At 39.1% G+C, this 140,480-nt stretch overlaps 1 protein-coding gene across 2 annotated transcripts; it reads left to right on the forward strand.

Annotated features, from left to right (window-relative positions):
- Positions 1-37,503: 37,503 nt before the first annotated feature.
- Positions 37,504-87,073, forward strand: LOC111144428 (carboxypeptidase O). 2 transcript variants are annotated; one of them, XM_022498738.1, is made up of 10 exons: positions 37,504-37,679; positions 58,995-59,122; positions 72,815-72,914; positions 75,082-75,183; positions 76,117-76,221; positions 77,039-77,149; positions 78,606-78,696; positions 79,809-80,011; positions 85,712-85,796; positions 86,669-87,068. In XM_022498738.1, the coding sequence occupies exons 2-10, from the start codon at positions 59,055-59,057 to the stop codon at positions 86,929-86,931; spliced, it is 1,128 nt and encodes a 375-aa protein (XP_022354446.1). In that variant the 5' UTR covers positions 37,504-37,679; positions 58,995-59,054; the 3' UTR covers positions 86,932-87,068. The 2 variants fall into 2 exon arrangements, with proteins under 2 accessions (XP_022354446.1, XP_022354437.1); XM_022498729.1 differs by lacking the exon at positions 37,504-37,679 and adding an exon at positions 47,770-47,827 and having other exon boundaries at positions 59,020-59,122; positions 86,669-87,073.
- Positions 87,074-140,480: the final 53,407 nt, after the last annotated feature.

Genomic DNA, 140,480 nt, shown 5'->3' on the forward strand with positions numbered 1-140,480 from the left:
TCCCTTCCCTTCCCTTCCCTTCCCTTCCCTTCCCTTCCCTTCCCTTCCCTTCCCTTTCTTTCTCTATTTCTTACAATCTCTAGTTTATGGCAGGGTCAGTGACTCACATTTGTTTTCAAGCCAATACATGTTATGAAGATACAAGACAAGAATGTGCATAAACACATACTCTGCCATAATGCTGATTCCTTTGGATCAAACTGGGGAAAACCCACAGCAACAGATACTGCCTCAATCTAGAATTGTCTCTAATCTATGTACACTGGCACATAGGTTCCCAGTGCTGCTTGAATAGGAATTGGATAGGAGACCTGGCTTCTTCTCTCAGGGACCTTGCAAGATTGTAGGGAAATAGAATAGACACAGAGGTAATAATATAAGGGACATCTAACTCTAAAGTGGGTAATAATCAAGTCTCAATAGACATTTATACAATAGCTTTTATTTATGGGCTTTTGCTGTATGCCAGACACCATGCTAAGGAGTTCACATATTTATCTCTTGAATTCTACCTACAAGCCCCAACCTCAGGGCACAGGAGTTGGGAGGGGCGGGGCACAGTAAGTGCAGTGGTTAGTGTCAGACTCCGGAATTGGATTGCAAAGCTCTGGTTCTGGCTGTGGCCTGGCCTTTTCCTGCTACAGAGAGAGAACACTCCTTCCAGAGATTCAGCTGGTGTATCCAGCCTTTGCTACCAGCTGTGTGACCTTGTGAGCACCGATGTCCCTCTCTTTGCTTCCATTTTCTCAAGTATACAATAAGGATAATCATAGAACTTACCTTACTGATTTGATATTAACTGAGATAATGTAAGCATAGTGCTTGAAACAGGGCCTATGTGGAGTCAATGGTCTGTGAATATATCCTGTGAGGGAAAATTCTCAGTGATGACGACCTTGAGAATCAGAGAGGTTAAATAACTTACCAGTGTTCAATCAATAAGCTTATACCAGACTGAGAATTCAGATGCAAACTGGACTGATCCCAAAGCCCTCGGATCTTAACCCACTTCACCATAATGGCTGTTCAGAGAGCAGTAACTCACCGTGGATCAGCATTAAGGCAGGAAGATTTACAGGGAATATGAAAGGGTTTGAAGGAGGGACTAGAATTTGTTGAAAAACACATGGAGACTGGAGGATTTAATGAAGAAAGATCTCTCGATTTACCAAAATGTCCTTCCTTGCCAACCACTACCTCTGGGCTTCTTTTCTTCCCTGCCAGCCGTACTTAGCCTCCTTCTAGTGAGGAAGACAAAGGAGTTGAAAAATCCACCACTGAGGATGCACCGAAGGTCGAAAAATGCTGCCCACACCTCCAGGAATGTATAGTGGTCGCTCTAGGTCTTGGTTTCTTTTGCTCTATTTTAGGTTTTGCTTGCTAATCTGCACATGACTTTGGGAAAGAAAATTTAATATTTTAGCATCTAATTATGTAAATATCTTATTTAAGTTAGAAACAACATTTATAAATGTGGCGGGAAAGGTGTACCACCTCTGTTTTCCTTGGGAGAACTAGGTTTCTCTCAAGTTAAGAAAATAGAGAAACTCTATGTGTACATATGTGTATAACCATAGTTTCTGTACCTATATCTATACTTACATCTATACATCTATATATCATCTATATCTATGTCTATCTATATCAGTATCTATCCACATTGAAATGCAACAGAATTTTGGAAGCACTCTTAGCCTTATAAGCTATAAGGAGGCTGGTTGGCAGAATTTGATCTTTAGAGTTCACTTAGTGTCTAATTATACCTTACATTTTTAACCTTGATATCAGCCAAAGCGACGGTCTCTCATCCTTTCCTTTCTCCATCCTTGGGTTCCAGAGTCTTTAATAGTCTTTGAGGAGGGAGGACGCTGGTAATGTGCAGAGAAGGGGGACCTTGGGGACTGGAAGGGGAGGGGAGCAGGCATTAACGAGGCCAAGTGAGCCCAAGTGTGGAAGAGGCTATGGGCAGGTGGAGAAAAGGAAGTTCCCACTCCTGTGAATTTGGGGATGCCTTAAATAGACTAGGTACATTATCCTCTGATTCTGCATGGAAAACTTTATTTGAGGCTGAAGCAGAGAAGTGACTAAACCTTTTCAGGATTCCCAGTCTGTGTTTGACACCTTTTTGGTGCTCCGCACCCCCATCACCAGTTGTCAGCTGGATTCCACCCATAAGGAAGACGGTCATGAAGACAGTCCCAAATGGAGTCCCAAATGGACAGTCCCACTTAAATAGTTGACAGTAAGGACATATCCTCCTGCTATGGTAAGGGCACAGGTCGAAGTGAAATGAGTAAGTAGTTTAATGTATTATTCATTTCTCCCTCTTTACCCAGAATGATCTTAAATCTCTGGAACATTTCCGACCTTAAAAAATGCCCTGAAGTACACTTGAAAATCCTGTAGTTGTTCCATTTGGCTTCCAAACTATGTCATACCCTTGTTCGAGGCTTCATCATCTCTTGCCTGAACCACTGCCATAAACCCTTATTCCATCTCCATGTCTTCCAATCTACTTTGTAACCGAGGCTGCAGTTTTCTTTCTAAATCACAACTCTATAATGGTCATTTTCCTGCTTTCCTGTCACCTATTTTTTTAAACCTTACTTTTCCTTTCTTCCCAAATGAAACATCATCTGGAATCCCCACATATAAAACACTGAAGCAGCTGTGCTCCGTGGAAGTAGGGTTGGGTACAGGCAGAGTCCGTGCCCACCCAGTCTATGTCCCCACGTGTTTCGCCCCCTTGACCTTGGCCATCCCCTCTCCTCTCCGTGGCATCCACAGGATCCCTTAGAACCTGTCTGGATCAGGAGCGTCTGAAGCACATGGCACAGCTTCTTCAGCAACCTACTGTGCAGCTTCAACGCTGGGCCACTCACTGCGTTCTCCACCATTGTACCCTCTGCCCCTCTCCCTGGAATGCTCTCCTCCTTCTCGCTGCCTGGCCATCTCCACTCAAACTTAGAGAAGGAGCTCAGATACTACCTTCTCTTAGAACACTCCCCAACATCGCTGGAGAGAGTTGGTCACCCTCCGTGCCCATAGCTGTCCTTGACCCTTTCTATTATACCATTTACCACATTGTTTTGCAGTTCTCTATCTGCAGCTCTGTTATCCCTAACCCAGCGATCAGAGAGGTTGTGTCTTACTATGTTTGTTTCCTCGTGTCTGTTCCTGTCTCCTAGCACGGTGCTTGTCCATAACAGGTTGAAATGATCATCACTGGTGAAATGGGAAAATAGTGCGCTGAGCTCAAGTCAGGTTCAAAAAGTGTCTTGAGTCCGTTGATATCTTAGCAAACTTGGTGAAAATAAGTGAATGTTTTCTTCATTCTTTGTGGACTAAACTAACATAGTTTTATCCTTTAAACTATACCATCAGGTCGCCTGGGTGGCTCAGTGGGTGAAAGCCTCTGCCTTCAGCTCAGGTCATGATCCCAGGGTCCTGGGATCGAGCCCCGCATCGGGCTCTCTGCTCGGCGGGGAGCCTGCTTCCTCCTCTCTCTCTCTGCCTGCCTCTCTGCCTACTTGAGATCTCTGTCTCTCAAATAAATAAATAAAATCTTAAAAAAAATAAACTATACCATCAAGATAAAATGGACTTCTTTAGGGTACATGTTCAGTCACAATGTCCAGAGTCAAATAAAACTGAAGAAAACGGGTCTCTGGCATTCCTGGGATATGATCCTACTTCTTATTCAAGGCCTAATTCACACATTGCCTTCTCCAAGGGGCCTTTGTTGGCTTATCATTCCTATGTTTGTCTCCTTCTATTTAACTCTTCTAATGATGATTGTTCCTACTGCATAATTCATTCCTAAATTCCTTACCCTGGACTCAACCAGTATTTTGGATTGAAGTATGTTGATCCATGCAAGCAAAAGCTGTGTTTCATGGCTCTTTGTATTCTGTCTCTTCTGTTAACCAACAAAGGACTCGGATCTCCAAGGAATCTTTTTCAAAAACTTAGGGGGAAAAGAAACCTATTCAGGGAAAAGAAGGCTTACTGAAACACATGCCATTTGTGATTTTGAGCACGTGGTTCTTCCTTAGAAGTTGTATAGAAAGGTAAAGATTACTATCTAAAAAAAAGAGAGAGAAAGAAATATTTAGCAGCTTCCACATTTCAAGGATGTGGTAGAATTTAACTAAGGACAAAATCTGTCTTTGCTAGGAAAATGCAGTAATGGGTATTGTTAGGTATGCAAAAGGAAGTCCATGAGCTAGATGGACTGTAACAGGAATGCTCACTTTTTTTCTGGTAGGCAGGGGGTACTGGAAGCCAGGAGAGAAGGAAAATTGGAAAATGGGGATCTTGGTAGGGACAGTGGACCTGGCAATATGGTGGCAGGCCAGGACCCAAGACAAGAAAGGACTGGTTAAGAAATTTCCCTTTGGATAAAGGTGAAGGTGAATAAAATGTGCTGACTTTCTGTATCTTAAAAAAAAAAAAAAAAAAAGAAATTTCCCTTTGGGAGATGGATGAAGAACTATAAGAATACTATTCGCTTGTATTCAGTGTTGAATTGTTTATTATTCCATGAGGAGCTGGTCCCTTTTCATTATTCCCAAGCATTAAAAAAAGTTTGTTGTGCACAAAGTCTTTTTGTCAGCAGTGTGTGTCAGAAGGAACGAGGAGAAAGGTGGCTGCGCACAGCATGGAAAGAGGAGAGGAGTCACAGGAGAAGGGAAAGTCAGCAAGGAGTCAGAAGAGGCAGAAAGTCTGGTTAAGGGGGAAGTAGGGTAGCAACAGACTCCAGGGTAATACCACGGAGTCTTAAAGGGCAGGCTATATATCTCCCAGTTCCAGGATTAGGGGTTTAAACCATTTCCTCTGGATATGAAAGAAAAGGATGATCTTTTCCTTTGGTCTACAAAAGAAATGTTTACCAGAAGGGTGTGTGTGCTCTCTCAGAAGGACGCTTCTCCCCATCAGCAGTGCTATCACAGGGCCTCTGTTAAGACCTGGGCATCTCGATTTTAGAGGACTGATGTCTCATTTGTCACGTTGCATGTGGTACAGTGTTCTGTTGTAAGAATGTGAAACCATCTTTGTAATTTCGCTTTTGATATTATATATTCTTGATGTCATTACTCACTGCCATTTTAGTTTCGTGTCTTATTTTGGATCCAATTAGTTTTTAAGATCAGATCTTAAACATTTTCATGGACCTCTCTGCAAAGCCCGTGAACTGCAGCCCTGTGCTCAATACAGCTAGTGGATAAAACATTCATTGACGACAGTAAGCTCTTTCTTGCAGAGGTAAAGCCAATTCCCAAAGAGACATTATCAGCTTCTCTTGACAAACACAAATATTTAATTCACACCCACAAATGCTTAATTTAGACCCTGATTGTTCAAATGGAATTTCAGTGAGTTAATTAAACTAGCATAGAAATAATTTTTAGTGTAGGTCTTTATCTATAAGCCTTTTGGTTATCAGTGAGGGTCTTGTTTCTAATTAAAAAACAAAACGAGACAATGCACAGAGTAATTAGTAAATTAAAACCTTCAAAGTAAACCTCAAGGCCTGATAAGAACTCTAATTTTTAGAAGTATTTTTATATCAAGAGACAATTTAAAGTACAGGTTTTATAGATATTTTCCTTTTAAATAGAATTCTCTTAGCTAATCAGATGTTGAGCGGCGTTTCCTTTAATTTTATCTGGCCAAGCTTCTCTCCATCTGTTTTCCCATAATTCTCTCATTCTCTCCTCCAGATGTTTGGCACAGCATCTCAACTAGATGTCTATTTCTTCTTGTTCTCCTTCACCTCACATGAACCTTCCAAGTCATAATTCTTTAGAAATAGACACAAGGAGCCTTAGTCCAAATTACCATCTTTTACTTAAGGACTTCCATCTCTAAGGTCAGTCCAAATCAAAATAATTTCTCATTGTAGAATTTCTTGGCTGTGTATATTTAAAAAAAAAATAAAAGAGAAAAAGAAACTAGAAGCCCAAGATTGTTAAGCAACGTCTTTGTGTTCACACAAGCCAGACTCAGGAACAGGAATTAAACACCAAGAATTTTACTTTTGATTCTTTTTTAACTTTTGATTTACTGAAAGCTGAAGCTGTTCTGTCAGTCGTTCTACAGCTTCAACTCTGATCAATGCCTCTATTCAATGGGAGGTCAAATACCTGAAGGGAAATAAGAGAATTCTCTGGAACATATGGCAGGAAAGGATCATTTGTGTGTGCTTGCAGAGAAGACAAATGACTCGCCTTGCCCGCTCTCTCACTGTGTCAGTGTTCTCTGCCGCTCAGCCGGTCCTAGACACTCTTGTGCTCCAGTGAATCTGCTGCGTTTCAAAGCAAACTAAATGGAAATAGAGGTTTAACTATCTGGAAAGTAAATCATGATTTAAAAAAAATCTAGCGGCATGCAAAAAAAATTTTCTGACAGTGTACAGCATGTTAGGAAAATTCTTTTCTGAGACCACCTGCTGATATTCTATTTTATAACTGGAGAGAATACTGCCTTATGTCCAAAACTTAGATAGAACTAAAGCATTTGATGAGAAAGAAAAAAAATACCATAAACCTCATTAAGAACTTAGGTAGTTTTCATGGTGCAAACGAATCCGCAAAACAGAAAAGTTTCTCCTTCCTCATGTCTCAGGTTTACCCTTTATTCTTCCACCTTCACTGGCAACATCTGGGTCAAGTCAGTATGGGCTCGTGCTGCACTTGGACTATGGTCTTCAGCACGTGTCTCCCTGCTTCCGGGCTCTCCAGGATCCTGTCCATCTGTGTACTAGAACTCCCTCCACGGAGAACTCTGCATTTGTTTAGAAGAAATAGCTCACAAGGTACTGGGGGAGAAGACAAAGCACCAAGGACCCACTCAGGGGCATGGCTGGAACGGTGCTGAAAGGGGCGAAAGAGAACAGTGCCTTGCCTGAGTCATAAGGAAAAGGAGTAGAAAAACAAAAGAAACAGGGAATCGGAAGTAGATGGAGTGGGCCCAGGTGATGGCAGAATATAGTTCTCTCCTTGATGTGTCTTGTCGCACGACCCCCACTCCTCTCTAGAAAGTTACGAAGCTTGTAAAATATTTGGAAGTCATGGATTTGGGGGACACCAAGGATGAGGCTGGGCATCATATCCACATAGATGGGCATGACATAGGAGCATGGAGCTGTTGGAAATTGAGAGGAAATATACATAAGAAAGTGTGGAAAATGTAGGAGAGGTTTGAACCATCGCAGGTTGTGGCATCAGGCTCCTGTCAAAGCTCTCCGGGCGCGGGCGAGCTGGCTGAGCTTTAGGTTAGACTGCGAATGAGTCACATTACCTGTGGAGTTGACTTTGAACTCATCAGTTTGACTTTCCAGCCCTGTGTGTGATACTGCCTCGGTTGACTACATTCCAGACTCCTTTCCCTCTTTTGATTTAGTTAAACTGAGCTACTCCTTTTCCCATGAATGTAAATATTACATTTCTGTATTACCAGTTACTGCCTGAGTGATCGGTGAAAAATTACTTAGCATTTCATAATTTCAGTCTATTTATCTGGAAATTACCTGGGAATAAACTCATAGGGTTGTTTCAAGAATTAAACGTGATCACATGGGTTAAAAAGAATCTGTAACCTGCTTTTCACACCGTGACACACCCAGTGAGTGTCATCTGCCACCCGCTCTGTCCCCATTGTCACTTATGAATTTTTGCTTCTCTTAGTCCTTTTGCCTGACTGTTGCTTTTCCCTGCCAAGTTCAAAGTCTACCTACTTCAAAATACTATCATACTTTATCGCATATGGCTAACATTGTAGTATTTAATGTTTCTCTCATCTCTTCTGGTGGATTATAGACATCCCAAGTACATTCACCTTTATCTCCCTTATAGTGTCTAAAGAGTTTCAAATAGTATATGCTCCATAAATATTTACTGAATACATTCTCCACGATTATTTACCAAGATGCTCCACATGATTTTCAATCACAAAATTTAAATTTATTCCATTAAATTCTCAAAAACAAGGCAGAATTTCTCTACTAAATATTTCCCATTCAATTTTCAAGGACCACATTTTAAATATCAAGCCACATTCCCTTGAATATGCCTATCACAGCCTAGGTCATAACTAGTACAATGTTTTGACATAAATCAAGTCCATAATATGAAATTGAATAGAACTTATTTCAAGCTTCATACTAATGAAAGAAGGAAAATAAAATCATTTGGAAAAGAGCTGCCAAACATTGGACATCCTGCTAATTTAAAAAAATGAGATGTTTCTTTTCACCATCCCGAAGATATTGGGATGGCAGGTGTGCCTGTTTTATGTTGTTGCTTATGGTTTCAATTGAGGAGTAAACTTTGCCTGTAGCCGTGAATCATCTGAGCCTTTTGCAAAACTTAATTGAGAGGTCATTATTTGCTTTGCTTCCTACTTCCTCCACATCTTCACAGCCTATCAGCAATCTCAGTGACGCACCACTCTGTTGGTAATTCATACGGTATATTCAGAACCACAGATCACGGCTGTTAGACCTGCCAGATGTTCCTAGTCCCTCGCTGCAATTAAGTTCCAACATAGCCCAATTTGAAAGAGATGAAGAAACCACAGTTCTCATTAAGAATATTCATGAGTTTGCACCTTGGAAAGCCAGAAATCACATAATGTGCCAGAGTGGACAAGATCCTATCCTTCAAGAAGAGAAAAAATAAATATAAATGGTTGTAAATAAGTCACCAGGTGTGCACTGATGGGAAGTTCTAAGTGAAACAGGAGGTATGAGATTGAGGGAACTATCTGAACTCTCAACCAAACCTGTCTTAATAAGAATTTTATGGGCTATATCGGAACTCCTAACCCTGGCTATGTTATCATCTGATAAGCTTAAGAAAGAAAGTCACCCATGCCTGGGTCCACCCGCAGGGCTAGTCTATATCAAGAAGAAGAAGCAGGACTGTTTGTTGGCTTCCTCATCTCCACACAGAAGTAGCCTCCAGACAGTTGCTATGGTAACCACGAACAAGTTCTTCTTAGACATTAAAAATGAGAACGCAAAGCATGTTCAGCTGGACAAGAAACAGGTGCCATGTGTAGCATGTTCGAACTAGGGTCAACTAATCAAATTAGGCAATGCAGAGGTTTTCTGTGGCACCTGCCATAAGTTATCAGCAGTTCCTAACGGCACCTTCAGAAGCAATAGAGGGAATGACCTTCATTATGACATTCTCCTGAAGTGGTAGGGCTCATACTTTGTAAACCACGTGGGGTTCAGTCCATTGTGATTCTGGAGTTAAAACCCTTGAAAAGATGTGGAACATATGATTGCAAGTTAAGAGACCAGAGTTCAGTTTCCGTCATTAACTAGCTGTGAGACTTGGCAAATCTAATAAAATAAAGGTTTCAAGAGGTAATTTTAGGGTTAGAAGGGGCCTTAGAGGCAATGTATTTCATCCTACCGTGGATATCTGTTTGGGGGGGGCTTCAAAACTCCATTTCCCTTTTATTCTGTAGCTGATTCTTGGCTTTCTTTTGGAAATCAGTTTTCCTTCACTCTCAGGCTTTGTACCAACTCCACTCCAGGCCCCAGAGGAGGGCATATTGCCTAGGTCTGACCAGTTGAAACACTGCATTCCCCATTCAGAAGGCAAATGGTTTAGGGATGTGATGAAGTTGATTAAATCCAAATAAATTCAATTCTGGGACTTTTCCTAGAATTACAGTGAAGGACAACCCCCCCCTTTTTTTTTTAAAGATTTTATTTCTTTATTTGACAGAGATCACAAGCAGGCAGAGAGAGGGGGAGGGGAAGCAGGCTCCCTGCTGAGCAGAGAGCCCGATGTGGGCCTAGATCCCAGGACCCTGGGATCATGACCTGAGCCGAAAGCAGAGGCTTTAACCCACTGAGCCACCCAGGCGCCCCTTTTTGCTGGGTTTTAAGATTTTGCTGGGCTTTAAGTTTTTAGGAAATAAAGCTGAATATGCGAGTAGCAATTTGGTCATCACAGAAGGAGAATGAATATGTGTGAGGATGAAGCCAACACAATAGAAATTAGAGCTAATACTGAGCTGTACTATGCTGGTGACATAATTTAAAGCTATGCTTGAAATTGGCTTACCTTTTTTTAGTTACCTAAATCATTGAAGTCCTTCCTTTTTTAAAAATGAAGCCAGTTTGAATTGGATTTCTTTTACTTATGTCCAAAATAGTTTTGGTTACTACAAACTCCTTATTTTAGAGACTTAGGAAAATGACACCAAAAGTGGTGGTGACCTGTCCAGACCTAGACAAAGTGAGAGGCAGAACTAGAACCAATTTCTGGGCTTCTTAGTTCAAAGACTTTTGAAAATACATCCAAACCTTGATTTTTTTTTTTTTTTAAGTAACAGTACTGACAGCTTTGAAATTTCCATTTAACGGACTCTTCCCTCCTTTTTAGTAGCATCAATCTTCTTGTAATTCTTAATAGATTAATTTTCTTGGGACCTTTTGCTGTTTCCGAATTCACTTAGTTTGTAACCTGTGTACTACGAAGTTAGCGAGAAACAAATGAAACAACAATTCACCACTCAAATCAACACTTTGGCTCAGTGTAGATCAAATAAACAATAGGTTCTTTGTGTTTCTTATTTTTCAAGTTTATTTTTCAATAGATTTTTCAATGCATTATAGCATCAAGACTCAATTTCCAATCAGAGGCAGAAGAGATGGATATCTTAAAAAGGAAAAATGTGAAATTAGGGATTAATATTAAGCTAAAAATTAAGCTCCCACAACAGCCTTTCTCATTCTGCAGCTAGTGAATTAAAAGCCAAATAATTAAATGTTTTGCTAAATCTGTCAATCCAGCTTAAGCACTTTGTTCTCCTCAAACTATATCCCCTCATGACCCACTGTCCATCTCTCTATGATAGCACTTATATTGAATGCTTAAGTGTCTGTCCCCCTCACTGGACCTTGAGACCCTCAATGTCAGGGACCTTGTTTTAATTATATCTAGGTCTCATGGACACTCAATCATTATGCACACTGTGGAGCAAAATTTGGAACACATGGCTGTTTCTAGTTACTTAGAGCATTGAATCAATGTGCTTCCTTTGACAATTTCCAAGTTCTCATTGGTCCGTTATTAGAATGTGTGAGAAAAGTTTCTCGTATCTCGAAACTGATTTCAGGTTTTGAAAGTTTCCACATGTACCATTTTTAATCAAGCAGAACCTTGTGGGATTATAGACCCTAAAGGGTCATATCTAATTGTTATATTTTATGAAAATATCAATGTCTTCTGTTATCATCTAGAAGTGATATTGCAGACTGGCACTCAGAGGCTGTGTGAACTATGAGAATCTACATTCCAGAATCTTCTCAGATCTTACTTGCAATCCTTCCCATTTGTCTCACATCATCTGGGGGAGAGAAAGTGTGAACCTTTTTTGTTTTATATACCATGAAGTATTGAATCCAACCAGAGAAAGACTAGGAACATCATGGAGTTTCATGTTATTATGTCTATATGTAAAAGTAGACATGTCTACATTGTAAACCTCTACTCCATTCAGAATGGAGAGGTTGGGGACACTTCTAATCTAGGGAAGGAGTGATATTAAATCTAGCAGTGCATAACTATTTGTCTCTTAAACTAGGGAAAATAGAGAGGAAATTATAGCACTGTTCATTTTAAAGAAAATAATGCATCCAAACAATTATTGGTGATTTCAACTTTCTTTTTTCATTTAAAAGTGAAATATTATTTTTAAATTGGCATATTAATGTAAAAGAAGAGGCCAGCTCTACATATAATACCTCTTTCATTCCTCACAACATCCCTAATAAAGTAAATATTATTGTTCACATTTTAAAAATGAATGATAAGCTTTAAGGAGGTTAAGTAAATTGTCCACAGTCACCCAGACAGTAACCAGCTGAACTGGATTGGAAGTCAAGTATGCTTGGTTCATAGCTTCTCTCCTGACAGCTCTGTTATATGGCTTCTCAAAACACTGTCTCAATATCTTGGTAGTTTCTCCATCTCTTGTGTGTCAGCTACCATGCTACCTGCTTTACATTCTTTATCTCTGTTAATGCTCACGACACTTCTGTGACTTGGGTATTATTAGGTATTATTATCTGCGTGTTAGAGATCAAGAAACCAGCTTAGGTAACTTGCCCAAGGTCATAGAACGTATATGGTAGAATCATGCTCTTTACTCCTTCTGCTAACACTTGGTAAACACAGCCTCTGTGTTGGGCATCACAGGACCAGAATTGGGCCAAGGGGAGAAAGAAACACAATTTCTTTTCTCAGCTACTTTAAATATTAGTAAAATGTTTTTTTAATGAAGATATTGATTTGTGTAAAAACTGAAAAATAGACATTATCAAAGCATTAGTGGCTCTGAAATTTGACTTTAGACTCTCGAAGGACTTCACACACTCCTGTGCCTTCCTGGACCTTCTTTGAGGATTAACAAACTGAGTTTAGTCCATTTGCTTTGGAATTTAGGAAAAACTTCTGTTTTTACCCTGGGGCTTTAAAAAAATCATTGGCTTCTGAGGACAGGGAGTGAAAGGACGGGCAGATGGGTAAAGGGGAGTGGGAGGTACAGGCTTCCAGTTATGGAATGAATAAGTCACGGGGATGAAAGGTAGAACCTAGGGAATATAGTCGATAGTACTGTAATAGCTTTGTATGGTGACAGATGGCAGCTACACTTGTGGTGAGTAGCGCTTAATGTATAGACTTGTGGAATCACTACGTTGTGCACCTGAAACTAATGTAACTTTGTGTGGCAGTTATACTTCAGTTTAAAAAAAATCCCTGGTTTCCTTTCCAGTCTTCTTTGGCCCCACACGCACTCAGTCTCTCCTATATGGAAAAGACTTGACCCGCTGATGCCCAGACACCTTATTCTTATTCTGTTTGTCTCCTTTCTTCTCTTTTCTTCTGCTGTCCAGCACTTCTGATGAGGAGTTTATCCTGTCTGCTTCCATTTCCACATGTCCTGTTTTCCCTTACGTCCCTGCAACCTACGATTATCCTGAAGTCTGAATGCAGGTAAAATTCTCAGAACAGAGAAGGTGTTCAGTAAGTGCCAGCTATCCTAGTTGCTGCCACTGTCCTGCTCATATGCGTGCCTCACTATCATACCAAATGTATTAGATTCCTAGGGCTGCCATAACAAATTACCATAAACGTGTTGGCTTAAGACAACAGAAATGTATTATCTCACAGTTCTGGAGACTGGAAGTCTGAAGTCAAGATGTCTGCAGGGCTGTATTCCCTCTGGTGGCACTGGGGGAGAATCTGTCCCATGCTTCTTCCAGCTTCTGACACCTGCTGGAATTTCTTGGTGTTCGTTGTCTTGTGGACACATCACTTGAATCTCTGCCTCTGTCTTCACATTGTCTTCTCTTCTGTCTGCGTGGGTCAGATGTCTGATTCTCTCTTATAAGGACATTTTTTATGTTATTTAGGGTCCCTCTGGAGGATCCACGATAATCTACTCATTACTAGATCCTTACCTTTATCATATCTGCAAAGACCGTTTTCCTAAATAAGGTGATATTCACAGGTTCCAAATGGTAGGATTTGGACATGTCCTTGGGAGCCGTTATCAGGCCATCACACCAAATTAGAGGCTTTTTAAGAAGAATGATCCATTTTCCTCATCTTTGTACCTCCCACAACATCTAGAACTGGTGAATAGAGGATGATAGATTCATGGGTGTCCATAAGTTATTAATAAGTAAACAGATGTGTAGATAAGTGAATTACCAAAGACAGTCATGCCTGGATGGATGACGAGAGTGTGCCTAAGGTCCGGTTTAAAAAAAAAAAATCAAAACACAGGAGGTTTCCAACTGACACCCCCAAATGAAAAGCTTAATATTAAATATTTTATATTAGTCAGAGGCTTGATATGACTATTAATTAAATTATTAGGAAAAGTTAGATTTCCAATTAAAAAAATGTAATGTGTCCTAAGCTATGACCTATGCAGTCCAGCCCTATCCTGAGTGGTTTCACATTCAAAGAAGAATAGCCCCCAGAAGGATTCCAGTGTCTACCCACACTTCTCTCAAACATTTAAAGGTCCATGCACAGATGTACAACAGCTCCTTAAAATCCACCGCTCCCTTCCAGTGTCTAGTTCACTCTGAAACTTCTTGAAACAATCAAACCTCTCATTTTATCAGTCCCAAAGAACACTACCAATTCATGGTGTCCTATTAGGTTGCCCCGTTCCATTGGAAACATACCCCCATCCTCTGCGTACCTTACCTACCTCGCCCAGGGAGGCCAGGGGGAGGTATGGACACTCTGTAAGGACATAGGTGGGGGGTGTCTTGGAGGGTTTAGAATTGATGGCCACTGTCTGGCTGAGCCAGCTGGCTTTTACTTCTCGCCTCCTTACAGTGTTCACTAATCACGGAAATGTATTAGCTCTCCCTTGGTGATATATACAGTATCTAGAAATCAGATGTTTGGCAAATAGCCCACTTGGGTCCAGTCAGAATAAGATGAGTAATTCTTCAACTAGTGTGAGATTAAAAAGACAGAGTCTGTTTGTGTGTGCATTTCCTTTCTTAGAATCTTAGAAATCACAAAACACGCACCACAGCAGGCCCTGCACTTTCTATTGCCAAGGAGAAAATTCAAAATAAAGGCCCACTACTGAATGGATTGCTCAGTCAAAGGAGAGCCATGGCACATTAAATTCAATAAACCACTCAAGCTTCTGATCGAATATATTATGGGAACACTATAGGCTACAGTTTAAAAGATTAGTCCAGGAAGAAACAATATACTCCTGCATTGCCTTTCTTGCTGGCAGTCTCGGCTTCAGGCACAAGACGATGCTACCTGATAGTTGCCATGGTAACCATGCAAGTGTTCAGCTGGAGCGTTTTCAAATGGAAAAATAGAACATCATACATGAGTCTGCTGTTTAAAGAGAAAAAGGATGGGCAGCAGCTTGAAAAATGGGAGTCTGCCAGTATAAATTCTGCAATGTCAGGCTCATGAGTCTTCTGGGTTTTGTGAGGCGAGTTAGGGCTGCTACGGCACACCTACTCATGGGGGTCCAAAACCGCTGGTGTCCTGGGTAACTTTCAGGGGGGAAATGCAGGGTAAGAGCTATATCCATGATGCTGTGAAGGTTGGAGAGGACTCTGTCTGCTGGGTACTTGGGCTTGCCATCTTCCCCAAACTAGCTCTCTCATGTCTTGCCAGACCCACCAGATCCTATAGTCAAGTCACAATGAGTTGCATGTCCACTTCACTTAACATGCTCTGCCCTGACTCTGCATTATGCTCTGCACGCCAGTTCTCTGGTATTGAAAGATCAAGAAATTCATCCAGCGATATTCATCCAGGAATAGTCCTTTCAGCCTATCTGAACATCCACCTGCACAACAAGGTTCATGCCTCACCTCTGCCTGCAGCTCTCTCCCCCACAAGCACTACTCCCCGCCTTGTGCCCCCTGCCCTTTACCACTTATACACCCCATTTACAGTGAGGCTGCTTTATTTCCTATGAGCTGTCTGATTCCTGGGAAGAACTCCCATATGGGCCAGCTCTGACCTTTAGTGGGACCTGCATAATGTTGGAAATCTAAACCGACATTCAGTCGAGTGATTTCATGAACATTCCAGATAGGTTCTGGCAGCTCCAAACCCGTGTTCTCGCTTTGGTGGCAGCTGACTAGAGTGGAGAAGTGACTGCCCTTCTTAGGGTCACACTCACTCCCCCTTGACGGTGGCTGTGTCACCACCATACTTACCTGCCTGGCTCCTGAAATGTCTGGAAGCACTGAAAAAACTCCTGTTCTTGAGGATGGAGACAGCACACCCTATTCCTCCCTCTATGTTCTTCATCTATTTGTTTCTCCCAGAGCCTAGTTCCTTTCCTTGACAGGTACACAATATTGGTGTATTGATGAAAATCAAAGGTGATGTCATGTATTTGGTGGACACTGACTACGTATTCAGGCTCTCCTCCTCATGTACAGTGAATGCAAGTTGCCAGCATACTTGGTGACATGCACAACCTCGTGCCAAGAACATTCTCGAGATGGGGAGGAGATCCTGGTCGATGTGAGGGTCTCACTAGAGACGTGGCTTGAGTCTGGGTATCTTTCTTTGAATGGATTGAAGAGAGAGCTTGGCAAAGCTGGAGACCTATGTCAGGTAATTACTGCAGGGCATCTGTGGGGAGCCTCCTTGTGGCAAGCCCCCCCACCATCATCCATCACCCATCTAGTCATCAGTCATTCCATCAATGTGTACTGGGGCCATTTCACAACCAGGCTCTATGGAGAGTGAGAACAGTAGGAGTGAGACAGTCTCCATCCCTGTCCGCATGGTACTTATATAGTCTAGCAGACTTTTTTTTTCTTTTTAACCCAAAGGTCTAAAGCAGCTGCTACATGGACTTCATGAACAATTTCAGAGAGATAAAATTGTGCCAGAGACAAGTCCAGAAAGAGGAGGAGGAGGAAGGAGAGATGTAAATGGCCACAACTAGATGGAAATGGTTGACTTTCTTGACACACAAAGAAATAACATGAAAATAATAATGACATGTCTTTATCAATACTCGATTTGGCAAAGATGATTTAAAAAGAATCACAATGCCAGTTGTGGAGAATGTGTAAGGTAATGAGCACTCTTGTTTCTTTTCAGGCGACCGTAACCTGGCACAGTCTTTCAGGAGGGCAACTTGGCAACAAATGTGAAAAATCTGTAAATATTTTTTTGATTTAATAATGCAATTTCTAAGACTTATTCTCAGGAAATAGTTAAGAGTGGGCACAAAAATTTAGCTCGAAAGATTTTTGTGGAAGAGTTGCTAGTAATAATAAACAGTCCAACTAAATAGGAACAAGGAAAGCACCTAACAAGTGTTAAGCACATCCTATGGGAGCTCCCTCCCCTAACTCTCTCCCAACCCTTGTGAGAGGCATGACTGACTGCTGGTTGAGGAAAAGGTGTGGGGAGATGAGTAGCTTGTCCATGCTGGCACAGCTGTAAAGCAACACCACTGGAAGGGGGTGGAGCCCATTCAGTCATCACACCATGTTTCCTGTTGCTTCTATTAGTGAAAAAAAGTCAAGATCTCACGTTAGGGATCTGATGTAATAAATTACAAAGCAGCCATGCCATAGAACGCTAGTCACCCATAAAAATAACATAGATGAAGATACATCTGCTTGGAAAGATGTTTGAAATATGCTACTAAGCTAATTATCAGACGGTGTTTATGTGTGGTCCCATGTGTATAAAGGAGTCAATTTACAGGCACACTAAGCATAGAAACATCCAGAGGCATAGATACCAAGGTTTAATCAGTGACTGTCTCCGGGTGATAAGGTGATTGTGTCATTTTCCCCTATCCATTTGTTTTTTAATTACCTATTTAAAAAACATCTGTATTCTTTATTTAAAAGTTCTTATATTTACTTTTAAAAAAATATTGGGGCATATTGACTTAGTATGAGCCTTCCAAATCATTACATGACACCCTGACTCTGGCTTCTCTGAATTCACACTGCTTCCTCTGGAGTGTTATAAAAGTCATCCCGGGCTGAAAGTAGGCAAATGTGGGTTCCAGGCTCTGAGCTCATCTACTGATGTACCCAGGATGTGTCCTGAGGCCAGTCCCCAGCTTTCCTGGCCTTAGCTGACAGTGGTCAGGCTAGCTGAGCTCTGAGGCTCCTTCTGCCCTAACACATATGTGCTTATATGTGTTCAGTTTCTCCTTTATAGATAGCCTGTAACCATTTCTAGCCTGCAGGAGAAAGATCTAAGAATATGAAATCATTTTGGTCTATAAAAAAAGTGTGGATAAACACCTGCCTAACCCATTTTGAGAAATAATAACACGACATTTATAAACCACTTTGCACAGAGCTTATGAATTCCCTCCCTAGAGGCTCTGAGTTTGACTCTAGTTATTCTAATTATTTACATGCCTATGTTCCAGAGGAGTTGAGAATTTGCAATTGGTGAGAAGGGGAAATGCTTCCTCTTGAGATTACTGGGGATTCGGTGTTGTCTTCTTCTGTTGCTGATACAAAATGTTTCTCTGATGCAGAAAATGACCCCACAAAATAAAACGTGACTCCATTTCAGACCCAAACTTCTTCCCAGCTGTACCCATATGTGATTGCTATTCCTGTAGGCAGCTAACTGGGCTGGAATCACATATTAGAATTACTACTTTACCTTATAGGGGCAGCTCGGTGCAACAGGATCCATTATGAGGAAGGTCCTTTTTCTCCTGAGATGAAGCATTTGAGGGATGTTGGGTATCCTTGTTTCCTGCAAAATGATTCTAAGGCTGCTGGGCTTAGATGAGTGTTTAAGGGTTCTGACTCTGAATCGGACAAATCAAAATTCACATCTTTACTCTGCCTCCTGTTACCGTGAAGTTTAGGGGAAATTCCTTAACCTAGTCCCAGAAATCTTGTCTGGGAAATGTGGAAACTTAATAGTCATTTCATCAGGACATTTGTGAAGATTAAATAAAATCAGTGTGTCAGGAATCTATGCCCCAGCCATAGTAGGTATTCAGTAAGTAGAAGCCATTAACATTACTATGGATAAAAGAAGGTGTTTAAGCCCTTTTATGAGGCACGAGCCAAATGTAGTCTCATAGCGGGAGAAGCAGATAATAGAAGACGAAGGAAGTGGGTCAGAAAACAAATATTATTACAGTGAATGCCACACACCTTGCCTGCAGTTTGCAATGGAGAACATTGGGCAGCATAAATTATGGTGTCTGCAGATGCTCATAGAAGACAGTGTGAAAAAGGTAAAGGGATAATATCATACTGTATGTTTATGGATTCTTCTCTTTGATGTTTCAACATTTTTTGATTTGTTTTATGATGATTCTTTTTTTCAGCTGAACCCCTATTTGGAAAAATCTTATCAGTTGAGTTGGCCCTTAGTTTAACTTGTCCTGTTTCTTTTTTTAAATTTTTAAAATTTTTTCAGTGTTCCAAGATTCATTGTTTATGCACCACACCCAGTGCCCCATGCAATATGTGCCCTCCTTAACACTCACCATCAGGCTCACCTAACCCCCAACCCCTCTCCCCTCCAAAACCCTCAGTTTGTTTCTCAGTGTTCACAGTCTCTCATGGTTTGTCTCCCCCTCCGATTTCCCCCAAATCTTCACTTAGTTGTTTTAATATTTCTCTCCACTACTAGACTAATTCATTCTGAACCTTATTATGCTCCAGATCCTGTGCGAAACCCTTGGTACAGATGCATTTCCTGCTCTCAAGGAGTAGACAGTCATATATAGGGAGAAAACGAAGTGTTTACTTCATTTGCAGACTTTTCCTCTCCTCCGGTCCATCAAGGAGGGCCAACTGTAGGATTCTCCTTTGTGAAACAGGTTCCAAGTGTAATGCAACATCAGGAGAGCCATGGTGGAAGATATCTCTGCTAGCGAAGGCAGGGAGAAGTCAGTCCAGGAAGGGAGGTGCAGAAAAGGCTTCATAAGAAGGAGGGATGCCTGGGTGGCTTAGTCGATTAAGCATCTGCGTTCAGCTCAGGTCATGATCCCAGAGTCCTGGGATAACTCCTGCATCAGGCTCTTTGCTCAGCAGGCAGCCTGCTTCTTCCTTGCCTTCTGCCTACGGGCTCCCCCTGCTTGTGCTCTCTCTTTCTCTGTCAAATCAATCAATCTATCTATCTATCTTTTTATTTTTTTTTATTTTTTTTTAGGACTTCATGGGAAGGAAAACTGTTACAAAGGTTTGGAGACATGTCATACTTATATTTGTATTTTTATTCTCTGCTCCCTGTTCTGGCATCTGTCATAGTGTCGTCGATGTGCTGTCCACTGGACCTCATTGAGTTCTTCCAGTTCCACAGAGGACAGAGTCTGTTCTCCCAGTGGGTACTGACTTTTCTCTGGGAGGTCTCATGAGATGAGACCCAGAGCTATGGTCCAAAGAAGAAAAAAAAAACCAAAAACCAAACAACAACAACAACAAAAAACTATTAGGAGAACTCCATAATAACCGAGGAATGGGAGTTAATAGAGTTAAATAGCTGGGAGCATGAAGTCTGGGTTTGCTACATAACAGTGGTATGAACCTGAATGAATGACATCATCCCTTTGATTTTAAGTTTATGCACCTTTAAAATGAAAGTAGTGATGCCAATGCCACCATGAGATAAAGATTATAAAATCAGTTAGCGAACTTTATGGAATTTAGAAGACTCTCTTTTACATTTTAGTTTCTTTCCATTGATTAGAAGACAGCCCGCAATATTTTGATGAACCTTTTCTCCATCCCTCCACCTGGCTGATTTGCGGGGGAAGATCTATTTCAGATGGTATCATTTAGAAAATCAAATATTTAAGCCTTGATTAAATGACCCCTTGTTCAGTCAGAGTTCAATATCAATACCCTTTAATGATTGTTGCTTTTATGAGCTGGGATTTTATTTGATCTAAATGTTAAATCCCTAGGACAGCTTTTAGGGTTGCTTTCAGTAAAATATGCCACTTGATTACCTAAGAATGGCACACCTTTCATCCAAGTGTGATAAGAAGTCAGCTTAAGTGTAGAACAGGGAGTAATCTAAAGTCTCAGAAATTCTGAATTTATATCAACGATTAATTCTTGGTAGGCCTGTCTGGTCTATCAGTAGAGAACCAGATAAGGGAGAGGAAGAGTAGAATGGTGACACAGCATTGTCCAGGAATGAGTTAGCGTCAGAAGCAAAGTGCACTTTGAAGGTGAGAAGCGCAGGGAGGGAAAGGTGTGTTACAGAAGCGGCTAACCCAGCCTTTCTCAGACTCATGTGAGGAAACTCCTGAGTGTATTAACTTACTGGGCTTCTCTGCAAGGAGTTAATAGTTCTAATGCTATATGCATCTCGAAATCATTATTTGTTCTGTGTTTAAAATGGGAAATTGAAGTTTGACAAAGTCATTTAGACCAGCCTGGATCTCATGCAAAGCAATTGGTTCAGAGCTATTAGCACAGCAGATTTCTCGGTCCAGTGAGAGTTTGACATAGTAGGGGAATCTCTTCGTGATTCTTTCCATTTCAAGCTCCGGACAAACTGCCCTTCCTGCATCTTTAACTTGTTTCTTTGATTACTTTTTCAGTGTCCCTCAGGAAAGTTTTTCCTCAATTTGGTACTCACTGGTCCAAGACCTTGCTTCCATCCCTTTCTCCTTGCTCTTTTTTCTTTCTTTCTTTCTTCCTTTCTCTCTTTCTTTCTTTCTTTTTGAATACACCATCTTCGAGAAACTGCATCAGATGGAAATCTCCTAAATTTACTGTTCTCCACTCCTCACTTTTTTTCTTGCCTGTCTACTCAAATTTCTCCCTTATACTTTTGCAGTAATGTTTCATACATTCACTCTTTTCCTCTAAATGTTTGCCAAAATATGCAGCTGCTTCCTCCTGAATATTGTGAAGATCCACCCTCTTATCTATCAAAAGGGGAAAAAAGACTTCATTTCCAAACCCTAAATTCCAGTTAAACATATAAGAAATGAAGAGTCTCTAGACAACTACTATCTGGTCGACTGTTTTTTTGTTTGTTTGTTTGTTTTTTTCTGCTTCATTTTACAGTCCCGACTTCACTTGCTTGGGTCAGCCTAGGCCAAGGCAGCCACAAACATCATTTCCCTTGCTTCCATTCCACTATTCACTTGGGTGCTCTGTCCAGGCAGGAGTGCAGCTAAAAGTTGTACACTGCACACCAATAGCCTTTTCCCTCTTGACCAGGGTAACCAGGACTGGGAGGACCTATAGAAGAAACATCCTCTCCATCTATTCTTTTTTTTTTTTAAAAGATTTTATTTCTTTGGTAGAGAGAGATCACAAGTAGGCAGAAAGGCAGGCAGAGAAGGGTGTAGGGGAGGGGGAAGCAGGCTCCCTGCTGAGCAGAGAGCTTGATGCGGGGCTTGATCTCAGGACCCCAAGATTATGACCTGAGCCTAAGGCAGAGGCTTAACCCACTGAGCCACCCAGGTGCCCCCTTCTCCCTCTATTCTTATTCTTCCTGGTCAATAAAATGGACATCCCCAGCCTGTTTGTAGTAAGAGGAAGAAGTGCTTTTTTTTTTTTTTTCTTTTTCTGGCCACTCCCATAAAAGGAGGGGTGATACTTATTTGGTGTGATGGTGAGGGTGGGGCATCTAGCTGTCTGCTGTTGGGTGAAGACCTAGAAGGTTGCAGGCCTTTGTGGCCTCCTTCCTTTGTCTCTGTTAATAGGACCCTTTGCATTCAAAAAGGATGAGGCAAGCCAGGATCTTCCAGCACCTCATGGGGCAAATGTCTGTTTTGCAGGTCTGAAGCCTCTGAGTGTGCGAAGGGTGAGTGAGGAGTATCCCGAAGCCTACATTGGCCTCAAGTCCAAGCTTTACGCTTCAATATAGTTTTACTAGTACAAATCATATTTTTGAAAGCCCCTTTATCTATAATTGGATTTGGGCTCAAAGAAGACAGGAGGAATGATTATTATCTTAACCTCCAATAAGACCAGGTTTTCTATTTCCTTTTATTTCCTGATTATTAAAGTTATATGTATCGAAAACAATAATCATCTTTATTTCCACAACTCATTGCTTTTTCCTTAGGTATGTTCATGTCAGTCCTAAGAATTAAAAGGCATCTTATGCCCAACATGATTCTAGCAGCAGTTCCATGAGAGGGATGGGGTTGCATGGAGCTAATCACATTCTACAGATGGGGAAACAGTCACAGGGAGGCAAGATGAAATGTTGTCGGTGAGACCACTTCTGCGGATAGTAGAGGAGCAACTGAGAACATTATCTCATTCCTAATGTAGGAGGTTGGCCTGTCTCCCTTGCTTTGTTCTGCTCTAGTAAGCACAGTGGACTCTCAGACAATATTATCTCAAGATACATTGAGAGTTTTTTTTGTTTAGTTTGGGAAAATATGAATTGAGTAATTCTACAACTCAAGAAGAGAGGAATTAAGAAAAGACATGGCAGGGCTCTTGAAGAGACTAGAGCTCCTTTATCAAAGCCTAAATATAAGTAGATAGGTAGGTAGGTGGGTAGCTACATACAAATATACATATGTAATCTTCTAACTTTTCTGACTTTATTTCTTTAAATTAAGCTTCCCTGGTCTTATTTTCTTTTCTGGCATTCTATTCATGTGCTTTTGCCTGACGAGTCTCCCTTAGTTTGTGTCTTACCTGGCTTATTCGGATACTTATTCACAACTCATTAGCCAACCTTGTGCCTCAGGCAAATAATTTCATGTTTCTGGACCTCAGTTTTCTCAAACCTAAATTGACACCATTAAATGAAACCTCTAGATTCCCTCTAGCTTGAACCATGAGCAGAGTCAGGTAACTCATCTGAGAAGGAGCTGAGACCCAGATGCTCTGGCTAGTGAATGTGGTCATACCCATTCCATTAAGTATTCCTTCTACCAATTTAAAATGGGGTTATGCAGTCTCCTGGAAAAATATTTAAACAGTACCCAAGGTTTTAATTTTAGAGGTTCACTATTGTAAAGCATGTCTAATAAGCTGGGGGGCTCTGACTAAGGCCATATCATAGAAAAAGTCATTAAGGACCTCCAAGGGAATTCACCATAAGTGATAAAAATGTGAAGCACATACAAACTCTAAATATTAAAGGAGGGTCATATTTCTGCCAATGGTTTGGTGAATGGTAGGAAAGTTCATTTGACACTAGTCATCCTTGGCATAAGCTGTATGCTCTGGGAGAAAATAACATATGGGAATGGACAAAGATTTTTCACTATGCTATAATCCTTTAGGATACACAAAGTCTAACTCTGGGAACTTCTTCCAGTTAAAAACAAAAACGTTGCATTCTTTTTCATTTCTTAAAATCAGTAATGTGAATCTCTGATCTTAAAGAATGGTGGTATTATATCAGCTCTGCTGCATTCTTATCCTATCAGCATCAGGGCATTGCAGAGTTCCAGCTCCAGGGACCTCATGGCACAGCAGGTATAGCCTCTGGAGCAGAGCCGTAACTTGACCTGAAACCACTGTGAAACTGCTCAGACCGGAGTCCTCGAACTTGTCACCACAGTGACAATGATCCAGATGATTAATTAGTGCATGTAAGCATTCTAGTGGGCATTCTAGAAATTTCTTGAAGAAAGGGACTCTCTAAGACTGGCTTTCCTGTGGTCAAAAATAAGGTAAGCATTAATGTTAATTAGAGAATCTCCAATAGATCCATTCATTCCCCATCCCTTGCTCAGCTCTGTACGACATGCAGTCTCCTGCGAGCTGTACTTCTCAGACATCATCCTCTGGCTTCTGGGGGCTTTGGCCAATGAGAGGCACTAGAAGGAGATTAGAGGGTGGAAATTGGGAGAAACCAGGGTATTTCTCCCTCTCTCTGTGTTCTTAGGTGGCATCTCTGGCAGTGATTATGTATCTTGGATGGCTTCAGTTGCCATCCAAAAGGCCTGTCAAGTTTCAAAATCCACAGGATGATCCTCAGTCTTCTTCTCTTTTCCCCTCCACTCTAGGGGTAGAAGCAGTTTCTTATTACCAATCTCTGGCTTGCCCCAATGTCCTCTGGTTGACTTCTTAGCCTTTTTTATTGAGTGATAGAACATAATCAATTCTCTGCATTAAATTTCTCTTTATTGAATAATCAAGGTGTTTTCTGCTTCCTGATTAAATCTACTGATACATTGATGAAGCCCGAGAAACCTAATGTTTTAGTCAGCTATTGCCACAGTAGTGCTGCATAACAAACTCCGGAGTTTGTTATGGTCTTAACATACAGATTTTCTTCCTATATTGATGGATCTATTGGGCTCCAGGCTTCCAGATGAGTTCAAGTTTGTGCCATATGTCTCTCCTCTTTTTTGGACCAGTGGTTATCCAGAACATATGGTAAGATTCATGTATCTTCTTCTAGAACCGAGGTTGAAAGGGCAGCAGCTGCACTGGGAACATGTTAATCTCACCATAGATCATCAAAGGACAGAAGCTCAGTTGTGCAAGCTCATTTCTGCCCTGGTCACATTACTTAATGTCTCATTGATTAAAGCAAGTCACACGTCAGGGCACAAAATCAAGAGCCAGAAGAGTCCGTTCTTCCCACCATAAAGCCAGGCAAGGGTGTGGCTATATGATTTTAATATGGGGTGTGGCTATATGATTTTATTATGGGAGAAGAAGCAGTTGGAACCAGTAATCAAATCTACCACATTTGGCTGAAAGTAAGATTCATCATCTCTAAGAAAATTGAAAAGTATCATTATTTATTGTATCTTGTACAAGTGGTGGCTAACTCATAAAAATCTGTTGTACTTATAATCAAGGTTTTATTTTTTCTGTTTCTGGACACTGATGTATATGTAATTCAGAAGTTAGAGTCCATTTTTTTTTTTACCAAGGACCTTTTTACAAAAAAAAAAAATAGAAGAATGTCATTTATTATCTCTCAAATTAAACTCACCATTCTATCTGCTTCTTTCTGCGGCTGAGGCTGGGTCTCTGTTGACCACATCTCTGCTTTGCTCGCTGATTCCGTGCTTGGCTTTGCCAGCAGGGGGTGCTACAGGGGACTGCCAGACTAGGGCAGGAAGTAGGGACTTTCTCTTTTTTATTTGCTTCCTGTAGGCTTCCTTTCAGCACTCTCTCCAGGGAATATAACCCAGCAAAACTCTTTATCTCAGCAACAGCAGTTCATTCCAGCGGCTGCCGTTGGATCCAGTTTCCAGTGTTCGCAACACTCCTAGCACTAGCAGAATGGCACCCCCCTCTGGGAAGATTTCCTCCTCCAAGTGTCTACATTTTAATAATTCCAACTTCTTCCCTCTGCTCTTTCTCTTTAAGGAGTGACAGCTGCTTCCAGCAGTTGTTATTTCATCTTACCCTAGTGTTCTCTTTTTCAGTTAGCAAATCTTTTTATCTAATTAATTATTTTAATATCAAATGCCTTCTTTTAAAATAACAGGCAAAACCACTATCTCCTATCAGGAGATACTTTTTCATAGAATCTGTACTTTTACCTAATAAGATTCTGCTTCATCTTTAGCGAAGACACACATTGCCCCTCCGCGCACCCCCCCCCCCAAAAAAAAAGAGAAGCTAGAAATAGTGTAGGAGGGAGAAATAGTCCATGGCTGGGGCCAGGCTGGCAGAACTCAGCTGGCTTTTACTGAAGTTCTCCAGGGATACAGATTCCTTTGCATTAGAAAAGCTGAAGATCTTTTAGATGACTCAGGAGACTGGAAATTAGTGTGGGCAAGAGAGCAAAGGGGTAACAGCCTTCTCTTTAACATAATAAAATAACTTTTAATTTCTTCTTTGGGACCTCAAAATTATAAAGTAAATAGATTTTCTGCAAAGTGGGTTTATTATGACTATCAAGTTCCAATCATCTGTGTATCCAGTAGTTGTATTCTAAATAAGTTGAGGCATGGCCCATCCCATACTTTAGGGATCTCCTGGAGGCTTCATCTTGTAGGCATGATCCACTATTAACTCAATCTCTAGCCCCCTTTTCCTCCCTTGAGGATGGCAAGTGGGGCTGAAAGTTCTAAGCTTCTTGTCATGACTAGTCCTTCTGGTGACCAACACCCATCCAGGAGCCTGCTAAGAGTTGCTTTATTAGAAATAAAGATGCTCCTATCACTCAGAAAATTCTAAGGGATTTGGGAGCCCTGTGTAAGATGCTCTTATCATTCCCATTACTCAGGAAATTACTGGGGTTTTAAAATCTCTCTGCTATATTGGCATCAAAGAACAAATATTAGTAGGAACTGAGGGCAGAAACCAATATATTCTTATTATTTCACACCCATTCTCACTGTGGACCTTTATATATGTTATCCCTACTGCCTCAAATGATGTTCCCACTCTTTTTTAATTTTGACAGTGCTTTATTTTTCAATTTTATATTATTTTATTTTATTTTCAGTGTTCCAAAATTCATTGTTTATGCACCACACCTAGTGCTCCATGCAATACATGCTCTCCTTAATACCCACCACGAGGCTCACCCATCCCCCTACCCCCTCCCCTCCAAAACCTTCAGTTTGTTTCTCAGAGTCCACAGTCTCTCATGGTTTGTCTCCCCCTCCAATTTTCCCCAACTCACTTCTCCTCTCCATTTCCCAACGTCCTCCATGTTATTCCTTATGCTCTACGAGTAAGTGAAACCATATGATAATTGACTTTCTCTGTTTGACTTATTTCACTCAGCATAATCTCCTCCAGTCCTGTCCATGTTGATACAAAAGATGGTTATTCATCCTTTCTGATGGAGGCAAAATACTCCATTGTATATATGGACCATATCTTCTTTATTCCCACTCTTAACTTTAAATCCTTTTCCCCTGGCTAATTCGTCCTTGTCTTCTTTCACAGTCCTCCCTAGACTAGGTTAGATGCCCCAATTATGTCCTGCTATATTGGCATATTCTTATTTTTTCATAGCACTCATCACAAAATACCAAAATGACTACTTTTCACGTCTATATTCACCACTAAAATGTAAACTTGGGAAGAGAAATGTGTGTGTTTTCTTCTATTGTGCCTCTAGTTCTTAGCGCAGTGACTGACACATCGTAGGCATTGCAGACTAACAATGTGCTAGGTTTATGGGGGGTGGTAGTGGCAATCAAACACACATAGATTTGTGACTTGTCTATCAGACTTTGCAGTCCGTGTATCTAGATCAGTGCTCCCCAGTGAATTTGATAACATTTGGTAAAGGACTATACTTTGAGAAGCAAAGCTATGGCAAATGTATCCAAAATGGAGCCCTGTGGCTAAGGTCTTGAGTAAGAAAGAAGTAAATGAGGCTTACATGACTCCATTCTACTAGACCTGACTGCTTTTCTCCTCATCCTTTATATCCTGGGCTTTTCAACTTTCCTTAGCCAAAATCTATTTCTTGGAAAGCATACATATTCCTAAGCTAAGGAGCAGAAAAGTGTAAACAACCATATTGTTTAATATTATTTACACATTTGAATAAGGAACAAAGACTCTGTTTTTTGTTTTTTTGTTTTTAAATGAGAGAATAGAACTATTATTGTGTGATGTCAGGTTTAAGAAGCTAGTGAGGAAACAGGAGACCACACTCACAGGCAACCACAACCTTGACTCACTTAGGAAGTACAACCCCAAGAATTGGCACCTGGGACAGGTGGGAGCATAGACATGTTTGTTGAATCAATAAAGTCAGACCAGTCTTGCATATCTTTCAGTGAAAAGAAAATATACATATGAATTGTGTGTGCATAGACTATCTGTGTCATTGTGGGCATTCTGGATTTGTCCATGAGACCCAGAAAAACAAAACAAAACAAAACAAAACAAAACAACTCCCAACACATTCCTATCTACAAAGCACTTGCTCACTCTCTATGAGAAAAACTGAAAATAAAATATTGTTAAAATAGACGTTGTTCTGGCTGAAAACTTGCACATTTGGTAAATGGTTCACTCTATTAGGTGGGCAGAAACAGGCACAGAAAACTCACTGGGAACAACCATCAGCAATGGGATGCTTGGAGTTAAAATAGGGAGAAGCATGAAATTCTGTGCCCAATTCTTGGCATTCCCTCACCATTAAGAAAGATTTTATCATTTCAAAGTGAAGAGATTGACAGTCTCTGATTTTGGGGAACTTTTCTTGAAGCTCTTGGTACTTCCAAAAATGGGTGGTCAGTAACACTCTGTAGAGAAGACCTCCACTGTGGAGGGTAAGAGTTGTCATAAGCATTACAGAGAACAGAAAGGACAACATGCTGTGCTCCTGAGCATTCATTATTTTGGTAAGGACGCTGTCATTCCTTATGGTTACCCTGATGAGCACCAAGCAATGCTGATGGATTAGTAAATCTCGGACCCTGACTCTAGTATTCCATCAAGGTTAGATATGCTCTACTCTGCTGCCTTTTGGTGGTTTTGTATTTGCTTCGCTCTTTTCCTGTCTTTTATACATGCCTCCATGTGACACTTATTGATATCACCGTGGCTGAGTTTGGGCATGCTTCCAAAGAAGCTTGGATTTGCTCTTACTTTTCCATCCAATAAATTCATCTGTTAAGTATTGGGAGAAGAATTCTGGAAACTCCATCACTAGTTGGCAACTATCACATTTCTTAGGAGAAGAAAAATCTTCAATCTAGTTGGAATCATATTTCTTGTGCTGGAATGGATTTAAGACAAAAAATATATTGCACTTTTGGGCATGGACCTTGATTTTTCAACATATATCTTCCATGTGTTAGGAACTGATGATGCACATTTTTCTCCTCCTTGGGGATCTTCTTTTCCTTAAGGCATTAAATTGCCTGTTCAGATGTATGAAGTACCCACTACCTTGAATGAATGTGCTAATTAGCAAAGCCAAAATTTATGAACATACACTGAGAAGAAAGAGGAGATTAAAATCCTGTTTTATTTAGGTATTTTATGTTTATGAAAAGGAAAACAAATTAAGGTAATGTAATTCTTCATCTAGCTGACAATTTAGAATCAAAAGACAGTCATGAATTGTGTGGAAGGAGGAGACCAAAACCTGTCTTTTTTTTTTATGCCTCTCTGGCAGATACTTCATAGCAATAATTCTTAGACTCTGGCATCCATGGGCCCCTGAGAGAACCCCCATGTTTAGCCTTGCCCAACCCTCTGTCCATTGCCTAAACTCCTCTATTCAATTGCAATTCAGTTGATCTTGTAGGTTACCACCACCAAACAGTTCTTAAACCTAGCCAACTCTAATTACTATTTACTTTTGTGACATTTCGTTCTCTAACTCAATGGTTCTCAAAGTGTGGTCTCTGCCCCAACAGCAGCATCACCTAGTAGCTTGTTAGAAATGCACACTCTAAGGTACAATTCCTATTACGTAATACATTTTGGGTGGTACCCAGCAAGCTGTGTTTAACAGGAACTCCAGGTGATTCTGACGCCTGCCCTAACTGGAGAGATCTTGCTTCCTAATTTGAAAATGAAGATTAAAAGACTGTTCTTTGGCCTGACTCCAAGGTAGTAAACAAGTAACCACAGAACAAGTATTAAACCCATACTAATCAATTTGTGATAGCCCCATGCTTCTGAAGGTCAGCCAATCAGCAGCGGCATCACTCCAGGAACTGCTTCTGAAAGTCAGCTTATCCCTGAACTTCACAGCTGAAAGTCAGCCAATCTCTAAAAACCCCCACTTTGTAAAGTCTGCCAATCCTTGAACACCATGGTTCCTAAAACCTTTATGATATCAAGTTTTGCTTTGTACAGACAGATTACGATTTGTAAGAAATAGCTCTTGATTGCTTAGTAAGCAATAAATTCATCTTCTTTGTTTCATCTACATGTGATTGGAAATTTCACCCATCAACAAAAGCGTTATTGGTGATTTTGAGAGTCAAGATTTATATAGTCCCCCTTATCCTTGGGTGATACCTTCCAAGACTCCCAGAGGATGCCTGAAACTGTGGGTAGTACAAACCCTATATACAATGATTATTTTTATACATACATACATACATACATACATACCTCTGATGAAATTTATAAATTAGGTACAGTAAGAGATTAATAATAATAACTGATAATGAAATAGAACAATTATAACAGCACACTGTAATTAAAGTTATGTAAATGTGGTCTTTCTCTCTCAAAATAGCTTACTGTACTGCACTTACCCTTCTTATGAGGCTGTGAGTTGATAAAATGCCTATGTGAGGAGATGAAGTAAAGTGAATGACAAAGGCATTGTGGCATAGTGTTAGGCTACTATTGACCTTCTGATGATGTGTCAGAAGGAGAATCATCTGCTTCCAGAATGCAGTTGCCCCTGGGTAACTGAAAGGGTAGAAAGTGAACCTGCAGAGAAGGGGACACTACTGTATTGAGAGAAGATTTGCCAGCATTATTGAAATTTTGGTGGTGAGGACAATACATGATGTATCTTGTCCAAGACAAGGAGCAAGTATGAATCAGCAGATTTATTTGGTAATCAGAATATGTAAGAAAAAAATAAGAAATGAGATATAATAATTATTCATTACTATACAGGCATTGTTATTATAAATAAGGACTATTCACTTTATAAAAAGTTGTGATATAATAATCAGGAGAATGGGGGGGAGAAGAAAGGAAGTCATGAGGGTGGTTTTGGTGCTAAATCATAATTTTCAGTAACAGGAAGCCAAGGGGGGAAAAAAGAAGTAAATGGCAAAGTTGAAAGTAGATAAAAATAAATGATGTCACAATGAACATCAAGTAAATTTTAAGGCAACCTGGGAACTTTTGGGTGAACACATGCCTGTCCTCTAAGATGCTGGAGATACAAAGGTCAAACTGTCAGAAGAGACAGGCTGTAATTAATTTCAGTACAATCCAAAGAAGAAATTAATTAATTCTGACAGTAGTGATGTGGTAAGAAAAAGTCACAAAGAGGAAGTCATGTGAGTTAGGCCTTTCAAAGATGAGTAGGCACTTCCTAGGCAGACTGAAAGGAGAAGAACATTCTAGGGTGAGAGAATAATGGGGCAAGGGCAGGAGTGTGAAAATAAGAAGGGGATTTGGGAAACAGTGAGTAATTGAGGGAAATGGATGGAAGTAAGTCTTTGGAAAGATGGTTTAAGGCCAGGATATGAAGACCCTATACACCATGATTGGGAGTTTAAATTTATCCTAATTTTAACTGAATGAACTAATTTTAACTGAATGAAAAGCCTTTAAATGAAAAGGCATAATTTTCATTTTAACCTGAAGCAATAATGTTAATTTTCATGTTTTGGTATATAATCTTAAGCTGGAACAGACTCATATTTACTGTTCTCAGAGGGTGTGGTATGCACTGTACTGTGTCCCTCAAAAGGCATATGTTGAAACCCTAACTACCGATGTCATTGTGTCTGTAGTAAGGAAGTAATTTAAGGTTAAATGACATCATAAGGTAGACCCTAATCTGATAGAATTAGTGTCCTTATAAGAAGAGACACCAGAGAGCTTTTCTCTCTCTGTCTCTCCTCCACCCACTCCCTTTATCTCTCTCTCTCTCTCTTTCCCACCCGCCCCTCCCCTGACCCCTCTACACCTCTTTATCTCTCTCTCTACTGCAAGAAGGCAACCATCTGCAAGCCAGGAAGAGGACTCTCACCAGAACCAAACCACACTGATTTTGGACTTCCAACTTCTAGAACTATAAAAAAATAAATCCCTGTTGTTTAAGCCACTTACTCTTTGGTATTTTGTTATAGCAGCCCAAGCCGACTAAGAGAGGTACTATTGACATTGGTTGGAGCAATACTTTACTGTATAGGACTCTCCTGTATGTGGTACATTATATAATATTTAGTCTGGTCCCCAGCTATGAAATTCTGGTAGTGCTACTCTGTCACCATGACAACCCATATGTGCTCCTACAGAACTCCAAATATCCCTTAGTGGGGGATTGTAATGTTTCTGGTAGAAAACCACAAAAGGAAGCTATAAAGAAGAGTACTGTATTCAAATATGAACCATTGGTACTTCATGATCTCTTAGCAATTGTAAGGGAGGGCTTTTACTTACAGGAGTAAGACAATGTGATATAACAAAGAACAACCTTGATCATTCTTCCCAAAAATCTGTGGGGTTGGGATGAGGTCTTTAATTTTGAGAAAGCAAAAGTGATCCCTTGTCTTGTTGCCAAATGACTAATACATCATATACTAGTGAAAAACAAACAAACAAAAAAACAACAAGCCCTTTGCCTCTTGAGATAAATAAAACCAAAACAAAAGAAAACAGTAAGGGAATATACTGATTAGCACTAATCTCCACAATAAATAAAGTCTTGAGTCTTTTGTATTAAGTTGCTTACCCTTCAGGAAAAAGTTATCCCTAATTTTTGCAATACTGAATTTGGCCGATATGTGATACTTTGAAGATAGAATAATTGTATGAAGAAATTACTGTTTATCTCACCCAAAAAAAGACTGAATTTAATCTTGGTAAACTTGTGAGGTTTTTCTTTTTTTTTTTTTTTTTCCAAAACTGCAGTGTCTTTTATTTGGAGAACCCAAATTTTCTGAACTCCTTTTAAAGCTCTTCAAGTAAAAATACTTCAGAATATTTTAACCACAGCTGAAATTTCATCATGCTCCTTTACAATTAGAGGCAATTATTTTCTGTTTTCTATCACCATAGATTTATTTTTCTCTTCTTGGACTCCATATAAATGGAATCAGTCACTATGATTATTTTGTGTCTGGTGTTTCTCATTCAACATGTTTTTGAAACTTGTCCATATTGATGTGTGTATTGGTAGTTTTTGTTGTTGTTGTTTGTTTTTTTCGACAAGTGGTATTTCAGTGAGCAGATATAACAGAGGTCGTTTACCTATTCTTCCATTGATGGACATGTGGCTGTTTCCAGGTTTGGCAATCATGAGTAAGTCTGTTAGGAACACTACTGTACAAGTCTTTTTGTGGATATAAACTTTCATTTCTTATCTAGAAGTAGAAATGTTGAGTCATGGAGTAGATGTATATTTAACTTTATAAGAAACTAAAAAAGTTTTCTGGAGTTTCTGTATAATTTTACACTCCACCAACAATGTATGAGAGTTGCAGGTCGTCCCCATCCTTGCCTTATGTGGTCAGTCTTTTAAAGTTTTATCCATTTGAAGGTTGTAAACAGTATTGCACTGTGGCTTTAATTTGCATTTCCATGATGGCAATGATGCAAAACATCTTTACATGTGCTTTTCATAAATCTCTTTTTAAGTCTTTTGTCCATTTTTATCGGGTCATTTGTCTTTATATTGTTGATTTATAAAGACTTTTTTTATATTTCTGGATACAAGCTATTTTTTAGATATTGTATTTTTTGCCCAATGTGTTACTTCCTTTTCATTTTCTTGATGGTATTTTCGATTAGCAAGCATTTCTAATTTAATGAAATCCAGTTTATTAATGTCTCCCTTTTCAGTATAGTGCATTTTGTGTCCTAAGAAATCTTTGATTACCCCTAAGTCATGAGGATATTCTCCCAGGATTTCTTCCAGAAGTTCTATAGTTTTAGCTTTTACACTTAGCTCTATAATCCAACTCAAACTATTCCTTTTGGTATGGAGTTAGTAAGGTCAAGTTTGCCATGTATTGAGTTTTCCATGAAACACATGTGCATCCAGGAGCTTTATTGGGGAGCACTCACAGGAAAAATACTTCTGAGGGGTGAAGGAAACATGATTGGGCAGAGAGAGAAATTAAACAGTTATGCAAAAGAGGCTCTGGGGATTTAGGATGGCTCTTCAACATTGTTACAAACGATGCAAGAGGGCTGGGCCTTTGCATCTCTCTCTACATTAGCCAGTTATTGGATTCCAGCTCTCACCAAAGAGAGGTTGCAACAGTGGTTGACAGAACAATTTCTGGAGAGGAAGGGACTCAGCTGTGAGCCATCAGCAGCCAACACTTCAGTGGCAGAGAAACAAGTCTGAAGAGGGAATCTGGAGAGTGCACCATAGCAACTAGCACCATTATAGCACCATTGCAAGGGTATTTTTGTTTTATTTTCCATATGGATATTCAGTTTTCTTCCCACTATTTGTTAGAAAGACATTTCTTTCTCCCATTAAATTGACTTGGTGCCTTAGTCAAAAATCAATTGTATGGGTAAATGCCTCTATGCTATATTCTCTTTCATTGACCTATTTCTCTCTCCTTATGGTAACATCAAACTGTCTTAGTGACTACGGCTTTATAGTAACTTCTGATATTGGGTAGTGTAAGTCCTCCATACTGTCAAATTTGTTCATTTTCAAAATTGTTTAGGCTCTTCTTGATCATTAGCATTTTCAGAAAAATTTAGGATCAGCCTGAATTTCTTCAAAACATTGTTGAATTTGTTTGAGTATCTCAAACCTATAGATAATTTTGGGGAGAACAACATTGAATCTTCCAATAATGAACACCATAATTAAACACCTAAATGTGAGGCTTGAAACCATACAAATTGTAGAAGAGAGTACAGACAGTAATTTCTTTGACAACCACTGTAAAATATTTTTTCTAGATATGTCTAGAGGCAAGGGAAATAAAAGCAAAAATAAACTATTGGGACTACAACAAAACAAAAACTTCTGCACAGCTAAGGAAACAATCAATAAAACTAAAAGGCAACTCACTGAATGGGAGAAGATATTTGCAAGTGACACATCCGATAAAGGGTTAGTATCCAAAACATATAGAGAATTGATACAAGTCAATACCTCAAAAGCAAATAACTTAATTAAAAAATGGCAGAAGATATGGACAGAAATGTCTGTCCATGTCTTCTGTCCATGACATTTCTCCAAAGAAGACATCCAGATGGCCAATAGACACATGGAAAGATGCTCAACATCACTCATCATCAGGAACGTGCAAGTCAAAACTACAATGAGATATCATCTCACACATTTCAGAATGGCTAAAATCAAAAACACAAGAAACAAATGTTGGTGACTATGTGGAGATAAAGGAACCCTTGTACAGTATGGGTGAGAATACAAACTGGTGCAGCCACTGTGAAATACACTATGGAGGTTCCTCAGAAAGTTAAAAATAAGACTACCCTATGATCCGGCTATCATATGACTGGGTATTTACCCCAAAACTACAAAAATACAAATGCTTATAGCAGCATTATTTACAATAGTCACATTATGGAAATAGCCCAAGTATCCATTGATAGATGAATGGATAAAGAAATGGTATATATGTACAAGTGAATATTATTCGGTCATAAAAAGTATAAAATATTGCCATTTGCAACAACATGGATGGAGCCAGACAGTACAATGTTAAGCCAAATAAGTCAGTCAGAGAAAGACAAATACCATATGATTTCAATCATATATAGAATTTAAGAAACAAAACAAATGAAAAAAGGAAGAAAGAGAGGGAGAGAGGGGGACACAGAGTAACCAAGAAACAGAGTCTTAACTATAGAAAACAAACTGATGGTTACCAGAGGAGAGGTGGGTGATGGATGGGTGAAATAGGTGATGGGGGTTAAAAAGCACACTTACCATGATGAGCACTGAGTAATGTGTAGAATTGTTGAATCTCTATATTGTACACCTGAAACTAATATAGCACTGTATGTTAACTATACTGGAAGTAAAATTTAAAAGTTCATAAAAAATGATGAATATCATGCTGTTTTCTTTTTTAAAAAATATTTTCTCCCATTTTATTGTTTATTTTCTTAATATTTTCAGTGTTCCAAGATTCATTGTTTATGCACCACACCCAGTGCTCCATGCAATACATACTCTCCTTGATACCTAATTTTTGTATCATATGTTTCTCCCCCTTTGTATTTTCTTTACTTCCTCTCAGCAATCTTTTGTAATTTACTATGTGTAGTCTTGCATATCTTCATTAGCTTAATTTTCGGATACTTGATTTTTTTAGATAATATTACAAATAACATTTTAAACTTAACGTAATTTTCCAATTGTTTATGGCTAGAATCTAGAAATATGGCGGATTTGCAAATTGCGTATCATGCCAACTCTAGTTCTAGCAGTTTTTGGCAAATTTCAAAGAGTGTTGTAGTTGTAAATCATGCTTATAAATAGTGACAATTTTATTTTTTCCTCTTCAATATTTATGCTTTTTATTTCTTTTGTTTTCTTATTGCTCTAGACTAGACTTCAATACAATGTTCAATAGAAGTGGTAAGTATACATCCTTGCCTTGTTCCGGATCAGAGGAAAAAAAGGTGTTTGTGGTTTCATGATATATAATATTACTTATAAGTTTTCCGTATATAACCTTTGTCACATTGAAAAAGTTCACTTCATTCCTTTGTTGAGAATTTCTGTTTTAAATAGGCATTGAATTTTGTCAAATGCTTTTTGTATATATTAAGATAATTGTGTTTTTTATTCTTTTTTTCTGTTAGTATCAATCATTGATTTTTCAAATAATAAACTAACTTTATATTCCTGGAATAAAATCTACTTTGGCATGTTTTTATGTATTACTAGATTGAATCTCCTAATATTTTCTTAAGTCTATCCAAATCTATATTCATGCGAGATATTGGTCTGTAACTTTAAAAAACATTTTTATCAAATATTGTTGGGGTTATGTTAGCATCATAAAAATGGTAAGTGCTCACTTCTATTTTCTGAAAGAGTTTCCCTCTTAAAATCTTCAATAGAAAAACTGATAAAACTTGGAATTTCTTTGTGGAAACATTTTGATTGTAACTTCTATTTATTAGATATAGAGTTATTTAATATTGTATGACTTTTTGTATCAGTTTTTGCAAGTTGTAATTTTCAAGGAATTTTTCCAAGTTCATCTAGTTGGTGTTGGGAGATAATTCTCCATGGATTTGTCAAATTTCTGTATGTTTTGTGAGCTGAAGCACTGACAGCATTTGTCCCAGACTGTCTTTTGAAAATACTTGTATGGCAAGTCACCTTGGAAGATAGAAATGATTTCTCTGTCTGGAATAGAGGGCGGGTTGGTTGGTTGTCTGGTATAATAAAGATAATGTCTTTCTCTGGGGCAAATGTCAGGCGGGCTTGCTTGCAGTTCCTTTTCAAAGACTGGAGTTTTTCAACCTCAGGTTTCCTCAGCCATGACACAAAACAACTGCGTGTGCAGCATCCTCGAGAATTACTGTGTCTCCTAATGGAACTTAGGATGGAGGGAGAATCTGCTCAAACATGAAGCTCATGAGACTTGCTGTGAGTAATAAAATCCTTTGTCTCTGATCCAGGAGTCTTGTGTCTTCTGCTGGCATACACAAAACTGGCAAGCTAGTTCATTAGCTTGCAAATATACTGATATCTTTACAGTTCTTGACAATTCAGTATATTTTGTATTTCTTGAAAATTGGCATAAATTACTTATAATACCCCTTCATTATCATTTGGGTGTAGATTAGTTAAAAAAAAACAAAAAACAAAAAAACCCTGCCTTTTTCATTTAATTTATTATTCTTTGTCTCTTTGTGTGTGTGTGTGTGCGTGTGCGTATGTGTGTGTGTGTGTGTATGGTGTTTATTTTGCTAGGGGTTTATCAATGTTATTAATTTTTAATGACAACTTCTGACTTCATTTATTTGCTCAATTTTGTCTTTTTTATATCATTGATTTCTGCTTTAATATATTACCTTTATTGTACTTATTTTGGGTTTAATTTTCTCTTCTTTTGTTAGTTCCTTATGAGGAAACTTAGATAATCAATTCTTATATCATTTTTATTTTCTAATAAAGGCATTTAATGTAACAAATTGCCTTCTAAGATTGCTTTAATGTACCTCACAAATTTTAATATGTGGTATTTTTATTACCATGCATTTTCAAGTACTTTCTAATTTCTCTTGTGATTTCTTCTTTGACCCATGGGTTATTTAGATGTGTGTAGCTAACTTTCCAAATATTTGAAGATTTTCTAGATGTCTTATTATGATCAATTTCTAATTTAATATTATAGTGTTCAGAGAGCATACTCTGTATGTCTACCTTGGTGAATGCTCCATGTGCATTTGAAAAGAATATTGCAATTATTGGGTATTGTTCTAAAATATCAATTAGTTTTGGGACTGATGGTAATTTTCACACTTTCTATATCATTACTGATTTTGTCTATTTGTTTTATCAATTGGATGTTAAAATTTCCTATTTCTACCTTTTCATTTTTTATTATGTATTTTTTAAAGATTTTTAACTTTTATTTATTTGACAGAGATCACAAGTAGGCAGAGAGGCAGTCAGGGGGTGGGGGTGGAGCAGGCTCCCTGCTGAGTAGAAAACCCAATGCGGGGCTTGATCTCAGGACCCTGAGATCATGACCTGAGCTGAAGGCAGAGGCTTAACCCACTGAGCCACCCAGGCTCCCCTTTTCTACCTTTTTTAAAAAAGGTAAATTTACACATTTTGCCTTTCCTTCTCTTGGATTTTTGTCCATGCATTTTGAAATGTTTTTATTAGGAGCACAAATAATTAGATGATTATTATGTTTCCTTGATGACTCAAGGTAATACCCTTGATCTTGACATTGACTTTGTCTGTATTATTATAGCTGCACAACCCATCTTAGAGATGGTGCTTGCATATTTTGTCTTATAGCACACATTGACTTTTCACCTCTCTGTGTCTTTGTATTTGAAGTAGGTTTCTTGCATGGCACCTGGCTGGCTCAGTTGGTAAAGTATGCAACTGTTGATCTCTGGGTTGTGAGTTTGAGCCCCATGTTGGGTGTAGAGATTACTTAAGGAAATTTTTTTAAAAAGTTATTAAAGTGGGTTTCTTGCAAACAGCATAGTTATGTCTTGTATTTTTAATCCAGTCTGACAATCTGTTTTTTAGTGGGAGTATTTAGTTAATTTAAAATTAATATAATATTTGGTATGGTTGGATCTGAGTCTATCATACTGCTATTTGTTCTGATAGTTCCATTTACTCTTTGTTTCTCTGTCATTTTTGGATGACTTCTCTTGGGTAAATTGAATATGATTTTTTACTTATACATACCTCCTCGATTGACTTTTTAGCTGTACTTTTTTTAGTGTTTGCTCTAGATATTAACACATGCATCTTTAACGAAACATAGTGTATCTACAAAAAATATGTAATCATATCACACAGTGGAAAGAATCCTACAATGGTATAAAGAAGCTTATACCCTCCCTCAATCCTTTGTGTTCTTGTGGTTATAAGTTTTACTTACATGAAGGCTATAAATCAAAGTATACATTGCTGTTATTTTTGTTTTAGACAATAAATAATTATCTCAACATACCATTTCTGCTGCTCCTCATTCCTCCTTGCAGATACTCAGAGGTGAATTCTCTCAATTCTCCTGCCATGCCTCTAGTCTTCTGAGTACTAGCCCCATGAACTTAGTGAAGGACTGTGGGAAAGAGCTGTTGAATACATACTTGCTCTGTGACTGGGGAACCTTGGGGTTCAAATCTGCTGTGCCAGTATACATGTATGAAACCTCCACAAAAACCCAAAAGGACAGTGTTCAGAGAACTTCTGGGTTGGTATACATGTGATGATGTGGAAAGGTGGCACATCTGGAGAGGGCATGTAAGCTCTGTGCCCTTTTCCCACACCTTGCCCTAGGCATTGCTTCCATCTGGCTGTTCCTGAGCTACATCCTTTTGTATTCTTATGGTAATCTAGTAATTAAAATGTTCCTCTGAGTTCCATGAGCTGCTCTAGCAAATTAGCTGAACCTGAGGAGGGAGTTATTGAGACTGGAGCACAACATCTTGCAGCTTCCAAGACTTTGAGAATGACAGATCAAGAGCCCCAAGTGCAGGTGCAGAGCATGCACTCTCCTCTTCCCTCTCTGCCCCAGGGTATGCCCAGACTTATTATAATACATTTGCATTGTGGGTACAGCCCCCATGGAGAAAGGCTGCCAGGACTATTCAGGTACGAAACGAACCTTGTAGGGTCAAAAACTCCCCACCCAGCATGTGGGAGGAGTTCCCCAAATGATTGGAAGCAGCCTCCTTTAGAGACCACCCCATTAGGAGTCACAGCACTTCTCAGCCCAGAAAGCTGCCGCAAATATCCAAACCCAGAACAATCTAGGGCTTGTTCCATCTCATGAAACCTGCCTCTCCCCACCTTGAGCCCCTCCCCCACCTTGAGAGTGTACTTCTGCTATAATAAACTACTTTGGGCTTGCTGCTTTCCTTCTGGCTATCTTTAGTCTGAGAGTGGATCCTCATGTAAATCTTCTCATGGGAATCCAAGGACCAGGACCTCCCACACAGTATTGTCCTACTGATAACAAGGTCTCCAATCTATAGCCTATCAGTCAGAAGCACAGGTTGTCACCTGGGCTTGCAATTGGCATCTGAAGTAGCAGAGGAGGCAGTCTTTTAGGATTGAACCCTTAACCCGTAGAATCTGATTCCATCTCCAGGTAGAGAGTATGAGAATTGAGTTGAATTGTAGGACACCCAGATAGTGTGCAGAAAATTGTTGGATATATGGGGAAGAACACCACTCATTAGAAATTGGTCTCAGAACATTCCTTGTAGGCCAATAAAAGTACATTTCGATTTTGTCTTTTTTTTTCCTTCGCCCTATCAGATAGTATATCAGATTTTCCACTCTGCCAGGGATAAAGGTGACCATGGGTCTTTTTCCCCCAAGAACATCTGGTCACTTTACGGAATGTAGTTCATTTAGATATCTTTGGGTTCTTATCTCTCTGACAGATGAAGACAAAAACACCCACAGCTATGATTTAGTAACTTCTCTGGAGTGCTCTTGTTGCTAGAATAAAAGCAACAATTTCTCGTGACTTTTTACATCCTTACAGGAAGTGGCAGTCACCCGCTGTCACTTCAAATTTATTTGTGGAACTCAATCCCTCAGTGAAAATTGGTATAAGCCTATGACTTCTGTGATCATTTTCAGTTAATAAAAAGGTCTTACTTACAGTCAGCAATTCAAACATTTAGTCCAAATTAATAATAAATACTTAAAATTTCATTTAAATTTCCCCTTTCTCGGGTCCAGCTTACTACAAGCTGGATACCAGTAGTGGAAGAGGGGACATCATTGGCTTTCTCTTACCTGCCCTGTGCTTCTGCCCTTCCTCCTGTCTTTGTAATCTGCTTTCAGACCCCTGCCAGGTGGAGACAGTGGGAAGAGTGAAGAGTGAGGGAGCAGAAATGCCTCACTTTACCAACACCAATTTCTGGCTGTAGGGGATTTTTTTTTTTTTTTTTTTAACTCAGCTCTTCCTTGAGATCTTTCATGGATTCTTGGAGACCTGTGTCTGTCTCCCTCATTATCAGGGAATCTCCTACCTGACTTATCCTCCATGAAGTTAGATCCATTTCTATTGCAATGGTTCTTCAACACTTTCCTCAGTGCTTAGCACTCTGGCTTCAGTTTGGCTGTGACTTTTGCTTCCAGGTGTTCCTGGTGAACAAAACTTGAAACTTTCCATGCTGTCCTTGCCCTGAGGAAACACATTCTTTGACCAGCTTTAGGAGAGCAGCTTCCCCTGTAGCTGTCTTTGTTTGTTTCCTATGCAGCGAATCACACAACTCTTACCTTTAGGTTTTCTAGATGGACTGTATGGCCATGTATCAAACTCTCTCGTCAACCATCTTGAAACATCTTTCTTTGTCACAATGTGTAGTCAGGATCCCCAGGACTCCCCCCTTGGGGACTAGGATTCACAACCCAAGACTACAGTCTCCAAAATACTTGCTAATCTCCAAATCCCAACCTCTTTGTAACCTTTCTGTGGGTGAGAAGCTTAATAGTTACAAGCCTGATTTTTCACCTCTCTTAGAAATTATATGATCTTCTACTTCACTTTGGGATTGTGAAAAACTAGATAATAAGCCAACATAGAGTTGCTTATGCTAAGCCCCTTGTTACCAAACCAAGACTTTACTTAATTACAGTCTTGGCTCTCCCACAAATGGAATCTTAAACCAGCCAATCAGAAATTGCCTGGTCAGCACTAGCAAGGTAATCTGCCTGATAGACTCCAGCTATCCCCTAAAGGAAAGTAACCTTGTGATAACCAACCTACTTTTGTCTAGTATAACTTCCTTATTCCTGTTCCCTTCTGCCTATAAAAGTCTTTCATTTTGTACAGCATTTTGGAACTTCTTTCTGTCTGCTAGATTAGAAGCTGCATGATTCATGAATCATTAATTAAAGCCAATAAGATCTTCAAAATTTATTCCACTGGATTTTGTTTTTTAACAAAATATAACATCGTGGTGCCTCAGTGAAAACTTGCATTTAAAAAAAAAAAATCCTGTTCTACTTGAAGTCATGATAAATTGAAAACAACCACAGTCTGGCAATTAAAGGATACTAGGGTATAACTATTCAAAATAATATTCTGTAGCACCCTCCAAAAAAGAATGAGGACATTCTTTATTTGTTGATTTGAAATGATCCCTAAAATATAGTGTTAAGCAAAAAAAAAAAAAAAAGAAAGAAAAAAAAAAGGAACAGTGTGTAGATACAGGATGCAATTGCTATTTTTAAAAAAGTGGAAATAGATATGTTTTTGCTTGTGTTTAATAAAATATCTCTGATAGGATACACAGGAAACTGGTTGCCTCTAGGGAGGGATATTTGGTAGCCAGGGATAGCTTTTTTTGTTGTTGTTCTTTTTGAAATTTAAACCAAGCGAATATATAATTATGTTTAAAAAAAAGATAATGTTAAATTGAAAAAAATGCATGTACAATGAGGAAGTGAAGATTACAACTGATTTCTTTCCAGAGCTTGGGTGTGAAGGAAAGAAAAGAGCAGGAGCCAGAACTGGGTGCAGGGTTAAGGAGCGATGTTTTATTTTTTGCAGCAAAGTCATGGCTATTCCATGACTTGTGTAAGACTGTGACAAGATTTTGGAAATGGCACTCTAAATTATGGCTTCTTGGAATATTGAATATTTTAGGCTAAAAGAGTCTGAGAAAATAGTAGAAGCAGGAAGATTACTCTGACCTTCCCCCCACTGGTGTCCCCTGCTAGAGGTCATAAGATTCCGTATGAGAGGTGCCCTCTCTATACCTGGAGGGAGGGAACATCCTCATCTGCAAAGACAAAGAGATGCCAAGAAGAATCCTAACAAACAGGTCTTAGTAATTCTCCCCAGTTTATTGCACTTTCTTCAAACTCTCTGACCTATCATAGTTCTACATGACTGCCTACTCTTCAACCCAAGCATGAAAATACTCAGCTCCAACTGTTTCCTCAGGTCCTCATTTCCTTAGGAAGGCTCCATGTCACATAAAACTTGTATGCTAGAAATTTGTATGGTTTTCTTTTGTTAACCTTTCTTTTTGTCAGTTTCACATTCAGATTCAGCCAGGGACCCCAACAGGGTCAAGAAAAACTGGCTCGTTCTCTACAGCGATTATATTGACTCATGACATCCTTCTCCCACCCAGGCGTTTATTGACACCCACTGATTTAGGAGAGACTTAGGGTCCTCCTGAGAAATCTTGAGCTGTATTCACAATGGGGATTCAGACGTATATGGATACGTCTCCCAAATGGTGTTTGACTGGAGAAGTGAGAGCAGAGACTAGTTGTCATTCACAAAGAAAATAGTGTGCAAGGAGTTGTACAAAGTTGTACAAAGCTTCAGGTCTGTTAGGGACATGCTTGGTATTAGGCTTCTTAAAAAAACATTAGGGCAGAGGTTTGGGAGCCATAACCTTCTCTTCTGTCTGCACGCACAGTAGTGCAGGCACCATGCAATGTACTGCTGCTAGTGTCCACATTGAAAACATTGGCAGGCAGAATGGTCAGCAGGACTCTGCACCCCAGCATGGAACCCTAGCTCAGCAGAGGTGAGGCCAGCAATTAGACATATTGCAGATTCAGCTGGAATCTTCAGAGGCTGCTGAGCTGGAGACAACAGTGCCAATAGCTCTCCAGCAGTGGATGATAGAACCTCAACACAGGGGCAGGGAGTGGGCTGGGAGAGGTAGGTCTCTGGCAAGACAGCAGACACAAACACAGCTTTTTCATGAATATATGTAAGATCTCCCTTCCTTTTGGGGATCTCACACATATTGGAGACAGAGGTAGGTGGAGGTTGTGGTTAGACTACTTGGCAAGGTGCAGGAAAACATTTGTAAACTACTTTCTTTTTTTAACCTGGTGCAATTTGAGTTCAATCTGGAAGCTGATGAAACCTGAGAGCATTTGGGTTGCATAATATTTTTTATTTATTTATAATTTACTTTTTGTGTAATAGAGACTTGTATATGTTCATTAGCTGTGCTTGAGTAATTAAGAGGAAGAGCTTGAACATAAAAGAATATAAGTGAGGGAGGAAATAAACCAATTTGTCAAGGTCTCTGGTCCTAGAATTGGGAGTAATGGTGGAGAGATAGGATCCAAAAAAGGACACCTTTTCTACAGAATCAAGAGGGGAAGTGAGAAGTAGCTGCCATGGAAATAGATTTTTAAACATGGATTGGACTTCCTCAGTGCAGTCAAGGGCTGTCTCATCTGCTGAGAGAAGAGTAAGAGAGATGAGTGGACTGGGGGTCTTGAGGAGAGCCATGAAGGTTTAGCTACTCCTTTTGGGGAATTGTGGTTGACTAGACAACTATAAAATAAGTGTTGAGTGGTGCCAAGGGCCCCAATGGAGTTGAAGACCATGAATTTTAAGTGAGATAGCCTTCCCCAACCCCATAAGTCTCTATATTAGGTACATTCCTGTGGGCTTCCACAGGTGCTGTATTTCCATATGATAATTACTCATCACACTATCGTGTGTTGTTGAGCTTCCCCCCTCAAGAAGGAGGAGACACTCTCTTATTCACTATTTTATTCTTTTCTGAGTCTAGTATAATTTCTTCTACTGTTTTTAGTGCATAGCAGGTGCTCAACAAATATTGGCTGAATAAACATCAACAATATGGCAGTTGTGAGATTTCTCCCATCGCTCTCAGATGCCACGGTAGAGAAGCAAAAGAGGTGGATGGTGTAAATGGTCCAGAGTGATTAGAAGATTTTCAGGTGGGTGTGGCAGGGGTTGAAGGAGCTGGCAAGAGCCTTGTTGACACATGCTCCATAAGGATTGGGTTGGACAGGATTTGAGAGGTGGTGCATGCCAAGGCAAGGGAAAGGTCTGGGGCAAGACCATGGGAGTTGTATGTTTATGGGAATCATTAGAGCTGGAGCAGGGCTGGGATGTGACCTTGGCAGGTCCAACGTGCTCCTGGCCTTAACATTCTGCTTCTCAGTGCATTCCTCCCAACCTAGTAGGAACCTCCCACCACCAAGGATAAGGAGGAGGAAAAAGTTTAACCAACAAATAGATCCTACTTGAAAAACAGATTTGTGAGTGGGAGATGAAAACAGACATTGGAACTTGATTTTTAGATGACAATCTTGACATTAAATTCTTACAGAGAACTTTTCTTTTAAGTAGTTGACATGAAATTTGCAAAATCATGTCATTATACTTTGAAACTCTCCTACCCTTAGGTCAGTATTACTATATTGGCTTTGAAAGTGGGGACCATACCCGAGTCATCCTTGTAGGCCCTGGGCCTAGCATATGAGGATGTTGTCCAGTATGCTGGCATTGACCTAAAGTCTATCCCCGGGTCTTGCACCCAATTACTGTATTAATAATTATAACCTATTTCCACTGACATCCCAATCAGTTAAATTTACATGCCTGTTTTTTGAGCTATCCAAGAGTTTCCTCTCTAGCTTATAGATATTCTATTTAGGCAGTACAAGTCAGAGCAACAAGACAAGCTTTGTACAGATTTCAGAACTGTATGAGTGAGGAACCCTCACAGGTTCTGGAAGATTGCATTAAGAACAAATGTCTGCTGGGATATGAAATGTCACATCACTCTAACAAATAGGTTCTGGATATCCTCTTTTGGAAAACCCTGAACAAAGGGAAAATATGTACTCTTCCCAGTCTCAAGAAGTTTACAGTCAGGTGGAGAATGGTGAGAATGACACAAATAACTATAAAGGGAGCAGGATTGTGAAAGAGACAGAAGGAAGAAAAAAGGCCATGGAAATTAACAAAGAGAAACAGCACTCTGTAGTACATAAAGGGCCTTCATTAATTGTACTATTATAAACAAGCAACTTTTATAAGTTGCATATTACTAATATATTTTATATTGATGAATAATAAAATTGTAATAAAATTATGGTATTAAATTATAAAAAGAAAAGTTAGTTCCTAGAATGCCATAGCAATTCCAAGGAATATAACTAATACATTATATGAAATTAATACTTGAAGATCAAGAAGCGATACAGCAGTTGAGAAAGGAGTTACTAAATGATAAAGGATGTCACAATTGAATATTAATGTGGAGGAAAATAATTTAAATCCATGCCTCATCACTAAAATTTCATTAAGTTCCAAATGAGTTAATGGGTTAAATTGTATCACAATCAGAAGAAAATAAAAGAGTCTATTTCTCCCACTTATGAAGAAGAGATATGTTTCTGTTAAGTTATAAATTTTATATCATTTAACAGAATAAATCTAGGAAATATGACACCTTTCTCTTAGAATGGGAAAATGATAAGACCAACATATAATACAAACTTACTATTAAAAGTAAAGAAATTTTACATATATATGTAAATAAAAGTAAAGAAATTTTATATATATATATATGTGTATATATATATATGTGTGTGTGTATATATATATATATATATATATATATATCTTCAAAATGTAGCAGCTTAAAATGATAACCATTTATTTAGTGCCTGAGTCCATGGGTTGGTAACGTGGACTGACTCGCTGCTCCTTCTGCTGGTCTCTGCTGGCTTATTCAGGCATCTGGGGTCAGTTAGGTGGTCTGGCCTCTAAAGGTTGGCTAGCTGTCAGCTGACACGATGAGGCACCTACTCTCATCATCTGAAAGTCTCATCAAGGTTTGTTCATGTGTGGCAGATGGGTTCCAAAAGTCAGAGGGCAAACCCCTATGTACATGTGCCTTATGTGTCTCTGCCTGCATCACATTTGCTATTGTTCAATGAGCTAAAACAATCACAAGGTCGGTCCCAGAGTCCATGTGGGAGGCCACTGCCAAAGTGTGTGAAATCAGCAAAGGGGCATATCTGTGGCCATTTTGTCATCTACCCTACATCATAATTGGCAAAGGAGTCTGGCAGCTGTACCAGAGAGAACAGCAGATCATGGTATGGAAGTTCATAACAGTACTAGTGATTAAAGAAATGCACATTAATGTTGGATTCTAGCGTTTTTTTTGTAGAGCCGGAGACTGAGGCCCAAAGCTTTGTTAAGATGGTGCAGAAGATGACTTCCAAGCCTGCTAACCAAACAAGGTCTTTGATGCCAAGTCCAGCAATAAAGGGTAAACCTGGGTTCCAACTCAGCTCCAGCATTTTCTAGTGGTATCACTTGTATAATATCACTAAGCCTCAGTTTCATTTCTATAAAATTGGAAAATAATACCTATTACATAGGTTATGAGGCTCAAATGAAATCATGTGATAATACTCTGCAAGTGTCCTGTTCCTGCTCAGTTCATGCCTCCTCCTTCCCTTTTCTATGATGTGATCTTATAAAACCAGCAACAAAGGAAAGTAAAACAAGAAAAATTCAAAGAAAACACAGGAGCAAAATAATTAGATAAGCCATAGGGGCTAAGAAGAAACCAGTAACCCTTTATACAGTTATTAATTCATTAATTATTGAGTGCCCTTTCTGGGCCTGGCCCCATGCTAGACAATGGAAATATGTCCCCTGCCCTCATGGATAGTCTAATGGCAGAGACGGACAATAACCAAATCATTACATCAGTAAGTATGAAATTGTGGCCTTAATTAGTGCTAGAAAGGACTCTTGATTAGTGCTAATAGGACAGCATATAATAGGAAGAGATAACCCAATCAGGAGTGGGAGCTGGGCAGGGAAGACGTCCCTGAGAAATGAATGGGATGGAGTATGAAAGGGATGGGGAAGGTTATCTAAACTAGGGTAGGGCCATCAGAGGGGTCAAACCACATGGCCCTAGGAGATGACAAGTAATCGTCTTACTCCTTAAAGCAATGTGAAGTCAGGGAAAGATATAGAGAAATTTGGGATTTGAAAAGCTTCTTCTGGAATCAGAGGAGAGAACAGATCAGAGGAGAGAATGAGTGGCTGTAGGCAGGTGAATTAGGAAACTATAGCGGGAGTCTTGTAATTTCTAATTTAGTTCAATTTTCCATAAAGCATTGTAAACCTATTCATTCTACTTGGTAAGTCCTAAGGAAATATACCCCAAATACTTATACATTCATCAAAAATGATCAATGACTAACATTAGACTAATAATGCCTAATGAATAAAGTTAACTAAATGGGTTTAGGCAGCCAAGTCAGTGTTAAAATCCATATATATTTTTAACGATCAACAGGTCATAATTTTTTTTGTCGTTATCAATTTAAAAAATTACCTTTCCTTCCTAGCTTGGCCAGCTTGATGATAACTTTCTAAGCAGTATTGCAAGTTTGAACTCCTTATTCGTAGTAAAATTTGTACAGACATCTCAAAAGTCTGGGTGACTCCAGATAAAGTTTGGATTTGGGCTTTACCTCAGCTGCGGTTATATGAAGACACCATGAGCCGAATTAATCTCACACAAACTCCTCATTAAGTGAAGCTTTTCTTCCTGATCTTCAACTAACCTTTCTAACTGCCCCCAAAAGGAATAGACCACATAAATATGGAGCATTGTCAGGAAAAGTTGTGAAAAGCTATGTAATGGACCACAAAGATTATGGGGCATCTACAATGGTAAAACTAGACACTGTCTAGAGCACTATTTGTGATTATCTATTTTTCATTGTTTTTGATGTATTTTATAATTCTGTACATCATAAAAAGTAAACAACAATCCAAATGATTCTTGTTCACAGAAATACCATTGAATAGTGTTCAGTGAAAAGAAGTGACAAATTTTGCATCTTTCGTAAATTTATTTGAGCATTCCTGCTGCTAATTTATATTTGTCAGACTTTTCCTTTGAACAGGTTCTAACTTCTTATTGACTGTCTCATGAATTCATGCAGTAAATAAAATCTTTGACTTGCATTCATTTTAAATGAAACTCTTGATTTTACGTTTTTAAAAAAATTCTCCTTTTTCAGTGTCTAGTTCAGAGTGTCCTCAGCATTAAGCTGGGGGCCTGCGAGACTCGCAATTTGACACACATGAAATAGTTGCAAACCACACTGAACGGAGAGGGGCAAGTAAGTAGATTTTATAATAGAGACTTCAGGTTGCCACTGGATTTGAGAAAAGAGGGTGATTAGGTCTTGAGCTCACCAAAAAAAGATTTCAGAGAAAAGGTATGATTTCAGGGCTAGGACTTCAGAAAGCCCAGAAGAGATAGAAGCTAGAACCTCCTATGATAAGACAGGGAGGAAATCAAGCATGATCAGTTCAGAGAGATTTGCTCTTTGGCAAGGGCCTGGCTATAAAAAATGCCAAGATGGCTCAGTCAGTTAAGCATCCCACTCTTGATTTTGGCTCAGGTTGTGATTGGGGCCATGAGATCGAGCCCTGTGTCAGGATCTGTGCCTGGTTTGATTCTCTCTCTCCCTCGGCTCTTCCTCACCTGCTCCCACTTTCTGTCTGTCTTTCAAAAAACAAAAAATAATCAAGGCTAAATTTTATTTGGCATCTACTATGTACAAGGCAATTGGTGCCAGAGATTCTCAAGCCTGACTACCCATTAGAATCACCCGTGGGAATGTAAAAATGCTGCTTCCCCAGGCCCCATTATCAGAAATCCGAATGTAATTGCTCTGGGAAGGGAAGTGCCAGGGAAAATCCTCCAGGTGATTCTAAAATGAAACCAAGTTAATGAACTACTGTGCTATGCAATTTACAAGGGTCCTTTGATTTAATTTTAACTGTTCTAGTAACCCCTCAAGAGAGGTATTTTCATCCTGGTTTTCTAGAGGGGGGAACGAAGGCTCAGAGAGACTTGGTGATTTGCCTCAAGGGGCTGCTAAGAGAATGAGGGAAATCTTGATTACTAGTGGTTGGTTTGTGGAGAACACTCCAGGTGGAGAGAAAAGCAAGAACAGTAGTGACATAACATTCCTCTAGGGTATTAAGGAAATGTTAACAGAAGCAAATAGGTCCCACAATAAACAAATGAATACAAAGGGAATAAAATGTGACTCATTTGGGAAGTCTTACTAAAATGGAGAGTCTGGGATGGAGATTCTGCCTTTCTGATGATGCTGGTGATGCTGGTCCCCAGTGTGCATTCTGATTCTTTTTTTAAAGATATATATATTTATTTTAGAGAGAGAGTGCACAAGTGTACAAGTGGGGGAAGGGGCAGAGATAGATAGTCTTCAAGCAGACTACCCACTGAGCTTGGTACTGCACGCAGGGCTCAATCTCATGACTCTGAGATCATGACTTGAGCTGAAACCAAGAGTCTGACGCTCAACCGACTAAGCCACCCAAGTGCCCCCACATTCTGCTTTTTAATTGTAGGTTTTAGATAACATGGTCAATGCAGATTGACTCAGTTTCCTTTTCTGTAATTGGGGTCAATGGTTTATCCTACTGATGTAGATTTTGGGGTTCAGGTCAAATGATCAAGAAAGATATCTCCGGTCCAAAAAGTGGTTTTATTAAAGCATAGGAACAGGACCCACGAGCAGAAAAAAGCTGCACTGGGGTTGTGATAAGTGTTTGATTATATACTTTCAAGTTGGGAGGGGTTAGGGACAGCACAAGCCTACAGGGAATCTAGAAAGAAGATTTCCAGGTCGCTGAAGGGGCTAGCTATTGTTAGGAAAAGGTCATTTATTACTGTTTAGTAAAAACTCAGTCATGAGACTCTAAATGTTTATCAGTGGGCCATATATCTTGGTAGGAGAGATAGAGATAAAGAATTTTCCAAAGGAATTTTTATATGTATAAAGTAGACTCACAGGATCCTAGGGAATAGGATAATGTTATGCTAAGATTGCCTTTTGCCTGTAGCAGTGTCAACACTGAGGCAACTGAGTTCCTAGAGGAAGGTCACTCTAACTGTTTCAAGGACTTGTGGATGGGCTTAAGCAGTAAGGAAATGCAATTTTTCCTTTTGCCTCTGTTTCCTACATCACTACTACATGAAGGTTGTTCATGCATTAAAGCACAGTATCTGGGATGTGGTAATCACTCTATAAACTTTAGTGATAACTGTAATTTGCTTTAACTTTTAAAAGACTTCCCATCAGAACAACATGGTATCTTTCTGGGGGTTAAGGAAATGCTAATAGAAACAAACAGGACATGGGAAAGTTAGGGTAAGGGATATGCAACCCCCCTTTGCTGGAAATAACAAGTACAAGTCTTGTGAAATTTGGTGCTCCTGGTATACAAGTGGGGAGCTGAACTTTTTTAATGTATTTGGGTTGATTAAACCCCATTGTAATTTTAGTAACTACTTTTCTGTATAAACTGAATCTCATATGAAATCCAGTAGGAGTCTCACTTCTATCTTTTTATTTTAGACCTATAGTGAAATTTATGGGAATATGAATATAGGAATTATATTGAATTAGGGATATTTTATATTGGAAGTCAACTATGCTGGGATATGTTCTTAGGTCATAAACAGCAAGCTAGGATTATATAGATTGTGTAAATTGATTTTGGTAGCTAAGATACAGCTCATTTTCAACAGATGCTCATTTTCAAAAATCTGTTTTTCTGAAGTACGTAAAGCAGAGACGCCCCTCCATGCTTTGCTCCACCTTTAGAAAAATTCTCTAGAGAACTTTGTGTCAAGAAATTTCATGATAAAGGAGAAAACATTCTACATTTTACTGTTTGGCAGTTTGGTTTTTCTCTTCTATATAGTATGGTTCTAGTACTGGAAGACTCTTGTGCAGAACTGTAATCTGGTTATAGATCCTTGTTATTAGTGTCAGTGATAATTACACAATATATTTTTGATAGTTTCTACAATCTGCACAGAGTTTTCACATACATTATTTCATTTAATATGTTCCACAGCTCTGAGTAGGAGGGCAGATGGTTATAACTGCTTGTGAAGGAAGATAGGTGAGATTTGCCCCCAGTCACATGGTTGACAAATGAGGGAACAAAAATTAGAACCCAAGCCTTCTGATTTTTAACCCAGTGTTCTGTACATGGCCCAGTAAGTATTGCACTGAGATTCGGACAATGAATGTAATAATCTTTAATAATGATTTTGCTAAATACAGTCAATAGAAACGAAAAGGTGTAAGACAATGAACCTTGGGAAAAACCAGAGAAGAGAAGAAAGTCTGTTCTAATTGTGTTGCCTTTCTTTTATATATACCTATATAGGTATATTTCAATATATATGCACTTATATTTATAGTTTTATTGAGATAAGATGGACATATAACATTATTTAAGTTTAAGATGTACAACATGTTGACCTGATATACTTCCATATTGCAAACTGATGATCACCATGACATTAGCTAACATTTTCATTATGTCACATAATTACCTTTTTTTTGGTGATGAGAGCATGTAAGTCTACTCTCTTAGCAACTTTCAAGTATATAATACAGTATTATTAACTGTAATGACCATGCTGTATGTGAGAACCCCAAAATTTATTCATCTTCTGACTGAAAATTTGTACCTTTTGACCAACATCTCCCCATTTCTCCCACCTCCCTTCCTCTGGTAACCATCCTTCTCTCTGTTTCTATGAGTTTGGCTTTTGTTTATATTTCATATATAAGTGATATCTTATAGTATTTATTTTTTTTTTACTTATTTCACTTATGAAATGAATGGTCCATCCATGTTGCCACATGGTCCATGTTGTCTCATGGTCCATCCATGTTGCCATAAGTGACAGAACTTCCTTCTTTCTCATAGCTGAATAATACTATGGGATATATATATATATATATATATATATATATATATATATATATATCTTTTATACCTACATATATGTATATTTATATATGTGGTATACACACACACACACACACACACCACATCTTCTTTATCCATTCATCTGTTGATGGGTACTCATGTTGTTTCCATATCTTTTGCCTTTTCTTTATACCTGAGAAATCAGTGGAAGCAGATTACAAAATGATAATCCTCCTTACCAAGATTTCCAGAATGATGATCCAGGGTGATGAATCAAAAGTGTTTTTGTCTTTGTTTTTTAAATTAGTTGATAGTTAATGCTGAATGCGATACTATCCAATTGGGAAAGAGATGGAGAAGTATCCAAAGATCTAATTCCCAAGATAATTGTCCTTACCATACCTTGGTTCTATGTCCATCCCTTACCCAGGCAGGTATCTGGGGTTTCTGGACAAAATCCAGGCTCTTCTCTGGGATATCTTCTGTCTCCTTGCTCTACCATCTCCACTGTTGGCATTTGAGAGCATATATTTCTTCCGTTTTCCTCTTCCATCCCATAATGATCTAAATAGAAGATACTTCAGCATTAGGGAAAGAGCAAAGTTTATCATCTCCACAAAAAGGTTGAGGACCCTGCCATAGAGTACTGCAAACACATTAGACAGAGCAAGCAAGCAATGAGATAGAAAATACTTTTTTTTTTTTTTTCAGGCCAACTAGTGTGGTGTGCTAAATAGTATGTGCTAATAGTATGGTATGATAAATAGCTAGCATGTGATTTTCTGTAGTTTCCTGGCTTTCTTTTGGGAGCCTGCTAAGGACTGGTTGTGTAGGATTGCCCCTATTCTTCTGAACAGCAGTTTGGTTTCTGTATCTAATTATCCACCCAATCCAGAAAGATCCCTATGACTCAAGGACTATCATATTCATTTATTTTCATTTGTCCTGGAGTCTGATTGATGTGTTGGCTGGATCATCTGAGAAGCAGGTGCCAAGATGAACTTCGAAGTGGAAGAGATTTACAGGGAGTAATCCTTGAAAAATAAAAGGAAGAGGACAAAAGAGAAGGCAAGGAGAGCCTTCAGAGAATGATGCAGATTTGACACCTGTAAAAAGTGAAAGGGAAGAAAGGAGGATTGGGTACGGAGAGCCTTTGAGTGTAGCGCCACTCCAAGAAGATTGCTTCTAGAGGAGTGTTGCACGGGTACCGTGGTGAGCCTTTTCACCACTTCTGTGCTCAGTCATTGGCTAGGGGATGTCTCTTAAATAGCATTTAGTCTCAGCTTGAATGCTGAGTCAGATTCTAAAAGTACTCACAGCCAGAGACTGGCAGCAGTTTTTCTCTTGAAAGTAGATTTCAACAAGGTGCAACCATAGCTACCTCAGCTAGGTGAAGGGAAGCAGATGGTCACAGAAAACTCAGAGCCTTGTTGCATAGGTGAGAGACTAGGTCTAGCCAATGGACTTATGCCATCTGTCAATAATATGCATTTAAATTCATTTTTCCATCCATCCACTCATGTGTGCACGCATCCATATATTCACCCATTCACCCATCCACTCATCCACTCCTTTGTTGTCTTAGAAGATAGCAGCAATCTCTCAAGCTTCTGTCAGAACAAGAATGTATTCTTGGTGCTGCCATAGAAACCAAATCTAGATTTTGCCTTTTCTGATACTAAGGCCATAATCTCTGAGTGACAATTGGCTTGTGTCTCCACCTAATCTGCCTGCATCTGCTTGTGACCATAAATCAAACTATTATCCTTCTGAGACCAATCCCTTAAACACACACGGATGTTTGCCCAACAGACACACCTCTTTCTTGAGTCCGACTGATATTTTGTTCCACTGGGTGGCCTATAATTTATGTTCTAGCCCTTTGACTCAGTCATAAAAGTCATATCGCCAGGCATAAAAGGTACATGGCAAGTGAGGAGTTTCACTGTAGTGACCATGGGTTCAGGGTAAGTGAGAAAAAATTAGGAACAGTAGAAATGGTGAGCTGGCTTGGCTGTGTACATTTCAATTTTTAGGTCCCTGAAGTTGTTTACTTTCAAAATGACCCTGGCCTTTGTTAGTAATATTTTGTAGAGCTTCTTTCCAACTCAAATGGCAACCAGCCATGAGAAATCAGGGGTTTCATTTTGAGAGCACATTTATTTTGGAGGATGAAGATGGTGGAAATGTCCAGGGTTTGGCATGGAAGAAATATGAAGTTGATTTTTTAAACAAACATTACTGCCAATTAGAATGTAACCTTCCTCTAAATCAGTAGTCTCAAAGGTTCTTCCATTTCTTCTATTTTATTACTCATTCTATCAAAGATAGAATAGCAACTAATTCCTACATCTTTCTTAGAAAAATGTCTATGTTTTGCCAGGTCTTCTCTCCTGTGGACTTAAAGAACTACATGTGTTTGTAGGCATGCTATCAAATACTTTAAAGGACATGAAACTTGCAGTAATATTTTTGGGAGTTTTTATTTTGGGAATAAAATTTGGGAAATTTTATTGCTATGGCTTTAAAACAAAATCAAATAAAAACAAGAATTCCATTAGTAGTTGAATATTATAATAATAGTGTTGAGGATAAATTTTACTGTTATAGGAACTATAAAACAGCAATAATAAAAAACATTATTATTGTGAATAAATTGTTTGAGATGACTAACTAGAAAGCTATAAAACACAACAATAAGGAAAGATGTGTTAATAATTCATCCTTGTTAGTGAGGAGTCCGTGGTTCCAGCTCATCGGCCTTTGGTGCTCTAGCTTACAGCTTTCCTTCCATAAGGTTGCAGAAAGATGATCTTTGGCCAGTGAGTTGGTAGGAAAACATATATTGCAGTGCAATTGGACATGGGGATTGAGAAAAATCTAATTATCAGTGACTTTAGGAAAACCCTGTGTAGCAATGCCAAATGTTCTCACAACATTAAGAAATTTTTTGCAGGTTTCTACTAACAATTTGTTTGCATTGTTTGTGCATTTTGGTGCATTTCTTATTCTTATTTATGTTCTTTTGCTTCAGAATAACAGCATGGAATTATATATTTGTCAGAGAGGGAAGACTATTCTAATCTTGCCTTTTATTTGGATTACCATGCATCTTTCTGCCCTGAGTCCATCTTGGTCCAATTTCAAAGAGTAGGAGAATGGAAACAAACAAACAAACAAACAAACACCCACTGTCAGCTCCTTCGTTCCATTCTCCCTCTGTGGAACTCACAGCCCCATTAAAACCTTTGCTTCAGAGTTAGGATGAGGTGACTGCTTTGACCCGCACATGGGTGAGGGAAAGAATGTCATGAGGTTGCATTTTACCTCTTATTCTGAACATCAACAAAACTCAAATTCAAGATTTCTGAATCAACAATATCCTAAAGGGATGACAGAAGATCATAATGATGAAGTTGCTGTTATGGTGAGAGCCATGTTCTATGCTAACGGAGTTTTCTATACTCACTGCCTCCACTTTCTCACTTGGCTTTCCTTCTTTAACCAACTCCAGTCAGGCTTTTGTTTCTACCACATGTTGACTGAAATTGCTCTTTTCAAGGTCTCTGGGAACCTCTATTCTGCTGTATAAGATTGCTACTTCTCAGTCCTCATCTGACTCCACTTCTGAGCAACATTTGGCCCAGCTGGTAACTCCCACTTTCTTAAAATGCTTTTCTCACTTGGCTTCTAGGACACAACAGTCTCGCAGTTTTCCACCTACTTCGCTGGCTGTTCTTTCTCAATTTCCGTTGCTGGATTCCTCTCTTCTACCAAGACCTCTAAATGTTAGACCAGCCCAAGGCTCAGTCTTTGTTTTTGCCTTCTCACTCTGTGTTCACACCCTACATGAACTCCTCATGCTGCTTCAAACACCATCTTTTACAAGCTGGAATCACAAATTTGTGCACCTCACTCCAGCTTCCCTCAGCTCCAGCCTGCCATAGTTATTACCCACTTGAAAATCCCCTGGATATCTGATAAGAATGTCAAATTTATCAAAGGCAAATACAATTCTTAAGTTTTTTTCTCTTCAAATCTTGTCCTCTCTCAGTTTTCCTCATCTCATAAAAACTAACCACTATTCACTCCATTTTGTGGCCTTGAAGTCTAGGAATTATTCTTGAGTTTTCTAATTCCTTCACACTTCACAATTATTCCATAAGCAAATTTGCTTCTAAAGTAAACTCCCAGTGTGACCATATTGTACCGTATCACTATGACTGACTGACCTGAGGCCCCATCATCTCTCCCTTGGAATGATATGGTATCCTTCCAGCTGGCTTTTCTGTTTCTATGCTGTCTGTCTCTTGCCTACACTCTATGCAGCAGCCAGACAAATTATTTAAAATACAAAACCAAAACCTTTTCAGTGATTTCTTAGAATAATATTCTAAGTCCTTACTATGGCCTATGGTCTCCATAGGATCTGCCCTCTTACCTATCTCCTTTACTTCAACTTCCATCACTCTCTCAACACTACTTTACTCAAACCTTGGCTTTCTTCCAATTTCTTATTGGACCTTATTGGGACCAAGTTCATGTCTTCTCTGGGACCCCTACACATGCTGCTCCCTTTACCTAGCACACTTTTCCTACAAGCTTTTTCATGAACCACATCATTTAGAACTTACCTCAAAAATCATCTTATATAAATCAGGACAGTCTTCTCCATCTCAGTATAGTCTTGGCCTATGATCACCCCCTATCTCCTTAATTTGATTTCCTTTACTTGAAATTGTATTATTTGTTTGTACACTTGTTAATTATTCTCAATTCTGAGTTCCATAAAGCAGAGAGATGGTTTGTCTCTTTCATCTTTGTCTGTTTTCATCTTAGTACTAATACCTGGCATAAAGTGGGTACTCGTTACATTTTTGTAACATTGTACATTTTGTAGAATGAATGAGTGAATGAATAAATGAAAGAATGAATGAATATAGATCAAAGGATTCAGACTGGGCCCCCAAATGCCAAGGACTCCATTTAAATCCTCTACTTCTCTGCACTAAATCTTGCCTTGTTCAGTTAGACTTTTAGCAATGATCTTAACTTGAGCTTTTACTTTTTAGTGGTCATGTTTGAGATTCAGGCATAACTGGTTTGTCTGAAAACACGGTGGGGCATCTGACATAGACCTTTTTGTGAGAGGGCTGTGTAAGAAAATCCACTTGAGAAAGGATTTAAAATGTTTTCACTGTTCAGATTTGGAGAGACCTAGATTTGTTTAAGAAGCTGGAGCTGTGATCTCTCAGAACAGGAGAAGGTATATGATCCAAAATACAGCTTTAAGAGAGAAGTGGAAATCCAAATAACAACCACACCTACCAAACCCAGGGTGGAAAACATACAACCCATTAGGCCCAGAAGCCTGTGGAAGGAAGGAAGAAAGGAAGAAACTTCTTTCTGGATCTGGAGCTTGTATCTGGATCTAGAGTCCAGAGCTTGTATAAATTTGGTTTTCAAGGAGAAATGAAAAATCGAATGGTAGTATTTTCCACTATGTAAGAAAAAAGCTATTTGATGACATGATAGATTTAATAAAACAACTGCTCACTTAGAATTCTGCTGAGACATTCATTAACTGTCTTACCTTATCTTGGTTGTTAAGAGCCTCTGTCTTTATGCATTCTCAGAGATGTTTGATCCATTGACCTACAGGAGAAGTCCAGGATTTTCTAGTTCTCTGCAGAAGAATGAAGCCTCTGCTTGGGACCCTTTACCTCTTGGGGATCCTGGCTCCTGAGGGGCTGGGATATGATGGGTGAGTGTGAAGTGGGAAGAGGGGCTGATTATCTTGACTTAGATTGTCTAAATGGAAAGCTTTTTTCAAGATCAATGTAGCTGGATTCTCCCCTCTTCCTACCCATACACACCACCATGAGAAGAGAATAATAAAATTTTATCATTCAGCATTACTTTAAGTCTTTGAATAAATGAATAAATATCTAATATTTTCCAGCACAAAATATGATAAATACCAATAGATATGTCATGTTTTATGATTGAAAAAAGGAAATTATAATGAAAATTAATGAAATATAATTATTTATTATATTCATTATATTTTCATTATTATATTCATTATTATAATTAATGAAAAATAATGAAAATTCTTCATTTATAGTTTCACAACTGATAAATCATATTATTCTAATTTTTTTAAAAAATGTTTAGAGTGTTTAAAATTTCACCAAGATATAGTTACTCTTAATATTTTTGGATAGATAGATAATTATGTATTCAGAACTAGTGCCAGAAATTTTCAGTTAAATTGTGTTATAGAAATTTTCCTATGACATTAATAATACATACTGCAACCACAAATAATATTCCATCATTGCTACCCTACAGTTGATTCTACTTTGTCATTTTTTTTCCATTTTATTTTATTTTTAGTTTTCCAAAATTCATTGTTTATGCACCACACCCAGTGCTCCATGCAGTACGTACCCTCCATAATTCCCACCATCAGGCTCACCCATCCTTCCATGCCCCTCCCCTCTGAAGCCCTCAGTTTGTTTCTCAGAGCCACAGTCTCTCATGGTTGTCTCCCCTTCTGATTTCCCCCATCTCACTTCTCCCTCCAACTCCCAATGTCCTCCATATTTTTTTTACAAAAATGCCATGGTGAGCATACAACCACATGAAATTTTTTGCAAATCTTTGATTTTTTTTCTTAATATAAGTTACAGGAAGTAGAATTCCTGGGTCAGAAGCTGAGAAAAATGTGAGAATCTTGCTATGCATTGCCAAATTGCCCTCTAGAAAAATTGTATGTTTACATGTGAAAATACCCAGTTGGTTTACTTTGCATTTTGTTGATTTCTAAAAAGTTTAAGTGTTTGTCTTGATCATTACTCATTTTATCAGTTTATAAATTGTCCATTCTTATTATTTGCTTATGTTTGTGTTGTTTCCTATTCATAATGAATTATTACTTCTCTAAATATTTAATATACATTAAGTTCTGTGTGTGTGTGTGTGTGTGTGTGTGTGTGTATGTGTGTGTATGGCATAATTTTCATATAAAGTGTATGTTTTTCCTTTGTTTACACATGGTCCATCCTGCTCATTTGGTGTATCTCATCAAGTGTGCATAGTTACAGATAGTATTTTTTTCTTTTGCTTCATTATTAAAAGAACTTGCAACTAACTCACTTTCCCACAACAGGGAAATTCACTCTGATTTTTGACCTGGATGAAAGTTGCAATCTCAGCTTGTCTTTTAATTTGATAGTCAGTGTGATTTCAGATATATAGAGAGATCCCACAATCTCCGTGGCATAAAATCCTGTTTGGACATTGCCATCTCATGTTTTCCATCAGTTTACTTAGTTTCTTATAGATACTGAATTTATTTTTCTGAGATTCTTCATTCATAAATTAGAGATAATATACTTACATATATTACAGAGCTTTGCTTGGGAAAAAGAATCACCTTGCTTAGAAATATCAAAAGTCTTAAAACTTACACATTGTTTAAATGAAACTTACATATTGATCCCTGCCTCTGGAAACTTGTTTTGAGAAAATAAAGTATGGGAAGAGTTTTATACACTGAGATGTAGCTTTATTTGTAACATAAATATTATAATACTTGGAAATAACTTAAATGTCCCACATTAGGTTATGTAAATGTTGATATGTGATATATGACAATGGAATGTTATTTATCTATTAGAATAAGGATTACAAAAAAATTAATAGCATGAGAAAAGACATGTTTTATGCTAAAAGCAAGACACAGAGTAGAAAATGTAATAAAATACTTAAAATAATAAAAGAAAAAATATGTACCAAAGTGGTCATTGTTATCTTTGGTTGGGTGATTTTTCCCTTTTTCTTAAGGATTTTTAAAAAATTTATTTGTCAGAGAGCTAGCGAGCACAAGCAAGGTGGTGCAGGCAGAGGGAGAAGCAAGTGCAGGGAGCCTGATGCGGGGCTCCATCCCTGAACTCTGGGATCACCATCTGAGCCAAAGGCAGACACTTAATGACTGAGCCACTGAAGCACCCTTCATTCTTCATTTTGTGAATATTCTTTAACGAAGATTTGAATAAATGTTTTTCAAACCCAGGTTAAATTATGGAAGTGATGTGGCATAGGCAGGGGGACTTAAGAGGACTTCCATTGGATAACTCAAGTGCAGCTTCTGACTGTACTTGAGGACAACATCTTAAATCTTCTAGTCCTGGTCCTTAGTGGCTGTTTGTATCACCATTATTATTTACTAATAGAAAAAAATGTCCACTCTTGTATGGCTCTTACCAATGCAAAACATAGTTTACCTGCCATTTTTGATACTCTATTCATTACCTATGGTGTAATAATAGTCTAGAAAATCTATGATTAACAAAGATTGCAAGCTTTGTAATCTTTATTTTGAGCATTTAGAGAGGTGGACTCTTCTATATACTGCACACTCCCAATAAAAGTGTAAATCTTCAGAATCATTTGGGATTTAGCAATATGAACCAAATGCCTTGAAAATACTCGTATCTTTGACCTACTATTTCTTCTTCCTGGAATGTAGCTCAAGGAAATAACCAGAAATGAGCACAAAGATTTATGCAAAAAGTCGTTAACTCTAGAATTATTTACAAGAGCAAAAATCCAGAAGGGAAAATAGATTTAAGAGCCAGTATATATGACAATATTTAAATAAATGATGTTATGTAATATATACCTACTGTCAAATATTATGCAGTCATTGAAAATAATGTTCATAAAAAGTTTTCATTGGTTAGAGGAAATGCTTCTGGTAGGATATCATGCAAAACAAAGGAGTAGAATACAAAACTATATATAGATATAATCTGCACCGTGTTCAAGAAAAAAATACGCACAGATAAAAGATTGATGAGAAATATGCCAGAATATCAACAGGGGACTCAGGGAAGTGGGATTATTGAAGATTTTTCCTTCTTCTCTTTTCTGTTTTTCTCCTCTCCGTACTTTCTAAATTTTCCACAATAAGTGTATGCTAATTTTGTAAGAAGGAAAAAAAAAGTTTGAAAATACATTACTGTCATGAAATATTCATATAACTGTATCCTTACGAAGTATTGAAAATATAAAATTTGCCTCAGTATTCATTAGATTCTTGCCTTTTTATACATTCCAATCAAAATTCCACTAGACAATCTTAGATCTACAATATTTATTAATAATGTACCCCAAAGGATCACTTTCTTTGTTAAACATTTTATGAATTCTTATTCAAAAAGAATACACAAAGTACAATAATCTTTTCGTTTGGTGAGATGGGCCTGGTGATAATTTGGGGGATTAGCCAGCTTTTCCTCCCTCTCTACATGCATTATGCATTACCCAAGAAATTGCCTAGAAACAAGGAATTGCCTTTTCTAAGTATATGGTTTCAACATTGCTTGAACTAAGTATTTGGGTTTCTGAGGTTTAAGTATTGTGTTTAATCTCATGTAAAAATGATAAACTTTCTTAAGAACAGAAGTTTTCACTCAGATACCATACAGTTCTTCTCCCTCTTCTACCTCTTCTCCCTCTCCTCCTCTTCCTTGCCCCGCCCCCCTTCTTCTTGTTCTTTTTCCTTTTTTTGGCATATTACATTGTCCTAGTCTTTCAGTGCTAACTGGGCCTAGGCAACAAGGTACTCACACATTTGGCAGACATTAGCTGGGGGGAAACCAAATGTTGGTTCTTGATGGTATCCAGTTACCTTTAATTTCTTCCAATCTATATTATGGAATTGCCAGGGAATACCAACCCTACTGAAACAGGAATTCACTGGGACCAGCCCGGCTTTGTGTGTACTCGCTTTCTCCATTGAGTAGAAAACTATGATAACTATGATAAATAAAGACCCAAACATTTGCTGAACCGTATGAAGGATGGAACAGGGTCACTCTGAAAGTCACCATCTCTGTCCTAAAAGTGTTGTGAAAACCTCTCTGATAATCTCATTTCTGGACCGGACTGGACGGGCAGGATAGCCAGGGCGAGGACGGATGAAGTGAGGGCTGAAAAGATATCCTTCTCAGTTATTTCATTTCTTCTCCTCTCTCCTTTTTTCTTTCTTTCTTTCTTTCTTTTTAAGATTTTATTTATTATTTGACAGAGAGAGAGAGAGAGAGAGAGATCACAAGTAGGCAGAGAGGCAGGCAGAGAGAAGGGGGGGGAAGTGGGCTCCCTGCTGAGCAGGTCACTGGGATCATGACCTGAGCTGAAGGCAGAGGCTTAACCCACTGAGCCACCCAGGCACCCTGTCCTCTCTCCTTTCTGAAAAAGTACTGAAATTGTTTTCTAGTTTCTTTATAATGCTGATACTTATTTTGCTTTCTTCATAGTCTGAATCAAAACCAGACAGTTTTTTAAATGAGCTAATAAATATTTTATGCTGATTCTCTAGGGTATAATAAAGCATAATTTAGCCTATGTAACAAAATCTTCAGAACAAATCAACAACCTGGGATAATTTACCATAAGGTTTTTTGTGAGGGTTAAGTAAGTGTATATATATCAAGTTCTTTGAACAGTGCTGGCATGCATAATTACCAGGACAACACTGGTTGTTATCACTGACTATGCTTGAGTTAGGAATTCTCCATCCCTTGTCGTCAATATACTTAGTGTACCATTTAATTAGTAGGCAGTCAGGCAATTTTCTTATCAGATTTCATGCTTTATTATTTAATGGCTGAATTATTTTGCTTTTCATGTATTTGTTTCTAGTCCATTAAGTGGATATTAAGGTCTGTAAGAAAGAAATCTACTTTTCTACTGCTATTATCTATTCCTGATTTCTTATACAGTACCAAGAATACCAACCTCTTGGGTTGATGAATGGGTTAAATAAGATGATAATATAAATGTTTTTATCAATGCCTAGTATATAGTGCTCAATAAAGGTTAACTGGTATCATAAAATACATATATTTTCTGATTATTTGATAAAGACATTAACTGTGCTTTTGAAAATTTATGTGTAGATTGAATTTTTATTAATTGAAACACACCAATGGTTGTACATATTTTCTTTATAAATGAAAATGTGTTTTGTCAGTCAACTTCAATGTATTGTTTCTACCAGTATATGTATTTTATATTAGAATTGCTCACTCTGAATGAAGGACTCTTGCTTATTTAACAAAAAAATCAAATGAATGATAAGTATTAGAAACAAATCCCTGAATAACATGGAGAAGCATATAGCTCCTCAACTATTATAATTTTAATTACATTTGCTTCTTTTAATCTCCTTCTAAAATTCATTTTCATTATTTTAACTGATTATTTAGGCAATCTTATCTCATGAGATTTTCATTTGAACAAGGTAAATAAGGTAAAATTCATTCAACAGTGTAATAAAACATTTACAGTTTTGAGGGTAAAGAACTCATTGAGAATAACAATTCTTATTAATATTAGCTATTCTTATATATATTAGTAACAATTAAAAATAATAAATATAGTTCCAAGTTTAAAGTCATAGAATTGTGTTGGGAAATTGATTCTATCACAGTGGGTAATTGTGGCATATGGTGCTAAATAAACCAGATTAAAAAATTAAAATTTAGTCAATCCAGTTACTGGAGTTATGTAACTATGAATGGAACTTGAGTTTTAATTAATTCTATCAAAATATTTTATGGTTTGGTATTGTTTAAAGACAATACCAGGTAGGCGGATAAATTATTCTCCATGCAATTTTCATTTTTAAAACTATTGCACCTAAATAGCATTTTGCTTTGCTTTGTTTTGAACTACTTGTGTGTCTTAACATTTATTAAGCATTAACTAGGTGTCAGAGTTGTGCTCACTATAACATGGATTACATTTAATTTATTAAATTTATTTATTAAATTTATCAAATTTATTTATTAATCTTTATAAGAAACTTTTGGGAAGATAAGGAAATGAAGTTTTAGGGAAAGAGCAGATATAATACCACAGATGTTCAGGGAGAAAAATGAGAAAATAGATAAAAGTCATTGAAGGGAGTTGGGGGAAATTGGAGGGGGAGATGAACCATGAGAGACTGTGGACAGTGAGAACAATCTGAAGGTTTTGGAGGGTGGGGGGTGGGAGGTTGGGTGAGCCTGGTGGTGTGTACTAAGGAGGGCATGTATTGCATGGAACACTGGGTGTGGTACATAAACAATGAATTCTGGAACACTGAAAAGAAATTAAAAAAATAAAAATTTAAAAAAAGTAAATACACACACACACACACACACACACACACACACACACACAGAAGTCATTGAAACATTAACTAATTCAATCTCTGACATATATCCTTGCAATGCGAGATCACTATCCAGAAGTTCACACTCCAGCTTCTCAAAGGCTCAGATCCTACTGCTATTAACATGGTAATCACTCCATACATATTTGTTGGGTAAATGAATTATCAGCTAGTATGTGTTCATAATGAGAATATAATCTTGTTTCTTGCCTAAATAAAGGCTTTTAGCTAGGAGACTAAAACATTCATCAAACATTCGTGCGGCTTACAGAGAGGGTACTCGCTGTGTGACTTACTGACTCTGTGACTATTTGCAAGTTACTTAAATTGCTCTTGGCCTCAGTTTTCTTATTTATAAAATATGGATGATGACACTTCACATGTTGTAATGAGAATAAATTATATAAAGTGCACTAAAGTGTTCTCTTAAGTACTGGCACAATATCTGCTATAGAGGAGAGGAACTGAATAGTTTTTTTTAAACTGTTTGTCGGGGCACCTGGGTGACATAGTCAGTTGAATGTCCAACTCTTGGTTTGGGCTCAGGTCTATCTCAGGGTTGTGAGATCTCCACACTCAGTGCAGAGTCTGCTTAGGTTTCTCTCTCCCTCTCCCTCTACCCCTTCCCTCCACTCTAAATAAATAAATAGATAAATAAATAAAATAAACTGTCAAAAGATAAACAATAAGTAGACAATCTGAATAGACCTATATATATTAAAGAAACTGAATTAATAATAAATAACTTTCCAAAAAAGAAAGCATCAGGCCCAGATGGGGTCTTTGATGAATTCTATCAAACACTTAAAGAAGAAATTACACTAATTCTCTACAATCTCTATCAGAAGATGGAAACAGAAGGAATATTTCCTGACTTATTCTATGAGGTTACCATTATCCTAATACCAAAATCAGAAAAAAAATATGAAAAAACAAAACAAAATTATAGACCAATATATCTCATATGAACATAGATATAAAAACCCACAACAAAATATTAGCAAATTGAATCCAACAATACATAAAAATAATTATACAGCACAACCACCAGTGAAATTTATCCCAGATGTGCAAAGCTGGTTTCATATTTGATAATCAACTCATGTAATCCACCACATCAATAGGGGAAAAATTAAAAAATCACATGATACAGAATCAATAGATACAGCAAAAGCATTTGACAAATACCAACATCCATTTGTGATAAAAACTCAGTATATTAGGTATAGAAGGGAACTTCCCCAACATCATAAAAAGCAACTTAATAGTGAAAAATTAGAAAGTTTTCTGCTAAGACCAGAAACAAGGGAAGGATGTCCACTCTTCAAACTGCTTTTGAACATTGCATGGGAGGTTTAACCTAATACCATCAGACAAGTAATGGAGATAGTAGGTATACATATTGGAAAGGAAGAAATAAAACTGTCTATGTTCACTGATGACATGACCCTCTATGTAGAAAATCTGAAAGAATGACAAAAAAAACTCCTGGAATTAATAAGTAGTTATAGCAAGGCTGTAGGATACAAGGTTAATGTACAAAAGTCAATTGCTTTTCTATATACCAGCAATGAGCAAGAGAAATTTTAAACTAAAAACATATTACATTTATATTATCAACCCCTTCCCCCCAAATAAAATACTTGGGTATAAACCTAAGAAAATATGTACAAGATCTATATGAGAAAAGCTATAAAACTCTAATGAAAGACATCAAAGAACTAAACAAATGGAGAGATGTTCCATATAAATAGATAGGAAGACTCAATATTGTCAAAAGGTCAGTTCTTCCCAACTTGATCTATAGATTCAGTGCAATCCCAATCAGAATCCTAGCAAGTTATTTTTTGGATATTGACAAGTTGGTTCTGAAGTATATATGGAAAGGTAAATGACTCAGAATAGCCAACATAATATTGAAGAACAAAGTTGTAGGACTGACACTACCTGACTTCAAGACTTATTATAAAGCTACAGTAATCAAGACAATGTGGTATTGATGAAAGAAGAGAGAAATAGATCAAGGGAACAGAATAGAACGCCCAGAAATAGACCCACATGAATATAATTAATTGATTTTGACAAAAGAACAAAGAACACAATAGAGCAAAATAGTCTTTTTAACAAGTGATACAGGAACAACTGGACATCCACATGACAAAAAAAAAAAAAAAAGTGAATCTAGACACAGACCTTATACCCTTCATAGAAATTAACTCAAATTGAATTGTAGACCTAAATGTAAAATGTAAAACTAAAAGACTCCTAGAAGATAATATAGAAAACCAAGCAATGTGATGCCCCAGTTTTGTTTTTCTTTTTCTTTTTTTTTCCCAAGATTTTACTTATTTATTTGACCGACAGAGATCACAAGTAGGCAGAGAGGCAGGCAGAGAGAGAGGAAGGGAAGCAGGTTCCCTGATGAGCAGAGAGCCTGATGTGGGGCTTGATCCCAGGACCCTGGGATCATGACCGGAGCTGAAGGCAGAGGCTTTAACCCACTGAGCCACCCAGGCGCCCCTTGTTTTTCTTTTTCAACATTTCCTTACCAATTTGGGGTCTCTTCTGGTTCTATACAAATTTTAAGATTGTTTGATCCAGCTCTTTGAAAAGTGCCGGTGGAATTTTGATCAGAATGGCATTGAAAGTATAGATTGCTCTAGGCAGTATAGACATTTTAACAATGTTTATTCTTCTGATCCATCAGCATGGAATGCTCTTCCATCTTTTTGTATCTTCTTCAATTTCTTTCATGAGTGTTCTGTAGTTCCTTGAGTACAGATACTTTACCTCTTTGGTTAGGTTTATTCCAAGGTACCTTATGGTTCTTGGTGTTTTAGTAAATGGAATTGATTCTCTAATTTCCCTTTCTATATTTTCATTGTTAGTGTACAAGAAAGCAACTGATATCTGTACATTGATTTTGTATCCTGCCATATTACTGAATTGCTGTATGGGTTCTAGTAGTTTGGGGGTGGAGTCTTTTGGGTTTTCCATGTAAAGTATCATGTCATCTGTGAAGAGAGTGAGTTTGACTTCTTTGTTGCTAATTTGAATATATTTTATTTCTTTTTGTTGTATGATTGCTGTTGCTAGGACTTCTAGTACTATGCTGAATACCAGTGGTGAGAGTGGACATCCTTGTCGTGTCCCTGATCTCAAAGGGAAGGCGGTCAGCTTTTCCCCATTGAGGATGATATTCACTGTGGATTTTTCACAGATAGATTTTATGAAGTTGAGGAATGTTCCCTCTATAACTATACTTTGAAGAGTTTTAATCAGGAATGGATGCTGTATCTTGTCAAATGCTTTTTTTGCATCAATTGAGAGGACCATGTGGTTCTTCTCTCTTCTCTTATTGATTTGTTCTATCACATTGATTGATTTGTGAATGTTGAACCTCTCCTGCATACCATGGTTAAATCCCACCTGGTCATGGTGGATAATCTTTTTAATGTACTGTTGGACCCTATTAGCTAGGATCTTGTTGAGAATCTTAGCATTCATATTCATCAGGGATATTGGTCTGAAATTCTCTTTTTTGGTGGGGTCTTTGCCTGGTTTGGGGATCAGGGTAATTCTGGCTTCATAATGAGAGTCTGGAAGTTTTCCTTCTGTTTCTATTTTTTGAAACTGCTTCAGGAGAATAGGTATTATTTCTTTTTTTGAGTGTTTAGTAGAATTTTCCAGGGAATCTGTCAGGTCCAAAGCTGTGATCACCAAGACAGCATGGTACTGGCACAAAAACAGACACATAGACTAGTGGAACAGAGTAGAGAGCCCAGATATGGACCCTCAACTCTATGGTCAAATAATCTTTGACAAAGCAGGAAAAAATATATAGTGGAAAAAAAGACAGTGTCTTCAATAAATGGTGCTGGGAAAATTAGACAGCTATGTATAGAAGAATGAAACTTGACCATTCTCTTACAACATACACAAAGATAAACTCCAAATGGATAAAAGACCTCAATGTGAGGCAGGAATCTATCAAAATCTTAGAGGAGAACATAAGCAATAACCTCTTTGACATCGGCCACAGCAACTTCTTTTAAGATAATGTCCCCAAAGGCAAAGGAAACAAAAGCAAAAATGAACTTTTGGGACTTCATCAAGATCAAAAACTTCTGCACAGCAAAGGAAACAGTCAACAAAACAAAGAGGCAACCCACAGAATGGGAGAAGATATTCGCAAATGACACTACAGACAAAGGGCTGATATCCAAGATCTATAAAGAAGTCCTCAAACTCAACACATACAAAGCAGATAATCACATCAAAAAATGGGCAGAAGACATGAACAGACACTTCTCCAAAAAAGACATACAAATGGCTAACAGACACATGAAAAAATGTTCATCATCATTAGCCATCAGGGAGATTCAAATCAAAACCACATTGAGATACCACCTTACACCAGTTAGAGTGGCCAAAATTAACAAGACAGGAAACAACATGTGTTGGAGATGATGTGGAGAAAGGGGAACCCTCTTACACTGTTGGTGGGAATGCAAGTTGGTGCAGCCACTTTGGAAAACAGTGTGGAGATTCCTTAAGATACTAAAAATAGAGCTACCCTATGACCATACAATTCCACCACTGGGTATTTACCCCAAAGGTACAGATGTAATGAAAAGAAGGGCCATCTGTACCCCAATGTTCATAGCAGCAATGGCCGCAGTTGCAAAACTGTGGAAAGAACCAAGATGCCCTTCAACAGATGAATGGATAAAGAAGATATGATCCATATGTACAATGGAGTACTATGCCTCCATCAGAAAGGATGAATACCCAACTTTTGTATCAACATGGACAGGACTGGAAGAGATGATGCTGAGTGAGATAAGTCAAACAGAGAGAGTCAATTATCATATAGTTTCATTTACTTGTGGAACATAAGGAATAACATGGAGGACACTGGGAGTTGGAGAGGAGAAGTGAGTTGGGGAAATTGGAGGGGGAGACAAATCACGAGACACAGTGGACTCTGAGAAACAAACTGAGAGTTTTGGAGGGGAGGTGAGTAGGGGGATGGGTTAGCCTTGTGGTGTGGGTATTAAAGAGGCCACATATTGCATGGAGAACTGAGTGGGGTGCATAAACAATGAATTTTGGAACACTGAAAATAAAATGATAATATAGGAGAAAACTTAGATGACCTTGGATATGGCAATGATTTTTAAATATAACACCACAAAAGCAATCCACAAAAGGAATAATTAATAGCTTGGATTTCATTAAAATTAAAAACTTCTGCTCTGCAAAGGATGATATCAAGAGAATGAGAAGACAAGCCAAAAACTGGGAGAAAATATTTGCAAAAGATGCATCTGATGAAGGACTGTTGTTTCAAGTAAACAAAGAACTCTTAAAATTCAATAATAGGGAAATAAACAACTTGAGTCAAACTCTGAAAAACACCACACCAACAAAGATATGCCAATGGCAAGTATGCCTACAAAAAGATGTTCAACATCATGTGTTATAAGGAAACTGCAAGTGAAAACAATGAGACACCACTATACTCTATTAAATGGCCCAAATCCAAAACAGTGACAACACCAAATTCTGGTAAGGAAGTGGAGCAACAGGAGCTCTCATACATTGCTGGTGGGGATACAGAATGGTCCAGCCACTTGGGAAGACAGTTTCTTGGAAGGTAGTTTCTTATAAAACTAAACATACTTTTACCACATGATCCAGTAGTCAGGTTTCTTGGTCTTTACCCAAATGAACTGGCTGGCAACTTATACCCACACAAAGCCCCGCGCACAGATGTTTGTAGTATCTTTATTTATAATTGGCAATTAAGCAATTAAGAAAGATGCCCTTAGTGAATGAATGGATAAATAAACTGTGGTACTTCCAGATAATGAAATATACAACTCTAAAAAGAAATGAGCTATTAAGCCATGAAAAGGCATGGAGAGAAGTTAAATGCATGTTACTAAGAAAAGAAGCCAGTCTGAAAGGCTACATACTGTATGATTTCAGCTACATGACATTCTGGAAAGGGCAAAAACAATGGAGAAAAAAAAATTTCATTGGTTGCCAGTGATTGGGCTGGGGCAAGGATAAATAGGAAGAGCATAGAGGATTTTTAGGACAGTGAGACTGTGCTCTATGATATTACAATGGTGGATAAATATCATTATACATTTGTTTAAATCCATAGAACGTGCAACACCAAGAGTGAGCCCTAATGTAAAGTTTGGACCTTGGGAAAAAAAGATGCGTCTGTCAATGTCCGCTCACTGAATGTAACAAATGTTTGACCACGGTGTGGGATAGTAACAGCAGAAGAATATTCTCTCTATATATATTTTCTCTCTATATATTCATATAGAATATTACTCGGCCACAATAAAGAATGGGATCTTGCAATTTGCAACAACATGAATGGACTTAGAGGGTATAATGTAAAGTGAAATAGATCAGAGAAAGATAAATACCATGAGATTTCACTCATGCAGAATTTAAGAAATAAACCAAATAGCAAAGAAAAAAAGAGACAAACACAAAAACAGACTTGATTACAAAGAACAAAGTGATCCAATTGGATGGTGAAAAGGGAGATGTGTAAAATAGATAAAAGGAATTGAAAGTACACTTGTCATCATGAGCACTAAAAAATGCATAGCATTGTTGAATGTGTATTGTATATCATAACATTGTTTAACGTACAATGTTATATATATTCATACTTCAGTAATGTTTTTAAAAATAATTTTGAACATATTGCAGGCTCTTCAACCAGGTTGCCCATTATTGTCAGCTATTGTCAATCCCGATAACGTTTTCCCTGTGACTTGATTTCTTCATCTCTGTAATGGGGATAGTAAGAGTACCTACCTCAGAGTTTTCAAGAGAAGTAAATGAGATTTAAATTGTGTGAATGTCTTGTAACACATTTCAGTTCAATAAGTCTTAGCTATTATTTCTTTTACAAATTTAAAAGTACGTTTATCTACCACATCTTACTGAATTACCCAGCTTCCCTGCAAGATTGGAATGGCTGTCCTCACCTCACTCTATTGATGAAGAAACTACCATTTGGAGGGATACAATTAGTTCTCACAGTCAGTAAGTCACAACAAGAAGACTCTTAACACTGGCTTTTCTCCTCCAAAGCCTGTTCACAGTGCTTTCTACCACCTTTTCATCAGCTTTCCAATCCTCATTGTCTTCTAGTTTCTTCACTGATTTGAGTCTGACTTTCTTCTGCAGATCCCTAGCACAAACCAGACGAGGGGTTTTGGAAGAAACAGTGAGCCCATGGAGGAACCTGGACACCTATTCCTATACCAAATATCACCCCATGGAAGAGGTGAGCAAGGACACATGGAGTTTGGTGGTGGCCACAGCCTACTTTAGGATGGGCAAGGGATGGTTCACTGTAAATATCCATAGGTTAGAGAACCTCAAAATATGAGGTAGAGATTTGCCTGTGCACTGAGTTCAAGGGATTGCAGAAAATCATCTATTGGTTGAATATATAAATCATTTCATATGAAATAAAAAGGCAAATAAATAGAAATTAAAGGAAAAAAACAATCTAGCCAGTTTTGCTCCTGTGAACATGGACTAAAATTAACCCTTATTCTTGTTTGTCAGATTGTTAGCCAGTTTAAGCAGGGCAAGGCCAACATGTATATGGCTGTGGGACATGGAATGGAGAAGCCTCGTGAGTCAATCACATTTACCTGAAAATGTGGTATTTCTTGTAGGGTACAAAGGATGCAGGCAGTAGTTCTTAAAAGGGGAAAATTTCTTTTATAGAAATACTCATATTGTTACTAAGATGAATTTGGTTATTTTTGAAACTGGATATGGTAAAAAATTAGCTACCATACATGTATATTTGTGAAGTGTGTGTGTGACTTCATGCAAAGCTTTTTTTGAAGTATAAATTTCTAAACATAGAATCTTTGGGTTAAAAGATAAGCACATCTAAATTTTTACATAAATGTTCAAGTTGCTTTCCAAATAGGTTTACCGTTTATTCTCTCAGCATTTGGGAGTATATTATTATTTTCCATATTTTTTTAAAGAATGAAAGAATGAATTGACACATTCTTTTGTAGCTATCACCCCCAAGTGCTAAAGATTCTAAAAATTTGAGCAAGATCCAGGAAGGCCCATGGAAAGCTTAAGCTCCGGTATGGGAGATAGATCACACCTGGCTTGACCACTTGCCCTGTGACCTTGACCAAGACACTTAACCTCTTTGGTCTTTGGTTTCCTCACCTGTGAAACAGGAAGTCAGTACAGATCTTGCAGCTTTTCTGTGACTGTAAATAGAATACACTACTCTACTTCTGATTAAACAACAGATAAATAATTACTACTGTTGCCCTGCTGTTTGTAGCTTTCCCAGGGCTTTTGACACCTTCATCTGAGTCAGCCCATCATGAAGCATGCACAACACCCATGTGAGAAGTTGTCGTTCTCCTCCTTTGACAGAACTGAATCAAAAATACTCCACTGACATATTATTACTGTTATATTAATGTGCTTAATCTGTTAAGATGAATGCCAATTGAGATGCTATAATTTTCAAATAGAATATTTATTATCTCAAGTCAACTATGGTTATTTGCCATAACTTATTGTATAGCTATTTCAACTATACAGAAACTGAGTGTGGGACTATCCTGTCATGTGTTGATGACTATCTTATGTTTATGAATTCCCTCAGTCTGTTCGTCATTACAGAACCCCACATTATAGACTTCCAGGTGAAGGTATAAGACTCTTCCTTTCCAAGCATGGTGTAAGACTTTTAATTAATTCAACATCGATTCAGGTCTCCTCAAATGAATCAAAATGACTAATTTGGGTTTGATTTAGAAACTTCTATTGGCATGCTCTATGAAGGGCGTATCCAACTCTTCTCTAATCTTGGATCCACAGGCATTAGCAAAGGATACTGTTGGGATCCAAAAGGATCCACCCAAATCAGTGTGACGTGAAACTGCTAGCATGATTGGGTACCCATTATTGGGTCCAAGTCCAGAGGTTTGTGGCCATTTGAAGGATATGATGTTTCTGAAGTGTTATCAGTGGATTATTGACACTATTAATGCTCAATAACTTATTTGTAAAGTTCAACAGAAAATGGGAGGAGGTGAGCATAGTTCATTGGTTTAGTCCTGTACTTTGTTTAGCACACAGTCACAATGTAGAGCAAATAGTCCAGAGTTCAGTATCTTTTTTTTTAAATTTTTTATTTCTTTTCAGTGTAACAGTATTCATTGTTTTTGCACCACACCCAGTGCTCCATGCAATCCGTGCCCTCTCTAATACCCACCATCTGGTTCCCCCAACCTCCCACCCCCCACACCTTCAAAACCCTCAGATTGTTGTTCAGAGTCCATAGTCTCTCATGGTTCACCTTAAGAGTTCAGTATCTTAATGAGAGAAGCAGTTATCTTAATTAGAGGCAAACAAACGATTTTCTTATTGATAGCCACAGTCCTTCCTGGCTCTTTCAGATCTATCAGTGGATGGTCCAGATAACTGAAAAGTACACTGGAGTGGTGACACAACATTTCCTAGGAATGACCTATGAGACCCGGCCCATGTATTATTTAAAGGTGAGTGAGAAGGCTGGGAATTACCTTAATTACTTAGTTCACTGCCCTCTTACCACTTACTGTGGACATGTTAATTTACAAAATATGTTCCCAAATTTGAGAGTTATCTAGAACTACAACTATTGGCTCTGAAATCAAATTTACCCAGGAGTTGAGTGAATGATTGCCTAATATTTTAAGCATGGGGTGCCTACCTACCTAATTTTCAATAGGCCATCAAACTGGGAACTGAGCCAGCCAAAAGAGATATCTAAACATCCTCTGCCTAGAGGCATATTTTAAAGAGTAGAATTGGTATATAATAAGGAAGAGTAGAATTGGTATATAATAAGGAAGCAATAAAGGTAGATATACAATCAAATACACATACTTATAAAAAGGGTAATCATAAGAGGGAATGAAGGTAAAAGCTGGATTAGGAAATATGCTGACTGGATTAGGAAAATGGATCAGGCTCTAAGGAAAAGTCTCCTTGAATATGATGGACCCAGTCTTGTCTTTATCCCAATTTGTAAATTTCTCACTGGTAAATAGGTAGAGCCTTCATCAGCCCAGCTTCCATTGGCTTTCAATGAATGGCTGGAGTCCAGGTCATTTACATTCAAAACAGATGCGACTGTGACAAACTGGAAGTGTTCATGACCTTTTACCCATCAAAGAGAATCCATACTTGCCAGGTTGAAAGAGGAGTGGATCTTTCTCACTGGAGAGAGACTGAACTGCTGCACAAGAATGGCACAGGGAGAAAGGAAAGATTGGGTTGACCAGGAGTGGATAGTGAAGGGTGTGTCTCCCACTATCCCTCCCTCATTCTTGGAATCACAGAGTGGAGGAAGAAAGGACCTGTAGGGGAATAAAAAAACTGAAAACTTTAAACAGCAGTTTATGATTATAAGCAATTCTTTGGTAATAGAGAATGGATGTCTCCTCCAGATCAGCCAACCGTCCGCTAACTACAAGAAGATCATTTGGATGGACTGTGGAATTCATGCCAGGGAATGGATTGCCCCAGCTTTTTGCCAATGGTTTGTGAAAGAAGTAAGTGTCCTTAGTTTTCTTATAATGGTTAACTGCCCAAAAAATACCTGTCAAATCTTAGCTATTTAGAAAGCACGCTTTTTCTCAGGTAGACAATGCAGCTCTCTACTGCAGCTCTATTCCTTCACCCCAAGGGAAATGGAATTTATAAGTAGCGTCACTGAAAGCTGAGTTAGGTGTTATGATCTCTTTTTAGTGTATCCACAATAATATGTACTAGAAAGTAAGTAACATATCTAAGTGTAGGAGACAATACTTCATGGAAGTCAGAGATGAGTAAAGCTTGGTGCTGTGTTTTGCTGAGAGTTTTGGGCAAATTTTCTAACTCCAGGACCCCTAGTTTTTCACCTGCAGAAGGAGCTTAGAATGGCCTCTTTAGAGGGTCTGTAGTGTAGACGAAGAGACTTAGCATGTGGAAAATACCTAGTTCAGTGAATTGTTACATATTAGCCATACCCTATAAGATACTTTTTGTGTTAATCTTTTCAGAAACCACAACAGAAAGAAACCCGCAAAGAGCAGTTCTCAAAGTGTGGTTCCTAGACCAATAGCGTTGCCATAACAGGGAACTTGTTAGAAAGGCAAATTCTGGGGCTTTACCTCACATACCACATTAGACCCAATGAATTGGGGCCCGGGGTGGGGGGCGGGGAGGAGAACCAGAATTTGCATTTTGGACAGCTGAGGCAGGATTGGAGGGCAAGAAGGTAGATGTTCCATGTGCAATCACCTCTTATAATTATGTTGAAATTACTAGAAAATCGAAAAAAGACCTCTCCCCAGGAGCATTTCAAATGTTTCTCTCTTAAATTTCCAGATTCTACAAAACTATAAAGACAACCCAAGGATAGGAAGGCTCCTTAGAAACCTGGACTTTTATGTTCTTCCCGTTCTTAACATCGATGGTTATATCTATACTTGGACGACTGTGAGTACATCAAATGTGGTTGTGGGATGAGTCCATGAACTAGATCTTGACTCAGGTTCATTTTTCTGACCTTAGTCATTGTAGAAACAGAAATGTTTGTAGCCATGTAAAGAAAGAAACCCCATTTGGAATAAAAATTAACTCAGTATTGTTAAGCCAAAAATCTACATCAAGTTTAGGATGGAGAAAGTGGAGGCCCTGTTAGAGTTGAAATCCAGCACATGTTTTTATGTTTGTTTGTTTTTGACATATTCCCAGTTTTGCAGCCAGCCTTAACTTTTCTCCAAGTCCACCTCCTTCAAGTTTGTGGACTGCCTCTCAGATTGGTATAAAATTCATATACTACCCTGTAACCACCCAGTTTTGAAGCACGAGGGGCACAAATGGTGTATAAATTCCAACCCAACTTTCATTTTCCACTGTGATCATTTATACAGGGGGAAAACATCTCTGAAGTTTTTTAGTTAATAGGAAACTGTCTCTTGGTTTACCTGGGTGGTTCATTAGTTTAAGTATCTGCCTTTGGCTCAGGTCATGATCCCAAGGTCCTGGGATAGAGCCCTGTGCATCTGGCTCCCTGCTCAGAGGCTTGCCTGCTTCTCAGCTGTCCAATTTGTTATGGTAGTGGTTCTCAAGCTTTATTTTGCATCAGAATCACCTGGGGGGGAGGGCTTGTTAAAATACGGGGACTGCCTGGTTCTCCCCCTCCGCCCCTGCCCCGTCCCTCCCCCACTAATGCTTGCTCTCTTTCTCTATCTCTCAAATAAACAAACAAACAAAAAATCTTTAAAAAAAAAAAAAAGAAAATTTCCTCTTTAAAAGTTTCTTGAAAACAGATCACTCCACAAACAAGGACCCCTGTTTCTAAAGAGTATCCATTCTTCCCTTTTCCTTTTTGCTCTCCCAAAAGTGGTTCCTGGGAACCCTTCTCCTGCCGCAGCCTTTTGGCTCAGGTGTGAATCAAATTCTTCCCTCCAAGCTTGTCTGGAGAAACTTGTCTTTATGCTCATCTCCACTCATCAGTCTTCTGCTTCCAGAAATGTGCAGAGACCATCACTGATACACCTGGAACGGCCTCTTTCCATCTGCCAAGCTATTTACCTTTCATCCTATATCACTTGGACATAAAAAATGACTCTCTGAATCTTTCCCTGATTAAGCAGATCACGTCCACCATGCACTGCTAATCTGCTCATGAGGAAAAGGCCATACTCCCTCCAATTTGATGGTGTACATGTAGGTACACTGGGGTTGGACAGATGTTCCTGTTTTGGGGTGTTGCTGGTCCATCTGTGAGACTAAAAAATATATGCACGAGCTTTGTCATGTTAAAAGCAAGTTTTCCCAGACAATCCTACGGACTATTTTTTTTATGCTCCAGGGCCACCCACTTATCACCAACACTGTGATTTATAAGACCCCAGAACAGCAGCATTTCTATGTTCTTCTGTTGCAGGACCGGCTTTGGAGGAAATCCCGTTCATCCCATAATAACGGCACATGTTTTGGGACAGATCTCAATCGAAATTTCAATGTGGCCTGGTGTAGTAAGTACACATTTAGTTGATGACTTGATGAGCAAAAAATGGAGAAGAGAAACTAGGACAGAGATGAATTACTAGAGATATAATTTTCAAAAATAAACACCTAATTTTGCACAGCTCTCTGGACTTCTTGACCAGCGTTTTCACCCTAAGGGATGACATTATCTATGTAGTAAGAACCAGCAACACTCAAGTGCAGGACCCTTTTCAAGTGGAATTGGCTAAACAAGGGCAAAGAAGACCTAGATCAAAGGGAATATGTTTGAAATCTATCACTTTATTTTAAAATATATGAATTTTCATAAAGAAAAGAAAAAAATCAGAGAATTATCCTTGCAGATTATTTTTATAGCAGGGAGGCAGGAGTAAATAAGGCAAACATTTCCTTCTCCTTAAGGCATGTTCTTGTTTCTGAATCTTAACATGCCCTGTGAATCAGAAGCAAATAAGGAGGTAGAAATGGTTAAGAGCAATCTGATTAAAAACCAGATGGTAAGGGTAAAAACTCAGACTTGGCTGCTGTGTGGTCTTGGAAAAATCGCTTCATCTTTCTGCTTTAGGTTTCTCTTATTTAAAATGTGGGGCCGTAGTCCTAGCATCCAATCAGTAGGTAGTTGTGGGAATTTGATGAGTTGCCACAGAGGGGCTAACCACTGTGCCCAGGTGCCCAGGGGGTATACGGTGCTCAGCTGGTAGTCCTTATTATCATCACTTGGAACAGACTACTGTGTCCTTGCAAAATAGCTCGAATGACACAGAAGCCAGTAGGACAGTGAGAGAGACTTAGCCTGACCTCGGAACCCAAGAACTGATTCCCAAACATCTATTTCAGTAGTAAAAGATTACTGAAAACACCATTTCATTCTGCATCTTCCTTTGTGGGCCATGGAAGCATGGAGGTTGTCTCTAAATCAGAATGTCAGCCCTCCTGCCTGTCTGAGCTCGACCTTGAATGACTATCCCCGTTCACTAATTTAGCCAAAACTAACTTAGACAAGCCGGGGCAAGCCCCAGTTCCATGCACAGGTTGCTCTGAGCAAGGGTGACTCCTTGCCCTCAGTCCCTTCTAAACTAGGTATCATGTTCACTTCTTTCTGGTTCTCTGTGTATTCCAGGTATCGGTGCCTCGAAAGACTGCCACCATTTAACATTCTGTGGGACAGGACCAGTATCGGAACCAGAGACTAAGGCTGTTTCCAGCTTTGTAGAGAGCAAGAAGGAGAGCATTGTGTGTTTCCTGACCATGCACTCTTACGGGCAGCTCATTCTCACACCTTATGGCTACACTAAAAATAAGTCCAGTAACCATGAAGAGCTGGTAAGACCATAGCACCAGAGGCTTTACAAAAGCCTCCGTGGGACCCTGGCTTTCCTTTCCCTGGTTTCCATTTTCAAGATTTTGGCTCCCGCCCTGCTTTTGTTCTCTCTGCTCTTCCTTATTTTCTTTCTTCTACATTTTGCACCTTGCCAGACACCTGCTGGGAAGGCTTCAGGTTAAATGCTGCTTTACCTACATTAATTAACTACCTGTTTCATAAAGTGTCAAGTTGGGAGACATCTTAGGTATTCGTCTATAATATAAATGAGACGATTATGTTAATAATCTGCAGGAATGTGCTTTCATTTCTGTAAATTCTCTTGAAGCTCCGTTCAGCAATTATAGCTTTTGAACCGTGCTTTAAAGAACTTGCCAGCTGTTAGTGGAATATGGCATATCTAAAATAACATGGCTAAATAATATCTGCTCTCTTCTCTGCTAAACACAATGCTTTATTTTCTTCAAAACTCTGCTTCTAGTATTTGCTTAAGGATATGTGTAAGGGGAAGTGCCAGCAAAGCCCAATCCCAGGAAGGGAAAGTGCATTTTGTTACATCCATGTCCTCTGAAGCTGTGCTTACTCAAGCACCGGGCACAGTTGCTGAAAAGGACTGGTCTCTTTGCCCTTTCTTGCACTTAAGGACAGCAGATACAAATCAAAGGAAGGGTAAATTTGGAATTGTTGGAATATTTGTTATCTTTTTAAAAAACAGTATTTTTTCCTATGTTTAATTACTGCAAAATTTGCATAACCTAAATTTTATCATCTTCACCATTTTTAAGTGGACAGTTCAGTAGTGTTATGTATGTTCACCTTATTGTGCAACTAATCTCCAAAACTGTTTCATCTTGCACAGTGGACACTCAATACCCACTAAAAGCAACTCTCAGTCCCTGTTGCTTCTGTAGACCACCATTCTACTTTCACTTTCTGTGACTTTTATGCCTCGTACAAATGGAAACATACAGTGTCTATCTTTTTGTGACTGAATTCTTTCATTTAGCATAATGTCCTCAAGGTTCATTCATGTTGTATTATATGTCAGAATTTCCTTCCTTTTTATGTCTTAATAATATTTCATCATATGTATGTCTCGTGTTTTCTTTATCCATTCGTCTGTCCATGTATATTTGAATTGTTTCCACCTGTGAGCTACTGCAGATAATGTGTCTAAGAACACAGGTATACAAAGATCTCTTTGAGATCCCACTTTCAAATTTGGGAGGATATAACCAGAAGTAGAATTGATGGATCATATGACAGTTCTGTTTTTAATTTTTGGAGGAAGAATCATGATATTTTTCTATAGTGGCTTTACCATTTTTTATTCCGACTGACAATGCACAAGCATTCCAATTTCCCCCACTTGCTCATCAACACTTGTTATTCTCTGCTCATCTTTTTTTTTATTATTTAGAACAAGCCCCTCATTATCAACGAATGTTGGGATGGATGGAGGCTAAGCTCACTCTGTTCTTGAGGTCGTAGAGGCTTGTGGACCCTCCGATTCTCTTACCTGTCCTGTCCCTCTCCTGCTGGAACATGACCTGGAGAACACATGTCTGGGCACAAAAAGAAAAACCAGTGTCTGTCTTTGCTGAAGGGACCCCATCCCCCAACAATCAAGTACCTCCAGTAGTATCCCAAAATCTTTCTTGCAGTGTTTTCAGACATTTGTACTATGTGATCATTTTGCAAGATGTGGCAAGAACTAACATTTGCTTAGCACTTTGCAATTATAAGGGGATTTTAGGACCATTATCTCATCTGACCCGACGACAATACAATAAGCTCACTTTGAAGATGTGAAAATTGAGACCTTGAGTTAACAATAGACAGTGATTGTTAGAGCCCAGGTTGGAACTCATGTCTTCAACTCCAGAGGCTACATTCATTCAGTCTCCTCATACTGCCTCTCTGTTCAGAAAGGGCATACTACTTCTTGGAGCACCTATCAACTTTGATGACCAGATCACTATGTTCTATTTCCTCCTATTCCCGAGCTCTAGAAATTTCGTTTCCTCATTAAAGGAAACTGCAGAAACAGAAATTTCAGTTGAAAAGCCCAGAACTTGTTTTATTTCCCTGTTCCTGTGGTATTATTAGATGTCTTACCTTCTGGTCAAAGGGATCTGCGACAAATACAAATGAACCACCATAGACAGGCCATTGTAGATCCTTAATGGGCCAGGCCTTCCACCAACAGAAAAAAGCAGTCTGTAAACCCTGGTGGTTTTTTTTTTTTTTTTTTTTTTTTAAGAATTCTGTTCTCTTCTTGGCTCAGGAAAACAGATACTATATGACCATTTTGCAAAGTTTGTATTCAAAGGTGAGAGGGTCTTGTGCTATTGGTTTTCTGGTTATAGCACTCTGATCACAACTAAAGGAGGCAAAAGGGCAGGAGAGACCTGTGGCACTAACATTGCCACGACTGGAAGGTAACTCAAAAGGTGGAAATTAATGAGAAACCTTCATATGCAGAAATGGGCACATTGAATTGAGAAAGGGTACTTCAGTTCTGTATTTCTTACAGTCTGAGGTGCTGAAGAGTTAGCATAAACATTCATCTCCAAGACTTTTCAATAAAAAAGTGTGAAAATTTTGCCACCTTGTGTCAATCTCACTGAAGCTAGCTAGAGTGGTTTTAGGTTCTTATGAGTAAGCTTTGATAGAGTGCACAAAAGACACAGAATCAAGCCAACTGTTGAAGGAGATCTCCATTTTTGGTATTATTTACAACTACCAGAGACTAGTAATTAATCTTTATATATTTACAAAACCAAAAATTTGTAGAAATCATGATAAATATTATACTGCATGATAGAAAACTTGGCAATCACTATGTAGGGGAAACATAACTATATATAGCCCTGTTCTAAATTGCTCTGGAAATTAGAATAGCTATAAAAATTCTAATGTTTTAAATGCTGACATTCTTTCCATTTGAACTCTTCCCATATCAACTTCTAGATCCCATCCCAAGCTCCTTCCTCCTACACACATGCCAGGGTCCTCATCAACCTTTTTGCGTGCCTCCCTGTGAATATATGCCTATAGGAAACTCTCTGGGAGTTATTAAGGAGGCTCAAGGTCTTTAGAAATGTAAATTATGTACTAGTGGCAAAGGGATTTTTATTCTTTTGACTAACATTTCTTTGGGCTGAGAAGAAGGGCAGCAGAGAAATTGGCTTTCTATGGCCCTATGGTAGAGTGTCAAAAGGAGAGGGAAGAATAATCAGGAGGTCCACCCTTAAGGATAGAAGTCAGAGTCTCTGGATTTTATTTCATCTTCTTGGAAAGGACCAAGTCTACAAGCTAGGGTCACAACTGTATACTTCTTATATACCTGATACTTCCTACTCCTATCAACTTCCCCGTAGTAATTGCTAATGGAATCATTGAAAAAAAATCAAAATTTCTTATAACAATAAAGAAGAGGAAACTAGAAAGAATGTTTCCCATCCAACAGGATGTGAGGGAAAGGAATTACATAGGATAAAGTAAGTAAAGGCTGGCAATCAGAAGAAAGAAATAGTTGTCTGGGCTGAACTGCAGAAGAGAAAAAAAAATGCAAGAGCCATTTGGAAGGAAAATGCAGCCTGGAGCTGGTGCATATAACCCAAGTAAAAGTTAAGGTCCCACATGGATCAGTTAGCATGGAGTTTCATTAAGAGAAATTGAGAAACATATGGGAATTAAAAATAATTAAAAGCAATTCATGTCTCTACCAGACTTTGAAAGAACTTCAAAAGGGAGTGTAGCTGGTAAATCCTAGCAACTCTTTCCCCCTCCCCGCCTCACGCTCTTCATTTTGCTCACGGATAGCAACTACTCCTGATCTTTTCTCTTCACTCTTCATTTTTATCTCCTTCGCAGTATTTCTCTCTCCAGAAATCTTCTTTCTGATTCTCTTCTCCTTCTTACCATCATTTTCTCTTCTATCTACAAACAGCTCGTATACCTTTTTGCAGTGTAAAAGATTCAAACCAGCTTGATTTCATGCACTCCTCAAGCCCTTCCTACCCATGACGTCATTCTGGACAACATGAGCCCAGGAACTAAGCCAGACTTAGAGCCCTTTATTCAGGAAGAGAGAAGGAAGGTGAATGGCCCATGACAGAATTCTCAATAGTGAGTAAAGAGGATGCAAAGCTCTTGAAAATATGTTCAGTTGAATGCTTTTTCTTTCATCTCCGCCACACTCAGAAAGTCCCAAGTGCCCTAAGGATACTGCTCACAGCTGCTGTATATGACCTACCACCACTTACACCCTTTTCTACTCTTCCTTTTGAACTTCATCATACCTATCCCTACTCTGCCCAAGCACCACTCTGTTATACCCCAAGATTCAGCTGGACAATGCAGGGCAATGCAGGACAATGCAGGACCAAGAAGCTTTAAAGTTGGACTCATCACTAGTCAGAAGTCAGGGGAGCTGATGCACCTGCAAAATCAGTCAGGCTGCCCTAAGTGGTAGGGAAAGCAAAGATGGATCACAGTCCAGGCAGGGAGTGGTCAAGGAGACTTTGGTGGTGTTTGTGTAAAATTGAAGGGGAAGTAATAGGGAGTCTGGGGTTGGGAATATTTAGAGGAGACTATTGAAAGACTGTTGAAAGGATATATGAAAAAATTTATCAGAAGGTTAATAAACACAGCAATACACTTGGATCTCTCATTGTTAGTGGCTCTGATCTCAGGAAAAGGTTTTCAGAGAGCAAGGCTGAGACATTAGAAATCATTCAGTTCTAAGAAATTTCCAGTGTAGTCAGGTGACATGGTGGCAGATGTGGGGAAGGGTGTAGCTTCCGGCTCTAAAATTCTATAAGCCTATAAGAGATAAGTATTAAATACCTATAAGGAAAAATAAGAAGGGAGTTAGAAGTATGAACAAAGGGCCAAGGTGGGAGGGGCAGGGAGAGAGGGGATTTAGTTGAGGTGATGAGGAAAGGCCCCATGGAAGAGTCAGCATTGGAAAAATTCTTTTGAGGTTGGATAGAATTTCAACACGCAGAGAAAAGAGGTAAGGTATGCCAGGTAGAGGGAATATCTGGGGAAAAGGTCGGAGTCTGAGGAAAGGGGCACGTCTGGGGAACAGTGGGAAAACTTGAGTGTGACTATCATCTAGGGTAGGATATAAAGAATATGGTGTTGGAAAGGTAGGTTAAGGCCATATCGTAAAGGGTCTGTGAATGTGAAACTGAGAGGCTTGTGATTAATTCAGTGGGCAATTAAGAATAAGGCTTTTCAGCAGGATCGTGATCATAATTCCACTCCACCTAAGTTCCCCTGGAATCCAGAGATCGATTGGGATAAGGATTGGTGAGAGGAAGGGAAACTTACTAGAAGATGACAATAGTCCATTTCAGAGGTAATGAGACCAAAATAGGATAATGCAACTTGGTAACCATTTGAAAGAAGGAGAGTCAAAGGTGACTGCAGGATTTTACGTGTGTTTGGAGGAGCATGATAAGTCAGAAATTTGGAAATCAGAATAGCTTTATTAATGGGGGAATGATGAAATTGGGTGTGAGCGTGTTGAGTTTAAAGTACCAGAAGGCTATCTAGGTATAGAGGTCCAATGGGAAGTTAGAAAGATGGTCTGGAACTCCGGAGATGGATTTGAACAAAATACCCAACCCTCTGGATTGTTGGATTTATTTTTAACACCAGATATCTGTCTCTGCATTTCCCACCTACAGATCCAAGTTGGACAGAAGGCAGCAAATGCATTGAAAAAAAAGCATGGAACCAATTATAGAGTTGGATCGAGTGCAGATATTTTATGTAAGTAGGTTTTTTTTTTTTGGTTTTTTTTTTTTTTGCCTCTTCAATAGTATCTAAGGCACAAAAGAAGCCAATGGACTTTGGGGAGTGGAGTGGGCTGGAGAGGGACGGAAGAGTTCCTGGGGTCAACAGGAAGTTATACAAATCAAAATGACCAAGGATAAAAGGGAGTCTGTACAAATCCAGAATTACGCTCTCTAGGGATAAGGTGTGAGCTAAAAGAAAAAATTAATACCCTGGCTCAGACCAGAACTCCCTCTGGCTTCAGTTAAAAAGAGCTGGCAAGTGAGAAGGCACAGGAGTTAACAGGAAAGATGTTTTCCAGCAACCCTTGGTCAGTTGATTCAGTTCTCAGAGGACCCATCAGGCTGAGAAAGCAAAGCAGGTGGGGCCTGGAGAAAGGATCTAACAAAGAAAAGAATTTAGTTAAAAGGATAGTGCACAGCCTTCCCCCAACCCCAGCCACCACCTCCTCCATCCACCTGAGGACCACCTGGATAATATTTGTATAATATTTTCCCTGTTGTTCATTTTCCTTCTGTTCCCTTATATGTCCGTTCACTTGCCTTGTAAAACTAGGTTGTCTAGTCTTTGATTCAGCAGGAAACTTTAACCAAACTTCTGCTATGTGCCAAGCATAATGCTAGATATTCAGGGAGCTGGTGAGGGGAGACAGAGAGTCTAAATGAGATATAATTCCTACCCTGTGGGGCTTCAAATCAATGAGAGGGAGAAGACAGCTACCCATGAATCCTTAATATGAAAAAGTTTATTCATGTTCTTGCACTGGAACTTTATTCCCTGAAATAGCCATAGAAACTTATCCTTTCCCAGTATAATTTCTACCTCTACCTTCATGCTTTTGTTTGTAGATACCACATCAGGGTCTTCAAGAGACTGGGCTCGGGACATTGGGATCCCCTTCTCATACACGTTTGAGCTGAGGGACAATGGCACATACGGATTTATTCTGCCAGCATCTCAGATACAGGCCACCTGCGAGGAGACCATGGAGGCTGTGCTCTCGGTCCTGGATGACGTCTATGAGAAATACTGGGACTCAGACAGTGCTGTGAAGATGACATTGACTGCTATGGTGCTGGGCCTGCTGGTCTCCTTCATGTCTGTTCTCTGAGTGTATCCTACCCAGGCCTGCTCAGCCCCAGTCGTGCGAATGTAGCTGCAGGGAAGGTGTTTGTCTGAAGTTAAAGAGAAATCAGATAATTCAAATATATTTTCCATTTCAATAAAGATGAATCATGTTTGCATTTTCAGGTGTGTTTTGCTGGTAATTAATTTTTTTTACTTTAAAGAGTGTACTATTAGTTATTGCTACAACAATGCCACACCAAACCACTCTAAAGTTCAGTGACTCCTGAATCTACAGGTCAGCTGGGAAGTTCTGCTGATTTTGGCCCATCCATTTTTATGCAGCTGTGGTCAGTTTCAGGGCAGCTACCATAGGGTCTAGAGATGTTTTTTTCTTATCTAAATTTTTTAAAAATTTGCTCATTTTTTGGAACCAGGTTCACATTTAATTTTGTATTACTGAATTAGTAGCAACATTCAGAAGATGTTACATAATCTTTCTATATAGCCATTCCTGGTTTTATTTATTTAATGTTTAATTAATTAATTAATTTCAAAAATCCTTTTTGAGAATCTGCTAGGTACATTTTGCCAGGCTCTAGTGCTACTGTGGTGAATAAGATAGACATGGTCCCTATCCTCTTGGAATTTCTATTCCAGTGGGTGAGATTGGAGATGAAAGCTATAAATAGTTGGAATGGACACACTGTTGCATAAGGGCAACTCTTGGCTTAGGGGGGCCATAATAATCAAGAACACAAATAAATAAACTGAATATTGCAGCTTGTGACAGGTACTATGAGAGAAATAAAGAGTAAGTAGAGATGTAAGCAAGGGCCAGATTGTACATATACAGGAATATAGGCATTTAATTGTGCTATCTTGTCTATTAAATTGCAAGTGCTCTTAAGTTAGTGTCTATGACTGTCATTTCCTATGTATCTCCGTGTGACACCTTGAAATGGTGCTAAGCACTTGTCAGGCTTTGAACAAATGTTGTAGCTGTAACCAAGCTGACAGAGCATCCTTGGGTGTTCAGTCACCCATTTCTAAATTTTCTTGTTAGTCACAGTCACAATACACTTCTTGGTTGTAACCCCATTATTGCCTTTCTTTGTCCTCTTTATTTCTTCCTGTTTTGCCAGTGTGTGGCTGATAAGGGTCAGAAAGAAAAAGAATGTCAGGGGCAATAGGGCTTAATGAATCAGAGAACAGCTATTTCCATAAAAATGCCAACCCCACAATTGTGGCATTGTCAGGAGGAAATGGTATGGTCTCATCAGTAATCAGCCTAAGAGGGAAGAAAACTAGTGTGACCACCAGTGCTGTATTCAAGAAGAAAGTGAGGGAGCTGTGCCTTGGGACCTGGGTTATCAGCTTTCATCTAGCTTGTGTTTTATTTTCCATCACTGTCTTTTAACAATTTGGACCTGTAAGTATTATGGAACTCTGACCTACAAAGTTTAATTTATGTTGAAAGATTGATCCTATGGGCAAATAAAATTGGAAGGGAAGAGATGGAGATGCAAGCTATTAGCTTGCCTGAAACCTCTTACATGGATTCTTCCAAGAGTCTAGGACACAATCATAGCTTTTTGGTGGGGGACTTAGCATGGCTCTGAGGCCATGAAGGGGATCTGAGGTCCAGGACATGTTTTTTACTTCTTCTGAAAGTTTTATACTTCCTGTGACAGGTTCCTAAGAGCAAGGGTGGAAAGGTGATAAACAACCACACAGATCTTTCTTAAGGAAGTTTTAACTTCCTGGTCGTAAGTGGCAATAGATTAGGAAAACTTCACAACCGATGCAATGAATGAAATCCTTAGAGTGTCTTGTCCTGTGACTGTTGGATCTGGGATTTGATATTACCCTACTTTAAAGCTAAGAAGTTACCTCGTTACTGTTTCATGGATGTTGAAAGACATGAGACTCCAGAGTCAGGGACACAGGACAGCAGTACTCACAGCACCGTAAGCAGCTTGAGCATCAACATATTCATATTGATTCCTCTTGCTCTCAAGTTTCCAAAGATCCCAGATGACACCTGCTAAGGCAGTGAGTTGTGTTATAGGAGAGAAACACTAAGCTGGAGGATTTCACTGCTTTTATAGCAAACAGTAAGCAAGCCTGCTCTTTATTGTAGTAGGAGACACTTCCTCAATACTCACAGTTGCTTGCTTGCTTCAAACTCAACTCTGAAATGGTCCAGAGCCTCACATCCTTAGCATAGCTAGCAGGATGTGTAGGAGCAAGAGAAGCCCATTGATGACTGTCTTCCAATAGGCTTGATGTATTAGATCAAATCATGCAAAATTGCTGTTTTCCGAGGTCAAAAATGTCCAACTACTGGTGATTTTATATGGTTTAACATAATTTCTCAGTATTAATAAAGGTGCCTCGATGTGCCTTTTAAAAAATTTTTTAGAAAGTTTGAATATACTGCATTTTATGTTACTATTTCTTTCCTTCCACTAAATTCTGTTGGTGTTTTTTTTCCATAAATGTTCCTACAAAGGATCTAAATCTTCTTGACTTATAGGTAAATTTAGAGTTTAAAATGATGCAAAATGGTAAATTCAGATGGTATTCAAGCCTCTAACTCCTATTTTTTTCTACATCAGTGTCAAAATGAGTTATATTTTTGTTTCGGCTATGTATGACCAAGCTCCTGTTTCTCTTCCTTTTCTTATGCAGTTTAACCATCTTTTGATATGTTACTAAAAATATATTCTTCATATCACCCCAGTATTATTCTTATCTCATACATGTAATTTGAATCTGGCCTAAATGTATCATGGCACTAAGAGAAGCCCACTGCCCCAAAATTACAATACTAACTATAAAGGAGTTAAAAAATTAAAATGAATAATTGTTAATTACTGTTATTCCATGAGGTGATTAAAATACTTTATGTATATCACCTTGTGTCATACTCATAAGAATCCTGAGTTAGGTACTTTTATTTATTTGATGAAGAAATCGAGATAAAGAGAAGTAGCATGCCAATTTTCACACTGTTCTTAGTAATTGTTGACTGATCAAATAATTATTGAGAATTTCATATTTATAAGAATTTCCTGGCTCTGGGATATCAGAAGCACTGTCCAGTGCTCACCGTCAATACTTCATCCAGATACCTTTAGGCCCCTTCCCCTGTATCTCTCTCTGTCCTTGACATGTTTTTGGTCTTTAACAGCTCACACATATGTGACTCTTCTTCTGATGTCTACCCTTGGGCTATTCCACATACTTTGGCTGCAGCCACTGAGAGTGAGACATGTATGGGGTTTTTACCCACCACCAGAAACATCAGCACCTGCCCAGATGGGGACTGACGAATTCACAAGTATAACACCATATCCCTTTGCAGAGGGTTGGGGAAAACTCTGAAGCATAACCCATGTTGCAGAGATTTTGTGGGATGAGTTCGGAGTTACCCTCCAAAGAACTTTCTCCGAGGGTACAACTGTGCAAGGCTTCTTCCCTTCTCCTGTCCTGCTGCCCCCACTTCCTTACCAGCTTCTCTTGGGAGCACCTCCTGAGTAAACCAATTGTATATGAATCTTCACTTTTGGGTTTACATCTGGGGAACCCAACAGAGGACAACCCTGTTTGGAATTATTACCAAAACAAAATATGTTCTTAATTTCCTAGAATGACCTTTAATAAAAGTCATAGTAGGATTTCATAATCAGAATATGTCTGGGGATTATGAATGTCATATGGACAGAAATATTCTTATTTTGAAGACTTATCATTCTAGAATGTGAGAAATCTTGTTTCAGATAAGACTTTTATTTCAGGAAAACATGCATTTCCCATTTTGTCTTTATTGAAAGCAAAGTAAAAAAAGATCACCCTTTATGAACTTGTAAATTTTGAAGTATTTGGTGTTATGATAAAAGTTTATGAGAAAATAATGCCACTTACCACAGTTTCCCACTCTGCTGTAATCAAGACTGCACAGTCTTTTCTTAGCTATCCTGAAAAGGAATTTTATTTCTTTCTAAGGAGTCATTCATTTAACATAATAATAATAAAAAATAAAGCTCCAAATAGCTGAAATGGTGAGTGTATGAACTCCTTCCCAAACTGCAAATACCTTTCTCATTGATCTTTTATTACGTTTTTTTTCCTGAGAACTTGTTCTTCTTTAAAAAAAACAAAAACAAAAAAGAAAACAAACAAACAAACAAACAAAAAAAAACATTTGAGCAAGTCATCCCCAAAATCATAGTGCAAATCAAAGGTGAACACGGTCTTTTCTCTTCACACAGATGATGTAAAAGCAGCTACAGAAACACAGAGGAGGCATAGAATAATATGTATTCATGGGTTTGAACTCCCTGAAAACCCAGTTAATTAGGTAGAGGATCCTGAGAATGTGAGGTAGAAAGTCTAAGTGGAATCAGGTGGTTGAAGATCCTGAATGCCAAACAGTTTGGATATTATCCCTATAGGCTGCCTGGAGTCCTAATGTTTTTGCACAGGGAGGATAAATAAACACATGTTGTGTAAAGATAAGTCTGGGAGGATGAATTAGAAAGAGACAGTTGGAGTGGAAGTCTGAGGCAAAGAGTTCAGAAAATATACTGTGCACATATAAACTGAATAAGATTCAAGTCAAGTTGAGGGCTATAAAAATGGAAACTAGAGATAGAAATCAGAGATGTTGTTCAGAAAGATTCAATGTGGGGTCTATTAGAACACAGAGATGTGGGAAAGAAAGGTGGAAATTATTGCCAGTGAGTGATTAGAAAAATTATGGCATGATAAGATCATGAGAACTTAAGTCAAATTTGTTTCATCCCTACCTAGGAAGGTACAACAGACCAATGCTGAAAGTGGACTTACAGATCCATGGAAGCCAGAAGGGAAGGGAAGTAGTATGAAAAAAGAGGAACCACTGAGTTTCAGACAGGAAGCAGGAAATGCAAAGTTGCCATGTTAAGGTGTCAGTTGAAACTCGGGCTTACTTTCTAACTTTAAACCAGGTCTCTACTCGCAGACAAACTTCTTTTCAATCTCATGTTTCAAAAAATTTCCTTCAATATGGAAACTTGGTAAAAGCCTTTAAAAAAAAGTTTAAAAACATAATATCCACCAGCTTCCTCCTGCACATACGCTAATGTACCCTATGACATTTATTTTATAATTAGGTTTGCAAGTCTATCACTTTAAAGGTTGACTATTTTCTCTAACGCAGTTGCTCCAAAGATTTGTTTTGCAGCAGAATTCCTATTTCAAATAAAAATGTACCTTAAGGTATGACATATCAATCAGGCAAAACCAGAATTACTCTGCTGATCTGGAGAGAGGGGTGGTAGCGGGTCTAGAGATGCCCCTTGCCCCCCTCCACAAATTCCCCAAAGTCCTGAAGCACTTTCTGTTTTCTCTGTAGGCCCTTGCTACTCAAACTGTGGTCCATGACCTGGTAGATCCAGTCTCACATGGAAGCTTGTTAGAAATTCAGATCCTTGGGTATCAGAATATGGATTTAACGAGATCCCTAGGTAATTTGATGACCTTGAAAATTTAGGAAGCAGTGCTCTACAGTACACAAATCACTCAAAAAGCATATTAAAACACAGATTCTTGGGCCACTCCAATAGATCTGTGGCAGAGCATAAAATTTCCATGTTTAGCAGGCTCCCCAGTGATGCTATTGGGTGGCAATGTTAGAGCAGTAGTTCTCCAACATTAGCGTGTATCAGAATCATCTAGAAGGCTTGTTAAACATGGACTGATGGGTCTCACCTCAGTTTCTGATTCAGCAAATGGGGCCTGAGAATTTGCATTCTGCAAGATTCCCTGGTGATGTTGATGCTGCTGGTGCAGGGAACACAGTTTGGGAAACACTAAATTAGAGCCCTTGGCTCATAATCAGGGTAAAGCTGTCACTAGGTAGACAGAGAGTACCTTGATTTATTTTTTGAGTAAAAGGAGGTAAAATGTGAAAGACAAAATCTCTTCCCTCAAAGATCCTTGAGTCTAGTTCAAAATACAGAAAAGTAAACACTCACTTAAGGGTAAGTACTGAAACGGAGGCCAGGTATATGGAGCTAACCAAGAATAAAAGAGCCATTAACTCAGCCTCTGTGTGGGGCGGGGGTGGGGCGGGGGGCAAGGAAAACTTCACCTGGTTGTCTTTAATCTTGAACACAACTTGGAAATAGTCTGATTGTTTAAATGATTTGTAGTCCATGCAAGACAAATTCTTTAATTTGAGGTCCTGATAACAGCCATAGACTTTCCATCCAATTATGCTTTTGTAATTAAAAGTACTCTCCAAGTCTTTTATTAGGCAGAATGCAGTAGGGTAGGATAAGGTGGAGCAGTGGGTTTGGGAGTCAGGGGGCGTGCAGGGGAGCAGTGGAGGTGGGGATAGGCCTGAACAAACTCTCTCTCAAGCAGGGAAGAAAAGACTGGAATTAAATCTCAGTGAAGAAACATCTGATTGTTTCTGGATCTTTGCCTCATAAAAAGTCAAGCATCTGATGTCAGCTGTTGTCTCCGATAATAGGAGGAAATTCCCAGGACCCTGCTTCTAAAGGAATGGAGTTCTTAAGCCCTAGGAACTAAGGGGTGCGCCTTCTTTCAACTGCCTGCAGGTGTCCTAGCCAGATTTTTTTTTCCTTTTTTTTCTTTGAACACAAAGGATTGGAACCTCAAACAATCTGGCTTCAAACTTAAAAAAGGGAATTTATTGATTTGTATAACAGAAATGTTTAGAGGGAATTCAGGAACAGAAGGATCTGGGAATTCCAAATATGTTTTCAGGATTAGTAATTTTTCATATTTTATTTTTGTATCAGCTTTTTTCTTGTTGATTTTCCTGAAGCAGATTCTTCCCACTTGGGGCAAGTTACCCCTAACTGATCTAGGACAGTGTCCTAGCCTCTCTGCCACTAGGAAAATGCTTCTCTTTTCTAGTAGTTCCAGTAAGATGCCCAAATAAGGACTGAATGGGCCTCCTTGGGCCCAGAGGTAAGAATACACTGACATCCAGGCCTCTCAAAGATCAGCTGTCCTACACCATGTAGACTGAGACAGAAAATGAAGTCAGGCACTTGTAGATGGAAGAAGAGTGAGTGGACACTGGTCAATCAAAAAGCAAAGCTGACAACTCTATCAGGGAGAGGGCAGAGCCTTGTACAATCTCAGAATTTATCCCAACAGATTCAGAGGATCATATTCTCAAGAAGCAAGTCAAACTTTTTCTTCAACTGTGGGCTGGGCATCCATCCAAAATTAGGTTCGAGGTTCCCCAAACCAAAGCCAAAGCCATTCTAATCGTAAGGTGTACTTAATTGTAGCAACATTATCCCTGGGGCTCAAAGTCTGCATGTAACTATTTTCACAGACTCTTCCCAGGTTTCATGTGTAGAAGACAATACAGGGCAGTGTTAATGGCAGAAATTCTGAAGCCTGTTGCCCAGGTGAAAAGCTCAGTTCAGTCACTTCTTGTCTGTATATCTTGGGGGGGAGGGGCTTGGTGATCCTGTTTGTGCTTCAACAGTCTTATTGATAAAATGGGAATAGTCAGAGGATCCACATTACAGAGTTGTTGAGACAATTCAATAAGATAATGTTTGTAAAACACTTTGAAGAGTTCTGGTTTTCCACAACAAAGTCACTTGTCCACCCTAGGTCACCTCACTAGTCACAGAGTGAAATGCTCAATAAATGGGAGGAGTGAAGATTATTATCTCTATCACCCCCAAACTCCAGCTCTCATGGGAAATTCCAAGATACAGGGAGGGAACTCTTACCATAGAGTAACAATAAAAAAGAAAGCACTTTTGAGTCTATCGAGCTGCCAACTGTCCTCCCCCATGATGACTTGCCTAGCGTAGGGTATGTCTGATGTGATTGTCAATGATTACTTACTTCCCTCTTTTATCTCCTGGTTTTTCAGCATTTGGTTATTCTGAGATCAGTAAGATGTCTCACAGTGGCATCACTGAAGAGTTTTCCTTTAAGAATGATATCGGGCATGGACGAGTGGGTTGGAGGAGGAAGGCAAAGTACAGATAAATGACTCCAGAATGTACCACAGAGTCCCCCCACATTTGGCTACCTGCTGGGCATCAGCACCTACTCTGAGACTTAAATATTTCTGGTCACCAGGAGGAGAGAGCTTGTCTTCCTTCTCTTGTAAGAACCTTCTTTTGTTCCTCTCCTTCTTATTGCCTTTTCCCTTGGCTGACCCCAGAGTCACTTCTAGTCCTCTGTGGGCTCTCTCGGCTCTTTTCTCCGTGCCCTCTATAAGACAGGTTTCTGTATCACAGCAATGAGGCATGCACATGTCCGGTGAGGAGAAAAGAGCAATTATTAGTAGTTCCTTAAATATGATTTCAAGTTAGGGGAATAAGGAGATGGAGAGTAGAATCATTGTCTAAGGTAATCCAAATAGATCTCTTCCAAAAAGGAGAGAAAAGGGGAATGTCATAAACCCAGTGGGAAAGTGCTAGGTGGCTGAGGGGTCAGTCAGCTCTTTTTGCAATGACCTCTTTCCAGCCTTCACTGGTCTCTTGTTGGGGAGTGGCATTTGGATGCCTGGACCTGACAAAGGTTGATCTCCTGTGAGATTATCTGTAGTTGACACCAGCAATCTAGCTCAAGTTGAGGTTACAAAGTTAAAGAAACTAGGTCATCCATTCCCTGGCAGGCAGAGGTTTTTTTTTTAACTCTCTATCAATACTTTTATTTTGTTCCAACCTCAAAAGTCTTCATAGGTCATTTTAAGCCATTGTCCCATTCCTTCCTATTTGTCTTCATCTGGTTCATCAATGTTGTTTGCTTTCCTGCTGCTCCTCTTGAGGTCAGACCCTGATGTTTCTGGCCCTTGCAGCCTTTCCAGGAGAGCACAGTGTTCCTGACTATCTAAAGTTAAGCATGATACTACAGGGCACAGCTCTCAAATCACTACTTCCAAGTGACTTTGAGTCTCAAAACTTTTAACCCAAGCCAGTATAGACACTTGGAAGACAAAACGAGACATTCTCTTCATTTGCTCTGAAATGATGATTTAAAATATGAGCAAAGTATCCTGTAAATAGTGAACACTGGGTAATGGATTATTGTTACAAATTTCTTCTCTGTCCCATTTCTTATTCTTCTATCATTGCTTCTTACTAATAGCTTTTCTTTCCCACTCTCATTTGTTTGTTTATAGTAATTCACTCAATCTATACAGGGGACAAATTGAGTTTTTAAGATAACAACAGTGACCCTTTGTTAAGTCCCTGTGATGCAAATATTGGTTAAGAACTTGGGTTTAAAGCCTTGTTCAAATTCCAACCCTGTCCCATAGCTAGCGTGGGTTCAAGTTCTTCCTTTCCCTACATCTACTTTTGCCATAGTTTCATCTTGGGCAGAGTGTGCTTTCCCATTCTTTGAGTTTGGGCTGACCCATGTGACTTGATTTGGCTAATTTTATGTTAAGAAGAATTAGCCCCATATAGTTCTGAGCCTACAACTGAAGTGGCCTCATGTATTTCCATGTGGTTGCTTTCATCTCTACCAGCACCATTGGAAGAATATGCCCCAGCTAGTCCACTGGCCCAAGAGGATGAAAGACACGGGGAACAGAACCAGCCCAGCTGAATTCAGCTTAGCACAGCCAACATCCTGAAAACCCAGAAATGCATGATATCAGTAGCTACTTCCTGTCCTATGCCACTGAGAAGATAGAGATGTTTGTTGTGCAGCATTATTGCAGCAACAGCTAACTGAATCTTCTCTCAGTTTCCTAACTTGAAAAAAAAAAAAAAAGGATCATCATTGTACCTTTGTTTAGGGTTGTTGGAGAAGGTAAATGAGACAGTGCATGTGAAATGCTAAACAAACTGCCCCATACCCAAAACCAATTAGTGCTTCCTTGTTATTATCATTACTGGGTGCCAGGAGGTGATGTTCCTTACCTTCATCTAAGTGTGTTTCTGTTTTCCTACCTGTAACTGGGAAGAAAATAGGTTTAAGTGGGAGAAATTTCAAAAAAGTTGAAAGTACCATGTAAATATCAAACTCCACCATTTCTTCAGAGGGAGAAACAACAGTGAGTTCCCAGCAACCTGCTGAAGTGGCCGAGGAAGAACAAAACTGGAGAGTGAAAACTTCTTTGAAGGCTCAATCAGAACCTGCTCATGTGATCACACAACCTCTGCCAACAGATCAGGAAGGGAAGACACAAGGCTTCCTTCTAGAAATTGATGATAATGATGAAAACAAGGAGCCAGAGACACAAGTCTTTGGTTAGAAGCCCAAACCCTGGCATAAATCCTGAATGTCAGGATAAAATAGAGCTAAAAAGCACTATTTTAATGTTGCTTTTATAATCCCTCTCACCCTTTTTGTCATGAGATCTGCTCCTTTCTTCATACATGAGAGTCCCCTGGAAAGGTTGTGGAGCTACTACCATGAGTTTGTCAGGAGAGGTGTTACGTGATCTTCCCATCACATAGAAAGCTGCGTTCCCAAACTTTCTCATTAGGGTTTCTCTCTGGGAGTTGAGGCAAAGGAGGGGCCCAACGAGGTGCCATGGCAGATGCTTGCTTCCTCTTTGTTCCCGGAGACTGGCTGAAGCAAGGAGTTATCAGAGCTTTTCACATGGGTGCCTTTGCAAGTCCAGGATTTTCAAAAGAGGAACATTTAAACCTACTTTCAATATGAGGCCAGGGAATGGAAAGGAAAGAGAAACATCCCTGGCCATTCCTTGTAGGTGCCAACCCAGAGGTCAGCTAGTTTGCCAATATTCCTGTAGCCCCTCCTTTTCCCCCTTAAATAACCATGAGACCCAAAACTTAAAACCAGGCTTGCAAAGGAGGTCTAGCTGCAAAAGGCATTTTAATTGAGTGCTGTTAAACTCAGTTTGGCTTTCATGATGGCGGTAAGGAGCTTTATTAAATCATATGCAGGAAGCGAGTATGAATTTTTCTGGGGGAAAAGACACATACATTTTCAGATTTTTCCAAGGGTCTTCAGAAAGATAAGAACTACTGATTCAGAGGATTGCTAGTTAAATTTAAGCAATTCGGTTAATTAACTGCAATTAATTAATTCAGCTAATGAGAATATTTTTGTATTTCTTTTTACAGATAATCATTTATTTCAAAAGAAAGCTGTTAAGTGGAGAAATCCGTTACCCTATCTTGTTCATAATGAAGAGGCTGATATCTTCTCAAATGCATTTTGTTCTAGCCAAAATCTGACAACCACCCAGCTCTAATCGTGAAAGCTGTGTCTTAGAAAAATCTACTGTTGTCTCTAAGATACTATTGTGTGCTGGCCTTCATAGGCTGGGAGTATAAATGGAAACTCATAGGTGCTTTTCTGTGTCTTTGGTGCTTTCTGAAAATATCTCATTAGTTATCCTAGTATGTCCGTAAGGTGGAATCTCAATAGGCAACTGCCACAGAACACAGGTCTGATGAACTCAGGGCTTTCTTGTCTCTGATGCTGTGCCTGAGCAGGTGACTTCTGCCCCGAGTCCTCAATACTGTCCTTAATGGTGTAAATAAAGTGGCTGATTTTTCTCAAGATCCCGAGGGCAGGATTGTACTGGTGCCAGGCACTCATTTACAGGAAGCAGCGTCTGTTACCAGCCTCGGGAGCAGAAGGCAGGAGGTGGTAATCACAGTCTGGGCACCAGTGGCCTCCCCAACCTAGTTACTTGTTTTTAATTAAGATGACAATAAAACACCTTTTCATTTCCTTCAGGAATTGGTGTGTTCCAATTTGAAGGGACAGAGGAAGAAGGCTCAGTGCACCCAGATCTTTGGTGCTGAAGATAGAGGGCCACGACCGAGGTCTTGGTTTCTGATTCGTGGCATTGGAGGAGAGAGGACAGCAGGCCTCCCGTATAGAGGGTTTTCCAGGAGATGGCAGTGCACTCTAAGGCTGGATCCTGGCTCATGCCTTCTGCATCAACCACAGAATATTCTAATTGAGACATAGCATTATAATGCATTCCAGACCACACGGCTGCTGGATGTCACCTCAAAATGCTTCTTACTGGTCTCAAAGTCACTGTAAACAGGGGAGGGAGATGGAAGTGACACGGAGATGGAGGAGAAATGGGAGGGGGCTCTTGGAGGCACCAGCCAGCAACAACTGGCATGGTTGTCAGTGGAGTTTCAATACCTTCAGGCCAGGAGCCCCCCTGATCCATATTTACAACACTTCCTGGGTTCACCTCCGAAGACCAATAAAAGGAAATTGAAGGACATGTGTTGTCTGCATTTTAATTTCCAGGTTTACAAGAAAGATTTCATTATTCTAATTCAGGAGGAAATAAAACATCTTTCCTTTTTAAATGAAAGGTCTCCTTGTCCCGGGTGAAGAGCATAGCCAATCAGTCTCTCCCCTGAGAGGCAGAGCTATTCTCAAGGCTGGCTCCAGATTCCACACAGCTAAGGAAATGCCAGTGTGGGGGCGAGGGGGAGGAGAAGGAAGGAAGGAAAATACTGGCCATTGACCAAAGCTCCACGTGTGATGCACACATAAGAAACGTATTCACGCTGACTGCATTACTGGGGTGGCGGGCAGATACTGTAATTCCCGAGACCTGACAATGACGTCTCGGGACAGACCTGGGGATGGAGAATGAAGCGGAGGAGAGGCAAATACCTACCTCCTGAAAGAGCCTGTTGACTGAGGTGCTGGTTTACACAGGCACATCTATAGGAATGAATGAGCCTGATAAGGTCAGGGCCAGGAGGACTGCAATGACTCTTCAGTAATGTCACGTAACTTACTAGCTATGTTCATAGCTTGAGAGCTGAATCTCTATTTCCAGCGTTCTTATTTGTATTTTCTGTTGTTGTTGTTTATAGCTCGTGGCCAGAGACCGCTACATGGATGATAAAACAGTAAGGTCGGCCAGGTGGTTTGCTTGGGAAACCTGTGCAAAGGAAAATGATACTTAAAGAAGCAGCATCCAGTCTTTAAAGGTCTTTGAACTCCTCCGGAGTCTGTATGTGATTTCCTTCTAATTTTTGTAGAAAACCAGTTGCTGTCTGTCTTCCTCCACCCTCTGCCCATAGAACTCTGTTCTGTATTCCCCACAAATCCTTTTCTTCCATTGAAACTTTTTCTTTATTCCACCCTCTTACTTAATTCTAAGAATAATCCTCACTTAGAGCCTGTAAAGTGTAGACAATAAATGCACGGAAGTAGTGTTTCCATGCTCTGCCGATAGCACTTGAAATACGCCTGCCTTTGCCACAGCCAAGTGATACTTTAAAAGTTAGAAAACAAAGCAAACAAACAAATGAAAATTCACAGAGAAAAGTCAATTTTGAGCGCTGGGTTGGTGTCGTTTCAAGAGGCCAGCTCTTCCTAGGAGAAACCAAGCTGCTTTCTGGGCAAGTAGGAAAAAAGCGCACATTTTGCAGAGAGAGAGAAAAAATTCACAGAGTGCAGAACTGAGCTATTCAGAATGGGTGGTGGCCATTCAAAGGACACGTGTGAATAATCAAGGGAGGGAGGCTGAGGGGACTACAAAATGGGCAGACATTCAGGGCGGAGACTCAGCCAAGAACAGGAGTAAAATGAAGACTCCACTGGGCAGTTCAGGATGGAATGAATGTTCAGGACACCACAAAAGAATACTTTATGAGAGAAATACAGTGGAGACCGTGAAGGTGATGAAAAAGATCAGGGAAACCTATGCACATTTATAATGAGACAGCAAGGTCCTCTAACCAAAATAAGTGAACACTGGGCAGATCACAGGGGAAGCACGAGAACTCCCTGCAACCTGTGTAATAACAGAAAGAACATGCACATAGTCCTAAGACGTGGACCAGCCCCAGTGAGACACCAATTACCAATCCTGCTGAGAAGAATGAGTGGTCTATGCTAAACTCATTCTTGTTTCACTTACCTGAACTGGTTACTTTTGTTTACTTCTTACCGTGTTTATGAATCCTCAGAATTGAATTATTTTCCAAAAATGGCTTTATGATTGAGTCTTAGTCAAAAGAATCAAGCTTTTGCCTGATGCTCAAATATCTGAATCCATGTAGCCTCTATTGACCATCTGGCAGGATTGTTATATCATTAGCCATATTTAAACTCGTAAATATCAGCCAGGAAGATTGAGGAGGTAGTGCCAGGATTATACAAATTATTCACCAAAAATGGTGTCTCTATTGTACAGAAATGGTGCAACCCTAAAAAAGCACTTCATTTGAAGTCAGCAAGTACATGGGACACTGGTCTCTCTTCTCCATTACAGAGAGAAGTATGGGGTGAGGTTCACAAAGGAAACCCAGATCACACAGCTCCAGAATGTGCAAGCCTGCAGGTTTTGAATGTTTGGACACTGGAAGAGCTAAATTTCACAGTGCCAATGCAGGAAGATTGGTGGGAAAGATACTGAGGCTTCATTTATGCAAGAATATTTTTGACCTAGGTTTCTTTGTGGTCCCGTTGGTGGTAATGTTTGTATTGAGTCAGCTGCCTGATCTGAAATAAACATTATTTTTTTCTGGTGTTGTTTTTTAAACTTAAACACATAGGACTAGGAACCACATCTAAAATAATCTGGCCCAAATTCTAATATTTTAGCAGTGGAACGCTTATGTAAAAAACAAACACGCACAAGCAAAAACTCAATCTTAATGGAACTTTATCCACTTAGGTTTATTTGGTTGTAGAGCTAACTAAAGCATATGGGAGTTTATTGGAAATATATTAGTGCTCTCATATGACTGAAGGAAGGATGGAAGCATAAGACTGGGGATATACATAGTAGCAGGAACTGAAGTGGTCTTAAATGAACTCTGACCATTTCCTTTGCCCTTGTAGTCACTGGTCTAAGGGTTAAAATCTAAGGAGCATCTGATTAAGCTTTAGTCACATGCTTGGCTGTCTTTGGATGATGAGAACTGCAAGTAAAAGGAGGCAGTAGTCTCTGGCTCGTGGCTAGGACATCTTAAGGCTGTATGCAATATGGAGGAAGTAACTCTCCAAATGGAAATTAAGGTGTTGGTAGAAAGAATGGACGCTGAGAAGCAAAATGAATCAAACATACACATACCCCAAATAAAACAGATGAAAATAGTTGAGGAGAGAAAAGGAGGGGAATCCAGAATCTTATCCCTAACCTTTTATAGAGGTTTCTGAGGCACAGAATGAAAACGACCAATTTGGTTCGTTTTAGCGTTTTGGTATGATGAGAAAATTTATGGTTTCCCAAATTTTCAGAGAATGAATTTCATACTATATTTTCATAATTTCCTCTAGGAATTCTTGATTATCACGATTACCTAATGTCAGTTCTTAATATTTGTTGTTATCAAAACCCCAATGTGGAACTCATTAGCACAATCCTAAATCTATGTCTTTCTATCACCAGTCCTGTGATACAATTACATTTTCTCACCTCTTTTGAAGTTAGCTGTGACCAGGTGTTGGCCAAAGAAATGTCAGTGGAAGGGATACCTGTCACTTCTAGGCAGAAGTTTCAAGAACCAATGCACAATTCACCATGGTTTTTGCCTGCAGCTGCGCTGATGCAAGAATCAGCCTGGGTCCCTGACTGGCACAGGAAGAGCTCCCCAACCCACCCCTGCTGGAGTTACTGGGATAAGCCACTGAGATTTTGGAATTGTTCAGTATTGCAGCCAATTTATACTGATAGATCGATTATCTTTTATTCTGACCTCACTGAAGTAGAATATTTGCTCTCTTCTCACAGAAGGTCCTACTTAGAATCATGGTACACTTTCTTTGGTAAAGGCTTCAGAGATCATGGACTTTACTGGGCAGAAACTGAGCTCCAGTAAATTCATAAAATTAGTAGGCTAATCCTTCATAGTTGTTTAATAAAACCTTCCTCTGAGGGAGGAATCCACTTGGCAACATCTCTACTTTGGAATTGAACAGACATGGGTTCAAATCCAGACTCTCCCACTTAAAAGACACCATCTTCAACAAATCACTTAACCCTCTAGCCCTCGAACTAGGCACTTCTGAAATGGACTGTTTTTCTGCCTTGCAAGATCATTGTGAGGATTTGAGACAGTGTGTATAAAACACACTGACATGTGGTGGGTATTCAATAAATGGCGGCTAGTATTATCATTGTTAACCTTCAGTCTTTTCCTGGACATTTGCAGGGACTTGTAGACTCTTGGCAATAAAACCTATTCCTTCACGTAGGACATCCCTAATCTCTAGCAAGCTCCTTTTTTATTCTGCACAAATCTGCCTCTGCCTTTCTCTACTTACCACTTCATATATATCTTTTACCCTCTTGAACAACAGAAACCAGCCTTACTTCTTTTTCTACATGACAACTTATTGAGTATCTGAATACAGCTATCATGCTATTTCTATTGGTCTTGTCTCCTCTGATTAAATCTTTCTTGGTTCCATTTCTCATAAGATTGTATTTCCAGATAAACCTTTTGTTTTTTTTTTTTAAGATTTTATTTATTTATTTGACAGAGAGAGACACAGCAAGAGAGGGAACACAAGCAAGGGAAGTAGGAAAGGGAGAAGCAGGCTTCCTGCTGAGCAGAGACCCCCGATGCGGGGCTCCATCCCAGGACCCTGGGATCATGACCTGAGCTGAAGGCAGACACTTAATGGCTGAGCCACCCAGGCACCCCTCCAGATAAACCTTCTAACCTGGGAACTGAGTTTTTCAATCTCTTTGTCTGTAGTGTCTATTAAGTAGTCATTGCTAAATAACTTTGCTCCCTGACTACACTTGATTGGTTCAGGGTTTCCCTGATACAAGGCAGGCAATATTCCTTCTCTTGGAAACAAACACTGGAATAATGGAGTCCAGTCCAGTCTCCTCGGTGTAAGAGAAATATTCACAGCTCTGGTATGACTCTGTTTCCCACCCCCAACCTCCTAAGACCTGGGGTGTAGAGACGAAAGCAAAGAGCAGGTACAGAGGTGAGAGAGGGGAGGAAAGAAGCAACAGCTGTTGCTGTCCATACTGTGAACAGCCTTCTACTGAGGCTTGCCGGCAGCCCTTAGGTCCTCTGAAGCACCTACTTCTTTGTAATACTTCCTCCTTTTTACATTTAAGTTACTTTGAGGGTGAGGGCTCCTGCTCCTTGGAAACAGTAAGGCCCAAATTTATTCAAGTACCTTATGATTCTTGAAACGCATTAGCTCACGGAAGCTCTCTTGAACGAGGCTCCTGGCTCCCATTTGCTTGTTAGTTTGTATTTTGATTTTCCTCCTCTATGCCAAGTGGCCTCTGTTTTAAGTCAGGTTCTCTAGAACCAGAGTCTGAGGCAGAGATTCAGGGGTTGTATTTACTGAGGGGCTGCTCTTCAGGAAGAAGTTGTAAGGAAATCAAAAGGAAGGAGAAAGAGCTGACCCAGGAGGCTAGATCTAGTGTTGGCCTAAGACATAGGGAACTCAGGAAATGAACTGGCCACAGAGGTGTCTCAGCTTGAGGAAAGGGGGTGGGACTTTTGTATCTCATCAGTCGGTGTTTGACTGGGAGTCAAGGAGGCAGACAGTGGTTAACATTCATCAGCCAATCACAGTTCAGCTCTAGAGAACCCAACAACTTTAAGGGGTTGGGGCCCACACTCGTAACAGCTGGAGAAGGGTGCCTGTAACCTGGTGAAAGGAATATAGGTAGGGCACCAATTGTGTCTGAGACAGCCTTGTTTGATTCTAATTATTAAATCCACCTTCCTGTTTGGGCTTGCTCTTTCAAGGATAGTTCCTATGAGACTCCTCAGAACAAAAAGTACCTCACCTGATGAATAACAGCTCTCCTTTTCTGCCTTTTGTTTTTATACTAGTTCTTTCATTATTCTGCAAAATATGCAGAAATTACCATAAGAGCAGCAACTTTCAGTGAAAGGGGTCCACCTAGGGAAAGTTCCAGATGTGGTACTTGTCATGGCTCTGAACATTGTAATGGGTACCTGGGATTTTGCTGCCTGTATCCATTTCCCTCCTTTCATGATGATAGTATCCCAGATTTTCCTTGCTTTAAAAAAAAAAAAAAGCCCCACTTTCAACAGGAATGACCCCACTCTCTTCCAGAAATGAGCTCTGATAAACTTAAGCCAATCTATAAAGATGACTTACCCCTTCCCAGGCAAAAGCCTTAGTGCTGAGAACCAGTTTGAGCCAGTAAGATGAAAGGAGACTTTCTCTTGGGGTGTCAGGTGAAAATGCTCCTTTGGTCTTATTAAAGACTAGCAAAGATGCAGTCTTATCTTCTGACTGGCGTGGGAAGAGGATGTGATGTTCTAAGCTGTGAAACCATTTCTGGAACTTGAACCTGGGACCAACCTGAAGAAAAGATCTGACTTAAAAGGTGCACAAAAGGCTTTTGAATCAACAGAGCCCATGATTCATACCATGAGTCTCTGTTTCCAACCACATGGGAAGACATATACCCCTAAATCTGTCTGTATGTGACTATTCCATTAGTTGCTTATGCCAGTTTCAAATGGATTTTTGTTGTTTGAAACATAAACTATCCTAAGTGATAGACTGCAGGGGGTGGGAGGAGAGATGGATCATAGTCGGGGAATGTCACCACCTACTCGTTTTTGGCAAACTTTCACGTGTAAACCCTCCCCTCCAGTCCTCTCATTTGTTTACATTTAGAAGCAGAAACAGTTGATTCAGCATCTCTGATAACCTCTCCTACAGCATTCTAACCTGGAACCTGAGTGCCTACCTGTCCACTGCAGGCATCCAATTTTAGAATTTGGTTTCTGATATGCTAAACCACTGACATAATATCAGTTTCATTTGGAACACCTCCAAGTGCTAGCAGAGTTTTGCAGAAGCATCCCCTGAAATGAGAAGAAAATGACCTCTCTCATGGAGTTCTATTCTAAAATTTATTACTAATACATGTGATTGAAACTGTGTGTTAATGAACTGTTGAAACTACTTTGGAAATAGTAAAAATGCTCAAGATAGTTTAGGAGTTACACGTGTCATGTCACACTGTGGCCCACATTGTCCTAGATCTAGTTTCAGGGGTGGGGTGGGTGTAAGAGTCCACTCTGGGCCATTCAGAGAACACCAGGAGTTCTGATCTGGTCCATTTCTCTTCTCTTTCTTCCTCTCCAGAATCCTTCCAGAGCTCTCTAACATGAGGGCTATTGTTTTTTGTCACATGCCTGCAGGTTATAGTACCCCTGGATGAGTTTTTAAAATAATAATCCCAGTTATTATCATGGTTAGATATCTCTTTGTTTCTTTTCTCCATCTATGGTGCCTAATGCTATCTTTGACCAGATGGAGAATGCAATTAAAATAAATATAATGTAATATAAAAATAAAACAGAACATATTGCTTTTGCAGGGCAATCTGGGCCCAAGATTTTGTGCAGTGGAAATTACTGGCTAAATAAACCTATCTCCTCATTGACACAAAGCTGAGGAGAGAGATTGGTTACAACAACAAAAAAAGAAAGAAATGTGATTATTTCCTAAATCAAGGCAAGAGAAGTTTTATCCAAATTCAAAATTATTGAAGTAGAAAGTTTCTTTATTATTTTTTCTTTTTCTTTTACATAAACAAATTCAATAGCATCACAGTCTAAGTGCTACAGAGGATGAAAAGTTGAATAAGAAGGGTCATCTCCCTAAAGAAGCTTCCAGTTTAGTTGGGGAGAATACAGATACATGAAAAGGGAAATAGAACAACATGGCAGGTGACCTAGAATAAGAGTTTGTTGCAGCTGTATTCTGGCAGAGGCCCTGCTCCTTTGGACCACTAGATGAGAAACTCATCCTTCCCAACAAGACAGTTCCAGTAGAGGGAGGATAGATAATAACCTTTACCACTTAATCATCATGGACACTGTCTCAACAAAGAGATTTTTAATACAAATAACAAGCAGACTCAAGTATGTGAAAATGATATTTGTTAGAAGAATCCATGGGTATCTTACAGAACTCAACAACCCTTGTGCTCCAGGAAAGAAGGAAATAGAGACTGGTCAATCTGTAGGACCAAGGGGGCTATTGCCAATCTTTCCATGACTATAGTGCCATTTGTCTCCACTTCCCTCCCAGTACCTAAATTTTTTTCTCTCTTCACACCAGCTCCTTTTGCATGTGGTGGAACATTACAGGCCTAGCCCTAAAACCACATCACTTCCTAATATCAAGGCTCTAAATTTTAGTTTCTAATTCTAGAAATTCTAGGTCTAAACTCCTAGGAAAGAATCTCATTGGCTCAAACTAGGTCCACTGTTCATCTCTGATCTAATCAGCTATGGCCAATAAGATATGTCAGTCAATACAAATACAGCAATGAAAACCCACCCATTTGGGTGGGTAGACTGTTCTTAGAAAAGTGAAATAGAGGCTGGGAAGACACAAATCTGGTTACAGTTCAGTATATTAGTTCCTGGTAGTTTCCTAAGTACTTTCACTTGTGATCAATTCTGTGTTTATAAGCCCATAAAAGATCTCTTTATCTTAACTAGAGCTTATGATTTGTCATTGACATACGTAACTCAACCTCTTAGAACTCCGTTTCCCATTTCCAAAACCTGAGAGCGGGACTGCTATATGCATGTGCGAGAGCCTATAACTTTAGAAGAAGGACCCATCCATGATCTTTATTTTATTTGACTATTCTCTCTTTTAAACACGTACTGCCAACATACCCATGAAAACATGTTAATCATCACTTGCCATCAGGGAAATGCAAATCAAAACTATAATGAGTTATCACCACACACCTGTCAGAATGGCTAAAAAAAAAAACACAAGAAACAACAGGTGTTGGCAAGGATGTGGACAAAAAGGAACACTCATGCACTGTTGGTGGGAATGTAGACTGGTGCAGCCACTGTGGAAACCAGTACGGAATTTCCTCAAAAAGTTAAAAATAGAACAACCCTACATTCCAGCAATTGCACTACTGAGTATTTACCCAAAGAATACAAAGACACTAATTCAAAGAGATAATGCACCCTTATGTTTATGGCAGCATTATTTACAATAGCCAAGATATGGAAGCAGTCCAAGTGTCCATCAATAGATGAATGGATAATCACCTCTTTTATATATATATATATACACACACACACATATGTATATATATACATATATATTTTTATATATATTATCACCTCTTCTTTCTCTATATATATAGATATTATTCATCTACAAAAAAGAATGAAAGACATGGATGAAGCTAGAGAGTACTATGCTAAGTGAGTTAAGTCAGAGAAAGACAAATGCCACATGATTTCACTCATCTGTGGAATTTTAGAAACAAAACAAACAAGAAAAGGGTAAAAAGAGAGAGAGAGAGAGAAGCAAACTAAGAAAGACTCTTAATTACAGAGAACAAACTGATGGTTACCAGAGGGGAGGTGAGTGGGGGGATGGGTGAAATAGGTGATGGGGATTAAGGAGGGCACTTGCTCTGATGAGCACCAGGTGTGCCTGGAAGTGTTGAATCACTGTACTGTATACATCAAACTAATATAACTGTATGTCAACTAACTGGAATTAAAATAAAAACTTGAAAAAATTCCATACACACAGTAATGTAGCATATCAAAGTTAGTAGAGGCAAACTTATACCTGAAGGATTTAAATAGGGACATTTGGGAAAGGCTAACAGTCATATTCTCCCTGATTACATGCCAGTAAAAATATTTGAAAGATCATAAAGAAAGGAGAACAAATAGCTATGCCATGGAGAAGTCTGATCAGAAGCCTTACTGAAGAGTGTATGGGTAAGTATTTCTGGTAGTATCTTGATGATACCTAGCCAGTTGGAGATTTTTTTGTTCTTGTCCCTCTTGAATATTTTCACTGTTGACAGAGGATATTTGAAAGAACAAGCTCTAATATTTCTTGAAAGTTTACTATATGAAAACCATTTTATGTAAGAAGAGCCATGTAATCTTTATATTGTCTCATCAAGCAGCTGTTATTATTGTTATTTTGTAGATGAGAGAAATTAAAGCTTAGGCAAGTTGAGTGGCTGGCCACTGTCATGTCCTAGAGAGCTATATTTGTCTACGGGTAGAATGTCCCAGCTCTGTCCACTACTCAGAATTTGCCTCCCAATACTAATGTCTCCCTTAAGTTTATATATATTTGACTTGATGGCTACATACACATACCCAGAAGGAATGACTGAAAATGCAAAGTTTCTAGGTCCTCTGAACTGAATGGATATAAGAAATCTTAGAAAAATCAGTTTACCTCTGCAAGCCCATTTTCTTTATTTATGAAAATGGGACCTTACCCATGAAAGAACCCAAGCTGCGGGTACCATGTCAAAGGGTTGAAGCAAATGAGGAGTTGTAGAGACCAGTCAATTTTAATTTTCTTCTTTCTGACAACAATTATCAGAGAATTAACCAAAAAGTAAAACATTATCCTCTGTTTCCCTTTACTTCTAAACTTTTAAAAGACAGCTTGGAAATTTCAATGAAAAAGTTTTAGTGGTAATGGAAGGGAAGCAGTTCTACTTTTAATAACTTGATATTTTGGCTCTTGATTGAATCATCACTGTTATCCCACTGCTACCTCCTTCTTGATGTATATGCCTCTCTCCCTCTGCTCCTATAGCCTGAACGTGGAGTGGAATCACTTTCTGAGCAGACCCTTAAGTCCTGCCCAGCACAAGCACCATAGTAGTGTGTACAAAAAGCACTGTATCAGAAAGCCATGAGACCTGGGTTCTGGACTCAACTCTGCCATCACTGACCTAGTCCCTAGGGAATCAGACCCTGCCTTTGGCCTTCAGTTGACTCATCTATAAAACAAGAGGGTGGGAGAAAAATGTCTTTTTAGGCTTCTTCCAACTTTAATGTTCCTTGACCCTGAGTGAGAAGAGAGAACACTCCTTAAGGTTTGCCTTGTCTCCACAACTAGGTCTTTCCAAGGCTTTTTGCCCTGAGAACACCAACAGGATTTTCTTATGCCCCTGTCTTTCCTGCTTTCTGAGTCAAAGAGCTGTGAGGTCAATATACAGGGATAAGATGCAAAATCAGTGTAGAGCACAGAGTGATACCTCCTATGTTACTTTATTATGACATTTTCTGGGTCATTTCACATGATTTGTTGACTTGTACTCTAAAGGGACATGAAATTTAATGGATTCCTTTTCATAGCAAATGCTTGAGTCCCCAGTGCCACCATGGAGCATAACTCTAGGTATGAAAGACACCTCTGGTTGTGCAACCAGGGACTTGCTAGAGGGGTGAAGGGTGGGGCATCTGCAGCATGACTTTGACACTCTTGCTCATAAGCATTACAAGGAGTCAAAGGGCACAACTGTTTAGCACTTAGTTCAGAAATTTCATTATCCATTCAGAGATTTCAAATTCCAACTTCATTCCTTACTTGCCACTAGATCTCAGGCAAGGTATTCATGCTCTCTCTGGCTCATACCTCATCTGTACAAAGAAAACATTTATTCTTCCTTCACAAGATCGTTGTTGAAGATAACATTTCATCTTTCATATAAAATGCGTAACCTAGTACATAGTAAGTATCCAAAGCATCTTAGTTGATATTACTATCCCTCAAAACACACACACACACACACACACACACACACACACACACACACACTAAATTCAAGAAAAAGCAACATTTTGATTATAAAATACAAAGACCATATCCTTATTGCATAAACAAAGCAATTATGATTTTTCATTTCTTTGAATTTTCAAGCAAAACTATGGGTATAAAATTCATAGCAGAGCCAAATTGAATTTCCAGGAAAGTAATATCTGAGGAGCTTTTAAAAGAGAGAGCTTTGTTGGCTGAAAGGCATAAACACATCTTAACCTTGAAATCAGAATGGGAGCAGACAGTGTGACTGGCCCCTGACTACTTATTGATGAACTTCCGCCTGCATGAAGACCAGGGTTATGCCAGCCAATTTTAACTCCATTCTATGTCTTTGTTCCCTGTTCTTTTATTTATTTTCCTTAGTGAAGATATTCCCAAGAGGAGTGTGGGAAAACTGAGTGCATTCATAGAATAAAACTATCACGGGGACTGTGGCACTGATGGGGTAGATCACGCTGGATATGGTGGGCATGCTGCTATGTATAAGATCATCTGCTTTCATGCCAGGGTCACATATACAAACACTACAGGGATCAGACAGACAACACAATTAAGTAAAATGGACTGGCTTGGGACTGAGGAAAATCAGAAAACACATACCTTCTCTAAAGAAGGCAAACACTGCTCCAGGCTGCTGTTGCCATGTTCACTGAGTGCCACTAGATCTTTCCACTTAAAAGAAGTTAGAAACTCTGGACTTTTATATTAAGCTTCTCAAATTCTTAATTGATGGCAATTCATTACAAAAAAAGAAGTATAAAACACCATTGGAGTCAAATTTCTAACCACACAGTCTTAGCCCGTTGTAACACCCGACAGTAACTAGAGTTCAGAATTTGCAGATAATTGGTATATGTTTGTGTATGTGGTTGGGTGAAGTGATGGCAGTCAGACAGACTTCAGTTTCTTTTCTCTCTCTCTCTCTTTTTAAAAATATTTTATTTTTTATTTGACACAGAGAGAGGACACAAGAAAGGGGAGTGGCAGGCAGAAGCAGAGGGAGAAGCAGACTCCCTGCTAAGCGGGTACCCAGTGTGGGTCTGAATCCAAGGACCCTGGGATCATGACCTGAGCTAAATGCAGATGCTCAACTGACTGAGCCACCCAGGTGCCCCTAGACTTCAGTTTCTACTGCATTGTTTTCACCAAATGCATTTGTACTTAGTCATAGAATATTCACTTAAGGTTACAACTTTCACAGTTTTGCTCCCAGTCATAAGAGAGCCACTGGTACCAGATTTGCCTTCCCACCATAAACAAGCATAAAGATGGCTAAATGATATGATATAATTGTTTTTAAGCATTGAACAACAGACAATGAAGAATTGCAGTCCTTGAGAGAAGAGAAACATACAAGGTGAACCTCCATTACTTTCGTCTGGGGGGCTTTTTCCTGTCACAATGTAGAAATTCAGAGCTGAAATAGAATGGCCATCTAGCTGAGCTGAAAAGACAGAGATCGGAATTGTAGACAGCAGAAGTACCTAGAATTTTCAGGAGAGGGTACTAGAAAAGAGGAAACTCCAAAATAGGGTGTTCCAGAAGTCTATGTGGCAATTTTCTTTTTAAATAAAAAATGATAAAATTGGATTTTGTTTTATTACTTAGGTACATGTAAAATGTATGACCACAATAGCACAAAAGATAGTAATTAAATAGGATTTTATTGTTGAAATTCACACATTTTATGTGAAGTAGTAAAGTATTAACTGTAAGAAAATTATGATAAATTAAATGTGTATATTTTAACCCTAGAAATGCAGTCCTCAAACTTTGGCTTGCAGACTAATCATATCAGCATCACCTAGGAATTTGTAAAAAATGCAAATTATTGGTCTCTATCCAGATTTACTGAATTCTTGGGAAGGGGGTAATCAGTTTTTGTTTTGCTTTAGATGCCTTGAGAATTACAGCCTTAGAGCAACAAAAAGCAAACCACAAAATTATAAAGTTGTGTAGGGAGGAATAAAGGATTCCTCAATTCATTTTATGATGCCAGGATATCCCTGATGTGAAAACCTGAAAAAGACATTACAAGTAAAGACAATTACAGACCAATATCTGTTGTGAGCATGGATGCAGAGATCCTAAATAAAATATTAGAAACTTGAATTCAGTGCAATATAAAAAGAATAATACATCATGACCAAGTGAACACAAGGCTGGTTTAATATTTAAAATCATTTAATATAACTCACCATATTAACAGATAATAAAAAGAGTAACTATATGATCCTCTTAGTAGAGGCAGGAAAATATTTGACATAATTCAACACTTATTCACAATGAAAAGTTTCAACAAACTGAAAATATAAGTGATAGTTCTTAACCTGATTTACATTTGCATCTACAAAAAGCCTAAAGCTAATACCATGTTTAATGGTGAATCAATGGATCTACTCCAACATGGGTAGCATGTAAATTCCATCACTTCCATTCAAATTGCACTGTTAGTCTTAAGGCAAGAAAAAGAAATAAAGAGCGTAAAGACTGGAAGGGAAAAAGTGAAATAAAGTTTATTCACATATTCACATGATTATCATTTAAAATATTTTAATATACTACCAACAAACAATTGGCAGATGAAATTTTAAAATATTTAAAATAACATCAAAAGATCAAATTGGTGAGAACAAATCTAATACATGTATGTACATACAAGGAAATAAATGAAACCTAAAAGAAAAAAATAAAGGATGTTTGTGGATTAGAAAAGTCACTATTGTTAAGATGTCAATTCTCACCAAACAGATTAAAGGTTCTATACATTCTCAGTCAAAATCTCGATCGACTTCTCTTTGTGAAAATTGAAAAATATATGGGAAAATACATGGGAAAAATATATGGGAAAATATATGGGAAAAATACAAAGAGTTTAGAATAGCCGAAATAATTTCGATAACCTGGGATCAGATGTACTGCCTGTTTTTAAAACTTGGTATAAAGGTATCGTAATCAATAGTGTGGGATTGGTGTCAACAAAGACAAATAGATCACTAGAATATAACAGATCCAGAAATAGACCCATAGTTAAGTCACCTGGCTTTCAACAAAGGCATGAAGGCAATTCAATGGGGAGAGCAAATCTTTTCAATAAATTGTGCTGGATAGCCATATTGGGGAAAAAGCAAAGCAAAACAAAACTGTGACTTCTACCTCTCACTATACCCAAAACTGATTTCAAATGGCTTCTAAACTGAAATGTAATGGTGAAAATGTCAAGTTTCTAGGGGAAAAGAGAAGAGTATCACTGAATCCTGGGGTTGGCAAAGCTTTCTTAGGTAAGACACAAAAGGCGCTAACTATAAAAGGAAAATAATTATCTGATAGACTATCAATATTCTAATTTTTCTCCTCAAAAAGTACAAGTAGGTGAAACAGCAAAACTAGGAAAACATATTTACATTAGTTTTATTTGATAAAATTTCTCTTCTATATTTATGAAGAACTTCTACAAACGTGCAATTAAAAACAACCAAATTTAAAAATGAGTGAAAAACATAATCAGACATTTCACAAAAGCAGATGTATGGATGGCTAATAAGCATGTGGAAAAGTACTCAATATCATTAATCATTGGGGAAAGGCAAGAGGAAATTTCCAGTATGAGGAAAATGTTCTATATCTTGATTGAGGGGTTGTTTACAAAAGTATATATTTTAACAAAACTGATTGAACTTTATACTTAAGATTCATATCTCACTGTGTGTATATTTTATAACAACTTAAAGGAGTACAAACAGCTTGTATTTTTTTCTAGCTGATTTGTTGCTATTCTAGCATTTCTACTTAGAGTAGATTTGTTTTTAATTTGGTTTTTGTTTGTTTTCTCATTTATTCATTCAGCATTTACTAAGTACCAAGCTTTGAGTTTTAGTGAAACCAACTTGTCATCAATTTTTGCATGATTAGGACAGGGGAGGGCCAGAGAAGAAATGACTGGGGTGTGAACCAAGGAGTTGACAGTGGAGATGGAAAAGAAGGAAAAGAAAACTTATCTGAGACATATCTGGAAGGACTCAGTAGGACTGAATAGACTGGGGGGCAGAGTTGGCAGGTTCAGTGGAGGGAGAGATCTAGAAATACATTTAGATGCCTGTCTTAAGTGACTGAAGAATGAATGTTGGTATCCAGAAATCAAAAAAAGAAATATAAGAAAGAATTGGTTGGGGTAGGAAAAGGATATGGGTACTGGGCTAATACAAGATGGTGGGTTCAGTTCTGCACAGATTGAGTTCAAGTGCCCAAAAGAAAGCCAAAAGGAGAGGTCAGTCAAGGAACTAGTTATAACATCAGACCACTGAATCTTAATTACCTTCTGCTTTGTATTGGAAACTTGGTTTGGTCCCACAGTCCTTTTCAGTCTTTTTTTTTTTTTAAGATTTTATTTATTTATTTGAGATAGAGAGGGAGAGTACAAGGAGAGGGAGCAGCAGGCAGAGGGACAGGGAGGGAGAGAAGCAGGCTCCCTGCTGAGTAGAGAGCCAGACAGCGAGGACTACTCAGGGGCTTGATCCCAGGACCAGGGATCATGACCTGAGCCGAAAGCAGATGCTTAACCGACTGACCCACCACTGAGCACCTCATCCTTTTCTAGTCTTGTGGATAAAATGGACTTAATCCATCTGACTACTGTCACTAAACGATTCCAAGGTTAATGGCAAATTTTGACTTGGATTTAAAAGAAAAAATTCATCCCCAAACTTTAGATCAAGTTCTATTATGTGCTAGCCTGGTGGGAGTAAAAAGTGTATGGTGTGTGGCATCTGGCTGAACTTGATTTCAATTCCTGCTCTGCCATGGGTGATCTCAGATAAATTAACTTATGCATACCAGCCTCAATTTCCTCTCTCAGAAAAGGGGATTAGAAATCGTATTTTGCAGCAATGTTGTAATAATCATGACAGATTCTTTGTGGGAAAGTACCTCTCACGGAACCTAGCACACAGTAAATGCTTAATACATATCCATATACTAGTAGATTTGCTCTCAGATGATGAAGGGATGATGTTTCACCAAGAAAACAGCCTTAGCTAAAAGTATGCCAAAGTATGCCAAAACTTTGACTCTGTTTCCCTCCCTATCCCCCTTCAAAGCTCAGGTCTTTCCCCCTTTTTTTCATCATCAGGATCAGCCCTCAGGAGAGAAAGTGACATCAGTCATTGACCTCTCAGTTGTTAATGAGCTTACATCATCTCTTCCCTAGCTGGAGACTTCACATTCCGAGCCTTCTATGTAACAATAGAAAGAATGGCTTTGTTTGAGGTTAAAGGCTCAGTGTGCTGGTGAGGAAAGAGGTTGTGCAGAGCAGGGGCCCTTTCCTGGGACTCCTAAAATCCTAGCCATGAAAGTAGCTAATTCTCTCTTCTCTGCCTCCCAGTTTATAGTAAAGAGAAGGAGAGCCCTATTTCACCGGAGGTGGTGTACAGACACCCCCACTAGCCCTCTGCAGCTCTACTCTCCTCACTGCCTAATCATCTCCCTGGCTTTGTAGTTTTACTTTGGATTTCAATTATTAGTAGTAGTTGTAATTCTCTATAAGAGACAAATAGGGGGAAGGGGAGTATTTGTCTGTTATCTGTTACTCTTTAAGCTAAATGTCTACAGGTTAATTAAATTGAGAAGTATTCCCCCTGGGATGTACCCAGGTCCCTGGTGGTCCAATAAGGTAATAAAACCATGGTGAAACTGAAAGCATTATTGCATATAGTACTTTATTCTCATCAGCAATGGCATCCAAATACAAATTCAGTCAATTATTGGGTGATTCAGAACAGGTTTTCTAGGAATTTAATTATCAGAATGGTCTGTGTGGGCACCGTGGTTGCTGTGGGGCAAATGAGCTGGAATTGTCCAAGGGCCAGTGGTCTCATGTCCTGACTAAACACATTTACCCAGAAAGCAACTACTGAACAAAGAATTCTGCTCTGCTTTTATCAGAGAAAATGTCTACCACAGCAGCAACCTCTGTTAGGGATGTGTGTGCGCGTGAGTGTGTGTGTGTGTGTGTGTGTGTGTGTGTGTGTGTGTGTGTGTATTTAAATCACCTCATTTTCTTTGTTTCTTCAAACTCCCTCTATTAATTCATTAATTTAGTTAAGTCTTTGTAAGCATCCTAAATTCTCCCAAACAATTGGACTGATGTTATCAGATCTAAGCAACAATGAAATCAATAAAGACTCTGGAGGGGAGCAAGAAGAAAGGTACAGGGTAATAGCAATTCTTCCTGCAAGCAATCTAACCCATTTTTAATTTAATTTGGAGTGCCATTATTTCAGGATTCCAAATGCTAAGGCCATTTTAATCATGCAGATCCCATGTCTTATTGAGTTGTGGCAGAGAATTACTCTTTTTTGTGACCCTGAGTTAGCAAGGACATGCTAGGCAAACAGCCAAGGTGCTATAAGCTCAATAATAAAAATAATCTATATTTAAAGTTAGCATGATGGCTATTAGCCATTGGATCTCCTGATAGGAGGAGTGTCACCTCTTCAGACCTTAGAGCTGTTTGACTTAGCACTTTCTTTAGTGAATGAGAAATATCATCAAACAAGCTATCTCTCTTGCACAAGAGGAAAGAAGGCATAAAACACAGACTATAGAGAAAAGTTATGAAGTAATTAAACATATAAAGGAGAAGTGCCAATGGGGCTGAGGAGGGATTTGGGGGGAAACAATGGAAAGAGACTGACCTTGCAAAGGAGGGCAAAAACCTCCCTTTCCTGGAGAGTTGTCTGAGGGTGTATGATGAACCAGAGATCTATTTTGAGCCCATCTGCTCTTCACCAGAAGAAAAATAACTTGGTTATCTACTTTCTGTGAAAAAAGCAAATAGATATTAAATCCCACATCATGTTACCCTGCATACCAGGTTTGGATTCTCTTTTCTAATGGCTATCATTTACTGAATCCATATTGTATGTACGGAGTTCACAAATTCTTTGCATGCATTAGCCTTATCTAATTTTCAGTGCCAGACCCATGCTATGTATTTTCCACATTTTATAGATGAGGAAATGGAAGCTTTAGGAGAAAATACATAATTTTCCCACAGCTAGCAGGAGACAGAGCTGGAATTTTTATCTGGAATTCCAAGCCTCCCACTTTTTATTCTGCATTACCATGTTTTTTTTCAATAGCCCATAAAGGTATTTGGTTGCTGCTATTTGTTTATTTTAATAAAGAGTTCAAACATGGCCTTCTAAAATATGGTTTTTTGGTATTAAATAGGTATCTAGGCTCACAGATAAGTACTGAGATGTCTGACCATTTATTCTGTCCTTTTCAGAGTGCTCCAAATGTTTAAATTCAATTTTAAAGGCACAACTAGTTAAAATTGGCATGCAATCAGTTTGGAAGATAGCCTCTCCTCCACAGTCTTAAAAATTAGCTGCCACAGGAATGTAGACGTTGAACTAGAAGACACTTAGTATATCTCATGCTGGACCACTTTACTAGAAAGTTCTATAAATATTCTGAAACCCATTTGTTCTCAAAGCTGCCAACTTACCTTCTCTGTGCCTTGCTAGAAAGTGGGATTAGTGCTTTCAGTCACTACCTCATTTTGCAAAAACTGTCAGGGATTAATAAAATAGTATTAGCAAAATACCAATTGTTTTTCTTTAAACTACCTCAAAAACATTAATTCCTTCAATTCACCTTCTAGAGAATGAAGACACAAGACAGTCAATAATTCAAATTCTCCAGTAAAATGGGAAAGTATCATTGACCCTAAAGAGCACAGAGGTTAATTTATTTGCAAAAAATTACCTCCTGCCACATGCTCTGGATGGAAAAGAAATTATCTTAAGCCTCATGAGAAAACAATCATCTCTGTCCCTTTACACCTCCTCATTTCTGTTTGTTTTGGGTATGTGTTTATAGGGGTTTCGGTTCCCAGGAAGCCATGTAAGAGAGGTGTTCAAATATGTTTGAATACATCAAAGCTCGTATGTTCTTAGTTTGTCCAAGAGAGAAGCCATCAGGATCAAGAGGAGAACTGGTAACATGGATGACAGCCAAGCACACTTTGCAGGCTAAGCAGAATTTTTACAGGTCTATTTATTTATTTATTTTTCAATGATTTGCAAGGCTGGGTAAATTGAATTACTCAGTGTTGATTATATAGTAGGTTAGTAGGCAAGCCCAGAAGGTCAACTTTTTCACCACTACAACTGCTATCCTTTATCTCCACCCCAAATTATTCTTCAGGGAAATTATTCCTATCCTTAATCCAATCTATAAAGACAATGGCATTTCCTCAAATTACTTCCAATAATTCAAATAAGAGGACACTAAATTTAAGTAATGACTTGTTGACATTTGAATTGTAAATTCATGAACACATTCATTAAGAACTTTTTGATTTAAAATATTCTTTTTCTAAATTGTATTTTGGAATGATATATAATGGATAATTGTTCTTTCTTTGTTTATTCAGAATCCATTCCCCTGTCTTTTGGTGACAAAATCCGTTTCCTTTAAGGAAAATTTATCTCCTGCAGGGTGTATAGACTAGGTGAGACTGTAAATGAAGGTTCCTCACCTTCCCCTCAATAAGTGATAGAAATTTCACTAAGGCAGGTCAATCAGGGCCTCTCTCCTAAATATCTTGAGGGTGGCATGTACCCATCATAGCAGCAGACCCTGATGAGATATCTTGAAATGGAGAATACTAAAGTAATCTGGTTCCTTCTTTTCCCCCTTGGTCTAGTTCCTCAGTTTTCTCTTCAATTCTGTGAGCCTCCCCCAACTATATTTCCCCCAACTTATAAATCCCCACTTTATGTAAATTAGCCAGAATCCATTCCTTCTGTTTGCAACCACATACTCTACTATACCAGCTCAAGATGCTAAAATGAATGGGAAGCAATGATAGTGAGACCAAGGTCTAGTCTCAAGGGGGTAGATTACTTGTTTTCAATAGTTCAATAGTTCTGGCTTTGATCTCGTTTCTACCTCACATTGTTCTAGAAACATCTGAGGGAGAAAAAATACATTACAGATTTAGCCACCAAATCTCTTGAAGGAAAAGTCAAGACATAACCTTTTCTAATATTTGTCTTTTTGTCTTCTGTACCCTGGTTGGCAGTCTCAGTATCCACACCAATTCTAATATAAAATATTAAAAAAAATCACTTAACAACAGCAGAAGGACCAGGTTAAACTTCTATCTAACATTTTCTTCAGTGTTCCTTCAAAAGACAACACTGGGAGATTATGAATGACATGAATTTTGAATTCTGTATCAGACTGTGCCAATTCCTTAGATTTGCAGATTCCATAATGTTTCTAAATTAGATATTTTATTAGCTTTAATATATCTCCTAACCTGATTCAGACTCTAGGATGTGTTTTGCAATGTGGGTTCATTTGTAATTGACTTTTTAGGATATTATTGTATGAATAACAGCTGAAGAATATCATCCTCCCTGTTCTGTTTTTGAGATAATAACAACATGTTAGCACAGGTGTCCTTGGGTACTGAAATAACAAGCTACTTGGGTAATATAGTGGCAGAGACCACAAGAGAAGGAAGGTAAGGGAGGGAACTAATGGATATTGAACACATATATCTTGCCAAGCATTATGATAGGAATTTATTATCCCCATTTTTAAAAGAGGGAAACTGAGGCTTAGTGAAGCTAAGAATATAATCTTTGCATCCTTTGCCCTGGCCACCATGGTATGTGAGCCACTGAGGAGACTCAACTAAGAAAGAAAAGACATAGGATCTAAGTAACAGGACTTTCACCACAGGAGAGAAAAAGATCTTCAAGTTAATGGGGAGAAGAGATTCTGGGATGATTGTCATGTGGCAGAGCTAGGGAACCGTGTTAGAGAATGAGATCAGAGAGATCTGGGACAAATGCCACCAAGAAAGTGAAATTTTAAAATATCTGGTATGTTCTAATGTTGAGAAGAGACTTACACATGGAAGAAATTTTAGGGGTGAATTGGTGTTTGGTGCCTATAAAACTATGCAAGTAGGAAACAAATTAATGATTTTTTAATGCTAAAGAAAAGAAAAAATGCGTAAGCAAGAAAATATAATATGAATATATTACAATGCTTAATTTTGAATAATCTCTACTTTATATAAATTGTACCCGAAAGTGGGAAAAGGGAAAGCTAATTATATTAATTTGTTAGGGCTGCCATAATAAAGTGTCACAAACAGGGTGGCTTATACAACAGAAATGTATTGCCTTGAAGTTCTGCAAGATAGAAGTCTAAAAACAAGGTATTGGCAGGTTTAGTTCCTTCTGAAGGCTATGAGAGAAGAATCTATTCCAGGCATCTCTCCTTGGCTTGTAGATGACTGCCTTCCTGTTCACATGGCATTTTCCCTGTATATGTGTCTCTGTGTCTAAATCTCCCCTTTTTATAAAGACATCATTCATACTGGATTAGGGCCCACTCTAATGACCTCACTTAAACTTGATTGCCTCTGTAAAGATCATATCTCCAAACAAAGTCACATTCTGAGTTGCTGAGGGTTAAAACTTCAATATATGAATTCAATTCAACTCATAACACTGATTAATGTATTTCCTGAAGCTAGATTTCTTTGATATCAAAATTGAAAAAGAGTTTAATTAAATAATTTCCACTTAGTAACATTATAATAAAGACATGTATATATCAGTTTCATGTATAAATATAAATGTAATAACTTCAAATAAACTAAATGGTAGAGTAATAGTATGTAATAGTATACTAAAAAATAATTCATAATTAAGTCAGGTTTACCCTTGGAATGAAAGAATGAGTAAATCAGAAATTCTATAAATATAATTTGCCACATTAATGGACAAAAATAAAAATTACCTGTCATTCCAGATGAAAAACATTGTTTGATAAAGTTTAATACTTACATTTATAATTTGAGAAAACATTAAAAAATAAGAAAAGTAAATAAGTGAAAACAATTAGGTTAACAGAATAAAATGTAAGGTAGTATCTTTGTGACCTAGGGCAGGGAATGACTTCTAAAACAAAACTTCAGAAGCATATATCAGAAGGCTAAATAATAAATAAATAAATAAATAAAATTAAAAAGAACTAAATTAAATTACATCATAATTAAGAATTTTAGCTCAATTGAAAGCACTACAGATAAAGCTCATAGGTAACTATCAATATAGAAGATATCTGTGGCATCTAGACCAACAAGGGATAATTTGTTTTGAATACACAAAGAACTCCTAAAAATCAACAAGGTAACAACTCTAATAGATAAAATAGCAAGGCAATTTATAGAAGAGGAAACCCAAAAAGTTAATAAGCATCCATCAAGATGCTCAAAATCATTGTAATCAGTGAAATGCAAATTAAAGCAATTCAATTGGGGGCGCCTGGGTGGCTCAGTGGGTTAAAGCCTCTGCCTTCGGCTCAGGTCATGGTCCCGGGGTCCTGGGATCGAGCCCCACATTGGGCTCTTGCTCTGCAGGAAGCCTGCTTCCTCCTCTCTCTCTGCCTGCCTCTCTGCCTACTTGTGATCTCTGTCTGTCAAAAAAAAAAAAAAAAAAAAATTCAGTTAGCAAAAAAAAAAAAAGAGGAAGTTGGATAATACCAAATAAATGCCAAGTGAGGATGTGGGGACAGAGAGACTTTCATGAACTGCTGGAGTAAGGGAAGGCAAGAGGGCAATTTGTCACTCCTTAATCTTATTAAGTAGGCATTTGCCTATGAGCAAGCAATTCCACTCAGGCATGTATCCTAAGGAAACGATTCTTTGGATCTGTAAGGGGACATGTAAAGGATTTGGAAGTACCCTGAGTGTTTATCCCTGTGAATGTGGGTAGGAAAAAATAATTAGTACATATATGGAATATTATGTAGCAGTTAGAATCAAAGGATTAGATGTTCACATGCTTGATGAAAAAAGTTAGAATGACAGGTAAAATACAGTAGTATTATTTATAAAAATTTTAAAATTATGTACACTCAAAAATACATATATTTCAGGAACATTTTGACCTAAAAAGATACATGTAAAACACATTAACCTGTCTGGGGGGAAATAGTAGTTCTATAAGGATGAAATGGGATACATAAATGGAGGAAGGAAGGAAGGGGAAGGAAAGACCCTATTTGAGTCTGTTTAATATACCAGAGGTAACTCTTTGCTGCTAGATGTATGTTTAGCATATCGGAAGGAAAATTTAAACAAGGATTTTATATAGGGGTTGCTAATGAAAATCTGTTAGTAGAAAAAAAAATTGATGGATTTGACCACATCTAAATCAAATATTTCCATTTTTCCATAAACAAATCAGCAAATTTTAGGGAAAAGATATTTGCAGAAGTGATGTGGAATTGATATTTAGACTATATAAAGAACTTTGCAAGCAAACAAAAAAGAAAAAGGACAGAAATTCAAAAGAAAAAAAATGGGCAATGGACAGGAACAGGCAATTAACAGAAGGGGAAATGAAAACAGCTACTGAGTTATGAAAGATATACATCCTCATTAGTAATCAGAGAAATGCAAATTTTAAAAAGTGAAATACCATTTTACACCCACCAGATTGGCAAAAATTAGAAAGTGCTGGCAAGGATGTGAGGAAATTTTACCCTCACTGTTGGTGAAATTATAAATTGGTGCAAACATTCTGTACAGCAATCTGGAAGTACTTAGTATGTGTATACCCTCACAATTTAGAAATTCTACTCTTGGGAATATACTGCAGAGAATTTCTTGCTCAGAGATCCACACAGAAACATGGTGATGGAAGATTGTAACATTATTTGTAGTGCCAAAAAGTTGGAATCAATCTCACTATCCACTAGAGAATCTAGGTATCCACTATATGTCCACTAGGAAAATGAATATGTGAACTATGCTTCATGCAAGAGTCAGAAATAGTATATGCATGTACTGGCATAATCTCCAGGACTAAGAAGCAATAAACTGGATTTGTATAGAGAAAAATAGATGTCAGAAACACTAAGTTATGTGAAAAGTAAGTAAGAGAATGAGATTTATAGCACACTACCATCCACATAACTAAAAACCATATATAAGTGACACAACACAATCTTCTAAATAAACACTAATAAACTAAATAAACAATGGGAGGTGGATTGGAAGAATCTGTGTAAAACATTTGAGGAGTTGCTGATGGGAGTGCCTGGGTGGACGGCGGATAGAGACCAAGGCAGAAACAGAATAAAACATGATGAAATAAAATAATAAAACAGGAGCCTTGCAAGGTTGATTGTTTCATGAATTGTCTCAATTCTGTAGACCTCAGATAATAAACAGCAAGTGGAGTCCCTCAAACAATTCTCTCTACTGTTTTAAAAAGTGCTATGATTAGAAACTATATTTTCAAGTGCTTGAAGAAGTCCAGCAACAGACAGCAAACTAGAATTAAAGCAGGCAATGCCATTTATAGATTCTCTTGGCTAATCATTCATTTATATGCAGCAGTGGGATAGTGCTGATCTAGAGAGATAGTCTATTGGTTTTGAACAACTTTGCGGCAGATGAGTGATTGAACAATGGCATTTGTGTAAGTTAAATTGTTTTCTCTTTGTTCACATGCAGTGACCAGCATTTGAGGACTAAACACTCTACCAAATAACTACATTTCTGACCAAATAATGGATTGCCAGGAAATGCACAGGCTGGAAACATTCCTTCACAAGTTGGGTAGCTTCAAATCTGTCTATCATTTTTTAAAGCAAGTAGAGACGCTGAGAAGGGCATGAACTCTAAGCAAACAGAAAGTTCAGACCCACCCAAAGGTGTTACTTCTAATAATTTTAATTGGTCATCTTCCTACTCATAGGGAAAAATTAGTATAATGGGATTGCATTGCCTTTTTTATTTGGAACTTATGAATGGGCTGGTTCTTAATAAAGATAAATGAGACCCAAGCTGCAGAATAGTGCCATGATGCCATTCTCTTCCAAGCAGGTTTTCAACATAGGCAGGAATCTCTACAGCTCTGGAGCATTATTAATACAAGTGAAATGAGATTCTTTTACATCTGGCTCCACTCTATTCTGGGCTGCTTAATGTACCAGTGCCAGCTCTTTGCCACTAGACGTATATTTAGCATATTGGAAGGAAAACCAAAAGCAAGGAGTTTACATAGGAGCTAATCTGATAATTACATGGGTAACCAAAAGCCAGACAGTAAGGGATAGTGAAAACAATATAATTAAATAATTTGAGTGAGTCAGGAAGACTAGAAGAGAGGAGCTTGCCTTTGAGACTAGATGCTGAATACATTTTATCAAAGAAGGAAATCGAAGGAAGAATTTGATGCAGAAACACATTCACTCTCAGAAGATGGATGGTAGTTAATAATCTCAAACCTCCCCTTTGGCCCAGTGTTCAGTTTTCAGTGAGAACTTGAAGTATGATTTTAACTGAAAACAGAAAGGCAAAGAAGACTGGGGGAAGTTAACTTTAACAACATTCCAGGTAAATTCTTCTAATTCCTGAGGTATGAAAATGGGGATCAGGCATGAGAAATGTGGAATCCCTAAGAATGGCATTCTATCAATACCAATTATTTTCAGCTAACGTTTTTGCTGTCAATATAGAATTTCCATTTGCCAAAGTCTTCTAGGTCTTTCTGAAGCTGCCTAAATTGTTCCTCCAAGGAGCTGGCTATCATTACCTCCAGGCCCTGGGTAAGGCTGAGAGGTTAAGTGAGGTGCCCAGGCTGCACACTTTATTTCAAGGCATCAGGTGCCAATATAGGATTATCTCTCCAAGTTTCTGACTCTTTGTACAACAAATGCTGTTTTCCTAAATTGTTCCTCCAAGGAGCTGGCTATCATTACCTCCAGGCCCCGGGTAAGGCTGAGAGGTTAAGTGAGGTGCCCAGGCTGCACACTTTATTTCAAGGCATCAGGTGCCAATATAGGATTATCTCTCCAAGTTTCTGACTCTTTGTACAACAAATGCTGCTTTCCAGGGTAAAACATATCATATAACATCTGTGTTTAGATAGTGTGAGAAACTCTCCTGAGCAGTGCAGACCTCTTGGGATATAGCATCTACCTTTAGAGGCACCTAGCACATGTTCATCTACAAGTCCCCTTGATAACATGGGGTGTACATCATATTTATTCAGCAGCAAGAACAGAAGACTTATTCAAAGAACCAGTGTTGAGTAGGCAAGGTCTACTCAACTCTAATCTAGGTCACTAGCAAGATTGAGTCATGTCATAAACAAACACATGGGTTCTTAAAAGGTATTCAGTGTCACTTAAGGAATCAAACTGCTTGCTTTCCTAAGAAGGCAGAATAATATGGATAGGAAGAGTATAGACCTTGGAATCAGACTGGGTATGATTCTTGTTCTCCACCAATGAGTAGCTAAGTGAAACTGATCCTCATTTTCCTCATCTGCAAAAAGGAAAAGGGAATACTAGTTGAATAGGGTTGTTGTGCATATCCTCACCACCACCACACACCTCATCCCCAGAATCTCAGAATGTGACTTTATTTGGAAATAGGGCCTTTGCAGATGCAGTCAAATTAAGATGAGGTCATTAGATAGGCTCTGATCTAATACGACTGGTATTCTTACAAAAAGGGGAAATTTGGACGCTGAAAAACATGCAGAGAAGGAAGACAATATGAAGAGACACAGAAGGAACACCATGTAAAGAAGGATGGAAGTGGTGAATCCACACACCAAGGAGGCCAAAGATTGCTGACAAATCACCAGAAGCTAGAAAGAGGCAAGGAGGGATCCTTTTCCTACAGGTGTCAGAGGGAGTACAGTCCTGGCGTCAATCTCAATTTTAGACTTCCAGCCTCCAGAGCCAGGAGAGAATAAATTTCCATTGTTCTAAGACACCCAATTTGTTGTTATGGTAGCCTTGGGAAATTAATGCATTGCAAATGTTGAAAGCAATTATTTATGTAAAGTGCGTATGTAGGCCTGCAATGAATTCAAGTTCTCTTCTTCAAAGAAAAGTATTTATACAGTAAAATACAAATACTTTTCACTTTCTCTCTTGAACTTCATCATGGTCTGACCCCAGAGCAGATGGATCTTTGCATCTGTTACAGCAGCCTTAAATTCTACAGGTCAATGCCAGAAATTACTTGGTTTCCTAGGGGAATCTCTGGGTTAGGAAGAACTGAGCACTGAGCCAAAAATCCCTAGATCTAAACTGGAGGGTAGAAAACTCCTGACTGGAACATAAACTACCACTTATTGAGAAGATCTGAGATGCTTTTCTCCAAGGGACACTGGGACATAGTGTGAGGGTAAGCCTAACTCCTACACCTTGGGTCCCAGCCGCCCCATAGCCAGTGCTTCTCAATACTCACCTATAGGCGGTACCCTAGCCAAGGTTATTGAACTCTATGAGATTAGAGGACATTTCAGGGGACATTGGATGCAGTGGATGAGTCTGTATGCTGGGTCCAGATAGTTCGGGTTTGATCTCAACTCTGGTACTTACTGTGCGTCCTTGTTATTCTCGATGCCTGAGTTTCCTCCTTTGAAAAATGGGCAAGATAACAACAATACCTAACGCAGAGGCATATTGTGAGGGTTAGTTAGCACAGCTAAAGCATATGGTGGTTGGAGGTATGTAGTCAGTACTATGTGAGTGTGTGCTGTTATTGCTATTACTGCTTTCATTAAGATGTAGTTCCCACTTGTTCTCTAATCCTGGCAGCTGGTTCCTAACCTCAGGCCTGAAGCTCTTATCTTCATAACTTGCCTAGTATTTAGTCTCTAGAACTAGGGCCTGGACCAGACTGTACAATCTCAACCCATTGCTGTGAGAAGAAAACCAGTGTCTGGGCCCCCCTCCCATTTCCCCGAAGACATCCCTGAGGTTGCCCACCTGCCAAGATGTCCAAATGTTTTGAATTCTCTGTCTCTGGGCTCCTCCCTTTCATGCTGTCGCCTAACCATCCCCTAATGTGTTAATCCCTCCGCTGATGGGAAATGGCTGGGCTACCACCTTTCACCTGTTAGCCAGAATGGACTTTCTTTATATTTCAGCATCTGCACTGTCCCTGGGAAATCTGAGCGGACATCCACAAGCAGTCTTGGTGAGTCCTATTTGCTCTAACTTCCTGCAGAAAATGGAGTCACATCTAAATGTGAGACTGAATGTTTCCACATCCCACCAAAATGGAGTCTGTTCATTTTGACGACAAAGCTGCTAAAACATGAAAACTATGTGGGGATTATACGGGCACCTGACAATGTCTATCTAACGATGACAAATCCATCAATCATGAGGCATTCCATGTGAATGTACCAAATCATGAGATTCAGCAGAATAGGAAAGTCCACATTTGTAAGACTTTATAAACCTTTCTCTCGTTCTGCAGCATTCTCTGTAACCACTTCGGTGGGAGGTATTTAGAAGAAACATCCCCAACAACAAAATATAAAGGTCAAAATTTAAATCCTTTCCTGCTATTGTCGCCTCAGGATGACTACCTAGAAGGTATTAGTTACGTTCTACGAGCTGAAGAGCGGAAGGGCAACTGAGACACGGGGACCTTGGAAGGAGTGAGGCTTGTTAAACTAACGTTTGTCAAGTAGTAATTGTGTTCCCGACTCTGTGCTAATTGCTTCTCACAAATAATATAATTGAATCCTCACAATAAGCTTGTAAATTAGGTACTAATCCTGTGTTTGTTTTGCTTTGTTTTGTTTTACAGATAAGGAAACTGAGGCACAAAAGAGATGAAATAACTGGGCCAAGATTCTCAGTCTGCTTTAGCTGAGATTTGAATGTAGGTCCTAGTCCAGACCCTGTGCACTAAAGCTGAAGAAATAATAGGCCTGTGCACTTTTTCTTCCTTTTCTCATAGTTTTGATTCCTATAGCATGACAGTGTCCAAGTAGCATGCTCTTTCCAAACGTATTCAGTGACATTTTCTTATGAGAGCCAATACTAGCAAACACTACACTCATTGTCCCCAGCATAATGCAAAGTCACTGTGGCCAGGGTGGCAGAGACAGCCACCTCCTTATCATCAACTAACCTTGGGGAGGCCCGGCAGGAAAAGCACTAGAATCACCGATCTCCCAGCCAGCAGTCAGCCTGACCCAAAGATGGAGGTGGGATGTGATTGGGACCTGTCTTAGGGGATGGTCCACCTCTGGATGGGATAGGCCTGGAAGTCCATTTCAGCGATTTGGAGTGTGTTGATGAAAATGAGAGTGGGGGAGGGAGCTCGGTGAAAATTTTTAGGAACACTGGCGGGAAGTTGGTGGCCAAAGCTTCCCCCTCTATAAAAGAAAATGGCTTTAGGAAGTTGAGTCTCTATCCCTGTTCCTGTTTCCTCCTCATAAATCTACCCCTAAGGAATCTTTAGGGAGCTAAGGCATTTGCTTTCTCCCTGGCAATAATGGGAATTCCAACTACAGACCAATTAGGAGATACCCAGAACTGCCAGTAAAATGTTTCATTGACTTGACTTTATTGGTTTCATAAAACAAGTCAAAATACTCAGAGACAGTCTAGAACCTTGCCAAGGCACAAGTCTCTATAGGAAGCAGTTGGAAGCCTACCTGGTGGGCTCCTGATCCCTGGTCCTTCCTCTAACACACTACTCTCAGCTACTGACACCTGTGCAGGGGGTCATGAACACCAGCTCAGCACACACCCCTGAACTGGAGTTGTCACTTGCCTGAATCTGTGATCTGGGCCCTCGGAGGACTCTCTTTGTTTTCCTGAGCCTCCAGTTCCTCATTTGTCAGTTTCTGGTGGTGCGAGCCCTTGTGTACCTATCTCAGACATAGGTATAATGGAAGAGCTTAGGGAATGGCGAACACTTAGAAATGCAAGGGATTGTCTTCATACCCCACCCCCCAACATTACACCTCCTTATTGGCTATCTCTCAGTATTTCAAGCCCAGGCATAAATTATCCTTGCTCCTGTGGACTCCCTATTGCAAGTGCTGCGTGTGTGTTTGTGAATGCGCGTGCCCTGCATGCCTGTATCCTTCTCAGTCTTTGTCTTTCTCAAGGCTTGAGTCCTGAGCATCGCGAAGGGAATGGAATGTCCTTGACCAGCCCCTCCCCCTCGCCAGGACAAGGATGGGCTACCTACTACCACTCCCTCTCCACCCCCTTCCTCCCCCATCTCCATCAGTGCAGTCGATGAACTGAAAGCCAAGGAAGAGCGATTCGATTATTTGCCTGACCTTTGCCAGTGCCGGAAAATGTGTAGATCCACATGCTTTCCTCCAATACCCCTTTGGGGCCTTTCTGAACGTGTCCCCAAAGGAGCCCTCCTGGGGCTCTGCCAAATCAGCCTCCCAGGGCTGGCTGTGGTTCAAAGCCTAGCAGACCCTCCTCCCAGCACCCCCACCCCAGCCAGCCTTTATCTCGCATCTTGTTCATCACAAACAACAATTACTGACAGTAATTAGCTGCCCAGAATAACAAGGACGTTATCTTCGCTCAGCTTTACTCCGAAGGAGGGCGCATGAGCAAACCTTACTGTGCTGAAGCACCATCAAATACGTTCGAAAATACTCTTTTAGAATCCTGGAAAACATGACCCTTGCCACATCCTTATAACCTGTAGAACTAACTCCCCTCTTTATTAGGCTGGATTTTTCTTTTTGGATAGAGGACAAAGGGGTGGAAAGAAAACTTCCGGCTGAGAAAATTGTCACTTTCTCCATAATTTGGGCAATCTTGTTGTTTGATTAAACTTATTTTATCATACGCCCACTCTTTAAGATGCATTTCTAGGATTATAGGGCTTTTGGTCGCCTTGAAGGTGTCCATACTGAAGCAAAAGCAACACTCCAATGGGGAACTAGAGAGGAGAAGTTAAAACTTTATTTAAACCACTGGAGAGGTCAGGAAGCCAAGTTACCAAAATAGCAGAATCAAAAAAAAAAATCTGAAAAACAAATTCACCACCAAACAGTTTCTACTGCTCCATTTATTTCAACTAGTGTGGTATTAATAGAACGCCTAACAGCAGGGAGTTGGAAAATAAATGTATTCTCACTCACAAGGGAATGACTAAATGACTCACAAATGCAAAAATAAATAAATGGTTCCCTATGAAAATCTAAAACTATATTACCCCGACTGAAACAACTAAGCTTCTTAACTGTAACCTAACATGTTAAATTCAATCAGTTTTATTTGAGGCCATAGATAGATCGAGCGATCAATCTCCATTATCCTGGGCTTTTTTTCATCTTCATAGTGCTATTTTTCTTCCTATGAGACATTTCAGTTCATTTCCTTGAGCCATCTTCAGTTTAATGGCTGATTTTTAGACCAAAAAAAAAAAAAGGGGGAAAAAAATCCCCCTTCCTCTAGAGGGAATGAGGAAAACAGAGCAAGGAAAAAAATTTTCAGAAGGGCATGTCTTAATTTTATGTAGTAAAGAGAAGGAAAGAGGATACAGTGTGAGAAAAAGATAACAGGTAGATAAATAATGTGTATTATAGCTTGTTTCTAATGTTAAGGTTAACAGGTGCTGCCTCCTGACACTATAAAAAGATCAACTTTTTGTCTCCTTTGTAATTTGTGAACAGGTAGGCCCTGAGGACTTGAATGAGGTCATGCCAATTAACTCACCGATTCCTGCAATCAGAGTGATAATGACATCCTTAGCAACCATCCTATCACTATGGCACCAGCTTGCTGCTATAAAAACCCTTTCCATCGACACTAGTTTTAGGTTAGGTGGCCAAAGCTGTGATCCTGAAACCCACAGACTGAAAATGCACGTTAACACTCACCCCAGCCCCATCTCACTCAGGAGCATGAGATCTTTCTTTCTCTAAAGAGGAGCCCTGAGAACGACATTTTCACTGGCTCCAAAAGCTGGGGACTGGGGCTTTCCCCAAACATCGTATTAATCGTTGGTTGGTTCATTAGAAGCATCTCCTATTAAAAGAAGCTAATGAGCTTTACCTTCCGATTTCATCCGGCCTGATTACACTGTACTTACATAACTGCTACCTAAAAACTGCTTGTTACTGGATTCCCTTTATCAATAAAGACTTTATCAGTTACTTTACAGGATGAGACCTGATATTCTAAACACAGCTAAATGAAAATCATTGGCAACATCTAAGGGTTTCTTCCCCAGAACACTTTGAAAATTTTTAGTTCCTTGGAGATTAACTGAATACCTGTAACAAAGAGACAACAGATCAGAAGATAGAGTCAAAAAAATGTATTGGGTGGGCAAGTTTATCTCAAGAAGCTTCTCCAACTCTAAGCATTTTAGTTTGAGCCAGCATTTATTAGACTGGACCTCTCCTATATGGTCCTTGTTAAATTGGGTGCTTTGGGAAATCCGTAAAAATCTGATACTTGTGTGTGTCCTTATTTCAAGAAACTTAAAATCTATTTGAAAAGAGAGAGCAGGGCATCTGAAAAAGAACACAGTTCTATTTTGGAAAAGAAGTCTTTATGGTGTGAGGTCTTCATAGTCATTAGATACTCCTAAAAGACCTCTGGGAGTATAAATAATAGATAAGTTATAACATGAAAGAAGCCAGGATAAAGAAGAGAACGAAGAAGCAAATAGTCTGATAAACAATCAGAGACTAAAGAACAACTAAACATAACAGGAGAGTAAAGAGAAGGCAGTGGACTACCCTCAGGACCTTTGCATTGCCGTCCCCTAGGTGGAATACTCTTCTACTCTTTTCTCAAATCTTCACATGACTCCTTCATTTTTACTTTTATATGAAAGCGTCTCACTTTATACTTTTCCATGGTTTCCGTCTGCCTTTCTCCCCCTACAAAAACCCCTAGAACCGGGGACTCTGTCTAATCTAAAGTAGTGTTAGCACAAGGTAAGTTCTCAACAAATCGCTGAGTGAATGAATGAATGAATGAATTGGAAGAATTAGTTGCAGGGGATGGAAATTGCACATCAGGGAAGACAGGGTTTGATAAGAGCAATGGGAAGCATCACTGAAGTAAGCTATGTTCTCAGACCGATTCCCTCAACATCAGTGACAGTGTGGGGTAGGCCTATCACTTCAGAGATGATCTGCAGAGCGGATGTTATCTGTAATGTCAGCAGTTACCATATATTTCTCATTGGAGGATATCAATTCTCCGTTTTCCTAATTGATTCCAGTAACATAGATACCCTGAGTGCTGTATACAGCTCACTGATTGCTGGGCAAACATTATTGAAGTGTCAATATTTGTTCTTTTTCCTAGAGCATCATTTTCAAAAAGACTGCAATTCATTTGGGGACACTTCTCTTATATTTAATGTACAGGGAGTGCCGATACAAACTAAATCTTCATTTTATTATTCTTTACCCTTGCTCCGGTTACAGGAATGGCTTGATGTACCAGCCACCATAGCTGTCCTTAGGCAGTTCCAGAAATGTTCCCATTGGATGCTGCTATTGGCAACTGGTATACAATGATACTTCCACCTCTTCTGACGAGCTTTGCAATTTAGAAAAGGATAATCTGGAGTGGTTTGGGCCACTGATGGTCAAGGCTCTTGATCCTTCTCTTTTAGATAGGTAGTTGACTCTCCTGTGTGACTTCTTGGTTCTCAGCCTTTTAGGTTCATCTGAACAAAGCTTTGGCCCAAAGTTCAGACTGGGAACAACAAAGGAATCATTCTGCCATTGTGCAACTGTATGATTGCAAGGCCTAACACATGCAACACACTTTGGAACATTCTATTCCATTGTGGCCAGCAAATGTGCAGCCCCTTTTTGGTTTGCTTGTTTTGTCTTAAAGAGGGGAGACTTGGCATTGGTAGAGTCAGTGACCTTGAGGCTAGGTTCTTGTAACTCATATGGAGGTGATTTTTCCTGTATTTATTTCTAGATGCAAATAGAGCCATACTCTAGCACTTTCTGTCTTCTGAGAAATTCCAGTAGCATGTTTCTCCTGGAGCATGTGCCCTCCTACCTTGTTAGATTAGGGCACTCTCTTCTAGCCTTGAACAGTCCAATTTTTCAGGGTGACTTTTCCCCCTACCTCACTGGGTGAGAATTCCAGACTTGGAATCACACTGTACCAAATCATTACTTAGAAAATGTTTTGACCCAGGCCTTTGATCCTGATGTCCCTCGACTTGTGTGCTTCCATTCCTTGATACCTAAGTTGAAGATATTAATAATTGCTTCATACATTCCAGCAACATTAATGGTAATCGAGGTGCTCTCGAAAATGAAAATAACCTGTAATGATCCCGAGATATCTGGTGTGGTATGCCAGGCAGTCATATTTCTGATTAGTCATCACTGACCCACCTAGAATTTCAGTTTACTTCTAATTGTGTTTCAGATAATGCTATTCCCAGTTAGGCAGATGATCACTGTAATTTCTGGTAATGAAATGGCTAGGGAGCCCATTCTGTGCTGGGAAGAGAGCCAGAATCTGGCACTTTATAAGAAACAAGTGTTATGGTCTAGGATAGAGAGATGAAGCCAAGGTATTAGTTGAGCATTTAGAGCATGTATGAGGTTGAATCTATCTAGTGCCCTCTCTCATTCTTAAGACGAATATATTTTCAAAGGGACATACCTCAGCCTGAAAGCAAGACACTAACAGTTCTCCAGAAAGCAAAGACACTAAGGGTTTTTTCTTTCCCCTTTGCACCTTTTAATGTGCCAAAGAATCATCATTGGCCTTCCATGATGGCAAGTCATTTTCTTGCCATGGTCAATAGTGGTTTGATCAATAACGTATACAGATGGCATGGGTAAATATAATGGAGCTTTTTTTTTTTTTTTTTTGGTGAAAGTTATTGAAAGATTGTGGGTAAGGGTTTTCTAGATGAGGGAAAAATAAAAAGCAGTTTCCCAAAAGGTGTGGGATTGTCATCACCCTCCTTTTCCTGTGTTTCTAACATCTTATGCAACAGGTACACTTGTAAAAAAATAATCACCTGGCTTCAAATTTCTGGGTCTTTAGTCATTCCAGCTAAATGCTGAAACCCAGAACTGAAATGGCTTCTTTTCAATCTATGAAGCAGTTCCTCAGTCAATACCTCGTAGGCATGAAGATTTCTTTTTCCTCCGAGGTAGGAATACATCTCTGTTGATGATTCTGCAAACCTCATTTCCCAGATTGCCTCATCAACAGGCTTCTGGCCAGGTTCAGTCAGTGGGAGGGTAGAGGAGGGCAGGAGGAACAGAGGACTCAGGGTAGCTCTGTCAGCTTCAGGGGACAGTTGACAACAGTGCTTGAACTCTGTGGTTCAAGCCATCCTCCTCATACCCCCTTTCTCTTATGTCCTACTTCCTATAAGGCCATCCCTGGCTTCTGGCCTCTGTAACATCACCTTGGACGTGTATTTCTTCAGTCTTAAGCGTGGCAGCAACTTCCTGCTTTGCTGACCTCTGGGTAGCTCACCATCTCTTGTTTGGCTTCTCATCCCTTCCACCACCTTCATAATCAATTCTTGTATTAAATTCCTTCCCTCCATTTAAAATAATTAGAAATGAGTACTGTTTTCCTGACTTGGTCCTGCGTATCAACCCATTCTATTCTTTTCTGAGACACTTTACTGGATACAGATACAGACTACACATTTATTCAGATTTCAAATTATCTTGTCAATAATTAAAATTAGTAATACAATCACAACAATAATAGTAGCATCTCTCACTACTCAACCAGAGCGTGTGGTGTCCTTAGAGGCAAACAATACCATACCAAGCACATTATTCACATCAGCTCATCCAATTATCTCAAAGCATTCCGAGGTGAGTAGTAGTTTTGTCCCCCCATTCTCTAGATGAGAAGACTGAGTCCAAGAGAGTATAAGTAACTTCATCAAAGTCACAGAGATAACAAGAATCAAACATTGATTTGAAAATATGTTCCTTTCAAGCCCTGAGTTTTTCGGCCCTGTGATAATTTTGAGGACCAACACTACACTGAGAAGACACAGCAATTCCAGACCGTAGTCATTAAGGTTTCCAAGCAGCGTGTCTCTGAATAACACTGTCCGTTCCCTATTTTAACCTTTTAGTGTTATTCCTTCTGCTTAGAGGCATTAAAATGAATATTTTCTATACATCAAGGACATAGAAGAAAAAAACAAATGCCCAACACTGAGGATGGCTATTAATGGCCCTCAGGGTGCTTGTGGGGGATGAGGAGACTATCTTCTTCTCAGGGAGGGAAGCCTGGGAGCCTGCTGGATGCCTGCTCTCTAAGCTCCCTGCAGGCTTGGCTGCCCAGAGTTCTCAGGCTCTGATCTTTCCTTACCTAATGGCTAAGAGATAAGCTGCAGAGAAAAATTAATAAGAGTAAAGGAAGAAACAGTCCTAAGAGGAGGAAGGGAGGCTTTGAAAACAAAGGGGGATAGTCCAGACACATGTTACATCTTTCCTGCTGGTTTTCTTTCTCCCTTCCTCCTTCCGTTTGTTTTTTCTAAGCTTTGTTTCCAGGCTGATTTGACTAAGCATTCCTTCCCCTTCCATGCCTAAATATGGGGGGGTGAGGGTCAGGAAAAAGAGCCAAATTAGCCAAACATTTTACCTTTGGGACTGAATGATAAAAATAACAGCCCTGTTTCAGCTCTCTGAATCATTTCAATAGCACTGGAAGCATGTGGAGGAACGCCACAGGAGAGGGGCTAGGAGGAGAAGGGTTAAGGCTCTCACCCTGTATTAGAACTTGATTTATTGCAGGGATCAAGTTCATGTTCCTCTCAGGGTCTGGTTTTGAGTAAAAGCAATGAAAACCTGCCAAGTCTGAAGTCCAAGATGGTCAGGCAGCGTATGAACATGCTACATTGGCCTCTGGGAAATAGGCACTGGTGAGAACCTGCAAGCCCACAGCTTCTTGTGGAGTGTACAAAACATCTCTGGTCTTTCCGCCCAAGGGTATGTCAAGAAATAAGGACAGTCAATTTTCTATTTTTTGAGGCTGCTTACCCAGTTTGTGATTGGCGAAAATTTCATTTTCCTGTTCTCCCCCACTAGCTACTTGCTTCAATACTCCTTCCAAAGAGGCAGGCAGTGGGAAAGGACTGAGAGTACATTAGCAGATTGGTCAATGTGATTGCTTGCTTCTAAGCAACACTGGGATTGTTTCTTTAGTTGTCCTTTGCCTCCCTCCCTTCCTTCATTCCTTCTTTCCTTCCTCCTCCCTCCTTCCTTCCTTCCTTCCTCCTTCCTTTCTTCCTTCCTTCCCCTCTCTTTCTTCCTTTGAATGCACAAAACATTTTTTGAATATCAAAAGATCAGAGGTATGGATAACCCTTCCATAAAATCTAGTTTAGATCTCACTATCTAACAGACACCAGATTTTTAATTTAACTGTGTGAAGGGGAGAAAAAAGATTATTCTTGCTTACCTTCTTGCCCAAATTGGTACACGGTACATGGGTGTTAGTGCTTGAGTGGCTTCATACACACAACATCTTTTTACACCCAAAGCCAACAACTGCCACAATGATTTAACACTGCAGTCAGAAAAGCTATTAAGAATGCAGCTTTCATGAAAGGGGGACACTTTTATATAAATACAAGGATGATGTGAAATGAAAAATGCAAACAAATCCAGAGATACTTCCTATAAAAGATAAGTGTCTGCTATTTTCATTATTATTAAAAAGAAACAGACTCACAGCAGATGGAGTAAGCTGAAGGAACATGCATGTGGATTGAAAAACAAAGGAAAAGGGGAATAAATGATATCTTAACATTGAGATGTTCGCCTCAGCCACAATTATCACTGGCATATTCTGCCCTGACAAAGGGAGACGGGAGTCGCATAAAAGGGCATTTTCATTTCTACTTCGTGGAGTTTGTGAATAACTGGCTTCCCAGGTGACAATTACTCTGCATCCCCCAAACACTTCCCTACTCCGTTCGACCCTTCGCAGTCCAAGCACTTAAGACATAAAGACCCACTGGCTCCTCCGGTGTTCTTCTTTCTTTGAATTGCAAGCCTGGCCTTGATGGACCTTGAGTTTGAAGGATAAAAATAGGAAAAGAAGGACTACCTCTAAGACAAAAATCTCCTTTTCAGCATCGGGTGGACCTCCAACATCAGCTGAAATGAAAACATATTCCCCTGCTCTATGAGCCTGCCAACAAAAGACACAGACAAAGGGCCACGTGCTATCTTGAGCCACTTCAGACCTGCTGTGGAGTCTGATGGTCATCATCTGAATGTTCCTGAGGCGAGAAGGAGCTCTAAGAAAGTGCTGGTATGCTGGCTTCAGACTCTCCTTGGAGGTACTGCTCTACAGTGGCTTCACCTAAACCTATCTCCCCAGAAGTGCCAGAAATTCATGAAGATTGACTTGTAGCCCTGGGGTAAACTGATGGGCTATATTTGCAACTTGGAGCATCCTAAGGAGATAGGATTTCAGAGAGACTAGGCTAAACATTTCTCCTTCCCCAAAGAACTCTTTCTCCACTTTAGGATTCCAACACTGTAGGGGTAGTTGTCATTAGTGACAAACACCCTAATGTGGATTAATTCAAATTACATTCCTAAAAGCACATTTTTGTGAAATAATATGCAAGGCTCACTTTTCAAAGATGCTAGCAATCTCTTGGGGGAAAGATTGGGGATGAATATAAAGGTTAGAAAAAGTATAGAACAGTGCATTCGTGCTAACTGAATTACATAAATACGAAATTTCACAATCAGGGTAGGGGTAAATCAGAAAGTTTCAGAGAGGAGGTAGGACTCAAGCTGGAAGGGAAGATAAAATAGAAGTGGAAAAATGTAGTAATCATCCTACTTTTCTCAATGTTCACCATTTGGAGACTTTTCTTTGAGAGAATGGTATTGACTGAACTAAGACTTTTGAAAAATTAACATGAAATGCACTCTTTTGACATTAGGATCTGCCCTTAGGTTCTCACAAGTTGTCCTGCCCTCTATGCTGCCCTCCTCCTGTACATTCTACAAAGTGCAGCAGAGGAAGGATCTAAAACTCTAATTGGATCATAATGTGGCTTCACTAGCGAAAAACCTTCACGACTCTTTGTTGGTTTTAGGAGAAAATCCAAACCCACACACACAGTTTACAAGGCCATGCTCACACCTCCATCCCTTAGCTCTCACCTTTCCAGCATTGAAATTTAGTCATGCTATTTCTCTTCTCAGTTAAGAGCAATATCTCCTACTCCACCTTCCTCCCCACCCCCAGGAAACCTAGTTAACTCCTACATACCCTCTAGGCTTCAACCTGAAGATCATTTCTCTGGGAAAACCAATTTGACCCTTTCCCTACACTCCTCCCCCAACTTGGTCCCTTTTAACAACACTACATGTCAGCACTTTTCTGAATCCTATCTCCACACTGATGACAAATTAGCCATCGTTTCTGTTCTTGGTGGAACACCCATTCTGGTGGGAGAAGACACGAAACCAAAAAATAAACCCATAAATATACATGATCATTTCAGATGCTGTTAAGGACCGTGATGAAATAAAACAAGATGGTGGGTCAGAGACAAATATGAGCAATGGTGGGGGGGGGCGGTCAGTGAGTAGGGCACAGTATGTCTTGCTTCAGTGGAGTGGTCAGGGGAGTTGGGGCCCCTCGAACTGTTTCCCTTGAACCTTGCACTTCCATATCACAGGTACTAATTGGCTAACATGTAAAGATCCACTTATTCATCTATATTCCTTAGGAGATTGTAAATGCAGGGGCAAGGTCTATTCATTTCCTCATTCTCCCCTAATTACTTAACATGGAGTATAATAAATATTTGTTGAATACATGAGAGATTGGAAGGGGAAAGACTTGAGGTAAATCATTAGAGTCACCCAGTTAGTTTATAAGGGCCTGAGGTAAGATCACGGTACTGAGGACAAAAAAGAGAGGCTGGATGTGTTCAGTGGCATTATAGAGGAAATATTAACAGGACATCAGGACTAACTGGACAAGGGAAGGCAGTCAGAAGAAGAAGATGTGAGGGATACCTCCTACAAGGCTTTGGACTCAGGTTATAAGAAGAATAGGAGACAGCTAACTACTCACTAAAACCCCTCTCCTTCTGGGCACATGGCTAGATAAACTTACCCAGCCTCCTTGGCAACTAGGCCATGTGACCAAGTTCTAGCCAAGGGAATGTGAACAAAATGATGCATGCCACTTCCAGAGTTGGCCAATGTAAACTTTCCATACAGATCTTTTCACTGGCCTTCCTCATCTTGCCATCTATGTGTCAGCCCCTGAGAATTCCTTGGAAGCTATGCACTGAAGGTGGCAAAGCCTTTATTTGCTTGAGTCCTGAATGACTGAACGGAGCCCACTCTTCCTCCCTCTCTGCTCATCTTGGGGGGGGGGTATGTTTCTACTTTGATTTTGCTAGATCAAGAAATGGTCTTAGATAAAAAAAAAAAATAATAGAAATACGTAAGTTAGAAGAAAAAGATGGTTTGGGTTTGATGTGAAGAAAATGGATAGATTTGATTTTAGGAATGTGGAGTGTCAAGTTTCAGAAAAGTTTCAGTTGAAGATGTCTCAAATGATGCTGGAAAGAGATTTGATCCCAGGAGGACCAGACTGACCCTTCAGGCTGCCTAGCTGTGAGCTCTCTGCCATCACTCTCTTATTCTTGTTTCTTTTGGAGGCTCCTATTTGTATATCTAGTCTTACCTCATCTGCTCTGTGTGTTTCTTAATCACTAAATCATAAGATTGTGTCCAAGTCATGGGCTTGGACCCTCAATGGTCCTTGAGCGTCCTAAACAGAGATGATAATTATGTGGAAGCCAATACACTGGCTGGAAGTGTAGGAAATAACCATATTTCACACTTGTAATATGATTAAGGAGACTATTCTGGAAAACAGTCTGCTTCTCTTGAATTGTAAACTCTCAGAGACCTGGATTCCTGGGATAGAAAAGAAAATCAGTGCTCTGCCCCTTGCATGGAGCCCGAAACATAGTAAGAGCTTAGCAGACGTTAGCTGTTCTTATTAATATCATCATTAACCACTCTCCTCTGGAGGGGGGGTAAAATAGTCAGCCTAGAGCATTATGACCAACATTCTACCGAGGGGTCGTTGATCATTACAGCTAAAGCCCAGGATTTTCATGCTAGGACTTTCACCGTTGGGGGAGGGAGAAGT

The sequence above is a fragment of the Enhydra lutris genome, unplaced genomic scaffold (genome assembly GCF_002288905.1).
Source record: "Enhydra lutris kenyoni isolate GAN:26980312 unplaced genomic scaffold, ASM228890v2 scaffoldscaffold1, whole genome shotgun sequence".
NCBI classification, from domain to species: Eukaryota; Metazoa; Chordata; class Mammalia; order Carnivora; family Mustelidae; genus Enhydra; species Enhydra lutris.

Excerpts from the sequence above, each read along its gene's own strand:
- LOC111144428 (XM_022498729.1), top strand. The coding sequence starts at position 47,770 with ATGACTTCCAAGCCTGCTAACCAAACAAGGTCTTTGATGCCAAGTCCA. Across the intron at positions 59,123-72,814 it reads GAGGGGCTGGGATATGATGG|ATCCCTAGCACAAACCAGAC; the intron begins GTGAGTGTGAAG and ends TTTCTTCTGCAG. Across the intron at positions 75,184-76,116 it reads GGCCCATGTATTATTTAAAG|ATCAGCCAACCGTCCGCTAA; the intron begins GTGAGTGAGAAG and ends TGTCTCCTCCAG.